This window comes from Poecilia mexicana, unplaced genomic scaffold (genome assembly GCF_051168715.1).
Source record: "Poecilia mexicana isolate PSO_F unplaced genomic scaffold, ASM5116871v1 scaffold_15, whole genome shotgun sequence".
NCBI classification, from domain to species: Eukaryota; Metazoa; Chordata; class Actinopteri; order Cyprinodontiformes; family Poeciliidae; genus Poecilia; species Poecilia mexicana.
Genome location: NW_028263384.1, coordinates 3,614,051 through 3,752,824, shown reverse-complemented (window position 1 = coordinate 3,752,824; position 138,774 = coordinate 3,614,051). Strand labels below are relative to the sequence as shown.

General features: G+C 38.9%; 2 protein-coding genes, 2 long non-coding RNA genes and 1 pseudogene across 4 annotated transcripts; 3 read left to right on the top strand and 2 right to left on the bottom strand.

The window, feature by feature from the left end:
* The first annotated feature begins 6,893 nt into the window (after positions 1-6,893).
* Positions 6,894-7,917, top strand: LOC148155253 (uncharacterized; annotated as a pseudogene).
* Positions 7,918-26,481: 18,564 nt separating this feature from the next.
* LOC106909285 (uncharacterized) lies at positions 26,482-30,188 on the top strand. Its single transcript, XR_015765452.1, has 2 exons — positions 26,482-26,558; positions 29,123-30,188. It is a non-coding gene; the product is annotated as an uncharacterized LOC106909285 (long non-coding RNA).
* A 10,095-nt stretch (positions 30,189-40,283) lies between these two features.
* LOC106932849 (GDNF family receptor alpha-1-like) lies at positions 40,284-66,447 on the bottom strand. Its single transcript, XM_015011780.2, has 5 exons — positions 66,342-66,447; positions 65,531-65,665; positions 56,650-56,831; positions 48,239-48,280; positions 40,284-45,844 (listed from the first exon to the last, which is right to left on the bottom strand). Exons 1-5 carry the CDS (start codon positions 66,418-66,420, stop codon positions 45,704-45,706), a joined length of 579 nt encoding a protein of 192 aa, XP_014867266.2. The 5' UTR covers positions 66,421-66,447; the 3' UTR covers positions 40,284-45,703.
* A 3,438-nt stretch (positions 66,448-69,885) lies between these two features.
* LOC148155252 (GDNF family receptor alpha-1-like) lies at positions 69,886-72,030 on the bottom strand. Its single transcript, XM_088013409.1, has 2 exons — positions 71,807-72,030; positions 69,886-70,098 (listed from the first exon to the last, which is right to left on the bottom strand). Exons 1-2 carry the CDS (start codon positions 72,005-72,007, stop codon positions 69,886-69,888), a joined length of 414 nt encoding a protein of 137 aa, XP_087869535.1. The 5' UTR covers positions 72,008-72,030.
* A 60,059-nt stretch (positions 72,031-132,089) lies between these two features.
* Positions 132,090-133,537, top strand: LOC148155251 (uncharacterized). The gene is made up of 2 exons (XR_015765547.1): positions 132,090-132,463; positions 132,810-133,537. It is a non-coding gene; the product is annotated as an uncharacterized LOC148155251 (long non-coding RNA).
* The last annotated feature ends 5,237 nt before the right edge of the window (positions 133,538-138,774 follow it).

The window sequence follows — 138,774 nt, the reverse complement described above, 5'->3', positions numbered from 1 at the left end:
TAGGGTGGATTTTAGGTACATCAAAACTAGTTTTTATTTTATGTGTATTTGGAGAAATTTTACCACATAATGTCCATATCTAGTTTTGGTATTGCTTTACGCAATTCTGCTTGATTTTCATCTTCTCTCACTGCTCAGTCTGAGATTTCTCCCATTGACTTGGATTTCTCTGGTAGAATTTCAAACGATCCATTGAGAGAGAAAAAAAAGGAGAAATTGTGAATGATGAGTTTATACTCGGTTTTAGAATTGTAGTCTGTCTTTTTTTTTTTTTTTTTTTTTTTTTTTTTTTTTTTTTACTGTCAGCTGCTCTGCAATAGCCCCTCTGCTTTCTGGTTCCATACAGGGATGTCCGTGTTGGCCACGCTTCCACAATTTAATTTAACATCAACAGCCACCTCAATCGACTGCTATCCATGCTTACATCAAATATTGATGAACTCAAATGGTCTCTGACAAACAGAAAACAAATGGACATAAAATATATTTTAGCTTAAAAACAATTCATATGAGAATATGTGAAACCAAATTCAAAAGGATAAATATCAGGTACAATTCCTGGCATCATCAATATAATTGTCATGATGCTAACATAGTGTTATCTCTACAAACACAATGTTAGAGTTATGTTTAAGTACAGATTCCTGTATTTGTCTGAATGTTCAACTGAGGATTTTTGTCATCGTGTCGTACGCAGGTGGTGCCGAAGCCCATTGCCATGGAGCCGTGCTGGGGCAGCCAAGCAGGAGTCCTAACTGTGCTGCTGCATCTCCCAAGACTCCCATCTGAAATACCTCCACCTGGACAGTCTGGTATGATCCGCACACAACGAACTGACCCACATGCTGCACATCACAATGCAGGCACAGCATCTGAATGTGCTGCTGCTGGATAAGCTGTCAATAATCACTCATATGTACGATAAAATGAATTTTCCTGATGAAATGACGGAATTTATGTAGGACATAGAGAATTAGCCATTTTTTGCTAAATAAAGTCCTTAAAATTAGTTTACATATTGTGTCATTGTGTATCAATTACTTACAATTACTTAGTCATTTTTTTTATGTCAGTCTGACATAAACAGCCTCTGCTGTTGTTTTTGCTACAAGAAAATTAAGAGAAACTGCATTTCACTTTGACCAGAATCTCAGTTAAGCTGCTGTTATTTATCCATTTCTGCTTAACGTTACTAAAAACAAAGTGAGTTAAAGTTTTTGAGAAAACATGTCCTCCAAGACTTTATACTGTGACTTTTGGAGCACAATGGAGTTGGTGTTTTTATTTATCACAATTATGATTCTAAAAAAGTAAGGTAACAGAATCATCAATTAGATAAAGATAAAATTATTTCATGTTCTGACACCAAAGTTAGAAGTGAAAGATTACATCACCCACTTGAATTCCCTCCCTGCCTGCAGCAGGCTTTTATAAAATAATACAAGGAATGATCGTGTGAACACAACTTGGCTTAAACTATAAGTTTTAATGTATATTATATAAATCCTAAATTCATATTGTGATTTTTAAAGCTGGGATACAGGGATAAGTAATGAGTAATAGAGTCCCATATTGATGGATGTGTTTCCATATCAGTCTAAGCTGCTAATACTTATATGTGAAGCCGATCTTATCCTCCAATCTTATCTTCCTCAGCAAAGGTCTAAAACTCAACTTTGTTCTCTTCTGCTCTGCAGTGAGAGGTCAGACTGACTGACCCACCAGGTCATGTCTGCAGTTAACAATAGTCACTCCGCTGTTACCATTTCAGCGACTTTATTGCAATATTTAGTGATATTTAAGACAAAAAAATTGCTCAAAACCAGAATTGGCAGGTCAGGCTTTTTAAAAATCGATAATTGCCAAGGGGTAAGAAAATTGCAAACAGTGGATCCCGACTTAAAAAACTTTTTCCAATCATATTGTGGTCCTTGTTTGGCACCTCTCTGTAGTTCACATTCTGCTGTATTTTTAACAGTTTAAAACATTTCTATTGGTTGCTGGCTTCCTGTCTGCTCACATGTGTCCCATCACAGGAACAGAAAACTGCTGCCTCCGTCGTATTCAGTGCTTATCATTTTCCCAGCCGCAGCATAAGCTTCCATTAGCAGGCCATGCTCCTGCCAAACTCTTTATGATTAATCATAATACGTACGAGCTATCATATTGCTCATATCTCTCTCTCTGTTTCGTTTTTTTGTCTGTTTTTACTGTTCTTGTAAAACCATCAGCTGCCTCTGAGCCACATCTGCGATATTTTAGCCTCACAGAAAGAGTTTTCATGACGCTTTTAAAAGCCAAACTTACTTTTCGCCGTTCATTGACAAACAGCCTGTGGAGTTTCAAACAAAAGCCACGGAAACGGCATCCAAGGTATTGTTCGAATTAAATTGCTGGTTCTTCAACCAAATGCTATGTGATTTAGCAACATGTTTAACAAGACTTGCATATCCGGATCAGACAGTTTTACAGCCGCTTGATGTATTATTGAGCAGAAAAACGTGGTGTACGGCGGCAGTTTTCAGACTTGCCAGGTTTCCTCTTCAACACTCTCTGTCAGATCAATTGTTCCCCCGATTTTTCCACCATCTGAGCTCATGTTGCCCTATAATTGGGCGTCATGTGATATTCCCCCGTCGCTGCTGTCGACCACCAAACCAGTGTGGAAATCACTAAGAAGACAGCAGCACTTCCTTAGATCTGACCAAGGCTAAGAGCATTGTGCGCTGTCAGCACAGTGCTGATGTTCTCTCCGCTCAGCTCATCTTCCACTGCATGTATGTTTTCAGTCTCTCTTCATTTATTTTCCTTTCCTCCTGCAGATTTCTCTTCTGTCAGACTGTGTTGGTTGATTCAAAAAGTAGATTTAATTTCCTTTATTAGAGGGAAATGAGCAGAGCAGACATAAGAAACTGCATTTTCCGCAAAATGTCATGGAGGGAGGTGTTCCCAAACACATGAACCACAAGCTTAAAGGGACAGTATGATGTGTTTTCCTGCATCATAGAATCAATCAAATACAATCAAATAATTATGTGACCTTCAGTTGTTATATAAACAATATATAATCAAATATGACTTAAAAGAAATTTGACTTTGTAATTTAACACCTTGTCTCTTTAAAAAACTCCTGCTCTTTGCGAAACTCCACCTTCAGGTAGTCAGCATAACATCATTAGAGAATCAAGACAACACTCCAGGTGTGTTTGTTAATCCGTCAATGAACTGAGTTCAGGTCCTCCAGTCACGTCTACGGCCGCAGTCGTTCCAACATGGTACTTTTCACGTGACACCTCCAGTGGCGGCTCCAGAAATTTTTTTCTGCACGTGCAAAGGGGGAGCTAGGGATTTTACTGAGGATGCTATGACGGATCTTTTTTCCCTATAGTTGTCAACACACAAGAATTAGTATTGTTATTGTATTCAGACTGATTTGCATTTATTTGACGCTTAGACGTCAGCACGAAGGCTTGAGCAGTTAGCCAGATGACTTCCAGATAATATTACATTGATTAAGTTAAACAGCATTTATGACAAAGGGAAAACCCTAGTATTGACCCTTGCGTCACTTAATCATTTGAAGCGCCATGATTTACATCGGAAGTGAGATTCGGGAGTATTGAACTGAGCGGCTAAAGTTAATTTTCCAAGTTGTTTTTGTCAGTTTATTCATGGTTTCTACTTTCTGGAATCAAGCTAATTTGTATGTGAACGTATACACCTGGTTGGGGCTCTTAGACGGCGGTATTTACAGAAGCCTGAAACAGCTAGCTTAGAAACCGACCCATATCTCCTCCCTCCTGAAGTGTTGATCAAATTACCGACTTTGCCTGAGTTCACACCACATGATTTATGTCACTATGTCGTAAACAGCGTTTCCCTTAAACCGGAGCAGCATTAAAAACGTACAGAAGATGAGACGCTAATCATTTTTTTCCATACATGCTAGGCTACATGACGGCATGACATTCTTTCCATGGTTACTGACGGTTAGACGCTACCTTCTCCATTATGCGATATTTGATATCTTTCTAATCATACTTACTTTTAAAGTATATGAACCTTGTATAAAGTGTTCGCTGTAAATCCGTGGTTACACCGAGAGCTGCCAGTCATTATGATTGACGGCTGCTTTCCGCATCTTTCCTCCTTAAAATAAAATGACAGGCTTGGTTTTGACCCTTGTCTGTTTGTGCAGCTGACAGTGCAGCACCTTGTGACCATTTTTACTGCGAAATCAGCTAAATAAAAGCAATATTAGATATACATGTACGTATTTTGACAGGCTTTATCCACCTTATTCCTACACCCCATGCTGCTTTGCGTGAATTATGGGAGCGACTTCCGCTGCAAGCCGGAACTGCCATTTGTTTACATGTTACCCTAACGCTAACCGGCTTTCGTCAGTGCTTGTGGGAACACCAGCGATCAAAGCTTAAATGTGACAATATCGGTTTACCGCAACCTACAGCTATTGCAGGGAGGGATAGCGACTTGAAGAATTGTGGCCATTTCTTCAAGTAGCTACCCGGACTAGCATATGTAGTTACTTCACTGACTCAGTTGCTTCAGATGCAGATGTGGGTTATCTTGAACTTGCTGCAGCCACAAACTAAATGTGGTCTGATTATTAGAGTACAGTCACTAACAGCACAACAGTTACCCGAGCTCCACAAGGGCATCTTACAACACTGTCAGTGGCAAGTTGCTCTCAATAATAGGTTGATGTGTGATTCGGTTCTAGTCCAGTGAAGATTCAACTGTTGCGCAAGATCTGGAATGCAGCAGCTGCGATTATTTCTCTGCTGATTTGCAGCGACACTCAGCAACGGAGAACCTCAAGGTTCTGGTTCTGATTAATTTAACCCTTGTGTGCGCGAGTGTAACCCACATAAAATGGGGATGCCTCTTTAAGAAACAGAGGTTAGGGAAGCTAGTTGGTCTACCTAGCCAATAGGAAGTTTAGTTTCCAGTGCGATTACAGCGGCAGAATGCAGACTGCCGCTGTAAGTCCCGGCCTTCTTCCTCGTGTCTGCAGCATTGTTTGTGTGAGTGGGAGAAATCCGCCATGAGGAGTAAACTGTTAAGCTGTGCAGCGTGAGAGTCCCTGTGTTAAGATGGTTATAGTACTGGATACGAACTCGAAACAAACCCTTTTCCAGATAGAATTGCTGTTTATCATCCGACTTCTAAGCTGGAAGTTGTTAAGTGAGTAAAAAAAGACTGAACTTCAGTTTTTCTGCCGAGCACTGTTAGAGCTAACTCGTTAGCCTCGTTAGCTCTTATTGGCTACTGGTTTCCTCGAAGTTCATCTCGTTCTCCGTTCAGCAAAAGTTAAAGCCTAAATTATAGTATATTCTTACTTTGTTCACGATGAAAGCTCATATTATTGAGGTTAAAGCATGGAAAATATGTCTTGCCTTGTTACATTAATAGCCAGCCTGAGCTGAAGGAAGAGTTTTTAAGAAAGGAAAGGAAAAGATGGAGACAGAGAGTGGAAGAGGGAAAAATAAAACATATCAATGATCTGGGTGAATGAGATAAGAGACATAAGAGAAGACTTTGGAAGCAAAAACAAAAGGAGGCAAGAGAACACAGAAAAAGAGCAAAGGAAGGTCAGAAAAGTGTAGATACCCCACCGCAGAGTCCTGTAGATTTAAATTTTGAAGAACCAAGGAGCAGTAGGCAGTGGGCAGCAGGGGAAAGGGAAAGATCTAAAATGAGGAAAAGGCATTCAAGACAGGTCAAAGAACTAAAAGACAAAATTCACAAGTTATCAAAAGAGAGAAGCACTCTAAAAAAGCGACTTGTACGCATAAAAGAAAAAAAACAGACTTAAAAAGAAAAAAACAAAAGACTCACCTCAGACTAAGACCAAAAAGTTGCTTCAAGGGAGCAAACTAAGGAATCCATTAATCAAAAGATCATTAGTTTTCCACCATGCCTTGACTGCAGAGTTGAAAAGCAATACCGATCATATTCCCAGAAGAAGCAAACTTGTAGCAAAGCACGCACAACTTCCTTTGTCTGGTAGAATTCTCAAGAAATATCGGCTACTTCATCGAGTTCAAGAGTTTGGCTTGACTTACAAAACACTGAGAGAAAAAATGCAAAAACAAAGGAAGCCTAGTTTTCTCCAGCGCATCTCCCGGAGTGTGCACATGTTTTTGGAAAACAATTCAAGGGTGACGACTGACAAGCAAGACACCATCACCAGAAATAAAGTAAAACGTCAAAGAATGATTCTAACTAATACTATGCAAAACCTTCATGGTGTATTTCTCCAACAAAACCCAAATATTACGCTTAGTTACTCATCATTCTGTGCCTTGCGTCCTTTCCACATCACACCTATCAGAGCCTCAGATCAAAAAACCTGTCTGTGTCAGTACCATGAGAATGCTATGTTGATGCTTGAGGTCTTGAAATCATTCAATGCTGTGGCAACCAGCAACCTTGAAGAGAGTTTCAAACTTATCTGTTGTTTTCCAGCAAGTGAGTCTTGTCTTTTGCGCGCTTGCTCCCGCTGTTTAAACAAATGCTCAAGTCTTTCTCCAGAAAAAGGGACAACACCAGTAAAATGGTCACAGTGGAAACGCGTAGAGGAGCAAACAGAAGTTGGAACTCACTTTCACACCAAACTGGAGGAATACACTGGCACCTTGTCAGAGCTTATGTGTCTCTACCAAGACAAATTAAAAAATGAGACAACCACTCATGTCCACTTGGTTCGAAATCAAACCAAGGAGTATCGGAATAGAATAGCAAATTGTGATGAAAATACAGCCATTGTTCATGTTGACTTTTCTGAGGCCTAGAAATGTAAATTCAGCTCAGAAGTACAATCCTGTCACTATGGACAAAATCTCCCGCAGATCACACTTCACACAGGCATGTTCTACACTGGGCAACAAAAAGCAGGATTCTGCACAATCTCAGAGTCAAAGCGTCAGGATGCTGCAGCCATCTGGACCTATATGGATCAAATCCTCACAGATATTCACATCAGATATCCGGCTATAAACACTATCCACTTTTGGTCTGATGGTCCAAGCAAACAATATAAAAATAAGAAGAACTTCTTTCTCCTCTGTGTTGTCCCGCAACGTCTGGGATTTGAGAAAGCTACATGGAATTTCTTCCCAACATCACATGGCAAAGGCGCTCCAGATGGCATTGGGGTGATGGTGAAGAGATGTGCTGAGAGGTCAGGATATTATAGATGGCAAATTATTCTTTGACATGGTGTCCAACAGCTTAAGTGGTGTCAAGCTGCAATTTGTGACAAATGAAGATTTTCAGTCTTATGAGTCTCTCCTCCTGCAAACCCTGAAATCAATTCCAGGAACAAGAAACATTCACCAAGTGCTAGCTCAGGGGAATGTCATCCATTGTAGGATCCTTTCATGTTTTTGCGGAGAGCCACAGATTTGCAAGTGCTTCAGTCCCACCATTCACTGTTTTGGCAACACAACACAGGACCCAGATGTCCATGAAAATTCAACCACTGCTAAAGTTCAGAATCCTCTGGAAATTCTGATGGAGGAAATGGAGAAGGAGCCGAGCAAGACACCTAAAGGAACAACAACTTTGATCCTACTGATGTCCAAAGTGAAGACTGGCTTGTTGTGATGTATGATGGAAAGTGGTGGCTGGCTAAAGCCTTACAAATTGACAAATAGCACGAAGATGTACAAGTGGAATTTTTTTCATCCTCATGGACCAACTCTTAGCTTCAAGCAAAAACAAGGTTGTCGGGAAGTCTGCTTTGTGCCATTTTCGGATGTCCTAGTTAGGCTGAGAAAACCATCCTCACCAGTCCGCACAAGCAGCGCCAGGGGTGTATACTGCATTTCACCAGCTGTTATGGATTTTATTGAAGGAGAATATGTGACACGTCTATTGCCTGGGGATTAAATATACTGACTTTTAAGCGATTTAGAAAGATATGAATTAGTTCACAATATATTTCAAAAAGTTCTGTCTTGTATATTTTTGTTTATATTCATCTTTTACATTTTGATTGAAAATCGTCCTGGTTGATGACTTCAGTGACAAAGGTACATTCTCAAAAATTTAGATGTTCCTTGAAATCTAAATATGGTTATTTCACATTTTTTCTTCATATCTTCACATTCTACAACATTTCAGCATTTAATTCTTCTTAAATGTCATTTCAAGTTCAGTGTTTTCTTTTTACTTACTAGTTTGTCACCACCGTCAGTTTTGTGTCAACACCGTCATGTGCCGTCAACTCTGTCACATGTAGTTTATGTTGCATTTTGTTTAAAATAATATTTATTTTTGTTTCTTGATAGGCATTTGTTTGTGAAATGTCTGAATTCATGTATTTGGTGCATATGTTTTTTTTTTTACTAATAAAGGACACTGTTCATTGTGGTGATTACTTTCAAAATTGTTTTTTGTATCGATTGAACTGGAGTAATTAAATACAGACTAAATAAATGTTTAAATTGTGGTATGATTAATTTCAAAAACATGGACATAATTAAAATAATTAAGACACCACAGAGAGTAAAAATATCAGTCATAAGTTCATTAAAAAATAATTTTATACCTATTTATTTTCGTCTGAAGGTGTTGACAAAGTTCTCAGTCAGATCCAGTAAAAATGTAATTTCAAAGAAAATGCTGCAGCTGGGAGCCTGCACCTTAACATATTTACATTCCCAAAACATTATTTGTCATGTATGAATACATAACTTCAGGAATAAATAACATTTTTGGTGGAAGAATTTTAAAACCATTTTGTCCCTTATCTCAAGAATCACTGATTTGATAACAAATTGATGTCAAATCTGATGTCTACAGAAACATGATTTAAGGATTAAAGCTAGAACAGCTTAATAAAATTCTGTTATTCTGCTGGTCCTGTCTAATGACAGGTCAGGGTTTTTTTATGCTGGATTGTTCCTGAGGTGGATTCCTCCTGTGACTTTGATGGGGAGCCTTCCCACTTGGACTTAGAAAGAACTGGATTCCTTCTTTTCCATTTGGAGTCCTGCTGCACCCTGCGGTGTGGTAGGCCTGTATCACTCACATCTTCACACACAGTTGGTTATGTATGAGACCACTGACTGACATTTTTCATTCTTATTGTTTAATCTTGGAATTTTGGACCTTGCCTTTTGGACCAGTTTTTATGTGGGACTTTATAACTGCTGTGTAGGAAATTCTCCTCATGTGAACGGTGTTGAGTTGAACCTGAATTGGAACTGGAATTGATTAATCTGTTGCCTATTACCATTTAGAATTCAGATTACCAGGGTGCACCCAAAAGATTTAAAACTGAGAACTAGCACTTGGCCAAGTATTATTTCTTGTATTTTATTGTGTGCAATTTTATTTTCATAATTGTGTGTCTTGTACAACTGTTTGTCAATTTTATGGTTTATGTCACTAAAGCCAGTTCTTTAAATTAATTTAACTGCCTTTGTGTGTCATTTAAACACCCCACCATGCTCCGATAGCCGAACCTATTGGCCCATTCATCCAATATATGTATAATACCCTTCCCATCTGTGTTACACGAGGACTGAGGCAAATGTAGAGGACTATGGCAAATGATGCAAGTTTTAAGTGTGTGGGGTCGGTTGGACCCCATTCCTACATACAAGGGTTAAAAAAATCCAGATATTTTATTTTGTTTTATAAATAAAACTCAATCATAATCAATCATAATGATGAATACTCGGATCATGAATTTTATTATTTTTTAAAATTCAAACGAAAAATAAAATTCACATCACACCAAGCTAATGTTGTGTAATTCTGGTGTTTCATACTGTCGGCACAACTCAGATCTATGACAGATCTCAGATCTTCCAGATGTCCCACCCGTCTTTCCCCGTGAATTAGCCAGACTGAGCAACCTACAGTCAACTAGCTTCACAAGGCACACCTGTTAACGGTCGCTCCTTCTCTTTTTATTACAATGTGCACTTGTTACTGAACCAGGTTGGTTTTAGTGACTCGGGCGAGTCCCAAGGATGTTGTTTTAGTTTTGGGCTAAAAGCAACCTATCAATCATTTTCCACATTTTCCTCCCCAGAATCAAACTTCATAGCTATGTTACAACCATCAAAGAACTTTAAGGTGACTCATTAACTGAATGTCCACAACATCTTTTAGATTTTCTTAATGCTAATTATTTTATTAGTAAGGCAATTTTGCAAGGGTCAGTACAGCTTAAATCAGTAACAGAAATAATCAAATAAGTAAAATCAATCATCTAGGCTATCTTTCCCTAATGCTGACATTGAGAACTAAGCAGTAGCAGGAGGAGGAGGTTGATCGACGAAGGCAGGGATCTCTGCAGGTCTGATGAGCTTTCGTCTCTGCTTTGATGGTGAGGTCACACAGGACTTCAGTGCTGGCATGAAGAGTACTGACTTAGAGCAGCAGGTCTCGGGTCTTAGGGTGACTTCCTCTTGTGCGTAGCGGTCCTCAGCTTCTTGTCTTGCAGCTCTGTAGCTCCCTTCTCCTCGTCTCATGATCTTTCTGGTCCACTGAGATGTAGACGAGCTGAGGGAAGGCAGAAGTTCTTCCTCTTTGCCTTTGTTCTTTGTCTTTGCCTTTACCTTCATCTTTGACTTTATCTTCATCTTTGCCTTGGTCTTTGGGGTCTGAACCCAGCTGATGAGAGAAGTGCAATTTGAAGCCACATATTGACGGCTGACGGGTTGGTCCTCGTGCGCAGAACAGTCTTCTGCTCTGTGGCCTCAGCTCTTCTTCAGCTGCAGAGTTCTTTGTCCATCTTGATCTTGGCTCAAAGCTGCCTGTAGGATCCAACCAAATGTTCCTCTTTTGGACTCACCTTTTATAGGGTTTATCTACCCTATAAACATTGGCTAGCACTGTTGCTGTGCTTGTTTTATTGGATGACTGTTTGGACAGATGATCTCATATCCATCACGGTCTTGGAGACATGACGTGATGTCTGTGCTTATGATTTATGGTTGCTCAACAGTTGTCTGCACATCCTTTTCTTTGGAAAGTTTAAGTTCAACAATAAGGCCTTGGTCATCTCTGTTCTCCCATTAGTTCCTCTTTTCCCCTATCCTTTCACCTACCATCTACCTCCAACACGACATCAGTGATCTTTAATTAGTTCAGTTCAATGTCAAAATCACATTTATAACCTTTTAAGTTTCTTTTTGATTCAGCATTCATTTATAATATTATGATAACCATAACTTATTAGTTACTCTTATTATAATCATAATGTGAGTTATTACAGACGGTGTTCTGAAAAGAAACCAAGAATAATCTATTATTCTAATTATTTGATACCAAAGTTACAGTTACTTGTTTTACTTGTATTTCCGTAAGTGTAAGTGTAAGTGTAAGAATTCTTATAATTAAACCAATATACATTTAAGTATTTTACTTTAGGTCTTATTCAATTACTCAAAATGTTTAGATTTCATTCTTTAAATCTTTTATCCTTTGAAATATGGAGTAGTCTGAACTATTTTTATACATATGCAAGCTGGAAACTTACTACTTCTTTTGTCAGGAAACCTGCTCTTCCTGATGCTTAACAGTTCATGACTCCCTCTGTGTCTGACTATTATTTCTTATGATTAAATAGAAAAAGAAGTAGAATTAAAGCAAAGTTTGCAGGACACAATAACAACACACACAACCAGATTGATTTTATCAAAGTTTTACTTTACTGTTGGTTCTTGATGTCACTTGTGTGATTAACTTTATGTATTGTTACTTTTAACCTAAAATCTCCAGCATGGGGAAGTGGGATGAGCTTGGGTTTTCTTGACTATATATAATATAAATTGCAGTTTTTCCATTAGGCAAATTTATTTTTGTAATTTCAATTTGCACAATTTTATGGTCAATGGAAAAACATCTGGTAACACTTTATTTGAAGGGGGGTGAATAAGACTGTCATGACACTTTCATAAACAGGACATAACACTGTCATAAACATGAATAAGCCTTCATGAATATTTATGACTGTTGTCATAAAGTGTCATTCGGTAAATTATGACACTTTTAATACAAAGTTGACGTTATTCAAAATGTCTTTGTTATGACAACTTGACATTAACCAAGAAATCATTACTGATATAAATTTGTTATAAAAGTATTACTGATTGCACTTTAAAAATTAGGTAATGTAAAGTTTAAACAGTTCATGTTCATGACAGGTGTTATGTCATGTTTATGAAAGTGCCATGACAGTCTTATTTACCCCATTCAAATAAAGTGTTACCAAACATCTTAAGTTAGAATAAATAGATTCCACATAGTTCTTTACACAAATTGGTTGAATAATTTGAGATTCAGAAATTAGTGTCCTTTCGTACATTTCCAAGTGCAACAATCTGTTAGTTAAACATGATCAAAACGCTGGTCAAGTTTTGTCTATAGGTCTTTTTAGATATCTAAACCAAACTGTAAGAATTTATACAACGGTGTGGAAACTTGGAAATAATGAAACATTTTCACATTTTGTCACTTTCCTGAAATAATGGCCTAAGTCAGTGTTTCTCAACCTTTTTTGGGCCAGCACCCCCCTAGCCCTTATCCAGGTCCCTCACCGCCCCCCCACCAAAAAATTTGCAGGCTACTTTGCACTGACTATTATTTTATCATTAATATTACTATCACTATTGTAAATGTTTTGATTTTTATGCTTGTTTCTGTATTTATCATCAAAAATAATTTCCCAGAGAACAAAAAAGCCATGGGAATAGAAATTATTTTCACAGGCGTCTATGAAAAATGCAATGAACATTCAAGTTAAAATTGGTAGGCCTAACAGCAGCCAATCAGAGTTGAAAAAATATTGTTATTTTGTGCCATTTTCTAGTTGTTAAATATTCCACAAAATGATCAGATAAAAGATGTTCAACATGCCAGTTTAAACTTTGAATTATTTGCAAAACGACTGAGCTCTGCAGCATTAAAACATGGATAGAACCGTAAATACATTAATCATAGCTCTTCTCTTCGGTGTTTGTCAGTTTCTGGTGGTGCAGCCCTGTGCTGCCTTCAGGAGAATGGGACATCAGAGTATCATCCATAAAACTTCACCCACATGGCATTTATTGTGCAAACCAGAGCTTTCAGTGGAAAAACAAAAGTTCCAGGTTCTTTAATGCCATAGAAATATGAGACAGAAACATGGATTATATCTTTATATAGACCTGTCTATTGATTTATAGATTAATAGTTTTACTGGACAGAAATTACAAAGAACAAATCTGGTTCTTAATCAAATCTAATTAAAAACATGAATAAGTGATAAGTTATTTACTGTTATGATCTGTAAGATATATTTATTCTCAGTACTAGATGTGGTCTCAACAAACCCATGACATTTCAACAGTATTATTTTACTTTTTATCTGGAAATAGTGTTTATTCTTGCCATACAGTCCTCTGTATTAATTATTAATCAAAAGGTCTTGCCATACCAGTTTATTCATCTGTATTTACTTTAGTTTCTTAGTTCATTCTTGCATTTTGTTATTCATTCATTTCCATTTAGTTTCCTTTGATTAGTTTATTGCTATGTCCACTTTAGTTCTTTCCTGTTGCTAGATTTATTTTATCATGAATTGACGCACACCATTATTAATCTTCACTCATCAACTGCTGCGCCGCCTAATCATCATGTTTCACATCATGTGTTGATTTTTCACTGTTCAGCGTCGGGTTCTCTGTTTTTATGCCATAATTCACAGTTCGTCGCTCCGTTTTATGTCCCGCTTCTCCTGTTTCAGAGTTTTGCGCAATGTGTGCGTCTTTGTTTTTTTTTTTTTTTTTTTTTTTTTTTTTTTAAGCCCCTAAGGTGCAGGGCGGTCGGGAAGTGTATCGATGGGGAAAAGGCAGACTGACATAAACCTTTTAAAACAACGGAAACAATTTCGGTATTCTGATTATTGAAATTTAAAAGTGCTGTGTTGTTCCGTCTCATACCGGACCACTTACAGCTCCGGTGTTATCGCTATAAAATGAACGCTCTCTATCGTGGTATCACTATGGAGAGATTTATTTATTTGAATGGGTTCATTTTTCAGAGGGACACACAGTGAGGGTATCTGATTTTAGCTACCAGTAGCAGGAGAACGGAGCTGCGCCAAGAAGCTAACAGAAGCTAACAAACACTGAATAGAAGAAGAGCTGCCATGTATATTGTTGCAGCCAAGCATGGCTTAATGTTACACAATACAGTTTTACCAAGTTGCTCAAAGTCTAAACTGGCATTGTTGTGCATTTAAAGTGTAAAGTTTACCTTCGACCAAACGCCCCCCAAAAGCATCTCAGCGCCCCCCTCTTGTAAAAATGTCCGCCAGCGCCCCCTGCCGTCCTCTGAACTCCCCCTTGGGGGCGGTACCGCCCACGTTGAGAACCACTAGCATAAGTCATTTTTTGTCATAAGTGATTTTGTCAATAAAAGAAAAATCACCCCCTCTCGCTTTTCAAAAGATATTTTAGGCGACAAAAAAAAAAAACAATACTTTTGACAAAAAATTATTTGAGCCATTATTTTAGGAAGGTGACAATTTGTGTGGGTATGTTGGTTTGTTTTTTTTTTTGTTTTTGTTTTTTTAATTAGACTTTGAGCTAAAGGAAAATAATTTTTCAGAAATATCTTTGAGATTAAAACAGCTTTATTTACATTTCTGGATAACTTTCAGTCACAATTGTGACAAACTTGGACTTGACTATAGCTCCCACATGATTTTCTTATTAAAAAAAAACAAACAAAAAAAAAAAAACAGGAGGTGACAAGTCTTGGCGTATGAATCAACCTCTTCAGACTCTTGTGGTATTTTTCTCCATCTGATCACATCAGTCCCTTCCGCCTGTTTTTGAAGCCTGCAGCCAACAGTCTTGTCTCCCTCCATTCATTTAAAAATCAGACTGTCTGCCACAATCACAGCATGCACAGTCAAAAACGAAAGATCTAGGTCCAGGCATGTAAACACACATAGTGCTCTTAAGCACTGAGGAATTAATGGAAGTGGTCTCACCCCACCCACCCGTGAGCTCCCACAAGACGCTACATATGGCCACCAGACAGCAGTCCTCCATTGATGTTGGGATGAGTGGGCGTGAAGTCACTGCAGGCTAACTCCACCCACTCTCGGTGGGAGACACTTCAAGAGGAATCCGTGATGAGGGAGCCCATTTTAGCTCCACTTCACTCACACTCTTTCCAAGCTTTGTTTTCTGCTTGTCCTCCTTTGCTGCTCCCTGGAGGGGTCACCATTAGCTGACCCCTTTACATTTAGCAGAACACAACTGATTCATGATAATGAGAATGGAAAATGGAGGCAATCTGGACCAAAATTCTGGCTCTAGTCAGACCCTTGTTATATTTTCCATTTGCTTCACTTGAGTGGAATATTTTTGGTAATGTTCCTTCTTGACATTCAAGGCCGTTCTTAAAGGAAATTAAATGTTGTAACTCTTATCATCCAAGTTGTTATGGATGGTAATGCTGTGGACAAGAAGGATCTCCACAGCATCCTCATCCTAGCATCATTGCCAGACTGATTTGTTGTCTGTCTGGTAATGAATCTGAAGAGGCCTCTGACTGAAATCTAATGACTGTCATGACATGGCAGAAGAGATTATGTTCCACCTCAACATGTCCTGAATGACACCATCAGCAAGGCTGGACTATCCAAGGGGAATTATGGGCACAGGTTTGGAGGCCATACCCATTTGAGACTCAAGAGAATTGCATAGTTTAAAGGTGGCAGTATTATGTGTTTTCCAGGCACCTAGAGGCATTTTATAGTACAATCAAGTAACTATGTTAACTTTAGCTGTTATAAAAATTATGTATATATCAAACATGACTTAAAAGAAATTTGACATTGTAATTTTACAACTTTAATTTGGGCTGGTGTCTCTTTAAAAACTCCTGCTCTTAACTCAGGCTTCAAGAAGTCAGGAATGCTGGACCACATCCATTATGGGAAACATTTAATGAAAACGCTCACACTGTGCTTAGCTGCCACTTTTCAAAAGCAACTTCAACCCGTGGCAGGGGCTTGTGGGTGCCCTCTTTCACAAAAGATGAAAATATGTCTCAAGATTGGATCATGTATTCACTGATCACAAATAATATTTTTTCCCTGAATATTTTCGCTGAATGTTATTTGGAATGAACAAAAAAATAGGTCATTAATGGTTTATCTGACTGGAATCAACACAAACAGGTACAAGACTTCTAAACAGTTTTTTCGTTAGCACTGCTAATCCACCTTATTTGCTTTTTCTGCTTCTTTTTAAATTTGTCTGTCCATACAGTCAGAAGAGAAACATAACTGCTCAAAAGTAAAAAGATAAGAGCAAAAGTCCTTCCAGTTGCACAGCCTCCATAACCAGAGGGAGTAATTATCCACATGAAGGAGGCCTCAACTGGAGAAAGTAAGAATAAAATATTAGTAAAAAGAACAAATCAGAATGAATTGGAGCTATTCCAGCATGGTGCCAGTTAGAGCAGAGCAATTCTAGAACTCAACACACACAATCTCTTCATCCCACAGGTCTGCTCAAATGGCCATGTCCTCAGTCAGCAAAGTCTTCAATCCTCACCTTTCTCCTTTCACATATGAAATGTGACTTCCTGCATTTAGACTGCCTAGCAGCTGCTGTCAGTCAGACTGCTGATGACTTTTCACACATGGAGCCCGCCTCCAAGTCTCACTGAGAAAGGGACAGCCTGTCCACCGAGCGACTGAGTCAAAGTCACCGTGGCCTGAAATGACGGACAGAGCTGCTATATATATATATATATATATATATATATATATATATATATATATATATATAAGTGACAAGATTTTATTTTTGTCTCCATGACAACAAACTACTTTCTCCTTAACTTTAAGTTTTACCAGTTTTTTTTTTTTTTTTTACTTTCTCCTTCGACTAAAGTTGCATTTTAGAAAACAGAAACCAATCAGGAGAAGCATCTTTTCAGCAGTCAGAGAAACAAAATTTCTTTACAGACTTCTTCCTGAGCTCAGACACTGGGGTCGTCACAGAGGTGCAGCATTGTTCTTCGACTTTTCTTATCTACCTGTGCAGCAGAAGAGGTGTTTTATAAAATCCCTCTGGGAATACAAAAACACTGGAACTTTAATGTTACCAAATGAATAAAAGAGAACTGTAAAGGGGGAAAGAGAGCAGTTGAGGGAGGTTGGTAAGATGTTTCTACAAGGTATCCTCAAAACCAGATATGCAAATGGCCCTGTTCTAAAAAGATGTTCAATCAAATGTAAATTTCTTCAAAAATCAATTTTTAATATCTTTTGTAGGGTATTGAATATAGTGATGGAACTGCATGTGATATTCTTGTGATATTTGAATTATTTTTTTAAATTGTCCTGTTCAGATGGAGCTTTGCTGCCACCGGGTGGTAACAGCAACTCACTGCATGCTGTTGATGCTAAAAAGCACAAAATCAATCAATCAAATTTTATTTGTATAGCACATTTCAGCAGCAAGGCATTTCAAGGTGCTTTACATAATTAAAAAACAAAATAAAAACAGCATGCGACATTGAATAAACAGTAAGAAAGAGAAAGAGATTTTGGAAAAAGAAAAAAAAAGATAAAAACATACTTTTGTTACGGAATTTAAAAGCCTGTCATCGCCAGACTCCGCCATCTGTTTAACACGAGTATTATCCAGGCCCCTTCGCCTAACAGGACAAGGTCTCCAACCTTGCAGCATCAGGCTCCGTCCACCTATCATGTGAATTTTTGCGCTAGGACTTTGCCGTCCTACACGGATTTTTGGGCACTATTTTTACCTGTTAGTCTAGAATTTACAGGGGTTTTCTGTGCACGCAGTGACCCTCAATCACTCACCACTTTTACATAAATAGATAAAAAGTAAAGATAAAAACATGGAAGACATCAAAAACCCACACTCTAACCTTACTTTAGCCATAACCAACTCTAAACAGGTGGGTTTTAAGTTGAGATTTAAAGGCACCCAGTGTTTCAACTGTTTTACCGTTTTCTGGAAGTTTGTTCCAAATTTGTGGTGCATAGAAACTGAATGCTGCTTCTCCTCGTTTGGTTCTGGTTCTGCTCTGCATCCCCAGAACCAGAAGATCTGAGGGGTCTAGACGGTTGGTACAGCGATAACAGATCTTTAATGTATTGTGGTGCTAAACCGTTCAGTGATTTATAAACTAACAACAATATTTTAAAGTCTATTCTTTGAACTATAGAGAGCCAGTGTAGGGACTTTAAAACTGGTGTTATGTGCTCTATCTTCCTGGTTTTGGTGAGAACACAAGCAGCATTCTGGATCAGCTGCAGCTGTTTGATTGATTTATTAGTCAGACCTGTGAAGACGCTGTTGCAGTAATCAATGAGGCTAAAGATAAACGCATGGATGAGTTTCTCTAGATCGTGCTGAGACATAAGTACTCTAATCCTGGAGATGTTCTTCAGGTGATAGAAGGCCGATTTTGTGACTGTCTTAATGTGGCTCTGAAGGTTCGGTTCAGAGTCCATCATTACTCCCAGGTTTTGGGCTGATCGCTGGTTTTCAGTTGTAATAACTGAAGCTGAGCATTGATTCTAGTTCGCTCCTCTTTAGGTCCAAAGATAATAACTTCAGTTTTGTTTCTGTTCAACTGGAGAAAGTTTTGACACATCCACTCATTTATCTGTTCTAAGCATCTATTCAGTGATTGGATGGGTTCAGAGTCACCTGGTGACATTGTGATGTAGAGCTGTGTATCATCTGCATAGTTATGGTAGCTAATCTTATTTCCTGTTATAACCTGAGCCAGTGGGAGCATATACATATTGAAAAGAAAGGGTCCTAGGATTGAACCTTGGGGTACCCCACATGTGACCTTTGACCTCTCTGATGAGAAGTTTCCGATTGAAACAAAGAAGTCCCTGTTCTTTATGTAAGATTCAAACCAGTTGAGCACTGGACCAGAGAGTCCGACCCAACTCTCCAGTCGATTCAGTAAAATGTCATGGTCAACAGTGTCGAAAGCTGCACTGAGGTCCAACAGAACCAGTACTGTGGTTCTCCCACAGTCTGTATTTGTATGGATATCATTGAACACTTTTACAAGGGCCGTCTCCGTGCTGTGGTGAGCACGAAAACCAGACAAAGTTCCAGGAGTTAGGAATTTATTTAATTGTTTAAAAACTGCTTTTTCAATAATTTTGCTGATGAATGGGAGGTTGGAGATCAGCCTGTAATTCTGTAGTAGTGATTTGTCTAGATTGTTCTTTTTTATCAGTGGTTTGATAACTGCTGTTTTCAAAGCCTGGGGGAAAACACCTGAAGAGAGCGATGAGTTCAATATTTGGATCAGATCATTAGCAATAACAGCTTGATTGTTTGAAAACAAAGAAGGCCAAGCCTTTGTAACTATTATTTAGTCTGCTCTTTATGATCAGTTTTTTGTTCAACTTATCTTGGCAAAAGTAAGAAAGGGATGAATTAAATTGGTCATGTGCAAGTCCCTTGAGGCTTCTGCATGTTGGTGTTCCCGCTAAATCCTGAATATGCCCGATTTGGTTGTCTTGGCCTTTTTATCGCAGCCTGTGGGGTTTTCCCTGACTGGGAATGAGAATACAACCTGTTGAATGTGACAGGTAGCCAATCAGAAAGCGTGGTGACGTAAGAACAGAGAGGAATCCCAAACAGCTTACATATCGCGCAACTGAGAGTCCGGTGGACATCGGAGGTGATATGTGGAAATGTTTATTATTATATGTAAAGGTCATTATTATATATGTTTATTTTATGTTTATTCAGTTAAAAATGTTAACTATGAAAAAACAGTCACCTTCAAATCATAGTGGAGCAAAAAGAGCGGCTGCTCCCTCCGTCTTTTATCCACCGTCTTTTCTTTTTGTTACGTCTTTTATCTCTTAAAATGACTCCACAAACTATCACTATTGCTTCTACATCATCATCTGTGTTTGGTTATTCTAAATTCATGTATGCTATGTTGGGGGTTTTACTGGATTATCCTCTGGAATCGGGATGTTGGTGAGTGGAATCGGTTCTTGTGTGGTGTGTTGCTTCTGCCGTGTGGCTGGAGACATGGACTGATTTAACCTGTTGTACTTTTATCAGCTCTGTGGTCACAGAGGTTTGGAGAATCGGCCGACAATTCTTAAATCTTGCTGTCTAAACCAGACTTAAAACTCACAAGCTCTACTCATCTCCTCTCGACCACTGCCCAAACGCTCTCTGACTCTGGTCGCTATGGTAACATTTACATATCCCTTCACAAAGACGAACATTTTACTTTCGTGAAAATTTTAACTCACGATAATGACTAATGGGAGCCCTGAGCTTGTTTCTCTGCAACGAGACGGTCCCATCTGGGAGTGATGGGAGACAATAACACCCGAAGTGTTGCTTATATTCACAGCGTGCTCAGTCTCTACTTGGCGAAGCAGTTTGAAGCCTCATTGCCTCATTAGCAGCCGGTTGCCACATGTTACGCAGAGCGGGATAGTAATGTGAGACTCACCTGCCGGTCCGGGATAAATCCATTCTCCTGTCTCTCCCCTGGACCTTTTCCCCTTCGCAAAGAAACTTTCCAAAGACATCTGATCCATTTCTTACTCATTTTGCTGCTTGTAGGCTCAGTGTTGACGCGCAAGTAACCATCCGGTTAAAGGATTTTCAAAATAAAAGATCCTCCAGTTTCAAATAATACATAAAATAGAAATATTTAATCATTTCTTGTGTGGCCCGGTACCAATTGGTCCATGGTCCGGTACCGGTCCGCGGCCCAGGGGTTGGGGACCACTGTTCTAGACAACAACAGTAATGCAAAAATGGTGAATACTGCTGGCAGTGTTGTGTTCAAGACCACCTAACCCGAGACCAAGACAAGACCAAGACCAGAGTGTATCGAGACCGAGACAAGACCAAGACTTTTGGGGTCCGAGACCAAGTCAAGACCAAGACCGAGGAAAGTCGAGACCAAGTCAAGACCAAGACCAGCGGCCCGCGCTACATGACACAATAAAATGTAAAATATGATCGAAATTGCTTCTCAAAATAATCTGAAAGATCCATATTACCATAAAACACCTAGATATTAAATACTTAATACACTTTACCAATATTAAATATTCAATTTATGTGCTAAAAAGTGTGATGGTCTCGTGCCATCCCTAAAAACATAACGCCCTGGGCATTTGCCCATATTGCTCATATAAGAAACCACCACTGTTGCACCATTAAACATAGCAATTGAGGCAATCCCCTGACGGTAAATAACGCTCAACCATGAACACTGACCAAGGAGCAACAAGCAAGAAGTAACCAAGCAGAAGGCGCTCATCGTGACTGTTTTCACTCTCTATCCCAGTACATGAAGCCAGGTAGTCTGACACCATGGCAGACATTACAGTTGCCACTTTGAACAAAAACAATCAAAGAGCAATGTGCATGCTCTGCGTGCTCTTTCGTTCTTGTTTTAGTTATTTGTTAATTTAAATATTAACGTACATAATAAAATAAAATAATGATGCAGTGCACACAGAGCATTACAAGAACAAAGAACAGGTGTTCTGTCAGGTCAGATCGTCAGACGCTTAGCACAAACTCACGGTGTTCTGTCAGATCAGCATACGTTGTCAGATAGTCATACCTTAGCTCAGACATGCATACGCTGTCATTACCATATGATTTTATTTAATCAGCAACATAGAATCATGACGTAGATCATCATACACTTGGTTATTAACAGTTGTATGGCATCCAGCTGCAGCCAGACCTGCTTTAAACACACTTTGAAACCACGACAACGCATGTATATCTATCTAGTTATCATATTATGTCATATTATAAACAATTTAATTACTTATTTTCATCATAACTTGTTGCGTATACTGACAACTACACTGACGGTCGGACTTAATGTGCATGCGTTGGCATGGTACTCACTGCATGTATGCTATTTTGACAGCGTATGGCTATGTGATAGAACAACGGCTATATCTGTCAGACACATCATTACCATAACATTTCATTTAATCAACAACATAGAATCATGACGTAGATCGTCATACACTTTGTTATTATCAGTTGTATGGCATCCTGACTTAGCGGTTAAGTGAGTTTTACACGGGCATGTGTTGTAGCTGACTCCAGCTGCAGCCAGACCCTGCTTTAAATACACTTTGAAACCATGACAACACATGTATATCTATATAGTTATCATTGAAAACAATTTAATGACTTATGTTCATCATAACTTGCTGCGTATGGTGAACTGACAACTCCTCTGACCGTCGAATTTCTTAATGCTTACTGCATGTATGCTATCCTGACAGCGTATGGCTATCTGATAGAACAACGGCTCTCAGTGAGTGACACTCCAGTCCTAACTAATAAGTAAAGAGCCGTGGAGAAGAATCGACTGTTTCTGAATGTCACCTCACTATATTGCAGACTTTTGGACATAGCGTTGTCCCATATATGCGACAAGTCAGTCAACATCTCCGCACAATAATTCAGCACAGTGAGTGATAACATTTTTCATCACAATGCTTATGTGTCTCTGTACAGCTAGCTTTGCTAACATCACGTTAGCGGAGCTTACCTTCTTTGAGCTACTTTTCTAAGTGACGAAAAAAGTTAGACGTTGTCCCCACCGTCTGTGAAAGCGAAGCGCTGCTGAGTTAGCTGTGGCCATCGGATTTCTTACTATTTATGCAGCGCTATTATATTACTGACGATTAGACAAACATTTTCTGCCGCTGAGAGGAAACCACTGCGCATGTCCTGGAGCGCCATGCGCGAGTGAAAGATGGGAAGGGGGGGGGAGTAACAGAAACACGTAGTTGCTTGGATTTTAATCGGTGCGTTTTGCATCCACTGAAAACAAAGATGTTAACAAATAAACTGGACAGTATGCTGTACATTTAGTGATATTTTCACAGTTGCGGTCTTGACTGGTCTTGAAATAAAATGCCGAGTCCTCAGCGCCCGAGACCGAGACAAGACCGAGACCAAATGCGGTCGAGTCCGAGACGAGACCGAGACCATCAAAAAATGGTCTTAAGACCGGTCTTAAGACCAAGACCAACTTCGAGTACCACAACACTGACTGCTGGCATGAGAGAGTTTGAGACTTCTTCTTAAGCAGCAGGGCACAAAGTGCCTAAATTACAGCCCACTTCTTTGATTAAGCAAAGAATAAATCCAGCATTGTCTTAAGTGTCCAATTATCAGCTATCAGTCGGACATAACAACATGACACTCCTCTGCTTTCTGTGACCGGACCTTTGACTAGTGGCCTGTAGGAATCTTCCTTAACAATATCATCCTCTACTTCCTTTTACTGTGTTGACCTCCTTCGGCCCTCCTCTTCCCCTCTCCGAGCACTCTCCCTCTACCTCCCTCTCTGAGTCTGACTGGATTGCTTCAACAGAAATCAGTGGGCAAAGCTCACAAATTGAGCTCCATTGACCTGAAATTGATCTCTGATACTTTGAACCTCTCTGTCTTTGAAACAATCCACCCCACTGGGACGGATTCCTGTCAGTCCCACTCTTTCATCTGTCTTCTTGTTGATTCTTAGTCAAACATTGAGGGGTTTTTCCTGTATGTTTTACATCCAGTATATCCTCACTACCCACTTCAAGCACGTCTGTTTGACTGCTTAGCACAAGTAGTGAATCAACTAATCACAGGGCAGCAACTCTGTAGATTTGGATATTTTGATGTGAAGACCTGTTGAAATTCAAACAGAATCAGAGTCAGAATAGAGATAAAATGATTGTTGGTACCAGACAGGTTGGTTTGAGTACCAACTGAGTTCAAAGAATTATGGGCAGACTAGTTCAGAATCTTAGAAAAGCTATCAAACCTTGAAGCAGATGGTCTATAGCAGGGGTGTCCAAAGTCGGTCCTTGAGGGCCGGCATCGTGCATGTTTTAGATCTCTCCGAAGAGGTAGTATCAGCCTTTTCAGTTTGTCAATATTCCTCTTAGGCCTTCTAACGAGGAATCATTTGATCCAGGTGCGTTAAACCAGGGAGAGAACTAAAACATGCAAGATGCCGGCCCTTGAGAACCGACTTTGTGCACCCCTGGTCTATAGCAACAAAAGGATAACGTTCACACAGGGTCACCAAAATTACAAAGACAGGTCTCATGGTCCTATGGAAAAGGAGTGTGTCCATTCTGCCTTAAACCAACAGTTCAGATGAACAGTGGGGTTTGGGTCCTCCATATCCTTTGGCACACCAAACACTCTAAGGAATGTTTGTCAAGTTGTTGAATCTATGCAAGGTAACCAAATACAGCCTAACTCTTCTTAGTGATGTCTTCTTATGAACATCAGTCAGTGCCAACAAAGACTTCCGTGCACTATTCATGAAAATCAGCCTAGTTTTCTAGCATATTACTTGTGAACATTGAGGACTTTCCCATCGTCTGTCGTGTTTTCGGATCTTTTTCAGTGTAACATCTGCCATAGTATAACTTACCGCCTGTGTGTAGATCATACTCATGCTTTCATGCCTTGTGTGTTGATTCAGGGTGATCACACACTCTTTGATGTTTTCAACTTCAGGATGACCTGGCTGCAGCCAAAGTTAGCAAGCTGGCTCCTCCCGCCACAGATGCTTCCCAGATGCAGACCTATTTTTCCTGCAACAGATCTACGCCAACCATGTTCCCTCGATAATGGCCCCATTAGTTTCTCAGGAATGTTTTGGGGTTTCCACATGGTGGTCGGGGGGTTCTTAATGATGCATCAACTCACCTGACAAAACAATCACATTTAATGTGTGTGGTCACCAAGGTAGCAAATGAGCACTTACACTCACCTGCAGCATAATTTGATTATGTATGACCAATTTAGTTTTGCAAATGGAGATGTGTGTGTTCAGCTGGAAAAATCTACACAATTATAATGGCAATTAGTCAAAGGTGGAAACCATTTTAAAGTAGAAATATTCACATTAGGGCGCTTATATATTCTACCACTAGTAACATTCATGCATGTTTTTACTGAAAGAGTCAGTGTTGGAAACCTTTCAGTTTGTGTGCATAGTCATAACAGATGAATGTTTACTTCTAGATTTAGTGATGCACAATTGGTGCATAGCAATAAAAATAGTAGACATAATCAGAGCACATAAAGCTAGATCAGGAAGACAAGAAAGACATTAAAATACTAATAGCTAAATTTAACCATCACAAAAAGAAACGTTACAATTTAATGACTAAAAAGGATGATATTTCCTTTAACTTTCTTTACATTGAAGAATCTATACAGATCTATACAAGTGTAGATCTGAGCACACAGTGAGAGAAAGTTCTTTTGACTCTGTTTATGGCCTTTAACCTCATTTGAGTAGTAATCTCTAATCTCTAATTTTGCATGTTTTGACCAAAAACAATGGCTTTGACTTTTCAGCAAAATGTATTGAAGAAGTTCTCATCCATTCACTCATGCTTGCAATAGAGCTTTGGAGCTGATGTCACAGCGTATGACGTTTACGTCGCTCGGCGCCATGTTTGCAGCCCACAGACCAAAACAAACTAGTCAGAACACCGGTGTTTTCATTGTATTACCGACCACAGCTAAGTTGTTTTGTAAATTGGATACTGGACATTCGCCCTCCGTGGAGTAAGGGACGTTCAGCTCAAGGTTGATCCGATTTATGAACGCTAATTTCAGCCAGCTGTTCTCTATCGATGCCTCCTGAAGCGCTCGGAGCAGGGCCGTTCAGAGACCACTAAAGGGGCAGGTGCTCAAAAAAAAAAAAAAGGGCACATCTAACTGCATTCTAGGACAGAATATTAACAAAGCCACACAGCTTTCAGAGTTTAATAAACAATGATAACAAAATTGTGAGATATTCAATCAAAGCTAAGGAAAATCTCTATATAAAGCATACAACTATGCATATGTAAGTATGTTCAGCTTAAAAAATGACGTAAAGGCGAAGCAGACATCAAGAGATCTACAGTGACTGGACAGTTTGTATGGAGGTTTATATAGATTTAGTGGCTTTTATTTAAATAAACACAGAAAAAAAACCAAATCCTTACAATAAGAAACCAAGGGAAAGAGTAAAAGAAGAAAAATAATCTAATGTTGATCTAATCTAATCTAGATAAATCTGCTCTGGGATGCTAAATAGGTATAAGTGTGTATTATCAGGAACTAAAGGCTCCTGTTCTGGAAGATTTTTTTTCTGGATTCTATGTTTGTTATAATCCCTTTTCTGGGTTGCAGTAATAGGAGTCTCTCTGCATAATAATCAGAAAAGCAATTTAAAAAGAATAATATTGGTCTAAATCAGTGTTTCACAACCCTGGTCCTCACCGCCCCTCTGTCCTACATGTTTTAGGTATTTCCCTTCTGCCATACACCTGAATTGTATCTCTTGGTGATTAACAGGCTTCTGTAGTACTTGAAGGTCATGCAATCATTTGAATCAGCTGTTCTGGAATAGAGGCACATCTAAAACATGCAGAGCAGGGGGGTGATGAGGACCAGGGCTGAGAAACACTAGTCTAAATAGTGAGTACTCCACAGTTTCTAAAAATAAGCTAAAGAGTGATTTTAAGTAATGAGTACTCCACAATTTCTAAAATTGTGGAGTAAACTGGTATAATCTACAAAGTATAGTATTGGTCTAAATAGTGAGTCTCTGGATTCTAAGTTTGTTCTAATTCATTTTCTGGGTTAATAGTAAGTACTCCACAGATTCTAACAAGTAATAGAAGGAGGAAATAACACATTAGGGAAGTATAAAAATAGCAACATTCAGACAAAACAAAGACATTAGTGAAAGGTGGTGACATCAAGGAGTGTATGTGTTTGTGTATTGCATTTATATGGCCATGATTCATTTAGCTCAGTCTCCCGGCAAAAGTTCGATATGATGGTGTCCTTGGGAACGCCCAGCTCCACAGTCACATGGATGATAAGAGGAGGGGGTGAGGTGTAAAGGAGAGTTATGTTTATATCTTCGAGGAGATTTGAAATATGCATCCCTTCCAAGGCAACGCGGGGAAAGCCTATTCAGATACAGAGTGTTTTAGGTTGGGTAGATTTTAAATTTCAATCTAATTTAAAATCTCACCCATACAACTCAGTTCATCCCATTTATTCAAATCAGTGTTGCCGTTCCACTGAGCCGAAGCTAGCAACTTCTCCAAGATCGATTCCATCCCACTAGTGAGTATTAGAGTCCTCAGCTGGGCTGCTAGTCTCAGCGAGACTCGCATCCAACTTGCATCACTGTCCCACAGCATAAGAATCTGAGTGTTCGCTAGTTCGGTCAAATCTGTCACAAATATGCCAGGTATCTTCTTGCTCCAAACAGCATAAATCCTGTTATCATGAATAAATCCAGGGTGTATCCTGTCGGGTATGTCCTGCAGGACAAGAGGGTTCTCCTGTGCCAGGTATCCTTGTTGAGAAGATTTGATCAGTTGCATTCAGAGATCGGTTGACCAGATCTATAGTTTCTAGATTTGGAAGATGTGCAAAAAAGGTTACAAAAATAGAGCAAGCAGGGACAAAACAAAGACATTAGTGAAGCTCGCTTCCTGCTTCTAAAGCAGGAAGCGAGCAGAGGAAAAAAGCGTCCGCCTTCACCGAGTGCTAGAGGAAACAAAAAAGTGTCGCAAAAGGCCTGAACATTTAGTCGCCTTGTTTTCCTTCCAAATAGAAAATCAATTTCCTTTACAGACAACAAGTCATGCATTTAATATTTCTAACGCCTTTCTGGAAGATGGCGAAGGAAGTGTTTGCAATAAAGCTGTCACTTTTTGGTCATAATGAAAATAAACTTAATGTATTCTGACCTTTATTAAAACCAGGGCTGTCACAACAGTTGCTGGTGAGAAAGAGCTTAAAGTGAATCATAGAGTTGCAGAACTGCAGCAGCAGGCCAATCTGCTGCCCTTCGTGTTTTAGGATGAACAGAGTTGGCTGCCAACCTCAGCTGTACGGCTCACTGTAAGAACTTTGTAAAACATTTCTGTCCAAATGTGCACACATGCACAAACACACTGCTGTCTGTAATCCAGTTTCCCCTATCTACTATGTAAGAAAAAATCCAAGGAAGCACTTGAGTGTGAAATGCTGAAAACATCCTGGATCCAAACCATGTCAAGAGTTGAGCAGATTTGAGTGTTTGCTCATTTGGCTCCTGCAAACCAGCAGACCATCAGTGCCATCACCATAGCAACGGGTCTGCAACAGCACTAAACCACAATACCATCTGCACACTTTCTAAAGTAATACAAGTAAAGTCATTTCCACATTTGTTTGCTATTTCAGCCACATTGAAGTTTGGAATTTCCTTAACTTTTATAATCTGTATGTAAGATTATATACAATCTGTTCATGTTCATGTTGTACATCTTTGTTGCACACAAAAATGTGCAACATGATGTATTTAAAGCATAAAAGCTAATATTTCTATCACTCATTAAAAATGTAGGTGATTAAAATCAGTTACAATAAATAATGTCAGTAGCATACAGTTGAACCCAGAGGTTTGCAGACACTGAATAAAAATACAGATTTTGTTCTCGCTGTCTGAAGTTAGACCAATCATCTCTTGTCTTTGGTCACTTATGTTGTTTTCACACCTGATGGTCCAGAACACTCAGTTTGATTTGAATCCAAATTGCATCATTTGCTAAGTTTTCAGTTGCTGTGGTTTGGTTTCTCACTGCACTGAGTTAAACAAACAAAACCCTTTTTAAAAATTCTTCTCACATGTTTGGCTTCTTTCTTGCCGAGTGGCCTTTCAACCCATGTTGGTACAGGACATGTTTCACAAGCTGTTTGGATTTTGGCCTGTGGTTATTTACACATTCCAGACCAAAATACGTCCATCTGTAGGATGAAGAACCCGTTTCCTTCATAACCGATATGATGGTTGGACATTCCCTTCATGTCTATACTTACACATAATTGTTTTGACGACTTTCGAGTTTGGGATTTTGGTCCGCATTGCCAAGGGTTTGCGCTCCACTAGCGTAAAGGCTACAAGTTCCTTAGCAGAGCACTGAGTGTAACATGAAGAATATTTTAACCAGCGTTTCTTTTTTTTCCTGTGGTTTCAGGCATCGCCATAGCAAGCGCTCTGGTGGACACACCTCGGCAGCGAGTGGTGGACTCTAAAGAAAGAGGCCTCAGTCTGAAACACCGCAAACACATCGTTCACCACCAGGGGACCTGTGCATGAACGATGTGAGGGGTTAACTCTGGTTGACTTTTGGATGACCTGCTCCAGAATATTGATCAGAAAGGTGAAGATGGACAGCAACTCATGGATTCTGTGGGGTTAAAGGTCATTTTCCTGTTTTCCCTGTTTTTGTCGCATCTTTTTATGCAAGAAAGGCTGTTTTTCAATCTGTGAACCAAACTAAATATCTCAACAGCGCCAATTAAATGGTTAATACCGTTATTCAATGGCAAGCTGATGTTAAACCAGTGTGAGGAGTTTTAACAGTTGCTGTCACTGAAGGACTGCAACTATTTGATTTGACCGTTTAATGGTTAATAGTGAAACATTTCTTTTTCCTGCACCATTTGAACTTGTAGATTTTGATATATGCTCAGGTCCTCTGTGATCGGGAGGTTCTATCTGAATGCACTGAAATGCTTCATCCATACTTTTATGCAAACATGATGACACATAACCGGACGTTTCTCTCAAAAAGACCACTAATTCACATGACTATTTGTTAAACACTGTGAAGCAACATAATCCAACTTTCCTCTTTTTTTGTTTGATTGCAACATATCAAAACATGAACTATTTATTAATCATGTAAAATTAATGAGCAGGTTTTACAAATGCACTTTTTTTACTTGCAACTGATTTTATGGAATCTGTACAGTTTTACCTTTTATGCTTGAATCCTATCAACTTAGTGAATAAACGTGAAAATCACAGCAGGATTTGTATGATGTCAGACTTTTCTCTCTCTATGAAGCTTCTTCAATGTGTAAAGTAACTTGTACACTGCAGAAATTACTGTAAAGCTACAATGCGATTTGATACACCCGTATTGTCCGTCTGTAATTTTGCACCAGATCGCTGGCTTAATGAATGGTAGTTCACAAAACTGTTTTTGTTCATCTGAGCAAAAACAAAATTCTGTACAAATAAAACCTTTTGATGCATCTTTGTATCAGGCTTGGGTGTTCTGTGTGCATCTCAATCTTTTTGACAGCCATGATGAAAAACGGTAAACTCACCATGGAACAGGAGGAACTAAAACGAAACACTACAGGATACCGAGTTCAAAAGAACGAGAGACCAGATGTTCATAAGAACTGAAATAAAACTCAAATAAGAAAACACAAATAAAAGTTTCACAGACTACAAAGACTAATCAGAGGAAATAAACCATTACAATGAACACAATTAGTTCATTGTGTTTTATTTACATTATTGTATCTTTATCATTTATTGCCATTACTGGAACATTGCAGTTGCGGTTTGATTAGTTAATCCCCATTCAAATAGATGATTTTAGGTATTTTGTCATTAAGACAGATCTGCTGTGTTTAGTAAACATAAAAAAAAATAATTTCTTTGAAACTATGTCCAGTTGATAAATTTCAAAATAGCGTTTTCATGTTTCTGTGTGTATATGCAAGCTGCGTCATTTTTGAAACGATGATGTAGTTTTTCTCTCTCTTCATCCCACATCAGATTTACTCCAAACGACAAACATAAAAACAACCATGAAACTCAAGAAGCCGGTCTGCCTCTGGACTTTTATACGTTACGAAAAAGCAAGTGAGCTACAACTAAAAATGATTAACTTGAGGTCTGATATAGTGATGTAATCATAAATTATATTAAAGTGAAGATGTGCATGTCATAGATTGAAAAAAAACGTATAAGCGCTCTGATTGGAAAAATTTATGTTTTAGAACAGAAAAAAACTTAGACGAGATTTTTCCATTATGTTTTCTTTTTCTTACAAATTTATTTAAAGCACAAAATGTTTTTCACATCCTGATTTTTCAAATGTTGAAACTGAAAGAGCTCAGCAGTAAAAGGGGACAACAGCGAGTTAGTTATGGAAAGGAAAATAAAACCTGCTTTCTTCTGGCTGCTGTTTTGGTCTGGCATTTCTCATGAAGTCAAAAACATGAGGAATACTTTTCCTTAGACATTCATATTCCTATAATTGTTAATGCTGCATTCAGCCACTTTAACACTTACTTTAAAAATACTCATCGATAAACACCATCTTACATGTTGTCTGACTTTTTATTTTTTATTTTTTTGCTTTTAACTCCTTCCTTTAAAGGTTTCAGGTTCCGCAGAGCATTAGTTGAGGTCAACTCAGCTGCTGTCGCCACCATTAGTGACCAGAGGGAGATAAGTGCTCCTTGTTACACTACCAGCTCACTGTATTTTCTCCTCAAGATAAAAGACGGCATTTCTTTTCTTTTTTTTACCATTAAGTGGATTGCTGGCAACTTAGCTCTGCTCGATACCTGCAGGTAAGTGGAAGCAAGAAGTCGTCCCCTTTCATCACCATCTTAGATGTTTTTCAAGCGGTTCTGGAGATAAAAGAAGCTGTATGTTTTAGGAGTGAAGTCAATGGAATAAGTTCAATAGAGGAGCACAAAAGGCTAATACAAATGCTAAATGGGAAAATGGAAAAAAAGGCAACCCTGACTCATCAAAGTGAAGACTTTGCACCGTTAGCCTAAAAAACTACGTTTGTAAACCTTTCGTCTTTGGATTTCCACAGTTTCATTAAGATATTTTTTTTCACCTAGTGTCATTGTTCTTATGTCACTAACAAGTGATCTCAGTCTAGTGGACTTTTAATGTGGTCCAACTTTTAGTTTCAGAAAACTGCCTAAAGGGAAAGGTCAGAATTTTATAAGCACTTAGTATTTGATACTTAATGCATTATTTTTAGGTTGTTATTTATTAGAAATCCCAGCAATCTGGACCCAGAAGCTAAACCTAAAGTTTCTGACATTGTTTTCAATAATCTCTTCTTGTACAGTGGTCCTGACTCCAGTAAGACAGTGAAAGATTTCCAGTTTTTGTGAAATAGCTGGACTCTGAATAAAAAGTGTTGAGTGGATTTTTTTCTGTAATTGTCAAAAATCATACGTCTATGATGTATGACTGTATGACCTTTGCATTTCTCCTCTGTCCTGCGCTAACTAAACTCCCTCTGGTTGAGGACTTAGGGGCAGCTGAGCCACATCCTGCCCCTTCCAGACCTCAATCTTTATGCCATTACGGGCCCGTTGTATTGGGTTAATTTGGGCCACGGACTGAGGACGACTGAGGAGTCAGCTGGCTGTGTGACGCAGGATTACAAAGCATACAACTGTCCTCCACCCTCATTGAAACCACACAATGAAACCTACCTCAGCGAGTGTGAAGAATGATGCCCCTGTCACTGATTCCCTTTATGTAATCCCAGCATGCACTGGGATTACATAAAGAAGGCTAAGTGTCCTTCTGCGCTGACAAAGACACCCGCTATCTTTTTCTTCTCTGCATACAAAGAGGAAATGAAGGGCAAAGGAAACAACGGATGCATCATCCATTTGAAATTGAACCAAAGAGTTCAACAGGAGCTTTTGAACAAAAACACTGTTTATAAGTGTCAGGGACCAGGCAGTACAATACGCAGAACACAGGTAGTTGAATTCAAAAAAGGTGGGTTTTATTTACCCAAAAATATGAACAAAAGTTAACATAACAATTAAACAGGCATGCCAATAAAAGAGGTCAACATAAATTACTAGACTAAGACATAACTGACAAAACAATAAACTGACCTAACTGAAATGACACAGAAGGGGATTTAAATACAGGTTTAGCTAAACCATGTGGACACAATAGGGGAAAACAAAATGGCTGCCACCTAACAATTAACACAAACAATAAAATAAACCCAAAAACATCCCCCCCCCAGCATGACACAGGTGGTTCAGTCCAATGAGGCCATCAGCTGTACTTTAGGAACCTCAGCCCTTTGCCACGCCTTTTATCCACCAGGAAGGGGAGCCAAACACCCAGGTAACTCAAAGAAAACAATATTAATACAACATAATTAAATTTCGACCTTGCATTGTTAATACGTGTGCACTCCATATAAACATTGGAAGGTGGAAGAAAATATAAAGAATACTTAAACTTACAAAACAAACTAAAGTGAAAAGTAACTATTAATGAAATGTGGATCTCACCCTGTGTGGCTTGCCATCACAGTAAGAAAAAAATATATAAATCTATATTTTTACACATAAATAAAGTATATAAATACAGTTAAAAATCCATGAAAAAAAAAGGTTAAGATTTTGTTTAGCTTTGATTTGTGATAAACATTATTAGATTGTGTTTCCATAAAATTGCACAATTTCACATTTGCTTAACAGAAACAGCAGTTTTGGAAAATAAAACATGTTTTTTATGAAAAGTTTTTGCTATAGGATGACGTGGGTTTTTTGGTGAAACTGAAATTGGTTTATTTTACAAAACACCAATTCACCAATGGAAACACTTCTTTTCTCATCACACAAGCTACATAAGCAACAACTGGATGTTGCCACTGGCACAAACTATGAAGAAGAAGACAACTGGTAGTTAGAGGATTATGGCACTGCAGGGTTTTTAAATGATGAAGCTGTAGTTAGACCTGACAGTTAGGGTATGACTCATCAGACACATACTGGATTCACAGGAAAGATATTATATTTAGGCAGAGCTTTGTCTTTACAAATATTGTAAAGGTTTTGGAAACCATAACCATGTTTTAAACACTCTGAAATAAGTGTAGAACCCTTCAGGCCAGATTTGATAAGTCATTTCATCTCTTATGCTAGCATAAAAGATGAAAGATAAAGTCTCCTGTCTCCAATAAAGATAGAAAGATTTCCAGTAGTTTGTGTAAATATAAATTTTAGTTACAGCAATTGGTGACTGTACTTGCAAAAAACCAAATCCATATGAATATTATAGCTAGATTCAAAAACTAGAAAATAAGAATTATTACCAGCAACTGAGCTCTGTTAGGACTTTCAGCCAAACATGAATTTCTGACTGTTTTCTGTCAGTTTGGTAAACCTTCAGCGGGAGATATAAACAACCTACGTTATTAAACTGTGATTATAAAGAACCAAAGACGATTACAACAAGAACATCTATTAGTATTCATAACCTCTTTGTCACTGTGACGTGAAATGGTTACACCAGAGTTTACAGCGCTGCTCAGCAATTCCCTTTTGAAGCATTAATAGTTGTTAATTCATGCCAGTGTCAGGAGAACCAATGTGTTTATGTGAAGTTTTATGGTCTCCTCTTATAAACTGTCCATTAATGAATAGAGCAGCGGTATTGATGAACAATAAAAATATATCAGGAAGCTTGTTATGAGACAGAGCGGATGAGACTGCAGGATGGTGGTCAATTGTAATGACAAGTCTGGTTTCTGGTTTATTCCGGTTGTTATTCAGATGCACTCGTTGCCTGGATACTGGAGTCAAGATTTGCAACACAGATGTTTTACTGTGTTGCAAATCTTTTTCATATGTTCAAGAATGCAGAGTCACTAAAGGCCACACAAGCCAAAGTATTAATAATCTATTAGTTCGGCTAACAATCACCTTTACAGTATGCTCCCAAACTGTCAAGAGCTGCAACATGACAGATAATGAGTTGTCCAATCAGAAACCTGGGATTAGTGATGAACCCTCAGCACCACATAATGGCAGCTACAAAGTTGGCCTTCTATTGCCTGAGGTCCAGCAAAATTTAGAGAAACTCATCCATGTGTTTATCTTCAGTCAGATTACTACAGTAATTTAATAGTTCTGCCAAACAGAATCAGACAGCTTCAGTTGATGAATACTTCCTTTAAATTAAGGAAGCTGCTTAGAGTTGCCTCTGATAAAAAGTAAATGAAATGCTGACCAACTTATTTGATGTGTACTGATGATTTTGATGACTGCATAATGGTTTTATGATGCAAAGCACTTTGTTGCCTTGTTGCTGAAATGTGCCTTACAAAATCTTGAAGGGAACTAAATGATCTTTGGTTTTAAAATGTGTTGGTGGAGCCACTAACTACTGTTAAGAGAATAAAATCATTAACTTCTGGCTCGTGGAAACAAAAGCCACACATAGATGACAGTCAACGCTCCACAGCATACATTTTCAGAATTTATTCTAACATTTAAAAGTATAAAATCTCATTGACAACACAGACACTTCAAACATTTACCTGAGACATATGGAAAAGAAGAAGAAAGAAAGAAAGAAAGAAAGAAAGAAAGAAAGAAAGAAAGAAAGAAAGAAAGAAAGAAAGAAAGAAAGAAAGAAAGAAAGAAAGAAAGAAAGAAAGAAAGAAAGAAAGAAAGAAAGAAAGAAAGAAAGAAAGAAAGAAAGAAAGAAAGAAAGAAAACCAAAGACAAGCAAAAATGTCTGGAGAATTGCAAGAGCATAATCTGGTTTGTTCCTCACGTGCACAAATTTTTATGGTAAAGGCGTATTCTTGTCTTTTAATTTATTCAAATAAGGCGTATCTTTGCTCATCCAACCAGAAGCTGTCTCTGACCCTCTCTAAAGTTAGAAACTCCCTGCAATTTGTTTCCAAGATCAAAGGCCATTTGTCCCCTTTGTCTAAAAACAAAGTGGAAGCAGAGACTCTCTTCTACTGGCGTGAACTCCTGCTGTTTTACGGCTTTTCACAGATCAGTGTGAAAGCTGGAACTTCTCCTGATTGTTTCCCACACAGACAAAGGGCAGTTCAAAAGATCTTAGCAATCAATCTGCTGTAACTACAGGTAACATAAAGGTCAATAGGGCAGAATAAGTTATTAATCTGAAAACTATAATTAGGCTATTTTAATCAAGACATGTCAAGTTTTAAAACTAGCATATTTTAAATTTATTTTCTTTACACTACCTTAGACCAAAACGTTTCAGAAAACAGAAAGGTGTGTGGATTTCTAATAGGTCTGAGATTTAGGCTGGAGTTTAACAACAGAAGACTCTGGGAGTGAGGAAAAGGATTCCCAAACTTTCTATTCGGTGATCCCCAAACCTTTCTAGTTAGGTTAACTTAGATTTTATCATAATGATGGCGATGATTCTAGTTCTGCTAGAACATTACCATTTACATTTCTACTGGTCTACTGAGTCTGAGTCTCTGGATAAAATTATATACATTTGACTTTGAATCTGAATTGATATTTTATTGCTTTAGAATTAGTTGAATTTTACATGCCTCAATAGAATTTTGCCTTATTTTGTTGTTAGATCTTTATGCTACATAAATCTGGCCTAACTAAACACAGTCTCATTAAGCCAATCACTAAAGTGCTGCAATCCACGCAGAACGCAACTGTCTGGCTCAAGGCGTAGAGCAAGCTCACATGCACTATGAAACTAATCTGCTGCAAGGAACAAACTGTAATGTCCCAGCTACAGATAGGAAAAAAGAAGAATGGAGTATATTCAATAAAATGTTATTCACTGTAAGTGAGAGGGAGGATATAAAAAATTTAATTACAACTGGATTCTGAAGTTTTTGAACTCTTTGTTACGATTTCTGAAAACCGATGACTTTGAAAACTGTAGCTCATGAATGATAGATCTCTAAAGTTGCAAATGAAACAATCTAGTTTTACAAAAGCATGATTTGATTTTAATAAATAAAAATAAACTTACCTTTACATCATCTAAAAACCCTTTAAAAAAACTTGGAAACCAGAAAGTCTGAATTACCTGCATTGTATTAAGAAAGAAATGTTTGGGGATCGCACACTGTCAAAGAGTGAAGTAAGAAATATGAACATTAATGACCCTTAATAGGCTGGGTCTCTGCACAGTCATCACTACCTGCTTATTTTTTAATAGCCATCTTCATCGCTCCATTTTAAGCCCCCAGGGTTTAATTTCTGGTATTTGTGTGACTCTATTGGCTTTATTCTACAGTCTGAAGGAAAACTGCAGAGCCCTGAGCTTGTCCTTTTTAAATTCTCCCTAAAGACTGGAAGAAATCTAAGTTTTTCCCAAGTTACAGTCTCAAGAACATAGAGGTTATAGTTCATAATTTGAAATCTTAAAATATATATATTTATATATATTTAATATGTTGAGCTATGTGGGCTGCACAGGGGTGCAGTTGGTAGAGGTGTTGCCTTGCAGCGACCTGTCGAGGGTGAACCCCGCCTCTCACCCGGAATGTTAGCTGGATATAGGCACCAGCACCCCTCTTGACCCCACTAAGGGACAAGGGTGTAAAGAAACTGGATGGATGGATGGATGGATGGATGGATGGATGGATGGATGGATGGATGGATGGATGGATGGATGGATGGATGGATGGATGGATGGATGGATGAGTTATGTTGCACTGCAACTTCAAGTAAGTAGGAGGGAAAAATTGTTCTCACAAACTGCAGAGAAAACGAGTTTGCAAATATTTCATAAAACGTCTTTGTGAACTCAGTGGTTTGTGAGTGTTGACAGTATGAGCAACAGTTGACTAAGCATTCTAGCAATCCCTGTCTGAAGTTTTTTGAGAAAATTGGTTATATCGCCGCCACATAGTCTAACTAATGTTTCCTACGCAACTCTACCTTTGATTCTCATCTCCCGTCAGAGCGCCGACTGGGATTTCTTCCATTGAGCTTCATTTCTCCAGCTAAATCATTGAACAGATTTCACTGATTTAACTGGAGATTTAGTGAAATTCTCCACTGTCAAATGACATGCATTCAAATGCATGATGACGTTGATTGTCTGTGCTGTTTTAGACTTGCAGTCTGCCTGTAGTTTAGCGACAGCAGCGGAGGAAGTGAACAAGTCTTTGTCGGTCACACCTTCAAATATTCAGCAACTAAAGTCAGAGCCAGAGGACATTTAAGACATTTTATTGTTGGAAAAGATGCTGTGAGGTTGTTTTTGGCAATGCAATTGTTTGAAACTTGATTTACTTTTGGAGCAAAATGATCAGAATCTTAAATGTGATGCGGATCTACTAAATCAAGGAATGTTGTTCAAAAAATAAGCAGTTTGTTTTATTTGCAACCTTCTAGTTACTTAAATATTGTTTTTATAAGTTCTGCCATGTTTTTACCCTGTTTTTTTTTATTTCTTTGTTTTTAGCTACAACAACAGATGGAAAATAGCCTTTTGACTAATTCTGGCAGACAATATTTTATAAATTATTATAATAATGTTAATTAATGTGCATTGCCTCTACCAAATAAATTAAATCTAAATCTTTTCTGTTAGAATATTTTGTAGTTTCTAATAGAGCCAATCTACCCTGACATGCATTTTGGTTAGCAATAGTTTAAGTTAACCAGTTTATCACCAGAAAAGGAATAACAGGTGAACAATAACTCGGGTGCGAGAAGTATGTCAAAGCATTGACACTTTAGCTAACATCGGTTTTATAAAAAGGGGATTACATTGAATTAAGATAAAGTTCTGTATAAGTTAAGTGTTCTGTATAGGAGCAGGAGGACATGCGGTTGAGATGATGGATGAGTCAGATAATGAATGACGATGAGAAGAAAAAAAAGCCCTGAAATGTCAGACTAATCTTCTGGCAGTCGGTGGAGATGCAGACGTCAAATCATTTTTCGGTTTCATGCACAAGGCTAAAAATGTATCTGCAGATGTCCTCCATGTTAGCAATTAACGCACTGAGCCACGAACAGCAGCTTGAGCTTCAAAATTTCCCTCTTCAATATGTACAAAACGTCCTATGGTAACTCTTGTTGAGAAAATAAATTTAAAATAAGCTAGTTTTAAAACTTAACATCTCTTGATTCAAATGGCCTAAATTGTGGTTTTAAATCAGTGACTTATTCTGGCCTATTGACCTTTATTTTACTTGTAGTTACAGCAGATGGTTTGTTAGGATCGTTTGAACTGCCTTTTGTCTGTGAGAAAACAATACAGTGGAAGTTCCAGCTTTTCACACTCATCTGTGAAAGGCCGTAAACACGGCAGGGGTTTAGGCTTCAGATAGAGGGTCAGAGATAGCTCCTGGTTGGAGGAGCAAAGGTACGCCTTATTTGAATAAATTAAATACAAGAGGATAAAACTTTCTACACAGAAGTAACACATTAGATTTTGCGCTTGCAACTTCTCCAAAGACGTCTTTGCTTTTTGTTTGTCGTTTCCATCTTTTGTCTTTTTCTCTCTCAGGTAAGTTCATGTGTTGTTTGTGCTCTGAGGTTTCTGATGTTTTGTGATGTTTGTCTGGTGATAGTCTGCATCTGTCTTGAATAAATGCTGATTATTGTGACTCTGTTATCTCTGCGTGATCTCAGTCTTTGCGCACAGCATTTTTCTGAACCCGGGCATAAGAGAGGATTTAACGAGTCAAAAGGTTTTAAAGTTCAAGAATTTTTCCTCTCTTAACACTCTCCATCAGTTTTATCAAAAATTTGACAGCAAATAATGAGATATGTTAAAGAATCACTGCGTTAGAGTGAAAACTAGCTGTGTTCAGGATTGTGGCAACTTTAAAGCATGTTGTTAAAATGTGTATAGTGGTACGTAAGTGGTAGTTTTCAAGATACATAAAAATATACAGAAATAAATAGAAATTACAACAGAAGAAGACTATCAGCATCTGTTCCAGGATATCCAATATCAGCAGAAACACTGTAAACATGTCCACATAGTGTCTTGTTTATGAAAACATTTTGATTCAAATTGAGGGTTTTCAAGTGACTTTTGTGGTGTATCACATTTTTATAGCAAAAACCCACAACTTAAACCATAAGGGGGAAAAAGTACAACCATTTTCTTCTGTGAAGTAATTTTAAACTGAGAAATTGTGCGTTTTTATGGCTTTTTAAAATGTCCTCACAATAATTTTAATTTTTAATTTTAATTTACAGGGTTTTTCTAGTCTGAGCACTAAAAACACTTTACAACATAATCACCCAGATGGTTTGGTGCCTTGCCTAGGCAATGTCAATGTGTTAGAGGGCAGGAAACTGACTCTGAACTTTGTGATGCACAGATTCCACAGTTTCTAGAACCTTTGAGTTATTAAATGTGACAGGCAAACATTAGGGTAAAATGTAAAATTTTAAGAGTCCATCTCTTCAGGAAGCAATCACTTCTCAATGACAAAGAGCCCAGACCCTGTGGAAGAAGTGAAGCGAAGAACAAGGAACTGATTTTTGGGAGAAATACAGGAGAAACCTCTGTGTGCCTTATCTGTCATCAGTGAAATACAGACAATTCACACACAATTTGAGTGAAGTAACAGTTTTTAATTAGAAGGTTTGTACAGTAGATTTTTACATTTTCACAAGCTAAGTAAACAATGTCAGACAGGTAAGGGTAACTTCTGGTCCTTTCAGACAACAGATGGGATGGTGGTAAACTGCAAACATGTTTACCGTCTTCAGTCTGTATCAGATGAACCATTTAAAAAAAATTATCTGACCTCCCATAATCTGAAGAGGCATTAGGATTTAAAATTTAAGTTTCAGAAACCTTCTTAGAATCGATTCTGAGTTAAAACTTTATTATGAGCCAACTTTTAATAAATTTTTTCATCCAAACCTTTTTAAAATGAGTTTCCATGTCAAATTCTGGTGCATTATGAAATAGTTTGTTTTTTTTTTTAACACCAAACAGTTTTCCCTTTTGCCTATCACCTTTGTAATCAATTTTGGAGATAAATCCAGAAATAATTACAATATCTGCTTATAGCAGTCTTAGGACATGGTGGGTTCACTTCAGCTCTTAAAAATAAAAGCAAGCCAGTAAATAAAAGTTAGAAAAATAATTGTTAATCTTATAGCCAAAAAAAGAAACTAACAGCTCATTTCAGCAACTTTGTAAATGGGATTCATCATACAAACAATATGCTTTAACTACAAGGAGAGGATTTAGCCTCTTTCTCAGATGCAATAATACTCCATAATCATATACATATAGAGAGAAATATACATTTGTCATAAAAAAAACTATATTCTGGCTTATTTGTTGTACTTTAAGTTGAATTGGAAAATTGAAACAGTTCACAATGCTCTGAAAGAGAATATTATAAGACATCAACTTGTCCGATTCAAAAGTGTTTCAGCCAAGTACGTACAGTGCATATACCATGTTTATGCTCGGTAAATAACATTGAGGTTCTACGATACGTTAATTGTGTTCTGATTAGCTACATGAACCAAAGCAGCGAGTTTTTAACGCTCCCGCAGGAGCAACGAACAGCTGGAGAGAGAAGCTCAGCGTGTCGAGGCAAAATCCTGAACTCAAGCTGGGAACGAGGTGTAGGATAGAAAACAAGGTTTGTGATTTCCTGTGGCAGGAACCAGACACTGTATGTGCTCAACGTCACTTTCTTTTTAAAACTTTTTTTCTGAAACTTTTTGGAAATTATACAGAGCACCATTATCACATAAGATAATGGTGGGAGAAAAGAAAGATGAAAGTTGACTCGATGCTTAACTCCAGCTAAAGCTAAAGCTGTTTGTACAGTTAAAACAAGTATTTTATATTCCCATCATTACTGACTGATTCAAATGAAATAGTTCCATCAAGTATCATCTATAGTCATTGCTATTGTAGACATTTTCCTTAAATACCTAGGCAACAATATTCCATGAATTAGGTTAATGTAGTACTAAACATTTCCCCGCAATCATGTTGCAACAGGACAATCCACAGAAATTAGTTAAACTGGAACTAAAATGTCAGCTCTAGAACTTGAATGACATTATATATTTTTAATTCTCATTTCTGCCAGATGTGGGAACTGATTTTTCTTTAAAAAACACATCAGCAGTTTTGTTTTCTATGATGGTGTATTAGGGCCATTATAGATAAGAAAAGAGTAGTAAGTAGTACATTTGTGCCAAGAAACTAAGAAATTTATATAATCTATAAATTTCTTAGTTTTCTCAGAAATTTGAGAAAAAAACATTTCTGAGTTTGAAATAGCAAAGCATTGCAAGAAAAATAAATAAATTTTGAGATTAATATTTTTTTTTATTATACGTTTCTAAAATTTCCAAGTGTTTACTAGAACATTTTTTAAGGTGAGTTTTTTTCTAGCAAATTTTCAACTTTTGCATATTCCTGACTACCAGGAAAAAAAATATTGTCCAATCACCATTTTTTTTAAATCCCACAGTCTTTGTAAGGTAATAAAAGGTTTTATGCACTTACTTTGTCTCTTCCCATAAAATGTGTTATTACTGATGAATGCAATTTTTATGAATTAGAAAAAGTACGTACAAATGTCCCAACCCTTCACATGTGGTATCATTGAAAAGACCCAAATGTCCTCTTCAGATACCAAAATGAATTAATTCAGTAGAATGCAGGAGGTGGGAGATATTCAAGTTTAGAAATGTCCTCTACAGAGGACAAAAATGAACTACTGGTAGTCAGGAAGATATCAAAAATTCCCTCGTTTTTGTCTAGCAAATTTCTGAGATTAATCTCAAAATATCTCAGTTTTTTTGGTGAAAATTTACTCATTTTTTTCTATCCACAATGGCCCTAACACACCACTGTTTGAAATGTTTGCACCAAATTAGTGGTTTTGAGCAGGAAGTTCTAATGGAGCGTTTTACATGATTTATTACAGCACAAAAAGACAAACCTTTAGTTACAATGCTCACAACTTTGCAGAGGAAACAGTTTATTAATGGACCTTTGTGTTAAGGAGGCTTGAATCCTAAGCTGTTAAAAAGGTTATATTTTGCTTTAGTCCAACAGAGTCTGTTCATAATGATTTTTTACAAGTCACTGTTAGTGTCAATAGTCATTAAATACATTTCTTAATCTATCAGCAGTCACTATGTTTATTAGAGACTAGGGCTGAAACGATTCCTCGAATGATTCGAGTACCTCGATTACTAAAATTCCTCGAGGAAAATTTACCTGCCTCGAAGCTTCGTTAATTTATGTTTTATTAGCGCACCGTGTTCCGGCCGGGACTTCATTTGCGTTGCGCGGAGCTCTCACTTCCGCCTCTGAGTTGTTGACAAAAGCTAAGTCTCAGCGGCATAAAGTCCAATCTTCAAGATTGGCCCGTGGGGATTTTATGGATTGATGATAATGCCCGACTTTTTATCGTTTTTGGGGAACCAATAAGCATCCTTAAAATGACTGGGGGAATGCCTGGAGTACGGCAGCATTTCTCCTCCGGGGCTGCTGGTTGAAAGCGAACGGCGGGAAGAGCGCTGAGGTGAGCGGATAGACTGAACAGGGCGGGCGGCTGAGTAGCTGATGCTTACCGTGTAAATGTAGCTTTACCGACGAACCGCACAATAAATTTCATATCCCGGTCTGAAGAAACGGGTGGCGGAGCGCATCGTACATGGCTGGTAGATGAGTTTCTGAGTGTGACCAGTGAAGGTGTCGTAAATATCCCGTATTGCTTCCCCCCGTGTTCGTCCCCCGGTCTAACGGTTCGTCAGTCCGCTGGTCTATTTCCTCCCCTCCACCCCATCTTACGTTCGTTCATTCGCCCTCTCCTCCCACTCCAGGCGGCATTTCCCGTATTTTCAAACCCAAAGCGTGACAGGTTAGGTGGCAAGGTGAGTTTAATTAATCTATTAAACTCACTGAAGATGAATACATAAACTAAAAGCTGGATTGTAGACATTTTTTATAAGCATATTTGTGAGCCTGCCTCTTTGTTATTACATTCAATATAATTTCAGATTTTTCTATAACTTTTCTTCTGGTTAACTTAGAAAGTGAGCTATTATTGTTACAGGTTAGTTTTCTAAACTACAAAAAAGCAACTGTTAGGGATGCTCAAATATGAAAAATTGGACTGATATTGATATCTGATAGTAACACCGGTATTATGCCAGATTTACCAATATTTCATTTTATAATTTTTTTTATCCGATTACTCGATTAATCGTAAGAATAATCGATAGATTACTCGATTACTAAAATATTCGTTTACAACAGCCCTATTAGAGACAGTTCATACTGTGCTTTGTACAAGGAGCTACACCTCTTGAACTCCCCACCTCATATCACCGCATGATACTTCCGCCACCATACATCCCTACTGGGATGTATGGTGGTGGAAGTATTATGCAGTGCTGTTTTTTCCAGCAGGTAAAGATGGAGCTAAATCCAGGGACAGTAGTTCACCTTTTAACAGAATAAACCTAAACATATGGCTAAGAGTAATATTGTGTTAGAATGGCACAGTCAAAGAGAACTTTGACTGTGCCAGTCAAACACAACACAATATTCTAACACAACACAAGTCAGGAGACTTAAATTCAACTGAGAAGCTTTGACAAGATTAAGAAATTACAGTTGAGGTTAAGCTGTGTTGCCTGTTAAGACCCAAACCTGGGGTCTTTTTTTTAGGGTTTTGCATGTTTTCCCTGTGGATTCTCTCTGGGTTCTCCAGTTTCCTCCCTAAGCTTAAATGGTAGCGTTAGATTGCTCATATTACTCGTATGAGTGATTTATTATGATTGTTCATCCAAAGTGTGTCTGTTTTGTCCCCTGACGGACTGGCGACCTTTCCATGGTATACCCCACTTCTTGCCCAATGGCTGCTGGAGATAGAAAAACTGGTTACAGCAGCCAAATTTACCCTCTAAGAAATCCTGTCAAAAATCTGTGTCTGTTGGGTGGTAACCAATTAGCACAGGGTGTGGGGTTGGAAGGGTTTCAGAAAATAATCAATTAAAAACCGCTCTGACATTAGGGAAGCATAGAATTTCAGGTGGTTTTAAGTAGGAGTTGTTGAAAACGGTTGACAATTTATCAGGTGCATGATCTCAACCATAAGATGATAGTTCAGGAGCTTTGCTGTTGTCTTCCATAAAGAAACTAAAGAATGGAGAGTTTAAAGCAGGTGCAGTAACAGATGACAGGAGTGGCTCCAACATTAACATTTGATATATCCATGTCTATATTCATTGTCTCATGTGTGACATGTGATGTATTTGTTTGTGGGACTTTGTCATGTGTGCTTATCAGCTGACGTTAGTGTTCAGTATGAAATAAAGCAAAGACATTTCTGGGTCCGGCCTTTGAAACTTTTCCACTGTTTTGAAGCAGGTGATGTGCATTTGAGTCTTTAGGTAAGCTCATATAAATGTAAAATACCAGATCACATCATTATCAAAACATACATAAATCACAAAGGAGACTGAACAACACCAAAAAAACCAAAAAACAAAACGCTGCCTCTGTGATAGATTGTAGCTTTACTGAACTTACTGTGACTCTTAAGCAAATGATCCCACCAACAAGCCTCAACACGCAAACAGAAATCGGTGAAAACTTGAATGGGGAACTCTGAAAACTGATGTTAATTTACACTGTGTTTCAAGGGTTTTCGCTCATCCATCAGTGGAACGTAGTCCTCAAGAGTATTCTGTCACATCTTCCTGCTCAAGCGGCATTTGTAAGTGGCTTCAAATCTAAGTTTCTGACCAAACCAGCTGGAATTAAGTCAAAATGTCTAATAAATCACCATTTTAGCACTATGCTGCAATGCAAAAACCAACAGATCGGGAAACAAAAGTGTAAATGAAAAGATCCAGGGACAACAAAAGTACAACAGAAGATACTGAAAAAGAAAGGATATCATTTTCCTTTTTTGCTTTCTTTTATACAAATATGAGTTTCTCAGTCCGTAATTTGCAGCTTTCTGGCAGCAGGGCTACAAGTAGCCCTGCATTCCGAAGTAGAGCAGCAGGGGCAGAAGGGAGGTGACACCCACAGCCTGTCTGCAGACGGCCGAGCCTCGCAGGATGGCGTTGGACGTGCTTGGACCATCTACCTTCGGAGCCTGGGGATCAGACTGAAAGGAAAGACAACGCAAGGTTTAATGATTCTAAATTACTCGTGATGCAGAGATAAACAGATACCTCAATCTTAAGATAGACTCTTAAGATTAGCTGCAGACAAAGGAGAGGCCTACTTCTATTCAGTTACATTTCTGTAAATTCGTCCACATGTTTGATGTGTTGCCTTAATGCCTTGTGATGAACTTCAAACAGGACTCATGTCTTCCTTCCATTGATGTTTTCTTTTTCCAGAGACTTGGTGTGAGGCTGTCAGTGAAAACAATTGCATGTCCAGTTCAATGTGTGAACTATAAACCTAGCTTAATCCATCTTTATGTCACTGTTACTGGTGTATAAAAAACCCTAGCTAAAATAAACAACTCTTACCCTGGTGGGGAAAAGTAAAGTCTGGTGGCCCTCCAGGCTGATAACACTTTGGGTGAAATCCTGAAATAATTTCAGATTTCGGAGTCCTGTGATGGACTGGCAACTTGTCCATGGTGTTCCACACCTCCAGAGCAACCATTTGGTTCAAGTCATTGAAGCTTAATGTTAATATTAAAGCTATGAGAACACAGTCCATGTGTGTTTGTGTCATAAATTGTGAATGGCACATCTAGATCTACTAGATCTTTAAGAAATAGATACATATAACTTTTTTCTAGGGCTGCCAACATTAATGCTTTAGCCCATGTGATTAATCTATGAAGTTAAACGAGTTAATATTTCATAAAGTAGATAAATCATGTTATCTATTTTGACCAAAAAGCCTTATTTAGTTGACAGCAGTGCGGTACTCGATCATGTACTACGGTCAGCAACGCAGAGTCACAAATGTGAGGGAAATATGAACGAGTCAGACTGGTGACTCAGCAGAAAATTTCACTTTACAAACCACCGTGATGAATGTTTGAATAAAACCAAACCAGCATGTGGCCGATTTACTGTAATGGTGAATTATCTTTCAATGGAAGCTCAACCAGTTTAGAGTTACCATTTCTAAATTATGTTTGGAATAAAATTATTTATTTTAAAGCTTCCTGAATATGAAAACCTGGAAAACTGAGATGTTTGGTTTGAGGCTATAAAATATTTTCTTTAACATTTTTAGGAAAATGTGCATTTTTACATTTCAAGATTACAAAGTTAAGAATCTAGTGGTTAATTGTGATTAATCACAGCATAAGGTGTGTTTAATCTGATCACATTTTTTAACTGATTGACAGCATGGAATTTTTCACTCACCTAAAACTTTTTTCTGGACCTTGGAACTTGGTTATATTGGGTAAAGAGGGAATAACTGCATCAAAGCACTTGGTTGGCAGTTTTATTATTGTTTTGAGAAAAGTTTTTATGGTTTTTATGTTGCTCCTAATAATGACTGTCAACAAGCCCCAGCCTTGAGAAGCTTCTCTTACAGTTAGAACGTTATCTGGAAGCCTGAATATTTTGATTAACTTTTTTCCCTCAATAAAAACACATTAAATTTTCATTATTTATGAGCTTTAGAAAAATCCTCACCACATTTTTATTGGGACATATTAAACTTTTACATTGCACAATGACCTAAATCAAATCAAGTTAATCAAGGGTGACAGAAATATAATGGAAGGTTGTTTTTGTAACTATAAAATCATGAAGTGAAAGAATAAACACAGTCTCACATGTGAAGGTAATTAAATTTGGATGGCCCAGCATGTAAAAGGTATGTTAGTATTTTTGCTCCGTTGCTTATGATGCTGCAAACCAATGACTGGGTCATCTCCCAGCGACCCGGTTCTGCTTCCACTAAATGTCAGTCCAGTGCATAGCAGTGCCTTATTATTGCAGAATGACATTTACAGTGAACTTTAAAAGTCGGCAGATAAGCAACGATCCCATTTCAGCCTCAAAGGAACTACAAAGACCAAGAGTTTACAGAGAAGGCAGCAAAGATTGCTGTGGCAGTCACCGTCAGATGAAGGTCAGACACTTCCAGCAGTGAGGTCGGATTAGGTCCCTGTGATGATTTGATCACTCAGCAGATTACTTGATGGTCTTAAATAAATTGTTTTCAGGAAGAAAAAGACTGAAGCTGTTTTATTTAATGTGTTTGGAATTTCTGAGGGCTGTGGTATGGTTCTAAAACGTAGGAGAAAAATGTCAGTTTAAAAATATATTAAACAAATTATTTTAGCAAACAGTGGTACTTCTGTATTAATGTAAATTGCCAATTTGGTAAAAGGACATACATTCTTTGACGTTTTTACCGCAAAATCGTTTTAAAACAGGTAGAGTGATGTAAGAAAGTTTATATGAACATCTTTGAAACAGATTCATATTGTTCAAGCAACTGACTACGATTTTATTAAAGTCACTTGGATTTTCTAATTTATACAAATGAATCAAATAATAGACAATGAACTTACTGAACAGACATCAACAGTGGCATTTGAATGTAGTTTCTGAGCCTGCAATGAAAAAAACAAAAAAAAGAAATAAAAATCACAAACCAAATACTATTTTAACAGTTAAGCCCAAAATTATTCAAACTCTGAGAGATTTACATATAAAGTTATCTGTTGATTTGACCAGTGACATTAATGTTTAAAAGTCACCCAGCCAGAGTCCTGGCTTGAATCTGTGGAGAAAGATAAAGATTAGGGTGATGGTACGGAGGTCTTCTACCCTCAAACACTTGAAGCTCATCACCAAAGACAAACATGTCATGTTTCATGTGAAACATGTTCAAAGAACAATTTGATTGTAATTTTATTTTATTTATTTAACCTTGATTTTACCAGGATAAAGTCAGACCTTTCCCCACCAGAACATCTGTGGGACTAACTGAGTCATCAACTCTGACTCGGTGCCCATCTGCTGGATCTCCAGTGTCAGTTACGACAGTTGTGGGCTGACTCAGTCCTGCATGGAATCAGTCTGCATCCGGCCAAGAGCAGACTTTTTAGTCAGACTGAAGTCAACTTGGCCGTCTCTACTATATTAATCTGTCATATTCATGAACCTCATTTACTAGGCATTTCATACAAGGCTCTTTACTTTACAATACTGAAGAGTAACATTCTGCCTCCTCCATCACCCCAGGTGAGTTTCTTCACCTTGGGAAAAATGTTGCTTTCTGAAGTTGTGGCTATGCTCTACATCAACTGTATCATTCCTAGCTTTAGATTGTTTGTGGACTGTGGAACTTTAATTGCTTTCTAGGATGGAATGAAAACGAACCGCAGCATGCGTTTACCTCCGTTCCCTCTGCTTCATTACAGAAAGGTCACTCTGGATCTCACCTCACATCTGTTTTCCACCTGGAAACCACGGAGTGAGCAACCGTCCCACAAAGCAGTAATTTCTTCAGACAGCCAGTGGTTGGAATGAAAGCATGATTTGTGGTATGTGGAGAGTAACTTGCATGACTTTAAATATTTCTCTGTAGATTTTTACCTTACCTTTGTTCCTATGAAAGGAAACACTGAGAATACAATAACGTACTCAAACAATTGGTAAAATCTTGGCTGGCCATTTAGGTTCATTAATTTCTGCCTCAAGACATTGGGCAAACCCTTCCTAAGTTCACTTTGCAATTCATTGGTATGAAAATATGAAACTTTTCCTATGGCTGAGAGTAGATTTTCCCCATTTTTAATAAGCATAAACAAAATCAATAAAAATACGTGGGAAGAATGCATGTTTCTCCCTACTGAGAATTTTAGTCATTTAATTTACTGACTTTTTATATTCTTTCAGCAACTTTTTTATGGCTAGCTCAAACTGAATTTCCAAGCTATGGAAAAAAAGAATAAATAGCTTGTTTTGTTGCATAAACACAGTAATGAATATGAAATAACAGCGCACCTAGATCAAATTGCTCAGGTAGATGCTGATGTACTGGAGCTGACACAAATGTTAATGTGATTTGGAAAGATAAAAATCAAGAACTGCTGTTGCTTTTTGAAGTTTCACATGAATTGTGAAACGGATTTAAAATGCTGGTTGGAACTAAAACCAAATGTCTTTATGACAACTTGACATTAACCAAGAAATCATTACTGTTATGAATTTGTTATAAAAGTATTACTGATTGTCAAGTTGTCATAACAAAGACATTTTGAATAATGTCAACTTTGTATTAAAAGTGTCATAATTTACCGAATGACACTTTATGACAACAGTCATAAATATTCATGAAGGCTTATTCATGTTCTTGATAGGTGTTATGTCATGTTTAAGAAAGTGTCATGTCAGTCTTATTCACCCCCCTTCAAATAAAGTGTTACCAATTCTTCTATTAACACTGTAAAACAGCTGAATCTAATTAGCTTAGTGTGTAATTTTGCACATGTAATGCCAAATGGTTTTGTTGTTTTCAAAAATGTTGCAACCTGTTGAACTTTTCCACACTTTGTCAGCTTATAAACACAAATATATAAAATGCAACAATGCAACAATGCATCGGTTGCCTGACTCAGTAGCAGAATCAAAAATCAAAGGCCAGATTGATATCAAATTTTGACTTCATAACATTGTAGCTGCAAAACGACTTTGGTGCAGCAAGAGCATCTTGTGTTGACAAGAGCAGCTAGCTAAGCCGTATCTGGTGACGTGTGGTGTTGAATTGGAAATGTTCGCTGTAAGATACATGAGGAAAATACCAACCTTCTTAATGGACGTTACTAATCTGCCTCAGAGGTTTCAAGGCTTTTCATTTATTTTCCTTCTGCTGGAAAAGAGTTGATGAAGAAGTTGAGACCATTTCTTCAGGCCTACAGAACACATGCTTCTTAATGTAAAGTTTTATTTACCCACTCAAACAATGTGCCGTTTGCTGAAAAATGGCTTGGCAACACCTGGTTCAGCTCTTCATTTCCTGAAGTTGGTTCACAATGTAGTACATTTTATAAACTACAATTGAATTTGAGTTGAAATTACGATCTCAGAAAATAAAACAAATTTAACCTTTTATTAACTTTATCACCTTGAATCTTGTAAATACTGTTTTTCAAATACGTAAATGATATTTGCAAGTTAAATTAATTATTAAATATTAAAACAACAGACCGTACTCATGTTTCATAAGCACTCTGCTGAATTTAAATTTTCAAGTTTGTGTTCTATGAAATTAATCTTAATTAATTTAACATCAAATTTTCACATAATGTCTGAAGTTCATATTTCAAATTATATAGGATCAGTAAATGACTGGCAGCTTCATGCATCCAATTGTTATATCATCAGACAATGAACCTGTTTATTGTCACATTCATTTGAATTCTGCTTTTGATCTGTTCCGTTTGTTATGATGGTTATCCATCCGAGGTTATAAAATTTTCAACAAAGGTTTAAATGTAGGTGAGTTAAACAGATCAAATGAAAGTCATAAAAACAAGATATTCTGGTAAAAAAAAAAATCATAAAGTTTATGAACCTCTTCCTATGTATTCTAATACATGACCACCAAAGCTCATTAGGAAACAAAGTTTTAAAGGTCATTCGATTAAAATACACTTACATACATCATGTTTGCATGCTCCAGATCCACTCTGAAAAGTCACATTAGCATGAAGTAACCAGATTTGTCCAGAGCAGTTCCTACATGCTTAAAATAAAAATATTTTCATGAAGCTATTCTGAATGAATAACTACGACAGAGCAACAAAGATGATGGCAGATAATCTGCTTTCCTGTTTCCTCTACAGGAAAAATAAAAAAAACAAACAGAGCTTTTTCAGCATTTTGTTAACACAATATTTATGAATACAGACAATGGAGTAAAGGTAAGAAGCTGGATGTACTTTAATTGACATGAAAATTTGGTGACCACAGAGAAAAACTCAGGTCAATTTCCAATTCGTAAAACAGAATAATGACTTCAGCCCACTGAAGCATCCCTCTCAGTGGAGTGCTTCTCTTCTTTTTTGTATCAACTATGATGTTCAGTGAAGAATGAAGTTAATTGTCTTTATATGATACAGTCTTTTTGTTCATTTCTTATTAGACAGTTTTTTTGTCCCTAAAGACTCACACACACGTCATGTCTTCTTTCACCATAGCCATCATCAGAAGTGTCTCTGATGATGGCTACAGTGAAACAAGTCAGGTGTGTTTTACAGAAGGACCGTTAATTTTGATGAATTAATTACATCAACATTATCTTGGAACATTTTAACACAATCAATTGCTTTTTTTTGACATGCAAAAGTTCTGATTGACATACAAAAGTTCAAGTGTTTTTGTTACGCTCATAAATGTGACGCACAAGCAACATCCGCAAACAATAGAGATGGATGACAAATGCAGATCACTTTTTCTTCAAAAAATTATCTGAAAGTGGGAAAACCGAGTTAGGGTTAGCCTTGTTTCCATTGGTCATAAAAACATGCAAATTGGAAAATACACGTTCTCAATGGAAAAGCACACATTTCATAAAAACACACATTTTTAGACGAGGTGGTTTCCAATTGGTATCAACGTCAGTGTATTTCACAAAACTGTGATCAACATGTGATCAACAGTCATATTTTAATACTGGTGGAAACAATGAGAGAGAAGACAGAAAGTGGGAGTCATTACAAAACATCAGTAACAAACAGAAATGTCCAGAACGCTTCCAGAGAAATATTATTTTCAAAGACATTGCATAAAAGATCAAAGACTTGAAACACTTAAAAACTGAGTGGTGCAGAGTTACTATAAACAATCTGATGGTTGAATAACCTGAATGAAAGATTAAAAACAATAAATATAATTGTTGTTGAGCTCAATTGTCTATTTATTACATAATTTAGCAGCAGGAATAGTTTTGAATTGAGCAGCAGAAATAGTTTTGAACCAAAAAACAAATTTTAACCAATTTGTTTTTTGGTTAAAATGCAATTAATTATTTACACATTCTGCAAAGACTCAATTAAAAGTTTCAATTGAGAAAAAAACCAAATTATATTGTCTCTATAAGGAAAATAATCTAGAAACTTTATAGGATATTTAAAGCTTCTCTTTAATTGATTCTTAGAAATGAAAACTTTTACTTTCAACGTAAAAGTAAACATACTTTAGGAAGTATGTTAGCACTTGATGGCTTTTAGATTCTCTGGTTAATTATATTTGTGTTTGCATGCATGTGTGTGAGTGTGTTAGAGTGGGGTTGTGAAACAAGGAGAGATCAACAAGAGAAGTCGACCTTCTGACAGGTCTGTCCCTGGAGGACGTCACTTCTGACAACATAGTTTTTCTTGATGCTAGCATATGGACACATAACCCCCCCCCACACACACACACACACAGACACACGCAGGCTTTCTCTGGAGAAGCATTTAAACACAGCAGCCCTCTCTAACTTCTAACTTGTGGTTGGCATGCTATCAGAGTGGTCCTGACAGCACACACGCATCACTGCACCACCAAAGCTTTATCCATTATCAGTATGGACAGTACTGGCGTGTGTCACTGAGAGCACTGGTTTGTATTTGTGTGTGTAGGCTGGTGACTATAAATGAGTCCATCTGCTCACTGTATGGTTGTACAATAAATGTTTCCAAAAACCAAATAGAACTGATGTTTTCGTAGGAAAAGTCATTTGGGATTAAAACAAAAAAAGATAGTAAAGTAAGGAAAACAGATGAAAAGTTCGAATGCATCTTTTGATCCATCAGAGCAAAACGGCTAAATAACACCAGCAATGTGATGTGTTTTATTTAAAAGTCTTACTGAATGATAAAAACTCTAAGCTTGACAGGCTATGTGTCTAGGGTTTTTTTTTTTTTAACCCTTGTGCGATCCTAACATTCTGTTTACTCCCCTTGTCCTACGGGTCAAAAATGACCAAAAATGACAAAAGCCCCAAAATAAAGCAGATTAATTGAATTTTAAATCCAAATCTATTTTGAATGATGAAACAATCTGATATTTATCGATTAAACTCAATTTAATACATTTTTTATCATTACTTTAGCATATTTTTGTTACACAATACAAAAAGACGATCAACAGTAATACACACTTTTTTTTCTTTTTACCACAAACCAAGTGTTGTAGCAGTTTTCTTTTACACAGTAAAAGTTTAGTATTGTAATTATATAAATATGAAGTAATTACTTCTGACTTAGTTACATTGAAAAGGAAAAAAGTCAACAATTTGGAACTTTTTAGTCACCAGTTCATTCTTTTATATTCTTTTAGGAAGTCAAGTATAATGATACCTCTTGTAACAACAAAAAATGTTGCTTGATTTTGTGAATAATTTACCATCAGTTCTTATCTCATAATTATATGAGATGTTCAACACAAGAGCATCTTCTGCTCAACATAAGGTGTTGAGCATAAGATAAACATCTTCACGAGATGATGTTCATCTCATGAAGATGCATCCTCAACACAAGATGAAGAACGTCTTCTGTTCAACATAAGGTGTTGAACTTATAAGATGCACCTGCATTTATCATCTTCAACATAAGGTGAAGAACATCCTATCCTTCCCACCCCACATTGAACATAAGATGAAGAACATCAATAAAGATGCTCTTATGTTGAACATCTGCAACATACAAAGAACATCCTATGCTTAACAGTCCACGATGAACATGAGGTGTTCAACCAGGGGCGCCGCCAGGAATCTTGGGCCCCCTGACAAAAAATTTGTTTGGGCCCCGCCACGCAGCTGCTGTTACAATTTTTTTTAAATCTATTTGACCCATAAAAGCGTAATAATTTTAAAGGCTTGCATCTGCCTTGCTTTCTTTGATTCAATACTGATAATTAGCACAATATTTACTGCTCATGAATTTAGCATCCAACAGTCCACATCCAGTATGCAAGTAAGTTGCTTAATTTTTTTCTATTAGTTTTAGATACTGAAATGTCTCTCTCCATGAGCAACAGTCAAAAGCAACGTGCAACTACACATAAAGCAATCCAGACTCCTAAAAATGCTATGTAGTTGCAGTTTATCCAAGCTGCAGTACATAACTTTAATAAAAATATATGTTTTCTTCATATTTGTTAAAGTTGTCACATTATCATAGCAGTTTGTTATGAGAAGGATAATCTGTGAAAACAATTAATCTCCTCCATCTCTGAATTACTATTACTGGTTAAAGTAATGCACAGTTTGAATCTGCACAACTCTGTGTTATGCTAGCTGCAGCATGGCACAAATCGAGGGAGAGGAAGGATGAGCAGCAGCACATGAGATTGTGATTGACAGCACTAAAACTCTCCTGCCACTGACTGGTTGTTTCTAGCACTGGGAGAAAGCCGAGGAAATAGATTTTTCACACATTACCTCTCATACCATACTGTCACAACATAATGACAGTTTTAAAAAATATGTGAACAAAAATATTTATATATCAGTGACATACTGCAGCTTTAATTTCACTCAGGAGAGGACGGGTCAGAAGGGACGTGGGTTAGAGCTTCTGCTCACTCACTCATCTGTGAAGTGGTAAAAGGCACAGGGAACAAGTTAAATATATGAATATGTTGGTAATTTTTTTCCTTAATTCATTAAGTGCTAGTGAAAGGGAGGCAAACAGTAGTCTGTAGCTAAGCTAATTATGCTAAATGGTTGATAATCTCACACAGTCTATCCACCTCTCTCGGAGAAAAACTGGGTTATAAATTAACACTCTTCCCTTTTTCTCTCTCTCCCTCTCTCTTTTTTGTTTTTGAAAACCTGATTTTATAACTTTTCTTAGCAGAATAGTAACTGGCACAGTCGTTTCGTGGCAGCTGTATTCAGCTGCAGCTTCTACTGATTGTAGCTGCATAGGTCACCGTCAAGCCTCCAAGCAGGGACAAACCATTTCATGCAGATCCGTGGGGGTTGGGGGTGGGGGGGTCAGGGCAAAAATGGATGTGTGTCTTTTGGTCTGGGAGGGGTTACATTTTTACTACTAAAAACAATCTTTGAAAATACAATATGATTAATTTTGTATTTGACAGGACCCCAATTTTTTTTATTTTATGTCTATGAACAAAATATAAATAATTAAATTGTCATCACTTTTCACCCCTTTACCGCGCCCCTGTGTTCAATGCAAGATGTTCAAGAAAATCTTCATAGCATGAAACCATATGAAGACTCTCCTACATTGAACATGTTCAGCACAAGAATTTGTTCAATATAAGATGTTCAACTTCTTATGCTGAAGATCCCATGTAGGTCAGTATGTGAAAACATACAAAGTAGCACCTGTTAGTGAAACGTCTACTCATGGCGTCAACAAGAAACCAACTAGGGGTACTCAGATTCAGCATACCTTCATATCCCCTATACCTAATTGGTTTTTATTATGGCTGATATAGTTTTCTGCTGTTTTTGGGAACTTGTGTGATGTGGGAGGTTAGCTGCAGATTTAGAGTACAGGTGCAACTAAAGTGCAAGTTCAATTTGCACATCAATCCAGTGTGTGTGGGGGGGAAAGGTGTGCAGGTGTGTGTGTGGTGTGGTGTGTGTGTGTGTGTGTGTGTGTGTGTGTGTATTAGAAAGAGTTTGTGTGTGGCCTTTGAACTCTTTTTCTGGTGTTTAAATGCTTGTTATAATTCGCGGGTCCAAAATGACCCATAAGACAATCTTTGTACCCTAGTGGTGTACAGCCCACATAGAAATATAAACAAAACCAAGGTATCACTTTTCTAATGACCAGGTAAATTTAGGAAAAGTCATAAAATTTCAAGTCCGAAAAAGATAGTTTAGGGCATTTTTTCTACAGCTAAACATGGTAGGGGGTCATTTTTGACCCAGAAGACAACACAAGGGTTAAATGAAGTTAAAGCAGTGTAAAATAAACTTATAGAAAATCTAGTGGTCTCTACTACTTTGTCTCACCTGTAAGTTGCCACAGAAGTGGTAGAGGCTGGAGTCAGCATTGATGTGGTTGTCTATGTTGTTGGGGATGCGTTCGCGGTTTCTTTGGTAGGGCGTGGTAATGGAGGTGGTGGTCTGAACGGGAGATATCGGCGGCCACATCCCGATGTCTGTTCCGTTCCCGAAGGCCTGGATGGCATTACCTATGGAAAACAACAGCGATAATCTCAAAATGTCAGCTTGACATGTCAGCTGTAGGGGAGTCAGTGTTAGATAAGCTGAGATGGTAAAGAAGGATTTCCAATGTGCCAGTTTAGCACCCACCTGAGTCATATCGCACATCACAATGTTGCTATTCCCTATGTTAAAATAAAATTTTATATTGGAACCACAATTAAAGGAGAGTTAGAAGGTACTTAAGTTTTGTTATCACTTCCTTCCATTATAAATTCACCACACTGTCAAAAACCTGAGTGCTGATGTGACTTTTTACCATTAGAGTCCATTAGCGGTCCTATTAATAGTCTGCTGTGGCTTTGATGTAAAGCACAAACGCACACATCAGAAGAATAGCTGAGCTTTACAGAGCTGCTGTTTGAATATAATGATATGCTTCCTTCTAACGGTGAATTATGACCCTGATGCTGCGGTAACACGGCGACGGGCGGATCTGCATAACAGCTCTTTAACCCCACAGAAACTGAGGGTGTGAAGTGTCACAATGACGTTTACATGGTGAGATGTACCAGGGTGTTAATTTGTAATGTGATTTTTAGCTAATTAAATGTAAATCACTGAATTAATTTTTGCTCCAAAGATTAGGAATCGGTTTTTTATTATTATGATAATTATGTGACACATATAAGCGCATGAGTAGCTTTGTTAACCCAAACAAAAATGGAATCTGAAAGTACTTTTGTGCAGGCTGGGTTCTGTTGAAAAAGTTCATGTTGTGTGAATGGAGGATAACTTTAGCCTGAAAAAAAGTGAATTTCTCATAGCATCTAAATTGGTTAGATGCCATTTCCTTTGCGAAACAGAAAGTAATGGCTTGAGCAAAATAAATCACTTCTATATGATCCGATCTAAAAACACTGTTGTCTGTCACACTCATTTTTTGTTGAAAAGTTTTGGCGCTAGGATGAGGTGGTGTTTTTTTTGGCCGTATCAAAATTGGTTTATTTTGCAAAACTGCAAACACTTTTTTCACATCATACCAGTCACATGATCAATAACCGGATGTTGCCATTGGAGCAAACCATGAAGAAGATAACAGGAAGTGGTAGGAGGACAATCGCATGATCAAATGTATTTACGTGTGATTTTAACGTTTCTTATTTAATGGAAACATTGCAATTGTGAAATCATGTTTTTATGACATTAATAGAATATCAACAAAGTTTTGCTCAGATTTGTAATGGAAACGCAGCTAGTGAAATTTATCAACTAATGCTGATAAGGGATCTAAACGATTATACATATATATTGACATGAATGTACACCAAGCAAATTAAAATAGCTTTAATCCTGATCAAAACAAATATAAAAATCACACAAACTCAAGGAGGAAATGTAGAGTTTGAGGTCAACAACCAGGTCCATCCTGTCCTTCTCATGTTCTTTCATTTCTCACCAAAGATACCGCGACTCTAACAAGACTGAACCAGAAAACTTATCCAGTCTGGCAAAGGGCAAATTCCTTCATCAGCTGTTGAAACTCAAAGTCTGGTCTTCATGACTTTGATGCTCACAATGTGTTCAATACAAAGCTGTCTAAGGTAGTTCCAATGTCTCCAACAGCTTAACGTCTAACAACAGGTTTGATAGAGTGCAATTCCTCAAGATGCAAGTTCAAGTTATCTGACAATAAACTATGTGGATATCCTGACATTAGATCATGAGCCTGTCAGGAAGCAGACATCTGGATGCTGATTGAACCTGGCATTTAAAGAGACAAGCTGGTGAGAACTGAGCCTCATTGCTTCCCGTCTTTCCTTGCCCTTCCTCTCCTGGAAATGACTTCAGATTAAACACACTGTGACCTACAAAGAAGTTTCCAGTTGGTTCCACTTGGCAAGTTTAATACCGTGACTGAACTAAGTAAAATCTGGAGGAGAGTCGACACATCCTTAAAATGTCTCACATAGAAAAACATTTGCAATTGGCAAATCCCAGATTATAAGCTGAATATTATGGTTTACTACTGATGTTGACTGAAAAAGTCCCAGGCAGGTAAATTGATATAGTTCTGTTTTAACACCTTTCTTTTTAAACTAAAAAAGTAAACAAACAGGCTGGTAATTGTTTCAGAAAATTAATATTAAGCACAGACTGTTATTTTCAGCATCCTTATGGCCTGATTAGGTCTATTTTTGCCAAATAGAGACTGTGAATACTTTATTTTTGCTTATGTTTTTTTGATTGAGTAGCTGGAAGCTTTATGTGGAGACAGCAGAAGGCTGATGAGCACATTGGAAGAACTGATGGCTCTTTTCTGTCTTGTCTGCCTCCTCACTTAAAGCCTAATTATAGTCGGCTGTGTATGTCCTCTCTGCATGAGTCCTACAGTATTCTTGATCAAACTCATTTCTGTTGTGTACATTTTATACAAATTATCTGTCTGAGTGAGATAAGTTAGGATACAAACAAACAGGTAACAGCGTATGTGACAAATATTTCAGAATGTTTCACAAAGTGTGCTTAATTGTTTTATGTAGATATCAGTGTGAAATTGGGTTTTCAGATCTGTCAACATATTTGGCAGGAAAAAAAAACATTATGACAGGAGCATCCAGAGTAATTATTTTCAGTGAAATGTGAAACCTAATTTATGATAATCTCATTTAAGTGGTGTTGCTTGGCCCTGTTTGGAGCCAGAAAAAGAACCAGTGGGTTTAACCTGCCCTCATACAGATTAAACTTCAACACTTGGAAGTATTAATATAAGGGTTTCGCAGTAATCCTCCAGTGAATTTGCATAGTAAACTCTGAGATGGAGTGTTTGGCTTTCCACAGCCGAGGAATTGGTATTTTTGTCCCTGTTGAGTCGGGAGACATAAAACCAGTTTACAGTCACTACTGTACCAAAATAAATATAAATATTTCTTCATAAATATAACCATAGATAAACATGTTCTAGACCAAAGTATCTTCTGAACAGCTTCAGAGGAAATGTGGTAGAAATATTTTATGACATTTGACTAAGATTGTACAAAAATGATTGGAAAACATCCATTGAAATGTACTCAGAAAAGGATAATATGTAAGAAGACTGTCATTCTTCTCTCTAATATGACTAACACTCTTCATCACAGAATGGATCGGTCTTTTTCGACAGCGCAATATGATGTCCAAATTACAAACAGCTCTGTTTAGATTCCTTCAAGTGATATTATTTAAGCTGCATTTCCAACATGGTTTTTTTTATGCACATTTGAAGTATCACATTAGTAAAAATGGATGGAATAAAGTGACAAGTCAGAAAAATGATCAAGACCTTTTAAACACTTTAATTAGGATGAAACAGCTGAAATATAAAAAGTGGTCCTTGTTTTAATTGTATTTTTTTCTGTTTGCCCTTGTAAGGCTTAATAGGTGATGGTTATGTGTTATTGGAAGACATTATTGACAATACTTAAAACTTATATTTTCTGAACATTTTTTAACTGAAACAAAGCTGGATGCTGGATGATTTTCCAACCAGCGGGCTTAGCTAGTTTTCTGGGGGGAGTCCCTGAATGTAAGCTGTGGAAATATCTTACTTAAAAAAAGTTTTCCTTGTTTTAATTTGCAAACCCAAACATTCATCCAAACATCCAACCACACAGTGCATTTCACCAAACATGATACAATCTTTCCTCTACAGCAGATACTGCTATGTGCAGGGAGGACTCCCACACCGACATCTTTATTTACTGCTTTATATCTCACTTTACACACACAGGGATTGTTGTAAAGATAGAATTCAGATGGCTAGTGTGACCTTTGCATTTCCAGAGAACAAGCCATGGAAAAGCTTTGAATACATTAAGACTTTGGTGTCGTTTTGAGAGTATTAAGCGGCAGATACAAATCTCAGCTGAGGAGTCACACTGCAAACGCTGATAAATTGTAAGACAAATTACAGGATCAAAATGGATTTGCTATCTTCTCACCAGATATTCTTCATGCTTTTATCAAGTTAAGAGAAAAACCACATGAGGAATATCTCAAACTGCAGACTCCGTTGGCTTTATTTTAATAGGGTCAGAAGCCAAAAAATGAAGGCTGCACGCTTCAGAATTAAAGGCTGATAAATTCAAATCTGTCTTAATTAGGAAATTCCAGCTCTTCCACGATAAGGAGTCTAAACTGCAGCATACGGACTAGATGCTCTCTCTACTTCTGCCCTTTCTCCGTCTTCCTGTCTTTCTCTTTTGTCGTGACCCTGTGGCTGGTTGTGTGTCAGGATCTTTAGAGTTGTCAGTTCCAGTTACTGCTGAGCAAGCTTAATGAGAGCAGAAAGAGGCAAGGCATGAAAGGACAACGGCTGAGACCAGAAAGGAAAGGATGAGGACTGCCAAGTGGAAGGGGAATGAGTAAAAGAAGGCGTAAGTGATCAGAAAATGCAGAAACAGTGAAAAAAAAGTCAACTATTGAATCTGTTTATTAAAACTGACAAGACATTGAATAGCATAAAAACAGATTTAAAGCTTTTATTAACCTTCTCTGGTCTTACAAATTGGACTTTGAGACATTACACAGCAGGGGTGCACCGATCGAATTGTTTCACTTCCGATAATGATATCGATATCTGAGGTTGAATATCGGCCAATACCAATATGATACAGGAAAATGGAGCAGAAGTTTCTTTAAAAAAATTAAAAATAAAAAATACAGACAAAAACGTTCATTTGTTCAGTCGGTGCAGTTAGAAGTAGAACAGCCAATGTAAAATAGATATTAAAGAAACTGAAACTGACAGAAACAATAAGTTGACTAGCTTTGTCAAATAGCATGATCTCCCTAAAATAATGGCCTTAGTAATTTTTGAGTGAAAAAATTTGATTTTTGGCAAAAAGACTGACTTTGTTAACCAGGAATAGCATAATAAGATAAACCAAGCAGGGTGAAATTAAAATAACAGAGAAGCAGAAAGAGAAGGGCAAAAGACAGAAGAGTTGGTGAAAATGAGGCAGCATCTTGTTGGTGTTTTCTCATCCCCTGCTGTCATTCTGACGGGGAAAAAAACCAAACCAGCAACTTTGCTTCTGCAGAGCAGAAACACCGGCAGTACCAAGTTCCCCTCATTGTCACTGAAGCTCATTATTTTCACCTTCTGTGACGTCCCAAAGCACACAGTGATATAGGAATCTGTGATTAACGGGCTGCTTGTCAGGGTGTCTTCTGGTTCATTGTTTTATCGATTCAATCAGTAACAGATTTATTAGTAACGCGATTGCACCTTCTGACGGCTTAGACTGATTTTCAAACTGGTGTAACTATTACAGCAATATCCATTACTTTAGACTATTTTTCTAACACTACTACAGTTTGCAAAAGTTATGTATAATTTTTATTTTCTTTCCAGTTTTTTTATTGCCATTTGAGTACCAGAGGATGCCCCAAGGAAAATAACTTCTGCATGCTTTCCAAATGCTAGCCAATGGCCTGTCAAGCGGCATTGTGCCTAGGTATGTTAGCCCACAAAGTTTCATTTTGATTACAGTACTTTTAATATGACCTACAAAAAAATAAAATCCATAAATAGGTGAATTTAGCGCTAATATTTTGGAGGTACACAGAAAAATACATGGCACTTTGTACCACGTCTGAAAAATTAATGTGTTCTTTGTTTATTGTACCACCTTTTACAAAAAAACTATGTCTGCATTTTCAGAACCATGACATATAAATAAAGTACTTAAAGCTGAGACAACTCTTACATTTGAATAAATCTCTTTCATCGTTCATTATTCTCTTTATTTGAACAAGATTTAAGTATAACAGTAATGGATTACAAATCCATCTCACTCGTCCTTGAGTAACATGTTCCCTGCTTGACCCCTTCCTCCGTCCTCCAAAGAAAAATCAATAAAAAGTCACATTGCATTAAACTCAGCTGTGAAAAAGGCAGCAGCTGATAGTCTAATATCAAAAAAGAGTCAAATATAATCATTGAAAGAAACAATTAATATGCTTTAAAAAGTTCTTCATGTCAAGGTCTTCCATTTGAAGTGGAGCAAAACACACAAAAAAATATTTTTTAACGAATATTATAGCTGTCTAAAAGAAATCAAAAACATTTCTGTAATTAACAAAAAGCTGAAAAGACTGAATGCATATTATGATCAATATCCAAGTGATTTATTATACTGTTGGTCAGTAAAAAGGGCCGTGCAGCATGAGACAGCAGCTAGACATTGACTGTAGGATCACATGGTATTCCCTGCTGACTGAAGAGTTTATTTCAGGGAAAAGTTTAGGCAGTAGTGGGCATCACTAACTAAAATGTTAGTAGGACTAACCCTATAGCACTAATTATAAATTTTAGCTCCACTAATGCTAAAGTGCTACACCAACATGTTATTTAGGGGAAGCTAATGTAAAAGCTAAATTCAGCTATGTTCATGCTCAATCTTAGAAAACATGTTACATCTTTATAGTCTTCTGATGAATATGCAGATTAATCTGGTTTACACAGTTTTTTCTTTCCATCCAGTTTTATTGCAGCCTATGCTGCATTACTGCCCCCTTATGGCCAAAAGAGGTATTGTTGAGGTAATTAGCTGAGCTAAAACGTATTGTGTTTGCAAAATTCAAAATTATTTTGATTCTAGCAAATATAACATAATTATGTCACATGTTAACCTAATTATGTTATATTTGCTAGAATGAATTAATTAAACAAAAACATTTTTGTGTGTTACCTGGAAATGAAATGTTAACATGATGTGGATAATTGCCTTGTTTCACTTCTCTGAATGTGTATCACCCTCAACAGAATTAGATTTGTTACTGCATTCTGTTCAGGACGTGGTTTGGAACAGACCTTTCTCTCCTGGTTTCAGTTTTATAGCTGCTAAGTATTGCTAACTCTGTAGCTGAGTTTACCTTTCTGACCATGCAGGGCTTCTGTCAGAAAGCACACAGGATATCATCAGATTTTACGCTGGTTACCACAACCTGTAGTCCTACAGCAATGCATTCTGGGTACAGAATAATAGTCATTTGCTGCACCGTATCATGAGTGGAGAACATGAGGAATATATCCAAATAATCTGTATATATGACTTTTTGCATATATAGTTGGGGAGTGATGCTAACTTCCCAGCTTGTTAGTTAATGTGAGTGTGGTATTTGTTCATTTATTGTATACTTGCCTTTTGCTCAATAAAGTTTTTTCAAAAAGCGACAGCGCGAGGAGAAGAAACAGAACTGCTGTGTAAGAAGTCTTCACTCCATCCCTGTTCAAAAACATGACTGCTGGGTTAGCTAACTAATCCAAGTCATCCTCAGGTGTGAGTGTGTGCAGGGTGGTCTGTCCCGTGTGTGTGTGTTGCCCTGTGATGTACTGGCGTGGCGACTCATCAAAGGTGCATCCCACCCCTCACCCAATGACTGCTGGTGATAGACATGAGTACATCAAACATTCTTCAAAAAGTGTCCCAATCGGCCATGACGTCTGCCCTCATTAACTCTTAAAAAGTCAACAAAACAGACAATTGGTTACTTTCATTTAGTAAAAATATTCATAGGGTGCTGTATGATCAGCTGCACAGATGCAAACCAAACTTGTCATTTTATTGTATAACCTTTGAAGAGGAAAGAAGTCAGATATGGATAGCAGCCGTCAATCACAAGGACTGGCAGGCCTCAGGGTATTTGAGGATTTGAAGTGAACACTTTTTACAAGGTATGAATATTAACGGCGATAGACCTCATAAGTAAAATTGAGGTCTATCTAAAATTAAGATGCTATCAAATATTGCATTAAGGTGAAGGCACTTGTCTAATTATCAATAACCAAGGGGAAATTGACCCACCCCCATGTAGCCGTCTACGTTTGAAAAACTGCTTAGCTTCTAGATTTTTGTACATTTTTAAGTCTGCTCTGGTGTAAGGGGAAATGTTGTTTATGACATAGTGATAGAATCATGTGGTGTAAATTCAGGGAAAGTTGGTAATTTGATCAATTCAACAAACACATCAGGAAAGAGAAAGTATGGTTTGATTCTAAGCCATCTATTTCCAACTTTTGTAAAGTCTGCTGTCTATGAGCCCAGGAGCTGGACAGGCTACTTCTACAGATAAATGAGCTCAACTTGAACAAGTAGGAACCATGGATATCCTGAGAAAACAACATGAGAAGAATTGCAATCACTCTGCTGAATAGTTCCATCGCCCTCTTCCTTCAAGACACCATTGCGATTAGGTGACATAGATGTAAAAAGTCAATAGACAGTAGATGGAAGGATGGATGTTGATTATGTATGTAACAATTTAATTAGATTAGCACCAGTTGTTTGCTTAGGAACACATACAGAAAAAAATAGTTTTTCAAATGTTCCTACTTTTTTTCCCCAGAAACAGAATAACTTTGTGTATAAAAACAGTTGCATAAAAAGCTTTTTTTGTCTGTGGAAACCGTGAGAAGAGTTCAACAACAGCCTTAAGGCACACAAACAGCAAACCAGGAACACAATGCACTCACAGTCAGACACTGCGGTGCAGCAAGGCTGGTTTCTCTGTAATGCTGTGGGATAATAACGCAACTTCGGCAAAGGGATAAATTTGGTTTGGAGGAGAGGAAAAGAAAAAAGAAGAGGGGATATGAGTGCAGAGCAGGATAAAGACCAGCAGAGAGGATGAAAATAGTAAACCATCATAAGGAAGAGCCATGATTTGAAAACAGAAAACTCACGGAGGCAGGTGTTCTCCGTAAAAAACTCTGTGAACTTGTCGCAGTCATCTTTGTTGTTGCCACTGTTGGTGCAGTCGCAGTAAGGGGAGACGCTGATTTTGGGGGAGCGCAGGTAGTTGGGAGTCATCACGGTGCCTGCAGCAGGTGGATACAAGGATTCATTGAAGTACTCAAGTTCAGCAAGGAATGTGATCTTATCCACAGTTTCTGTCTGAAATTGTCTAAAGCGATCATTTTAAACACTTCTGAAGACCTTCTCTTTTGCATGCAACAATAAATAAATACCACATGTATTCATTTCTTTTCCTTCACATACAAAGGAAACAAACTGAGGAAGCAGACTGCAGAGGGGCTGAAGTGAAGAATAGCCTTTTCTCTCTGCGATGGGAAGCAAATAGCTTCAGTCAGTGATTTCTCACTCCCCCAATGGATTGTTCCCTTGAGCTGGCTGCTGTCCAATAAGGGTCTTTTTTTTGTTTTGCAGTAGGCAGAATAAATTGGCACTATGTGGACAATATATATATATATATATATATATATATATATATATATATATATATATATATATATATATATATACACACACATATATGTGAGCGGCTCGGTTTGGTTTGTTGCAGGATACGAGAAAAGGCGAGCTGACAGTTTGCTTGGATTCAAGGAAAAATGAACTTCCTTAAAGTTTCTACTTGTTGGTGAAAGATGGTGAGATGTGTAAACAAATCAGATGAGCTGGAAGGAAGAATTCAATTGACTCCTTCCCACCCCCCACATCTACATTTTCTTATCATGTTTGCATGTTGGGACTCACCAATAAGGCCGGAGTAAGCCAGGAGACAGTCAGCGTAGTTCTCCTTCAGACAGCCAGACAGCGAGCGAGGCTCCGACATGCAGTTTACAAAGAAGTCAGCCAGTCGGGACCTAAAACACACACACACACACACGCACACACACACACACACACACACAGAGAGAGAGAATTTGATGTATTTCAGTTCAGTGTTTAAAATAGTTATTCAGTGTTCAGATGATCACTTATTATTAATCAAAAAAAATAAACCTTAAACCTAAAAACATAAAACTGTAGCACACTGAATGTTGTGTTCCTGTGTGTTTTCTTGTGTTGAATCCTGATACACTTGTGGAGCTGTTGTCAATCGGTTACTATAGCAATGGGTCGGTGTGTAGCGTGGCCCACACAGACTGACACAGAGAGCAAGAAAAAAGAAGAATAGGAGCTGAGTTATTTTTGTTGGGAATAAATAATTCTGTCTTTTCTTACATCTCTTTTAGCTTCTTAAATGCCCATGTGTGCACACACACATACACATATGTGCACACGCACTCACATATATACAAAGCTGTGGTTAAAGGCAAAGACACACTAGGGAACGCCTTTTTAGGGTGTAGCTTATAGAGGCCAGCAACTGCTTGCTGTTCTAGTTGAGTTAGAATTTCTAATGGTCATCTTCAGTGGAATAAGATGGCTGTGTTATGTTTGCTTTGGTATAAAATGAAAAGTTCAAATAAAAATCATGTCATTCCTGATGTGAAACTAGGTGTCATGCAGCGAGTCCAAACATGTTTTGATTGTCTTTGCAGAATTTGAACCCGTTTCGACAGTTATCAGTAACATTGTTTAGGAGTTCTCCATAAAAAGGAGCTCTTGCAGTGAGAGGGTTACAGCTTCTGAAATCCAACAAACATTAGGAAATGGTAGTTTAAATTTCTGATAAAATGGTTAAAAATGAAGAGCAGATTTCCAGACCATAAGCTCAATGTTTTTTTATTTGTATTTAAGTTATTAAAATATGCTCAAAGTAATTGGTCACAGATCTTAACTCCATGACTCATAGCACTTCACTGGGAACATGTTGCATACTGCTGCTAGTACAACTCCATAAATTCCCAACAGCAGGTATGATACCTGCCAAAAGTCTGGAAGCAAGTTTTAATTGGTAAATAAAAATTATAAATATTTATAAAAAAAAAAGAGAGAGAAAAGAGTACTTTCCAAAAAAAAAAAAAAATCATTCTTTTCTTTTTGAGTTCCTCACAGTAGCCTCCCCTGACTTTAACAGCAGTAAAAGTCAGGGGAGACTGTAGTTCAACCTTTTATTCTGGCAGATTTTGTCATAAGAATTCAATACTTTTGGGACAAAAATGTTAAGACACACAGGAAGAGGGTTCAACTTGACTTTCAAAATACAACTCATAATTCAACAATTTTAGCACAACCTATACCAAAAAAAAAAATTCAAAACAAGGATATTAACCTATAGAGACAGCAGTAGCAAATCTTCAAAATATTTTAGAATATTTTCTATTTTTCTAGTGTTTTTTAGAAAAAAATACATCTATAAAATTCATTTGAAAACAGGGCTGTAAAAGAATGGAATTATCTTGAAAATTTTCCAAACAGGAAAATCTAAAGGGGAGGAACAAAGTGTGTGAAAGAAAAACCATGGAGATAAATTAATCAGTTAGACGACACTTTCTATGGGAATGTCTGAGGACAATTCTAAGATACTGTAATTATTCTTCTGCTCTTCTCATCGCTTAATGTAGCTATGCATAGTTTACTAAATTAAACATAAACCATAGATACTGGTGGCTTTTTGATATGAACCGTATCGGTGGATACCCAGAGCAACATTTGAAAAGGGTGAATACAAAAATGTGGTTCATCTGTCATTTTCACCTTGAATAGGTTTTCTATTGGTTTTATGCCCAAAATGCTAAGAAGACAGTTTATGGAATCACTTCATCACTGTTCACCTCTGATTTTTTTTTTTTTTTTTTTTTTTTTTTTGTAGAATGTGACCTCACATTAAAATCCAACTACTTGTGGATATTTTTGTAGAGTAAATCTAAAATATTTGAAATAAAATGCAGCCTGGGAAGCTGACATAGCAAGGGGCAATGCTGCTTGAAAAGCTATTGGCTGGCATTTGCAATCAGCCAATCCTTGCGCTCCATTTTGTTTATTTGACATTGATTGGCTGAACCCTCAAAAGCAGAAATAGACTAGCTTCTGCAGTGGTGACAGGTCAGTTTCCACTATATGTATTAACACATAATAATGTATATTGGGTGTTTGAACTATTAAAATTAATGTTTCTATGTGTATTTGTGGACTTTATTATCTAGTTTTATTTAAAATGCTCAAGAAAAAGAAATAAAAACCGAAGTTTCTCAGAATAATTCCTACGAACTATGACATTCAGAAGCAAAAAAGAGAGTAAGATATAATTTAAGACTTTGCACTGTAATGCACATAAGTCAACCATTTTCTGCATAATTATAATTTCCATATTTTCCTTGAAGCTCCACGAGGAATCAGTTGTAAGTATGCACCAGATCATCCACATGAACACCTCCTTCCTCTCCATGATCTATGTAATCCCACCAATCTGGAGCAGAGCGGAGCAGCAACCAGCAGACCAGACCTGACATATGCTGTGGGAGCCTGTGGAAATGTACGCCTTTAATCTATCTGTGCTAACTGACAAATGGACTAGGAGGAAGCTGCATTGCTGTGAGACCTGTTGTTAAGGCCCTCAGCATATGTCTGATGGATCATGAGCACCATGGAGAGAGAGAGAGAGAGAGAGAAAAAAAAAGGTCAAAATTGAGGGAAGTGAAAAATTCGTTGTATGGATTTATTGCCTTCACGCTGGCTGCTGTTAAGAGACGGAGGCAGGAAAGGCGGGGGGAACCAGAGGCCACAGACTGAGCAGAGACCATTTATGATGTCTAGCGCTTCCCTTAATCCAACAGACCCCAAAACACGACTGAATGTGGCCCCAAAGAGCATGAATCAACATCTGGATTACTCTGTTCAACTCATATACTGCTCAGCAGCTGCGTTTCCATGACAAACTTTGTCAGTAGTGTTGTAGTTAAGACCACCTAACCCGAGACCAAGACAAGACCAAGACCAGAGTGCATCGAGACTGAGACAAGACCAAGACTTTTAGGGTTCAAGACCAAGTCGAGACCAAGACTGAAGGAAGTCGAGGCCGATTCAAGACCAAGACCAGTGCCCTGCACTACATGACACGATAAAATGTGAAATATTTCTTAACCAAACCATCTAAATTTTGAGAGAAAACAATATCAACATCCACACAAACATCATTGGGATAAAGAAGTTAGTTCAGTTGAAAACAGGACAACACGGTTTGTAAGCCAATGTGCTGTTTGAAGATTTTCACTTCATTCTTGCTTATTGGATCAACCACTGTTCATCTCACTAGTCTAGGAGACATTCTGTAATGTTTGGAGTCCAGCTTCCAAACCTGACTAGCATCTTCACCTCATTCCACTGAGCTTTCCTCTGTTGCATGTTTTCTTCATGACATCACTATTGTTTCACATTCTGCTGTGTCCAACCTGCAGATGTAGTTGGTCCTGCAGGAGGCCTGCAGTTCCAGACAGTTTGGCATCTGCTTTTCCTCGTACGAGCAGACAGGGACGATGGTTTGACGCCTGCGTTCGGAGCACGCCGTCTGGTCGCTGACAGGGCACGAACAGAACAGCATGCCATAGCTGTGCTTTGGAGGAACCTGTGTGTCAAAGGAGGAAGTTGTTTTAAAATCAACATTAGCTGTGTTTCCACTACAAATGTGAGGAAAACTTTGTCAATGTTCTGCTACTGTCAAAAACACATTTTTTGCAATTGCAGCTTTTTTTTTTAAAATAAGAAACTAATCCACACATGAATAAGTTTGTTCATAGGATCAGTCTTTAAAAAACAAGCAGCGTCATCATGCTCACCATCCTCATTATCCTGCCGCTACTTCCTGTCAAGATGACAGGAAGTAGCGGCAACATCCAGCCGCAACATCCAGTTGATCACACAACTCATGTGACACGAAAAAGCATTTCCATAGTGGGTTTGCAAAAAAAAAACAAGTTCCGATACTACCCAAAAAAATAAACACCTCATTCTAGTGCCAAAACCATTTGATGAAAAAGATTTTTTTTTTTAAACTGTCATGTTTCCATTAAGAACATATATTTTATAATTCCAATTCTCACAGTTTTGTGGTAATGGGAAACAACTATTTTTTTCCATGAGATTTCTGCTCCATGTGGATAATGTTCTGTGCATCAATATCAAATTAAGTTGCTTAACTTGTTAAATTGTTGCTATTCGACATCCAAGTTTTTTTTGTTTTTTTGTTTGTTTTGTTTTGAACAATGAAGAACCAACAGACCATCTGGAAACTGTTTCTTAGCTTTATTACCTAGAAAGGACATCATGCCATTTGTTTGAACCATTGTTTGTTTGTTCTTGCCATTGAACATATTGTACATTTTGGAAACACAAAAAAAGTGTGTTTATTTAAATTTGCTAAATGGAAACAAGGCAAATTTGAAAAAAACTCACATTTTTCAATATGCTTTTGATTTAGGATGAGGTGGTTTTTCAGCTGTCTTGAAAGTAGTGTATTTCACAAAACCACAATAGAAACATTTTGTTCTCATTGATTGTGGAAAAGACAATGACAGGAGGATGATGTCATCACATCAACAGACATATTCTCGTGTGATTTTAATTACATTTCTTATTTATTGGAAACAACACAATTGTGAAATTGTATTATATAGCCATATTGACAAAGTTTTTTTGTAATGGAAAAGCAGCTACTGTAGTTAAACAAATACAGGTGGAAGTCTTTACCGTTTGCTAGGAAGAAGAGAAAACTGTTTTTTGACGGTTTGCTGATTAGTTCCAAGATTTGAATAAATATTTTTTGTTAATATTCTCAAGATTTAATTGACTTTAACCGAATAAAAGCTTCGATAGGCTGAAGTAGTCAACAATATCTAGAAAATACAAACAAATAAAGACCCTTCCTTCCTTAAGTTGTACTTTTTTGCTGAAGTTTGATAAGGCATAGAAATGAAAAATACACCAGTCTATGATCGACAGCATTTTGTATTCTTAGTAGCTTTCTGTTTATTTCAGGTTGAACCAGCAAGATTATAATGCGGAACATCGTGGAGGCTGGACTGCAATTACAATGCTCCTTGTCATTTTGTTTGAAAATGAAAAAGGACAGCAGAAACATACTTGGTGCTTGAAAATCACAGCCTTGCCAAACAAAACAAGGTCAACAGTTTAATCTAAGTTTTGACAGTTTCTCAAATTTATCTACTTGAAAAAAAACTATTGTTCTCTTTAAAAAAAAAAAAAAAAAAAACATTTCCTGGTGTTGGACATCAAACTTCTGTTCATCAGCAGTCACATTGCGTTCAGTGCCTTACCTTGTCAAAGAACTGCCGCAGCGCCTTGTGGCACTTCCTTTTGTTGCAGATCTCTGCGGTGGAGACGCGGCTGGTGCAGGGGCTGATGTAGGCTGAGCGGTACTTCTTGCATGTATCGTTCAAGTTGCAGGCCTTGGCCGCCGTCAGGCAGTTGTTCTCTCGGGCCACTGCCGGCTCTCCTGCGAACACAGAGACAAACATTGAGCAAAACAATGATGTGACGACGCAACTGCTTTAGATATTTACATTTTTACGAGAAAAAAAGTTGTTTTTTATCAATTAAAAAAAACAATTTCTTTCAGTTTACACAGATTAAATCCAGCCAAATCTGTATCAGCTGGTATAGGTCCAACACAGAGAAACAGTGCTGAATTGATTTAAAGCATTTCTTTTTTTTAAAACACAGATATAAATGTCATGAATTACAAATGTATTTAATAATTCTGCACCAGTACAACACATTGAAACACACCAACAGCTGCACATTGATGGTCAAACGTAGAAAAACAACTTTCATTTGTTAAATCAGTGCAATTAGGAATAGAGCAGCCATTGTTGTTTATTTGACCAATTTTTATTTACCAAAACTGGAAAAATAAGCAATATAGAAACTAAAGGGACCAAAACAATAGGTTGACTAGCCTGGTAAAACATATAAAAAATAAACTGCTGATCAGTGTGAAAATATGTTCAATATTTCATTTTAAGATGTATTTATTGAATGCAGACACTATTTACTAATATTATAACAAATTGTTGTTGGGTTTTATTAAGACATTCTGATACAACCAGTCAGATGAACTCCATTTGGCCCTAAATGAAAAAGAGTTTTACACAAACAGCAGCAGAATTAATGTTTCTTTTTCATCCATGCAAAAAACAAAAACAAACATATAAATTCTGAAGCCCAAACTCACATGTGTACAGATTTGTACACAAATCAGATTTGTGTGTACAGTATGCATTATGGTGGAGCTCCTGCAATCATCAGCATCCTGAACACAGCCCTGCTTATCTGTCAGCTCACACTAATTGCCTGTTTTCTCCGATAAACTATTAATTAACATTTTCATAGACTCCTGAAGTTTGGAGTTTTTTGGCGTAAAAGTAGAGCAAAAATGAACATCAACTAAACTGAGTGAAGCACAACGTGACAAACATTCAGGAGGACAGCAGATGGGCGAGGCGTAAGCCACGAGAGCAAAATGTGAGCAAAACCTTGTTCATATTCCACTAATGTGAAAAAAGACACCTTTGCACATCTTCTCACTCACAAGAAGACAAAAAAGTTAATTTACCATCAAACATCAGTAAAAGAAATATGAATAATAGCTCTTCACGCTTGAGACTGACATAATGTTTCTAGTCACAACTGCTTCATCAGAACTTGTTTCGTCATATTACAGCCTGAGAATACAAAGTAATAAACAGCTGGTAAAGTAGATTATTGATGATGACTCCAGTCTGATACATCACTTTAAAAACTATTTTAATTTTTTTCTTTGATTTATAATAATGTCAGGAAAAGTAAAGTGGGTTTAGTTCTTGTAAGCCGTCAGTGCGAAGGGAGTGCTCGACTCGACTGGCTAATTATGAATCTCTAATGAGACTAATGCAGATTGGTCAAAGTGGAGATCTGCTTCAGAGCAGATATTATCAACTGAAGTTTTCAGCATTAGAGTCGCCTATATCAGGACAAACAATATGATAATTATTCTTCTCTGATTAGTCTTTGTCTAAGACACAGTTAGACAAAGACTAACTGTCTTTGTTAGACAAAGACTAACTGTCTTTGTCTAACTGTGAAGCCTTGAAATTGGGATTCTTGGTTTTCCCAAAACTCCCAAAACTCCTGCAGAAATCTCGTCATTCTCAGGAATAAAGTATTAAGTATCATCTTATCTATGATGTCCTTTCTCCACCAAACACTTCTCTGTCTGAAGAAACAAATTATTTGAAATGAAAAAAATCAAGGTAAATGATGCAAATATGAAATGTTTCCACTATCTACAACGCTCAAAATTAGACTTATTGTATTTTAAATTTGATAAGTGTTTTTCCAAAGTTCATTGTCTATGAGTTTTGACCCAATTCATGGAAATGTCTACTGTGAAAGCTGCATTATGCAGTGTTGTGGTCAAGACCAACTAACCCGAGACCAAGACAAGACCAAGACCAGAGTGTATCGAGACCGAGACAAGACCAAGACTTTTAGGGTCCGAGACCAAGTCAAGACCAAGACCAAGGAAAGTCGAGACCGAGTCAAGACCAAGACCAGCGCCCCGCGCTATATGACACGATAAAATGTGAAATATGATCAAAATTGCCTCTCAAACTGATCTGAAAGATCCGTATTCCCATAAAAACACTTAGATATTAAATACTTGATAAATTTTACCATCTCTGTGCTACAATACGCGGTGGTGTGGTGCCATCTCTAAAAAGATAACGCCCTGGGCATTTGCCTATATTGGTCATGTCAGAAACCACCACTCTCTGTACCATTTAACATAGCAATGCCCAGATGGCAAATAACGCTCAACTATGAATACTGACCAAGGAGCGACAAGCAAGAAGTAACCATCCACAAGACGCTCATCGTGACTGTTCTCACCCTCTCCCCCACTACATGAAGCCAGGTAGTCTGACACCATGGCACACATTACAGCTGCCACTTTGAACGAAAACAATGAAAGAGCAATGTGCATGCTCTGCGTGCTCTTTCATTCTTGTGTTTTATTCATTTGTTAATTAAAAAAATATCAATGTACATAATTAAATAAAAATAATGATAGGTACTGCAGTGTATGCAGAGCATTACAAGAACAAAGAAGAGTGTTTCGTCAGGTCAGCATACGCTGTCAGATCGTCATACGCTTAGAACGAACTCACGGCTATATCTGTCAGACACGTTATTACCATATCATTTTATTTAATCAGCAACATAGAATCATGACATAGATCATCATACACTTTATTAACACTTGTATGGCATCCTGACTTAGCGGTTAAGTAGATTAATGAGTTTTACATGGGCGTGTGTTGTAGTTGACTGCAGCTGCAGCCAGACCTTGCTTTAAATACACTTTGAAACCACTACAATGCATGTATATCTATATAGTTATCATTGAAAACAATTTAATTACTTATTTTCATCAGAACTTGCTGCGTATGGTGAACTGACAACGCCTTTGACTGTCGGACTTCTTAATGCGCATGCGCAGGCATGGTACTCACTGCATGTATGCTATTCTGACAGCGTACTGTAATCTGATAGAACGACAGTGTTCTGTTAGATCAGCATACGTTGTCAGATAGTCATATGCTTAGCTCAGACATGTATACGCTGTCATTACCATATGATTTTATTTAATCAGCAACATAGAATCATGACGTAGATCATCATACACTTTGTTATTAACAGCTGTATGGCATCCTGACTTAGCGGTTAAATAAGTAGGTTAATGAGTTTTACATGGGCGTGTGCTGTAGTTGACTGCAGCTGCAGCTAGACTCTGCTTTAAATACACTTTGAAACCACGACAACGCATGCATATCTATCTAGTTATCACATTATATCATATTATAAACAATTTAATGACTTATTTTCGTCATAACTTGTTGCCTCTGCTGAACTGACAACTCCACTGACGGTCGGACTTCTTAATGCGCACACGCGGGCATGCTACTCACTGCATGTATGCTATCCTGACACCTGACAGCGTATGGCTATCTGATAGAACAATGGCTCTCAGCGACACTCCAGTCCTATCTAATAAGTAAAGAGACGAGCAGATTAATCGTACTGTTCCTGAATGTCACATCACTATATTGCAGACTTTTGGACACAGCGTTGTCCCATATATGCAACAAGTCAGTCAACACCTCCGCACAATAATTCAGCGCAGTGAGTGACAACTTTTTTTCATCACAAATAATGTGTCTCTGTACAGCTAGCTTTGCTAACATCACATCAACAGAGCTTACCTTTCTTTGAGCTACTTTTCTAAGTGACGAAAAAAGTTAGACGTTGTCCCCACCGTCTGTGACAGCGAAGCGCTGCTGAGTTAGCTGTGGCCATCGGATTTCTTATGATTTATGCAGTGCTATACCATTACTGATGATTAGACAGACATCTTCAGCCGCTCAGAGAAAACAACTGCGCATGTCTTGGAGCGCCGCGTGCGAGTGAAAGCTGGGGAGGGGCAAGGGAGTAACAGAAACACGTTATTGGTTGGATTTTAATTGGTGCGTTTTGCATCCAGTGAAAACAAAGATGTTAACAAATAAAGTGGACAGTATCCTCTACGTTTAATGATATTTTCACAGTTGCGGTCTCGACTAGTCTTGAAATAAAATGCAGAGTCCTCAGCGCCCGAGACCGAGACAAGACCGAGACCAAATGCGGTCGAGTCCGAGACGAGACCGAGACCATCAATAAATGGTCTCAAGACCGGTCTCGAGACCAAGACCGATCTCGAGTACTACAACACTGGCATTATGAAAAGACAATTAAAAAAGTTTCTGAATATTTTACAGGACACTTTGGTTTTTTTTTTTTTTTTTGGTTCAAGTTGGAATTTTTTGATGGAAGATTCTCTTGCAGACCAAAACAAAAAATCACTTTAGTTCTACAGACAAAACTCTGGAACTTTTTGTTTTCCAGTACATTTTAACCACTAACTTATTGGGTTTTTTATATGAAACATGTTGTTGCTTTTGACCAGATTCTGAATTGAGTAGAAATTGTTTGCTGAAATCCAGGAGTACTTGAGACCTTTCTAAAAATGCTTAGAACTGTTTATTTTAATAGTTCAAGCACCAAATACGCATTAAAGTGCAATAATATGCACAGTGGAAACCTGCTTAGCGCAGAAGCTAATATTACAGTCTTCCTTATTTCCACCCTTGGGGGCCTACAGTCAATCAGAACCAAAGAAAATAAATGGCGCTCCTAGATATGCTGCTTTACAAACGGCATCAGTACTTTGTCGCATTGCAGTATTTCAGAATTCTGAGTTGAATTTTGAATATTTTACATAAAGTCTACAGACAATCTGCAAATTGGCAGATTTTCAAGTTTAAACAGAAAAATGCACAAACACTGAGACATGAAAGAGGTGAAAACATGGATCTGTTGGAATGCTACTACTCAAGTAACCCTAGTCAGAGAGGCTACATGCAAAGAATGTGGGAGGAATGGTTAGTTCGACATCCCCAGTCAACACTAACTGCCAAACAACTAGTAGCTCAGTGTTCCAATATCCGCAAACGGCAACAGCTGTCACAACTTGAGATTTACGAGGTACAACACAAATGCTATAGCAAGGGGGAGGAGCCAGGACGCCAGGTCAGAGGGGAGTTAACTACAACTACCCGTCCAGAGACTGGGTATGTAGCCACAGTAATGAACGAACCATCAAAGCTGAACGGGACAGCAACTGACCTGAGAGAGAGAATCATGGCCCGAATGAACACCAGGCAAACCCAACGCCAATTACAATGGGTGAGTGAAATACCATCAGAAAGTCTCATTGAAGATGTGAATGCAGCATTGAGAACTATCCCTACCAACACCATAACAGAAACCAATGAGCTGATGTACAACTCAGCATCAGTGATCCTTGAGAGCAACCATGAGACCCACTATCCACCATGGAAAAGACGGTTAGAGGCTAAAATCAAAATAACAAGGAGGGAATTGAGCCAGCTGTCAGAGCTCCAAAGGGGTGCAATGAAAAGATCAGCACCCAAGAAGTACAGCCAGTTTCCCATACCTGAAGCACTCAAAACTGCCAAACAAAGGCTCCAAGCCTTGGCCAGCCACCTAAAGAGATACACGAAAGAGAATGAAGCCAGGAGGATTAACCGGCTCTTCTCCACCCAACCAGCTAAAGTGTACTCCCAATGACAGGGTGATAACAACAGAGCAGACCCACCAAGGGTGGAGACTGGACAATACTGGAAAGGCATATGGGAAAGGGAGGCGTCCCACAACAGCAATGCACAGTGGCTAACCACTCTACGAGAGGACCACAGCATCCTCCCTGAGCAAGCCCCGGTAACCATCACTGTGGCAGATGTCCAAGAAAGAGTCTCAGGTATGAAAAACTGGACAGCACCAGGACCTAACATGATCCATGCCTACTGACTGAAGAAACTCACTGCCCTCCATGAGCGACTGGCAGCTCAACTGAACCAGCTGCTACAAAATAGGACTCAACCTGAATGGTTAACTGAAGGGCACACAATCCTGATCCAGAAGGATCTCTCAAAGGGTTCAGTCCCATCCAAGTATCGGCCAATAACCTGTCTCATGGAAGCTCATGTCAGGCATCATAGCAGCTAAGATAAGCGGGCACATGGATAAATACATGAGCATGGCACAGAAGGGCATCAGCATAAATAGCAGAGGAGCCAAACAACAACTCCTTGTAGACCACACAGTCGCCTGTGACTGCAAAACCCAACACACCAACCTGTGCACTGCTTGGATTAATTACAAGAAAGCCTATGACTCAATGCCACATACTTGGATCATTGAATGCTTAGAGATATACAATATCAATAGGACTCTTAGAGCCTTCATTGCAAACTTGATGGGGCTGTGGAAAACCACCCTCGAAGCCAACTGCAAACCACTTGCACAAGTGTCCATCAAATGTGGCATATACCAAGAAGATGCTCTGTCCCCACTGCTGTTCTGCATAGGCCTGAACCCCCTCAGCCAAATCATCAACAAGACTGGCTACAGATACCGACTCAAGAATGGGGCCACAATCAGTCACCTCCTCTACATGGATGACATCAAGCTGTACACCAAGAGCGAGCGAAACATCGACTCACTGATCCACACCACCAGGATCTACAGCACTGACATAGGGATGTCATTCGGACTAGAGAAGTATGGTCGGATGGTTACAAAGAGAGGGAAGGTCGTCCGCACAGAAGGGGTCTCACTCCCAGAAGGAACAATAGCAGACATTGAGGACAGTTACAAGTACCTGGGAATACCACAAGCAAATGGCAACCTTGATGAGGTCACAAGGAACGGAGCCACAGCCAAATACCTCCAACAAATAAGGCAAGTCCTGAGAAACCAGCTCAATGGCAAGAACAAGATCCATGCAATAAACAGATATGCCTTACCAGTAATCAGATACCCTGCAGGAATAATTAGCTGGCCAATGGAAGAGATAAAGGCCACGGATGTTAAGACTCGGAAGGTACTAACCATGCATGGAGGGTTCCACCCCAAGTCCAGCACCCTGAGACTGTACACGAGCCGTAAGGAAGGAGGCAGAGGACTAGCGAGTGTGAGAGCCACTGTCCAGGATCCAAGATCCATAAATACATCAAGGACAAAGCCTCAACAGACAATGTGCTCAGCGAATGTCTCAGACAATGGGGAACAGACGACGAGGTACTGGAGGTACCATCATGGGAGGACAAGCCCCTACATGGGATGTATCACCGACAAATAACTGAAGTGGCTGATATCAGGAAATCCTACTGTTATGGAAATTTTCCTTTAACAAGGAGTGAGGAAAAACTATTTCAAAAACCCAAAGAACCAGAGAAAGAATATATTCTTAATCAGTATTTATTCGAAATCTCTGCTCACTGATCGCAGTCAGGAGAAAGACCCCCGGGCAAACAAAACTTACAGTTTTATCAGAAACAATCCAGAAACTATGTATGTCATAGCATTCAAGAACAGATTGATAGATCATAGACCATAGATTTATTGTACTACCAAGGACAGAGGAACTTCTCTGGAAGACTCCCTAGAGCAGGTGTGTGTCTCACAAGAATCATGAAACTGTTGTTTTGTTGTTTTACTCATAATCATACGGTTTTTCGGAGTCCAGCTTTTTCCAATGGCTGGAAAAAGCTGGACTCAAGGACAGCTCAGAGGCACTCCTCCTGGCTGCACAGGAACAGGCCCTAAACACCAGAGCAATAGAGGCTCAAATCTACCACACCAGACAAGACCCAAGGTGTAGGTTGTGCAAGGAGACCCCTGAGACAGTCCCGCACATAACAGCAGGGTGCAAGATGCTGGCAGGGAAAGCGTACATGGAACGACATAACCAAGTTGCAGGCATAGTGTACAGAAACATCTGTGCAGAATATGGACTGGAAGCCCCAAGATCAAAGTGGGGAACACCCCCAAAGGTGGTGGAGAATGACCGAGCTAAGATCCTGTGGGACTTCTAGATTCAGACAGACAAAGTGGTAATGGCAAACCAACCGGACATTGTGGTGATGGATAAACAACAGAGGAAAGCCGTTGTGGTGGATGTAGCAATACCAAGTGACTACAACATCAGGAAAAAGGAGCATGAGAAATTGGAGAAATATCAGGGCCTCAGAAAGGAACTGGAAAAGACCTGGAAGGTGAAGACCACAGTGGTGCCTGTGGTCACCGGGGCCCTCGGGGCAGTCACCCCCAAACTGGAGCAGTGGCTAAAACAGATCCCAGGAACAACATCAGACATCTCAGTCCAGAAATGTGCAGTTCTAGGCACAGCCAAGATACTGCGCAGAACCCTCAAGCTCCCAGGCCTCTGGTAGAGGACCCGAGCTCAGAGGATGAAAGAGAGACCACCCGCGGAGGGTGAGAAGGGATTTATTTATTTATTTTTTTTACAGGCAGTATAGTGCTTCCAACATGCGATGGTTTAAGGCACGTTTATAACTACCTGATTAAAGTCTCCAGATGAGGAGTGTAACCTGGTATCGGGTTGATGTTCTTTCCTGTGGGTTCTTAGCTGCTTCACTGACCTAAACTGTTAAACTTTCACCCAAATGCCAGATGTTACAAAACCAGCTATGACCAGCTGTGTTCAAGAAAATAAATATCAACAATAAATGGTTAGCAGTGCAGCTAGCTTTGATGTACTCTGTGATCCAACCCAGCATCTTTAGTGATCAGTCAAGTCCCAACTGTACTGAGAAACGGATTGTGACAGCATCAGGTCTCACCCACCTTCCCATTATCATCTGCTGAAAGCCTCCAGCAGGAAGCAGGTCATGGATAATCATGCTGCGTTTTACAACTAAAAGCACTAAAAGCATTTGGGTTTATTTCTGACAGGGGATTGGCAGTTTCAAGCTGCAGCAAATTATGTCATCATCCTCACACATCACAAAGTCAGGAAACATAGTTTTTATTGTTAATACTCCCACATTACCATAAAGATGATGTCTTCATAGTAATGTGGGAGCATTTAGAGTACTTTTTACCCATACACCTGAGGTGTTCTGTCAATTTTAATTCCAAAGCCGACAATGAAAAAGACACAGATATAGATACAGATACAGATATAAATACAGTAACAAGCTAGGAAACGCAGCCTTGCTGTGAAACTATTTACCAAATATCACGGCTCATACTTAGTCTTAGACCAGAAGAAAAATATGTTGATCACCTGTCTCCTGAAATGCTTTTTGTGAGAAAATCAAAACAACTTAAAGTTACCTAAAATTAAAAATAGACCCTGTATAGAATTCTCTAATTTTTACACATATATGCTCTGCTGCTCTCATTTCTGGGATTTCTCTCATTGAACTGGATTTTTCAGAATGCTCAGCTCATCCAGCCAATCAGAAAACAGAAGAAGAAGTTGTGAACGATGACATCAATTTTCTGCTGTTTTAGAAATGTAGTCTGTCTGTAGTTTTAGTAACAGCAGCGGAGGAAAAGAACAGAGCCGTTTGGTTTGTGGTGATTATTCTTAGAATTACTGAGCAATAAAAGTTGGAGCAAGACAAATGTTTCATGGCTGTCAAACATGTCATAGCTCTGCTCTCCACAGTGTAGATGAAAGAAATCATTTACACAGTCTCTGTTGGTGGAGATCATCCACAAATGTTGCTTGACAATAAATTGTCCCAGAAGGTATTGTGATATTATTGTTTTAAGATCATTTTTAATGTAATATAATTGTAATGTCATAACAATGCAATAACACATTATCAAAGATCAATAAAGTTTAAATTCTAATGAACATTTAACATAGGAAGACAATTTACATATCCAAAATAAATAACACATAAAATGACACACAAAAAGTCTACAGAGAATCTGTCTGTGCATAAAGTCTCTGTGAACAAAACTGTCCTTTAAAAAAAGGTCTAGTTGAGACCAAAACACCAGACTGAAGACTTTATCATCCAGATTTTGGTAGAGTGAGAAAGTTAATAAGTAATGCTAATGTAAATTATTGATCTCATTTTACTATGAGATCAATTTATCAATGCTGATAAATTGATATCAATTTATCAATTGATATCAATTTATCAATTGATAAATTGATTTATTGCTTTTTGTACTCCTCCTTTGCTCCACAGCAACCCTAGTGTTGGCAGTGTGAGCTGAACTCCTGTTGCACTCCTGGCAGATGGCATCGTCCCTCCACACACGCACACGCACGCACACACGCATACACACGCACACACACACACACACAGCATGCTCAGACAGGGCCCGCACCCTGTTGGGGTTGGGGCCATCTGGAGGCCTGGTGGGGGGGAACCACCCCCCTCACCCCTCACGGCAGTTCATGTTTCTGATTCAGTCTCAAATTGATTATCATGTCGCCTGTTTCCTCCAGTGCCACTGTTCCCCCCTGCACCCCCTTCCTCTGTGTAATTACATATGCCATGGGATACAGCGGGGTCAGAACCCGACCCGTCCCGTCTCCGTACAAGCCCCCCACCCCTCTCATCTGAACCTCCATTCCTCCTTCTCCCTATGCCATTCTGGTGACCAGCGAACGCATGAAGCTCTGGATGCAAACCAACCATTAGCGCCCTTCCTCAATGCCCCATCATCATCATCATCATCAGCATCATCATCATCCATCTCTTCACTTTTTTCTCCTATTGCTTTTGTTTTTCACTTGGCCATCTGTCCCTCTATTTCCCCCTTTAGAATAAGGTGCAGCTTTTTACTGGCTCTAAGCGGTTTCTAACTGTTAAAAAATCTCTATGTATTCATAGTAATTAAGGCCTAACAAACCTCTGCCTTTTCTGCTTCATCCTGATTTAAAGGTTTTTGAGGAAGTTTGACATCTGAGTGAGTGTGTTGGTCCGACTGCTGGTCAGCTGGAAAGCTGGGAGAACTTGATCGGTGTTTGTTTCCACTCCTTCACGCTGGGGCCTTTCCAGCTCTGGGTTCCTGCTGCGCAACTGGGGCTGCTGCCTGTAATTCACAGGCTCTCTGTTTGCTAAGTGCAATAAACAGAGTTATTTGTCCTGGTGGCACGGCAGCAAGGGATTACAGAACAAACCCTCTCTGCCACCCATGAGGAAACTAAACAGAGGCAATGAGCGGCAAAGGTTTAATACACATTACAGTCAGTGTTAGCTATAGTGAAAATATGTATATAAAAAGCCTTAAAATGAAATAATTTTTCATTACGGTTCTATAATCTCAAGCAATTAGTTTACCTTTCTATGTAGGTGTTAGGTGGGGAATTCAATCACTTGTTATAGGTTCCAATTTTTACCCAGAATTATCCAACGTCAAACATTTAATGGTAATTACGCCCAAAGTAGCCTGGCTGTCACCTTCCTACACAGTTCTGCTCAGTTCTCAACTCCCTTCACTTCTCTGGCTAGGATTTCTCACATCTAGGGGGATTTTACCAGTAGATATTCAACCAGCCTAATCAGCAAAGAGAAGGAAAAAGTGTGAGTGATTATGGTGATTTTCTGCTCAGCTTTAGAGTTGTAGTTTTTCTGTAGTTTAGCAACAGCAGCAGAGGAAGTGAAAGAAGCCGTTCAGTTCACACTTCCAAACACTGATTTAGTGATATGTCATAAACGATGCAATAAATGCTCACTGTTAAATGCAAATGGCATCATGGAGAAGCATTGTAGTGATGATGTGTTGCAGGGGGCGAGTCACAAAGAGTAAGACGTTCTTAAAGAGACAGGAGCCAATTTCAAGGTGTCATATATGGCTACAAGGCATAATTTAAGTTATTTTTAATGTATAAAGCATTTTCATAACAACCATAACAGTTAACAGTTACTTGATTGTGCTATGAAATGGCACTATGTGGAAAACACATAACACGCTCTCTTTAAAATGTACTGGTATGATCCTTTCTAAAGCTCTTTAGAAAGGATCATATATCTACCAATCAGGATTCAACTCTTACTTTCCTCCAAATTCACCTTAAATGTCTGTTGCTAAAAATCTCCATCTTTGTTTCATCTGACTAAAACAAAAGGTTTCACTTCAAGCCTGAGCAGAGCTTAGTAAACTCTAAAGCTCAGTTCAAAAAGGGACAAAAAAGTCTTCTCCTCTAGAACCCCCTGCCCCCTATGTTATTTTTAGCTTTTTTTTTTGTACAAACACATTGAATTGTCTCCAGCTGAAAGGTGCTATATAAATAAAGTTGCCTTGCCTTGCCTTACTGGTTGCTATGGAAATGCACCCCTCTGCAGTACTGCTGGTATTAAGCTGTGGACATACAATAAGCCTCTGCTCACATTTTAGCCTATACCAACAGGAAATCATGGATTACAAATTAAAGGTTCCTAATAACTCTGATCAGCTTTTTATGACTTCTTACACTTCTCTCCCAGGGAAACTATATCAATATCAGAAAATTTTCTAAAACATAATGTATATTTTTAAATAAACTTACAAAAAGGAGTCCCATGTAGAAAAAAGTTCTACATGGGATTTTACGACAACACAACCAGTAACCTTTCAGTGGCCACTTAAAATTATTTTGTCATTTTAAAATATTTACAGTATTCATAATATATTTTTATATTACAGTATATTTACAGTAAAATGGAAAATGACAAATCTGAGAACCTGGCACAAACATGGAGACACTGGAAGAAGCAACAACTGGTTCAGACAGCATAAAAAAGTCACAACCAGACATGAATAATCTCAATAACCTTCCATGTCTTCTGCTATATACATTTTCTTTCTGGAAAATATCACAAGGCCAAAGATAAAAGAGGAGCAGAACTTTCAACGACTCAGCAAAATAAAGCAACACAGACCGGCTCACTACCGGGCCGCAGTTCTGATTGGGAAACAACTTGTTTAAAGGTCCAGTGTTTTGTTTCTAAATTCCTTCCTGGTTTGGAAATTATTAAGAGATTTTCAAATGAAACATAGTGAGGGAATAATGTAGTGAGTGTCTGACGCTTCCTTTCTTGACATTTAGAGTTTGATCAGCTCTTCCTGGTCATTTCACTCATTAAGCTTTCAAAACAGACATGACTAAGACATGACAAAGCCAAATGGGCTAATTTAGCCTCAGTCCTTTGTTCATCATTAGCCTCTAATTGATGGAGGGGGATCAGGAGGGTGGGGGGCAGAGTTTGTCACTGGAACGCAAGATTTAACAAAGATGTGAAAATGACGCAAAAAGAGTCAGAACCTAGTTTAACATGTGTTTTCTTTACTTAAAACGTTCATGTGAAATTATTCTATTGTGATCTGATCCTGTTTTGTGTTTGAGAAAATTTCTGAACATTTGTTATATTCAATTTTTAAACCATAAAGTTTGTGAAACTGCTAAATATGTCTGTTCAGTATTAGTTTGGGATTTGATCAGCAATAAATGTCTTAATATTTATTACTGTAACATAAATAAAGTAAATAAAAGTTACTAACATGGCTTTAATAAAAGTAAGATTTCTTTGTGATTATAGCTCAAATCTTGCTTCCTCCAAACATTTTTAAACACCTCACCAATCCTGAAAATGTCTAACTCTTTCAGTTTTCTAACAACTTAGCAGAGGTGCAGTCACTGATGGCGTACAGATCAGATTTAGTTTCTGAGCGGCTGGGTCATGATGAAAACGGACTCATCCAGGTTTCCAGCTGATTACTTTCTCCAAACAGAACCTTTACCTGCACTCTTCATAGCCATTCATGGTTTCAAACATCAACACCTAAATTAACTGTGTAACACCTCATTATGATTTAACAGACTGAAAGGAAAACCAGAACATTACAGAGGCGGCTTGAGTTCTTTTCTCTGCCAAACTGCTCTCTCCATCACGTCGCTGATCATCATTGGTGAGTTACACCGCCATCTGTTTTAATGGCCTCTACACTTGAAAGTGCAAGACAAGCAAAAACGGAGAGTGGATTGGTCAAATAAGAGCCTCAAGGTTTAGTCATCCTTCTTAGCCTTTCCCTCTTTTCTCTCTAAACTATGAACCTGTTTCCTTTTTTCAATGCTTCTCTGAATCTCCGTTGGTCTCCTCCACCTCACTTTCCGCCACTTTCTCTGTACTTAATAATCTGCCTCTTCCTCCAACTGTCCCAGTGCAATAAAGCCACATGGCACTTGCTGCAGCAGATAACATAACTCACAGTTGCTAGTAATTGATCCCTGTAGTGCAGAGTCTTTCTTTCTCCCTCTTCCCTTCTCGTCTGTCGTTGTCTCTACCTCCTGTGGAAAGACTCTTCAGCTCTAACAAATTTTCCCCTTCAACTTCCTTAAATTTACTGGACCTTATTGGCTCACACTCCAATAAAATCTGCCAAAGACAATTATTTCTGTGTTTTCCGTTGCTTTACTTTCATTTTCCTGACACTGCACCACAGTATTTCCACTGCTACAAAAAAAAAAAAACCCTCCAAGCCCAGTACCTCATTTCATTCATGCTGCTTCACTAACATTACACATTGGGTCTGTGCAGGTTCTTACCTGAATATATAACATCTTCCATGTGCCTCATGAACTTCTCCAATTTCATACTCAACACTCATTTGCTTGCCTGAAATGTAACTTCTTCTACAAATTTCTCATCCTCAAACATGGGATTATGGGTTCTGGAACTGATGATGGGGTATAAATACAACCTGAGGGTAAATGCTGTATCCTGGCTAAAAAGTTTTCTTACTCTAAACTTTATACTGAGTCATTCTAACGTTTATCTTTGTGAACCCCTCTGGTTTGCTTTGTGGCATCAACAAGATCCTATAGAATAGAATTAGGATTAGCCATCCCTGTGTTTTCAGATGATATAGTTTGAGTCATGACTAACAGAGATTGGATTTTATGAAGATAAAGCTCTGATTTGACCAAATTTGACTGATCACTCAGTCAAGATTTCTTCTGATTCAGAATGTTAATTCAATGCAATATGAAGCGAACAGATTACCTGCGATGGAATTCGGTGAGTTAAGATGAAGCCATTTTTGTTGCCTGAACCAGAACTCTGGTATTTTTTAATCAGTTCCCTAATTGATGAAATATTCTGTTTGCTTAAATTATCAGATAAAAAAAATGGAGAAAAAATTAATTTCTGAAAAAAGTATTTTTGAAGGAGTTGCATTGCAATATGAGTTTGATTTATTTTTATAATCTTTCATATTAGGGACCTTTAAAGGGGCTCCTATATAGGGAAATGTGAACTCATTAATTTTTAGGGATGCAAAGTCAGATGAAGTATGACTGAATACTCCATAAAAACGAGTATTCATAAAAAATGGATGCATAAAAAACATTTTAAAAAACCATCTATCTTTCATCCAGAAACAGCGTTTTATCCTGAATACACAGTCGATACACTCGCATCATACTCAAGTGTGAATTAGCTCAACTGGGTTAATCTTCATATCTTTGGTATCTAAGTGTTGTCACACCAGCCAATCTAAAAACACCAGAGCTAATGTTGAAAAACAAAGTGAAAATGCTAGTTAGCATGCTGTTCTGATTTCACGACTTAGGAGACATTGAGAATTGGTTAGAGAGATTTTTAGTACTTCAATAAAAGTTCGTTTTCAAGTATATTGGACTGAAAATTTTAATAATGTTTCCAAAACCAGATTTCAAAACCCCCAGCTCGCCCTTTATACCGCTAATTTGTAAATAGGTAGATTTTTCTAAATAAATGAGTTTCAACATTTTTCTAGCCTAAAGTCAGCTGTTTAATGTCTGGACAACAATTCTTAAGACTGTGCTGGTGACTTAAACTATGTTTCCAGCTAAAATTGCAGAATTGTAAACTAACTTGCTGGTTTGACAATAAATCAAAAAGCATTTTTACAAATTTCAGGAAGGCTTTGGAAACCAGTTTTAATATATTTATTATTTAAGGCAAAAAAAGAATATCAACTTTCTAACTTATTCATATACCCACCAAAGAAGTCTAAAGAAGAAAACGCTGAATACTCGGAGTTTAAAACAGAACTGTTACAAGAAGGATCTCCCTAATACCATGCTGTGGTATGTGTAATGACAAAAGAAATTGATAAAGGCATATTTATTGCCTTTAGGTGTCTCTAGTGCGCCTTACCCTAAACAGTTTCAGACAGTACATTCCAGCCAGCCATTAATATCTCTGTTTTCAAATCAAATCTTGCTGTATGCTTTCCAGTGTGACGTTGACAGTGGATCAGACGGCTAAAAAATTTGGATTTTAATGTACTAATCTGAAAAATAGAGTTTAAAAAAATCAATGGAGGAAACTGTGAAAGATCTGGATTCGTATGAACCTTCCATGACTTTTTAAGACCCAACAGAAACATCGTTTGCATGTGAGCTAGTTTTCTAAATTCTGCAATAAAACTTTTTTCACCCAGGTGGCTTTATTTAAAGACTGGACAACTAAAACCTTACGGTGTGGCACTTCACAGAAGCTCAAAATAAACTAGAGAGCTTGCTGTGTTACATCCAGTATGGGAACCAGATGTAAACAATGACATATTAATGCAGATGTGTGGTCACATGAACGTCTCTCACTTAGAGTGTTTTCACACCTGATCGACTGGTAAGCTCAGACTGGGGAACAAAATTTCAACATTTGTTAAATTTTAAGTTGCTGCAGTTTGGTTTCTCACTGCCCTGTGTCAAACAAACCAAACCCTTTGAGTAACATGTTTCCCTCCTCGCCTGTGGGGGTGCTGCACCAAGAACCTCTGAAGAACACACTGAGTGCAACTTCCTTCTTCGCAAAACTGGAGTGGCGTCAGACTTTAATGGTTGTAGGATTTCTTTTTTTGTCTTTGGTAATAAAACATGAGACATTTGTTTTTGGGTGTTTTTATCCAGAATCCCCTGCGCTATAGTCCATTTCCTGTTTTTTCCGCTTGGTGTTCACGTACTCGAACCGCAGCAGAGTTCACTTCAAATGAACTGAAATGGAGATTTTAGAGTTTGTTTTTTTGGTCTACTTCAGAGTTCAGTTACACATCCTCACCTCCACAAACAGCCTGGACTTTCTACAAAAAACTAGAAGTAGAACTAGAGTTTGGCTAATGTGGGTTTAACAGGGCTGGGGTGGATGCACCCTTAAAGGATAACCAACATTACCATGCAGTGCCACAGATAAACAATGTGACCGCGCATTTGTTTTTTTTTGCTCAGCAACTCTGAAATACTCTGATCTCTCAAAAGACAGTGAGGAAACAATGGGATGTCAAACTATGATTAAAATATTACTTTAAGGAAAATAAAACTGATAGACATTCAAAAAGCTAGCAATGTAGTGCGGACAGAAGCACGACGAGTGCTGACGTGAGCTTTAGAATCAGAGTTACTGCAGTGCATTCAACAGACCAAAACTGAAAAGTAATAAAAGTCAAGAAAGGAAAAGTTGGGGAAAGCAGAGGAAAGAGTGGAAGGAGAGAATAGCCTTGGCCCTTCACAGAGATGAATCCTCAGCAAAGCCGCTTTCATAAACCCATCTGCCAGTGTGGAGATCAGTCTGTAGAGGCAGGCCCTGTGGGGCCGCAGCAGAATATATGGCTTTTTAATAATGTCCACAAACACAGTCAGTGCAGTATTGTGCTGTACACCACCCCCACATCGCTCCCGGGCCGGTCCAGGGTCTGGACCCACGATTTACACTCCTACATCCTCTGCCTTAACATATGTGACCCTGAGTCAACTAGAGCAAGCACAAGTTTAGAAAAAGTTGTCCAGCATAAATCTGTTTTCACATTGAAAACTTTTTTTTTTTTTTGCAGGTGCTAAACTAGGTAAAATGTAGTAGTAGAGTTTCTGCATAAAGGTGCTAAGACCAGTAGTATGGAGGCGATTCAAACTCAAAACTGTTACTTTTGTATATAAAAATATTATTCCTCAGTAGATTCATATTCACACTGACAAAAACCATTTTTTTCCTTCCATACATGGTAATGTTCCACCGTTAGCATCCATTATCTGGTTTAGGAACAAATAAACTGTCCTGGCCTTCTGCTTACACATTCATCTGCTTAAAGTAAACCAGCGGTTGATGTAGCTAGCATTTGCATAAATGTAAGGTAAGAACAAATGGATTCAGAAAACAGATGAGGATCATGATGTGATGTTGAGACAGCTGCAAACACATTCATCTTCATTTCACATTACTTGGATAGAAAACAGAGAGAGCATACAGAACCTGGCATGAAAAGACAGTAATATTATGCTTTTGGTCTTAAAGTTGATGAGATGGGTTTTGTGTGTTTTTTTAAATTTATTTATTTATTTTTTTTATTTCTTTTTAAAACCTGCTATGAGGTGAAATTAAGGCATACAGAACAGTTCCAAGACCACAATCATCCACAGTCCGATCCTGGCCTTAACAGGAAATATTGTGATTCTCTGCTTCAAGAAACAGCTTTTTCTTCATTAGTCCATTAAAAAAAAATAGTCCAAAGAAATAGTATCAACAGGAAAAACCTAAAAAAAAGTTGGAAATTGTATTGGCTTCATCTGTGCATATCTATTAGTAAGTCAATGTAGCAGTACCAAATTATAACAGCCTGATAGTCAGTAGATTCGGTTCAGTTTGGGATCAGAGCTGCTAAATTTATTACATTTTCAGCAGGTGTGGTTCTCTTTCACTGTGTCAAATGATCAAAACACTTTGAAAAACCTGTTGCACTCCTTGCCTGTAGTGGCACTGCAAGGAAAAACCTCAGAAGAAGACACTGAGCACAACTTCCTTCATCACCAAATGTGAATAACAATGGAGCAGCTTCAGATTTTAGTGGTTGTAGGATTTTTCTTTCGTCTTTGGCCAAAGACCATGAGCCATTTATCCTGCTAGTTCTGGACTTGCATGTTTCTTTTGGTTGGTTCATTCAACCAGGTACCAGGCCCAACTCTTAAGAACCTCTGCTCTGAACAAAAACATTAAGCACAGCAGTGATCCTGACTGTTGTACCAGCTGTTGTACCTGACAACATATTGAAGCAAATGCCATCATCGTTCCACCATTTCCCATCTGCCACCAATTGTACCCCAAGTAGCCATTTTCTTCAGTTTAATATATGAAACCACCTCCTACAGCTCAGATGGTCTGCCCTCCATCCCCAGCCTCCAATATCTCCTGGCCCTTCTGCGGCTCCTGTACCCAATGCACCGTCCCTCTCTGAACATCAAGCAGTCCACGCTGGAGATGGATGTGGGCATCTAACAACTGGAGAGCCTGTTTTCTCCAGAACAAAACTGCAGCAACAAGCACACAGCACCCATGAATGCATTCAGCACCTGAACCCCGCCCCGCCGGCTGTGTTTGGACTGATTTACAACAGTGGCAGCGATGCGCCAATGAATTTGTTATGCAGCTGGGAGAGGAGCGGTGCTCGGGGGGGAATTACTGTTGTCCATAATTAGTCCTGCCGGTGCTCTCTAAAGGTGTATATAATCGAGAAGAGAAACAGGAAAGAAGCGGCGGAGAGAGAAGACAAAAGGAGAGAAAAAAATGAAGATGGTTCTGTCCTAAAGAACTCATCAATAACAAACACCGGCACATGCTCCATAAATCCAGATCATGGCTGAAATTAACATTACAACCTTGCCTCCATCAGCTATCTTTTCTCATTTCCCACCAGTTAGACGAGTTGAAGCCTTTGCTGCTTTTTCTTTATGACAGCAGAAGGTGATGGCTGCTGAAAGCAATCTGACGGGCCCTGGACTTTCAGATCGATAGCTGGGCTGGGGGTGGTGCCGAACTCCGCCAGCGGAGAAAGAGAGAGAGAGAGACTGTCACTGCTGAGACTAAATGGATACATCACTGGGATTACTCGCAGTCACATCTGACTACTAACCGCCCACGCTTTTTTAATCTTCCCACCTTGACAGAACCGTCTGAACCTGAATGAGCAGCAGGTAATGATTTATAAGCGAATCTCTGCATCAAGACAGACGTTTCAGACTCAAACGAATGAAACGACATCAATGACATTTATTTAAAGGGTCAGTTTTATGTTAAATGTACTCTTTTGAGCTTTACATCATGTTCTAATGTTATTCCCTCATCAAAAACACACCTGGAGAGTTGCCTTGATTCTTTCATGCATGTTTGAGAAATCCTTTAATCTCCATGGCAACCATTCAGCTGTGCAATACACCTAGGTAAATGTAGCTCTGCCTCTGAGCTGCGGTGACCTTCTGCCTCTCAGAGCAGCCTTCAATTAGCTCTTTCAGACTAGCCAGCAGCAATTAGCAAACATCTGCTCTATTAATGCATTAATAGAGGAGCCATGTTGGGATGACTTCCTGAAGGTGGAGTTTCAGAAACAGCAGGAATTTCTAAAGAAACAGAGGCCCAATTTCAAGACATTAAATTGCAAAGTCAAATTTCTTTTAAGTCATATTTGATACATACAACAACGACTGAAGGTAACAGTCATTTTATAGCACAATGTGCCTGGAACACCCATAATGCTGCCCCTTTAAGTTCATTATCCTTTGTATCTTTTGATCTTCTTCTGCAGACACAAAATGATTATAGATGAAGATAAAAGAAGCATAATGACTAATGACAGATGTGTAACAGTGTAAAACATTTTTCAATGATCAGTAGAGTCTTGTTAGCAGGTAAAGTTCTTTTAATCTGAGTATTTAGGATGAATTGATCCAACATTCGTTATTTAGAGCAAGAAATCAATGTTATGAGCTAAATCAAGCAGAAACTACCAAGGAGACACAAAAAGACAAATTGAAGTCAACTTAAATTCGGAAGGGACAGAGTCTCGTTCACACCAACGTTTGCACATACAGACATACCATGTGCTTTAAAACCTTTTTATGTGATAGGTCAGTATGAAGTGACATATTTGTTAAGTGGAAGGAAGGAAACAGAGATTTGAAAATACAAGTTCTCTGGTGAAATTGGACTATGTCTTAGAGTACAAAAAATAAAGTGGTTGAAAACTTTTATGCAGTGACAGTAAGTATGCATGACATATTCACAACACAAAATCCTTCCATTTTTAAATCTGGGTTCATTCATAGTCATAGAAAACTCAGAAAGACAGACATACATTTTTAAAATGGAAAGTTCATAATATGCAGCTCTTTCCATAAGAAGTGTTCACACTTCTTGAACTTTTATTGTCACAAACTTTGATGTATTTTGTCAGGAATTTAATATGACAGACCAACAAAAAGTAGCTCTTTGATTCGTTCACCATGGCTTTAAACTTGATTGTTTTTAAGCCACCTTAGAAAAAGCTAATGTTTTGTTGTTTTTTTAACATTGAATACAATTGTTGGTTTTAGCAGTTATATCAAATTTGCATAACAGAATGACACAAAATTACTTGTAATATTTCTTAAGCTCCGTTTTTGTTTTAATTAGGTTGGAAATTTTGAGTTTTTTCACGTCTTTTTCCACAAATACCAATATCCCATAAGAGAAAACATATCCCTTCTCTTGACAATCATTTTAGACAACTTTACAACCTAAACATAGAAAATGTTAGTTCTTTAATGGTCACAATTCATTTCAAATAATAGATATTTATCATAAATATAAGTTATGTTTTTTCCATGATTATCACTCTGAGTAAATTGTGTTTAACTAGATTAAGTAAAGAGATTGTCTCCATGGACTTCACTGAATTTTATTTAGGGGCATCAGAGTAAAATGAAGTTTTAAAATCTCACGTTAAATCCTAATAAATATATGAAAGGTATGAATACTTTTGCAAGAAGTAAAATTTTGCAATAATTACCAGACAAAAGCAAAATCCATATTTGTATGAATGAAGTTGAACAGAGCACTCTTACAATCCACTGCCAGAAAACATCGTATAGTTTTATTATGTCTGATACTGAGTAACACAATCAATAACCTATATGTTGTCAAACCAGTCTTATCATGTTGGCTGTTTTTGTTCTGTGTGTTGATATATATATATATATATATATATATCTATATATATATCTATATATATATATATAGATATATATATATAATTTATTCATTTTTTTGTGGGGAGGGGTTGAGGGGGTGATATTGACCAAGTGATTGGCTCCTCTGTTATAATTAGCTGGTTAAACCTGCAGCACAAGTATTTTCAGAAGTTTAGAAGCCTTTTGATGGATGATGTTCATTTTCACTTTCTGTGTCTTGGATTGGTGCAGACATCCCACTTTTTTCCAGAGCTATATGTTTTTAAATGAATATGCTGGCATGCCAAAGCTTGGCTCAAAGATGGATGAGAAGTGCTCTACCTCTACTGGCAGGTCGAACGTGGAAAAACAGAGCAGGAGGGTCGAAGTGCGATGGAGGGAGGGCAGGATGGGGAATTAAAGAGTCTGTGAAAGCAGCCTTATAAGGGAAGAGGAGGGAGCTGAGTGCTGCAGACACCATTCAGACTGCTGACAGAGGCTGATGACAGCAGCAAGAGAAAGAGAGAGCGACCGGAACTGAGGTAAAGACAAAATGTGATGGGAAAAGAACAAAGAAAGAAGGAAAGAAACATAGACAAGTTAGAGGAATAAAACATTTAAAGAATTTTAGCTGGTTTAATGAGAATTGAGCTGTTAAATTCACATTTAAAGAAATATTAACGTGGTTTTTACTGTTATTTCATTACTTTGTGTTCCAGACAATCATCTGTTTCACTTGTATCATTTATTCAATCAATTCAATCAGCATTTTCACACAAACATGCACTTAAAATCGGAACACTCCTTAGCTAATCTCACTCTTTTCAACAATTTCTGAAGAGTTTTCTGATTAAATTAAGCAGAGATTTTTATATTTCAGGTTCTTCACAGATAATGTTATTTTTACTGGTTTCTACAATCACTAGGATTTCGGGAAGACTGAATTATACAGCAATCATTTCAGGAATTCATTTCTCTCTTTAAAACAATCACATTAGGCACAAAGCCGTTGAGAGTTACATCACATTTGGTCAGATTTTCTTATGATCTCCATGAAACATTATGGAGATCTGGTCACCGCAGAGAGAATAAAGACACTCAATACGTTTAAACCATCCGTCCGTCTGTCCATCCATCCGTACATCCATCCGTCCAGCGGACGTTTCAGGCGAGAGCCAGGGTCACCCTGGACAGGTCGCCAGTCCATCACAATGTTTAAACCAATTTTTGATTTTTGTACTTTTTGGTCAGTTAAGCAAAACGTACGCTGTAGAACGGCACCAGTCATTCCAAAGCTTCCTTAAACAGTAAAAAAACAAACAGCTTTACTGAAGTCAACCTTAATTTGTGACCTATTCTGCCTAAACAAGAAAAATTAAAAGCCAAGCAGGGATATAAGTGTAAAAACCACACAGCACTGTAATCGTTACTCTTCATTTACTTGACATTCAATGGATTAGTAAAACCATTTGTAAGGACATTTGGGTACAGGAACTTGCAGAATAAATTATCCCTGTGGATTCAGACCCAGAAATGACTGTAGAGCAGTAACCTCTAATCCATAGTCTCACCCAAACACCAACCGTCTTAGTTTAATCATGTCAAGCCCAAAAGTATATCAATACTTTCCTGACAATGCCATCTAATTGGTTGCTGAAAGCGGTTTGCTGATAATGCTGCTCTCAGCAGGTCTTATTGACTCCTCATGCAGCTCATTTTTCCCTCACAGAGCAGAGATACAAACTACAAATGCATATAATCATATCATGCTGCATTTCCTCTTCCAGTAGAAAAACTCAATAAACTAATTCTGATATGCCCGCTGTTATAACAAACAGCATATTGATTTCTTACGTTTTCTTCAGAGATGTATCTCTGATTATCTGTGATCAGTGACGCTCTGGATCTGAGCACGCCTTACACGAACGCGACAGGGCAGCAGAGGAGGTCACGATTAAACCAGATTAGATAATGGATAAATGACTTGACAGGCGACCCCAGGCTCATTTTGTGACCAATGACTTCCTCTGCATGCTCGTTATTTGGTTGGATGAGAACAACGGGTCAGTGTGCTCAGATGGGGTTTAATTATATTCACTGGGGACTCTGTCTCATTTCAAAGACGATCCCATCAGTGGGCTTTTCATCAAAGCTGCTTCTCATTGGCAGCATTTCTGCTTTCTGTTACATTCAACAGTTTGTTTCTTCACATTGATTGTTAGTTTGCTATCAGCCTCTGCATGACTCACGGACAAAGCTCCATTCTTCGCCTCTGTTCTGCACATTTCAGCAAATTAGGACAAAACAGAAAGCACTCAGAGAAAATAAACAGCGACCTCCGGAGCTCAGCCGTCCATTTGGCCTCACCGCAACATGGTACCACCAGGTATTTTAGAAATCAGCCTGGCTGAATTATGATCTGTGAACGGTTTTCTATCCATCACGACAAGATGAGGATGAAATTGGCAGGTGGTGAAGCTAGAAAAGCGTCGGTGGAGATTTACTGAGTGTGTGGTGCTCTTTACCCACACCTGTATATTTATTTGACCTTTTTTAACTTAAAATGCTGCAAAATGTCTAGGTGTCTGCAGCTGTGATTTTTACTTCATCTTCAAACCCATTTTGTTGCCTTTTAGCTAATTGGCTCGTAAATTTGTTGCTGGTGTATCTGCCTTGACCTCAAAAACCAAACTTTTCAGATAAAACTTTGCCAGTTTCTTTCTCAAGTTTCTGGAGTTGCAAATAAAAATAAAGTGTCCTTCATTAAAGCTGTCTGTGTATTCCTTTCTATGATTTACTAATGGTGGCCCAACAAAATGTAAAACCATAAAGGATTTATACTAAAATGGAACTTATGATAAAATGGAAATACTAAACCAAAGTTATGCGGAAGTGGAATATATGCTAAAATATAGGCTATGCTAAAATAAACTTGGTAAGTCACACGTTATGCTAAAATAGAATTAATGCTAAATTGTAAGGTACGCCAAAGTCAAATTTATACCAAAACACAAGTTATGGATTATGTTTTAGTATAAAAATACAACTGCCAAACTAAACCAAAAGTATGCTGAAGCGAAATTGATGCAACTTGCTAACTTCTGTTTGGTGTATTTCTCTCTTACCATAACTTCCACTGTGGCTTTTGCTGCTGTGTTGTGACTTAATGTCCTGGGCTGTTTTTGTTTTGCATTTTGTTGATCGTTCTGGGCCACCATACCTTCTGGACCATTACTAAATCCATAGAGCCTTGAAGCCAAAAAGAATTAAAACTCATGCTTGGTAAGCACATTGGAGCTCTTTTCATTTATATGTTTTTATATTGACATTTCTTTAGCTTTCAGTTTTGAACCATAACTTTATCTTGTATAGACTGTCGAGAAAAGTCGAGCTCATCCCACTTCCCCATGCTGGAGATTTTAGTTTAATAATAATAATAAATAAAGTTATCTTTAAAACTGATTACACAGGTGACATCAAGACCCAACAGTAGAGTCAGACGGTAATAAAATTAATCTGGTTGTGTGTGTTGTTATTGTGTCCTGCTTTAATTCTACTTTTTTATATTTAATCATAAAAAATCATAGTCAGACAGAAAGAGAGTTATGCAACAGGAAGAGCAGGTTTCCTGGAAAAAGAGGAAGTTTCCAGCCTGCATGTGGTTAAAAATAGTTCAGACTGCTCATTTTGAGCACTAAAGGTTTAAGGAATAAAATCTAAACATTTTGAGTAATTGGATAAAACCCAGAGTAAAATACTTGAATTAATAATGATAACTTATAATTAGGCCAATAATCAATATTGGTTTAACCGGTGGTTGATGTTGGTTTGATTATAAGAATATTTACACTTACTCTTATTCTTATTGAAGTACTTACAGGTGAAAGAAGTAACTGTAACATGGTGTCAAATAATTAGAATAATGAATTATTATTGGTTTCTTTTCAGAAATGTCTGTAATAACACATTATGATTATAAGAGTAACTAATAAGTAATGGTTATTATAATATTATAAGTGAATGCTAAATCAGAGAAACTAAGGGGTTATAAATGTGATTTTGACATTGAACTTGAAATGGTGTAAAGTGTGTAACTGTAACTAAAGGTCACTGATGTTGTGTTGGAGGTAGATGGTAGGTGAAAAGTCAGGGGGAAAGAGGAACTGATGGGAGAGCGGAGGTGTCCAAGCCCTTATTGCTAAACTTAAAACTTACCTAAGAAAAGGTTAGACACAAGAGGACTGTTGAGCAACTCGGGGACATTAGAACAGACATCAGGTCATGTCCAAAGATGGTGATGGATATGAGATTATCGGTCCAAGCAGTCAGCCAATGAAACAGGCACAGCAACAAAGCTAGCCAATGCAAATGCACTAAAAGGGTGGATAAACCCTATATAAGGTGTCAAGAAAACTGGCATGAACTTGTGAGATCTCTCTAGGTACACGCAGAGAGCAGGGTAAAGGCCTGAGGAATAACAGTGATCTTGTATATTGATTTAAGGATAATTAAAGAAAAGAAATACAAAATGCATATGTGTGTAATAGTTGAAATGATTGATGTTTTGTAACCACAATGTCTGTAATGTATGACTGAAATATATAATCTGTATTCATGATCTGCGGTAACAGTAACAACTTAATTGTTATATATTTTCAATGATTTCAGATTGATTATGCTTTGAGTTGATTGTGTTTCATGGTACATTATAAGAAGACTGTAGAGTTGAGCACAGGAAAGGAACAGAGTGAATTAAGTCACTAGCACTGAGCTGGGCGGTGGCCTCAGAACGATTGCCAAAAAAGGTAATAACTACCAGATGGCCAACAGAAAAAAGAGAAGTATTGCAAAGGAGTTGCAGCAGTCAGACGCAAAAGAGGGAGGTTTGTGTATTACCAAATTCAGGGTGGAACAAGGTTTGGGCAGGACGGTACTTTCCGATGAAATACTCGGGAAGGATGAGTCATGAGACCTCTCCCATACACAACTGTGGGCCAAGAGGGTTTAAAAGCCAGCGAGCTGGGGAAGAAACTGTTCTTAGTCCGCGGCGCTGAAGGAGAATCAACAAGAGGACGCAGGCGAAAGATCAGCGGAGGACCATACCCTGGGACCAGGGGAAAAGTTGAGACTTCTCGCCGCAAAGAAGGACAAGATCCGTCAGCCCCAGCCCTGGCCCCTGAATCCGACCGTCTCCTCTGCCTCCACCCTACGATCCCTGCAGCGGACTTGGGGAAAAGACAAAGGTCACTAAGTGATGAAGATTCTGTTCGTCTAAAAGAAATGGAACGGATTGACTTTGTTGCTTTTCTGAAAGAGGACTTTGCCCCGCCAGGACAGAGACTCTGACCAAGGACGTTTAAAGGTTTCAGCTGCCAAGATCGACCCACAACTGGTGTGAGTTGTCCTGCCCCTAAAGCCTCGCTCAGTGAGATTAGAGACACAGGTTAGGGATTAGAAAGAAGATAGGGTATGGTTAATTTTATGATTCGAGATTATTACTAGTTACAATTTTATAATTTCTTTTACTAAATCTGCTTGTCATTTACCCCTGCTAAAGCTTGCTTAATAAAATATATAATAAAAATAACAATAGAGGTTGTGGACATTGAATTCAATTATGTCACCGATTATTGAGGGTTCTCCTGGTTTAAGTAAAACCCACATGCATGATTCTAGAAATTTGGGGGCTTCGCACTTTCCTTTGGTGAGTAAAAATAATGGCCCTGGGACTTATATCTAAGTCACTAAATCCAATCTAGCCGATAACAAGTGCACGTTATTTTCAGGAGGAAAGCTACCGTTAACAGGAGTGGTTGTTGAAACTACGCGGCAGTGAGTGCTACTCTGTCGACTGTTTCTCAACTGAAAAGGGCCGTAACTTCTGGATCTGAAGGTAGTTAGAGCTAGACGAGTTTTCTCCGCCGCCGGTTTAAACAGAATTTCTCTAGTAAGCCTACGATAGGGTAAGACCCAGGTTTCAGGGATTTTCCGGACCTGTTAGACAGAGAACTGGTCAGTAGTCAGTTGGTGGTGAAGTTAGGGCGTGGCTGGCTGTTGCAGAATAACGAACATGGCGTCCCTGGGTGGGCCCCCGCCCCTTGAGAAGAGGTGGGCCCATTTCAAATGAGTAGGAAGGACCTACGTTAACCAAGTCAGTAAAAACAGAGGCGAATATCTGAATAGCTCACTTGGGAGGCTAGCTCTTAAGGAAAAGAGTTAGTGGTGGCTGATCCGGCTGTCAGTCACAACCCTTGCAGTAACTGTATGGCATGCAGGTGAGGGAGAGCTTCTGCTGAGGATAGATTCGAATATCCGGACGAGAAGCCAGTAGCCAATAGCCTAAACCCATCCCTGCTTGAAGGCTAAAGAGAGGCTTTGGGGGAAAGGCAACTCGAAGACAAAGACAATCATGGATGAAGGAAAAGAAGAAGAAGAAGGAGGACTGGAACCCCCGCAAGCATCAGCGACAGAGCGGGAGACAAGCGTCACCGGACCAAAGGAAGAAGCACAGCTCCTACGCTCCCAGATTGTCTTGCAACAGCTTCCAGTAATGTTGATATTGCTCGGTGATGGAATAGAGACCTGGACCACGGCCAATCGGCGAAGCTTCGAACGAGGTCATTATTCGGATGACCCGAAGCTTGGGAGGAGGATGCTGGAAGCACTAATAAAGCATCAGAAAGTCTACTACTGCACTCAGCTCCAAGATGGTCACCGCCTGGGGGTCGTCAAATGCCCAGAGAGGGTTGCCAAAAAGACGGAAGTCAAGGAGTGGTTGGAGTGGTTTGCTAACCTACTGGAAGGATGGACAGATGGCAAATTACGAATCATCTACAGTCCTTCTGAAAAATACGACAGTATAGTGAAGACGGCGACACTAGCCGCCGGTATAGACGGGGTCCTGGTAAACCCAGAGGTCCGCGGAACGCCCCGTTATGCCGAGTGTACTGAAGCCCTGCAGAGACTCGCAGCTTACAGAATAGATCAAGAGAAAAAACGGGAGCTGGACCTGGAAGAGTCGGACATGTCTGAACCTCCTATCCAGAGGGCCAGCCGTGACCAGTCGCCGCTGAGAAAGCCAGCATCAGGGGACCTAATAGACCTGACAAAAGATGACGATGAGGAAGACCAAGAACAACTGGGCCCTTCAAGGGACCGACCAGGACCCTCCAAGCTGTCAAGACAAGGGGTCGAGGGTAGGACGTTTGCCTTCGACCTCGATGAAGGACAATGGGCGGAGGCAGCGAAAGAATGGTCTCCGCGACGGGACTGGAGGGGTGAGTTCCAGCCACAAGCATATAGCACGGAGAGGAAGCCAGCGGCTCCCCTACGACAGCAGTCTGGAAGCAGTTCAGATGACGAGAGGGGCGATACAGACGAAGAGAGGGGAACAACCGACAGCCCCAGGAAGAAGCTTCAGAAATCAAACGCCCGGAAAATGCCCCGAGAACTGGCCCCATTACCCAAGGAAATCATCAGCGTCAGGCTGCAGAAGGGGCTTCAAGTGCATCGCTACATCGGAGAGCCGTGGGACATCGAAGGTGACGGACTGATCGCGTTCACCAACGATAAATACAAGATCCACAACCGACAGTTCAGAATAGACCTCAAACATCGAGCGGGAGAAGACTACCAACGAGACCAACGCCTTCTGAGAACTACAGGCAGCGCTGTAACCAAGGGGGAAATAGTCACGATAAATGGCTACAACCTGACTTACGGTGTGGTGGTCTTGGTCCCAATAACTACCAGATGGCCAACAGAAAAGTGCAAAAGAGGAATCTTTGGTTGGATCCTTCAGGCAGCTTCGAGCCAAGATCGAGATGGACAAAGAACTCTGCAGCTGAAGAAGAGCAGGAGCCACAGAGCCGAAGACTGTTCTGCACATGGGGACCAACCCGTTAGCCCCGCAACATGTGGCTTCAAATTGCACTTCTCTCATCAGCTGGGTTCGAGACCCCAAAGACAAAGACCAAGGCAAAGATGAAGATAAAGACAAAGGCAAAGAACAAAGGCAAAGAGGAAGAACTGGTGTGTTCCTTCCATGAGACCAGCTTATCTACATCTCGAGGGACCAGAAAGATCGTGAGACGAAGAAAAAGGAGCTACAGAGCTGCAAGACAAGAAGGAGAGGACCACTACGCGCATGAGGAAGTCACCCTGAGGCCCAAGATCTGCCGCTCTGACTCAGTACTCTTCCTGTACTGGGAGCCTCCTGCTGCTGCAACACCTTTTTCATCATCAGGCCAGTTCTGGGGTTCAAAATGCCAAACTCCGTCTGTCTCTCTCAAAGTTTTCCTTTTTTTAGTTCACAGTGTCAGCATTAGGGAAAGATAGGCTAGATTATTGATTTTACTTATTTGATTATTTCTGCTACTGATTTAAGCTGTACTGACCCTTGCAAAATTGCCTTACTAATGAAATAATTAGCATCAAGAAAATCTAAAAGATGTTGTGGACATTCAGTTAATGAGTCACCTTAAAGTTCTTTGATGGTTGTAAAATAGCTATGAAGTTTAATTCTGGGAGGAGAAAGTGGAAAATGTTTTATACGTTGCTTTTAGCCAAAACTAAAACAACACCCTTGGGACTCGCCCGAGTCACTAAAACCAACCTGGTTCAGTAACAAGTGCAAGTTGTAATAAGAGAAAGAGCGACCGTTAACAGGTGTGCTCTGTGAAACTAGCTGATTCTGGGCTGCTCTATCTGGCTAGTTCACAGGGTGAAAAAGGGTGGGACATCTGGATGGAGGTCGTTAGAAACCAGGCTAGTCTTTCTCGCACCCAGCTTAAACAGAGTTTACTTCAGTTCTGGGTAGGGTAAATCTCGGCAGATTTAGGAAACTCAATTCACCCGTTAGACGGAGAGCTGGGAGCAACATCTCCCTCCTCTCAGAAGAGGAAGTAGAGAGAGAGAGAAGGGGGGGGGGTGTTGTGCAACAACAAGACATAAAGCACTGTTGGCTAGGTGACAAAGACTGAGCTTAGAGGCAACAGAAAACACTGGGAACTTTAGGCTGTAAGGCATCATGGCCTCTGACAAAGCATGATGACCCTTGAACTTTAACTCAACAATATAATGAGTTAAAAGAACCTGATAGGACTGGATCATACAAGTCAAAGTCAAATCTCCTGCTTCAATCTATGAAGGATAAAACCCATTGGCTGCCTGTTCACATAATGAATGAAGACAGTTCCACAAAGGTTTAACATAATCTCTTAATTTTACCTCTATATTTATTTTGACGGGAAGTAATATTTATGTTTAGGAGTGGTCCAGTCAGAGCTAAAACCTGAATCCAACAGAATATCTGTTGGAATGTGAATACTGGAATGACAGTGAGGAGGCTGCCAGCCTTTAAGACGTCCTGAAGAAACAAAATCCTCGTGGAAACATGAACAATTCTGATCAGTGGTTATATGAAGGGTTTGATTGGTGTAAAGCCAGTAAAACTTTTTGAAAGGTAAAAATTACTTTTAATGACATAAAAACTTTTTTTAATCATGCTCATTTTCCACTGTATATTTGGAGAGTCACCAGTCTCAATTACTGGCAAAAACAAACATCCAAAAGAAGATCATGTTTATTCGAAACCAACCAGGAGTATGAATTATTCTGGGCTTAGCTGGCAAGAAAACGCTGGAAGTTGTGACAGAACACTTGGTGAGACTCACATCCCTTATCTTCAAACACATAAACGTCTGCTGCTTCATTCAAATGATTTGGTTGTTTTAACAAATATTACAGTTTTTGTTCTTGTGATAACGTTTGCATAGTGTTTGTGCTAACTGGTAATGAAAAAAACATCTATTGAATAAATAAAAAGAGCTTCCTCATTCAAAAATCTGACAGGCTCATAAAAAATGTATTTGACTTGAATGTTTACCTGTGATGTTTTCCATTTAAATGATTGGCTTAGCAATAAAGTCCCTGTTGACGCTTGTCTGGCTTAGACATTATCTCTGGTTAAAGCCTCCGGGTAACTGGAAGTCGCCTGTTTTGACTGACACTTCGATTTCAGCTGGAATACAGCGAAAGTTTGTTCATCCTCTTTGCTAAATCCAGCCTGTTATCTAAATCCACTCAGTGTTTTCTTTATGATTGAGAAGGGATAGCGAAGCGTGTGAGAGCTTACAAGTGAATGGAAATTTGGACACTTATGTGTGTTTCTTTCCTGAAGGTGTGTGTGTGTGTGTGTGTCCTCTCAAACCTGTGTTAGCTCACCTCATATAAATGTTTATATGCAGGGTGTTGTTTATGGAGATTCATTAGCAGCAGAGTTCACATATGACAGCAGCATGTATTATGGGCTAATACCGAAAAAAGCAATGACACACCCTTACAAAAAAATCCCGTGAAAGTCACATGTGATCACATAAATTTTGACATATAAATGATGTGTGAATGATGTGATTCACATGTGAAAGCACACCTATACATGTGATTTTGGAACGTTTCATGGTAAAATCACATGTGATTCACACATTTCCACGTGATCATCACATGTGGAAATGTGTGAATCATTTCCACATGTGATAGTTTTCTCAGAAGATAGATACAAACTCATGAAGGAGCAGACAGACTAGGTTAGAGTCCCAGGCCAATTAATTATAAAGTGCTTGGTGCAGGTCACGGGCTGGTAAAAGTCAGATCAGAGTGGGGACAAAATTGTTCATTGGCTGCAAAGAGCCTCCTACCAGCCTTGCAGGAGAAGCAGAAGTCTTCGCACACCAAACAGTGCAATCTTTCTTGGGCTGTAGGCCTGAACTTTCAGCTCACCATCAAAACCTGGCAAGATCTGCAGTTTATATCTCACACAAACGGGTTTTTTCATTTCATCTCGGCTCATAGTAGTTGGCTCCTGCAGCTCTGTTCCTCCAGATGCATCCAAATCTTTCGTACTTTCGTGCTCCAGCCTACCTAACAGATAGGCTGCGGTAGCACATGTGACCCTGATACTGAACAGCGATTGGCTGTTCAATAGTCTCGCGAGAATCACAGATTTCATATTAGAACTATCGCGAGATTTGATATATAGAGGAGATAGAGTGGAAAAACCAGAGAATGAGGGAATGGAAGTTAAAATTCACACCCGGGTAACACACATGTGATTCCCATTTGTTACACACATTTCCACATGTGGAAATATGTGACCCCATGTGAATTTCATGGATTTTTTGTAAGGGAATGTATTCCCTGTATGCTTGCCTTTGTATTAAAGTGTAAATGGACCTTCTTCTCCTCCTTTAATGTATTTTGTTAAAAAATGAAGGACATATGGAAGACCAATACTAGCATATTTAAAAGTGGACAAAATATATAAATGATCTCATAAAAAAAATGCACACATACATATGTGTGAGTATATATATATATATATATATATATATATATATATATATATATATATATATATATATATATATATATATATATATATACGTGTGTGTGTGTGTGTGTGTCTTGGATTTTGTTTTGTACTATTATGTCCTTGGTATTTCACTGAAAATTTTATTTTATTTTTTCATCAAACTTAATTGTATTTATGCTGTCATTTAAATATCTATGATGTAATTATTGTGAAGCACTTTGGTCAGTTAAATAAATAAACTTTAGTGCACTTTTAATTTGTCTAGTCAAGTTAGTTTGTATTTTTTGCTAGGCCTTCCTGTTTTAATTCTATCTTTATTTGTTTGTGTTTTGCATAAAATAGGTCATGTTTGTATTGTTATCTGCTTTAGGACAACTGACGAAAATGATCTTTTGTGCCATTTCTGTCATATTTACACTGATTTGTATTTCTGACATGTTGCCTAATATGCATTGTCCAATTTCTGATCAATTAAAAATGATTTCAATGTTAGAAAAAATAAAAATGGAATTACATTACAGATTGGTGTCAGTGTTTACTTGTCAGATTTATTCTATTTTTCACATATAAAATTTCAAAAATATGAAATGTGAATACATATGTTGCACATTCATAAAATATACCTTAAATGTATAACAATAATAACACATTCAAGTAATTAAAAATATTAATAAATGTAATATGGGTATGACAGGCAATCTAATGATATTGACATGTGAAAAAAATTATATGGTGCACATGTGAGAATTCTGAGATCACAAGATGTAAGGAACTTTGAACACATGAACAAAATACTTGACTACAGCTGAAGCAAAGCGGAACCGATCGCTCAAACACATCTCCATCGGATCCGTCCTGCACAGTTCGGGTGTCTGAAAGGTCTCTGCAGCAGAACATTGCCTGACGGTCACATCGTTATAGTAAAAATGAACCGGTTGTAATTGAGCTTGATTAAAACGGCAGGGTGTTGGATGCAGGTAGAATGTGACCATGGGACAAACTGATTACATCCAGCAGAGCATTGCTAATAGACCTCGAGTGATCAATACAGATTGATCATCATAGATGAATCAATCCATAATAGAACTGTAACTGGCTCTACTGAGGCACTGTAGGCTGTCAACTTTCTGTAGTGAATTGAGTTTCTCTGTGTTTATTATTGGTTCTGTTTCTGTGAATCTCTGTGCTGTCCTGTATTGATTGTTCCCAGGTGTCTCTTGTCCCGTGATTACCCCCTGTGTATTTAATGTCACTCACTGTCTCTGTCTCTTGTCGGATCCTTGTTGTACATCCTTGTTGTAGTCTGTCATTTAATTGTATGTCGTCACAGTTGAACTGTAAAGTCCTGTGTTGGCTTCAGCTCTTGAGTTTCAGTCATAAGTCAGTTGCTACCAGTGTTAGTGTTAGCTTCCGCTCACTGTGCTGCCTGCTCATTGGACTGTTGGGCTGTTTCTTTATCATTAAATCATCATCTTCATCTCTAATCTGGTCCTGCAGCATTCTTTCTCACCACAACCAGCTACAATTCATGACATTTTCTCCAAGTAACGGTGTTTGTGTTGCACCAAACGAATTTCCGAGAACCACGCTAGCAGTAGCAGTGGCGGGCATTTTCAGGGAAGCTTTTTTTAGCCACGCCAGCTCAAAACTGTGACAGATTTGTGGTTTTCGACTTTTAATCCCATAGTTCCAAGTTTTTTCCACACAGAATCCACATAATACCATCAAAAGTTAGCAACACAAATGAGCCAATGGAGATGAAAAATGTTGTCCAGACAACTGGTGATAAATTTGTACTTACCAATGAGCAACTAATACAAGCATTAGCTGATAGCTACCTGTAGCATCCACTGTAACCCTAACCCTCCAACTGTAGCAGTGGAGGCTACTGAAACTAATGCACAACTGAAACTAATCAACCACTTCAAGTCACAGAACCCCATGGAGAAGCCTCAAACATTTGCTTGACAAAAAAGTCCCACAAGAAAAAGATAACTACACAGAACATATGAGATTAAACAGTCCTGCCACAGCAACATTTAGGACCTGAGATTAATATATTTCAGGCCATCTTCCATTTTATTTGATGAATTTAAGACACTTTAAATTTCATAAACATGAATTTAACACTTTTTAGGAAATGAGGTTCAGAATCAGTGCTTGATGGTGTCATTCAGGACATGTTACTGTGGAATACTGTCTCTGCTAAAAGACAGTCATCAGACTGTCAACAAACAGTCTTCAGTCAGAGGGTCCTTCAAATTTGTTGCCAGACTGACTGCTACCAGATATTACCCATGCCAACAAAATCACCATCCATGACTCTGAAGATACTTTAGTTGGATGATTTGCAACATTTTATTTCCCTTTGGCATAAATAAAGCATTTTTTAATTGAACTAAATTGAATTTAATAGTTTTAGGCACTGTATACCGTCAGCCATTTTTGGACTATCTGCATTTTAAAAGAGGGAATTAGATTAAATATTTGCAGCAGGGACAACGCGCAACTGAAACTAATCATTTTTTACTGTGTCAGGGTATAAATTATGTAAAAATATGTGGTTTAAATCTGAAAAAAGAAGGCCTGTATGTATGCAGTTCTTCTCCAATTGGGGGAATAATAATAAAAAAAGAATAAAATGCATGTTAGTTAAAACACAAACAAGCACAGCACATTAATTATGGGTACACAGACACAGTTTCTTGAAAAGTAGGTCTTGCAAATAAAATATCATTTGTGTTTTCTCGTTCTTGCTGAGCTCCGGGTGTTGTTCTGTACACTGTGTTTTCTTTGTTCTGAGAAACTTGCTACAAATGAGGCTGAGGGTTGTTTCAGTGCGTCTGTCAGGCTGGGGAGTAGCAGAGAGCTGCAGTGTGCCTGGAGTCATGTTCAGGAGATAAACACAGGACATTAGCTTCAGGCTAGATGGGCCCCCGGGGCAACATGAACTAATCCGCTGTAATAGACCGAGCCCATTCACTCATTACGGCCGGGGCATCCAGCGGCGGTCACTTCCTCTTTCATTCAGCCAATCAGTGATGCTCACTTTGAGTTTAACAGAGTAGGAGGGGGTGAAACAGTAACCCCTATGGCAAGGATTACACATCAGTGCAGTCCTCTGGTTACACTTAAATAACTGGACCTTGACTAGAAAACTAAGAGATCTGTTGTGAAGTTTTTATCAGGGAAGAAACTTTACCTTGTTATAAGTCAGGGTCCTTCCTTTTGATTTAGGAAACATAAGTGCAAGAATTAGAAATGATTCTTTATATAATCTGATTTGGGAAAATTAAGTACAACATAAAGCCTTCTTGAAGTATTCATCGCTTTTGAAATATTGTACTTGAGTGGATTTTATCTGGAATTTCTGTGGCAAACCAAGACAAAGAGGATCATATCTGAGGACCGGAAGGAAACGGAGATAGTGAACCAAAGATTTTGTAACCACCCATGAAACAGATAAAACTTTAAAATACTTAAATCCTTTCTAAAAATGCTTATAAAACTGTCTATTTTAATAGCTGAAGCACCTTTATACTTTAATACACACAGTGGAAGTCGTCTTAGCGCTAGAGCAGAAGCTAACACAGTCTGTATCTATTGGGGGTTCCATAGGGTTAAGGAAAATGGATGGAGCTCTTGGCTTGGCTGCAAACACAAGCCAATACCGTGTCAAGTAGCAATTTCATCTGAGAGCAGCAGGAATACTTAAAAAATGACAGTGACGAACATTAAAGCACAGCTATAATATCCTAACGTAGGAACAAACTGCAATATATGCAAGGTTATTTTTTTTGTGAGTGCTGCAGTGACCGTAAATGCACAAACTGCGACTGGCAATACTTCCCCCGGAAGGAGAGCGTCTGAACATCTCCACATGCATCACGGCAGCGAGCCCAGAGCGCTCTGATAAACCTGCAACAGCCTGATTACCTGCCCACAACAAATTCCTCTATGGCCTGAGGACACTTTCCAGATTTGTATTCATCAACACACTTTTTCCCCCTCCCAGAGTCAATCTCCCCAGTCCGCACTAATCAGAATCTTCAGAACAGCGCTGGAGACTATTAAGCAAAGACTCAGCGCAGCAGAGCTGCTCCATTTCCGAGAGCACGCCTGGTGAGGCAACGATGGAGCCATCACCTCTGCCGGCTGTTAATTCACTCCCTTTCACGCTGCCGCTACTTGTCTTCCTCTAAGTCTCTGTTTCGGTTTGTCTTCCTGTCTTTCTCTTGCTAACTTCTCCTCAGCAGTTTGCTCCTCGATTCTCTTGAACTTTCCCTGAGTCAAGTCGTTCTATGATATTTAATCTGGATTTCTCTCCCTCTCTGCTCAGAGTTTGTGGCTGTATTAATCAGGGACACATGGAGCCGCTCCAGAAGCTCTGGGCCCATTACTGAAGCAATTAATAATTGATCAAGTTACCCCAACCCACAGACACAAGATGGTGTAGCTACAGATAAACGGGGTGTATGGAGCTTTGTCAGCGCCGCAGTGCTGCCTTTTAACCCAGCAGCTGTCAGGTGTAGCGCCGACATAAATGGCAACAAAAGTGACAGTCAAGAAAGTCACAGAAAACTGTCACTTTTTTCATCACAAGAACATTCCAATGTGCAACACCAGAAAGCTTTCAGTGTCATTCAGTTTTACTTTTTGGGAAAGAAAAGCAATTCTAAAGAGTGAGATGTCAGTTCTAGTTTAAAATATCAGACTGTCTCCAGGGTTAGTCATAAGACTACTTGGTTTAGGACATTAATGTGCTTTGCTGCTCTGCAGAGGATTTTAAAAGTGAAGAAGAAAAAAAAAAACAAGCTAATTTACAGATGAAACTGTTGGTTACGTATTGTAACCCCATATTCTATGAGTATAGGCGCAACCCTTTAAGGCTATCGCTAGTGGGTTTATCCCTCGTACGCAGCGCAGCACTGAAAAAAGCTTAGTCCATGCCCACCTACTGGGTGGGCCCCACCCTGGTCTGTATAAATAACGGTCAGACCGGACAAACGGCTCCCTAACAGCCTTCTTCTTCAGCTATTCAGGAACCAGTGAGGCACACAGCTTAAAGGGCTGCGCCTATACTCATAGAATCTGGGGTCACAACACGTAACCAACGTTCTATTTCGTATAGGCTTCGCCCTTTAAGGCTGTCGCTAGTGGGTTAATGGCAAAGCAGGATATAGTCTATGCCTCACTGGACCACCACCATGAAGCATCTGTTCGCATATAACAAAAAACAGTCTCAGCCTAGAGTGCGTAATTACCTCCGATACAGCAGAAGACCAGAGAGGAGAATAACATCTGGTCAGAAAGGTCGAGACAAACAGACCTGCTGCTGTGAACACGAACAACGAACGTTACAAACTATAACAGTGTAACAATGAACAGAACAGGTAACTTATTATACAGCACTATTTACAACCATGTTGTTCTCAAATGCTTTGTAAATAAACGTGATTAAAAAAAATATTCTGTCAGATCTAGATCTCTGAGGACAGAATGGGTCATAGAATGTGGAAACATCACACAGGTAAAACCGAATAAATGAGCACGGAGATGACCAGAAGCTGCCGTGCAAATGTCCTCCACAGACATTCCTCCACGCAGAACTCTGACGCCCACTTTCTGCATTTTGTTACAAATGTGCGCAAACCTCCACGGATGAAATTCCTCTGGTGGAGTGAGCTCTAAGATTCTCTGGAGGATCCAATCCAGAAGAAGTGTAAAAGCCCTTGAGATGGCCTCACACAACCAGTGAGACAGACCCTGAGCAGACAGAGGACGCCCCACAGAGTTATCTCTGTAATGCATGAACAGACCCTGAGAACGACGCAGTGCAGACTTGTGCGTCACATAACAAGAGAGTGCGTGCACAGAACAGAGAAGATGAGATGCAGCTTTTCCTCAGAGTTATGTGGAGAAAGGTAAAAACCCTCCAAAGATATCTCCCTTGATCTGAACGAGCTTGTGATCCTTTTATGAGTAAAAGCAGGATTGGGACGCAGCACAGCTGAGCTGCTGTTGGCTCGTATTCCGAGACAAGAGGGAACAACAGAGAGCGTATAAATCTCTCACTCTCTTTGCAGACGTAAGGGCCAACAGCAGAGCAGTTTTAAAAGACAGGAACTAAAGAAGAGCCTGATCTAAAGGCTCGAATGAAGCTTCAACCAGGAACCAGGAACAGGGTCATATCCCACGGAGGGGCACCTCTCAGAAACCGCTTCATCAGCGGGTAGTTGAAGACCGTTCTGTCACCAAAACCCTCATGTCAGGAGGAAATAGCTGCAGCATACGTTTTAATGGTGCTGAAAGCTAAATTTCTGTCCATCAGCTGATGGAGAAATGACAGCACACAGCCTAAAGAACATGAATTGGGCTTCACGGCCTCTCCTGCACATCAGCATTGAAAGGCTGACCATTTTGAAGCATATAACGCTGTGGCAGAAGCGGCTTATGCATCGTGAATGGTGCGCACAGTATCCTGAGGGAGACTGAGCCTCTCTAGATGCTCCCGTTCAGCCGCCAGACCCAAAGACGCTGGCCTATTTCTGGGTGGCTCCTGACCGCTCCCCTGGCCTGGGAGACCGCATCCTCTCTCCATGGCATCTTCGACTTGACACCAGCTGCTGCAGACTGGGAAACCACGCTGCGTTCTTGCGCTCTGGTGCATTACTGATTACTGACAGCTGTTCCTCCCAAACTCGGTCCAGGAGACGTGGAATCAATGGAACTGGGGGAAACGCATAAAGGAGCATTTTTAGCTACGGGGTGTCAGTGAAGGCTTCCATCCCTAATGGTGGGTGCTCCTGTGGGCTCCGTGAGAACCACATCTGGCACTGCAGGTTCTCCTGCGTGGCGAACAGGTCCACTGCCGCTCTGCCGAATCTGCTCCATATTTGAGACTCGAGATGGAGACTCCAGTCCCCATGGAGAGGACAGCCCCTGGACCTGATGTCCACTCCTCTGTTCATGACGCAGGGGATGTACACCGCTCTGATCGAGAGCAGGTTTACGCGCGCCCAGCACAGCAGCTGTCTGGCGATGTTTAACAGCTGAGTGGAGCACACGCCTCCTGGCGATTTATGTAGGCTGCTGCCACTCTGTTGTCCGTGTGGATCAGAACATGCTGACCTTTCAACAGAGGAGCAAAGTGCTGAGTCACCTTCAGCACCGAGGAGGTCCAGCGCATTTATATAAATAGCCATGTGATCTGGCCACTGTGCTCCAAACACCTGAGACAGACACGTTCCTCCCCATCCCGACAGGGATGCATCTGTGAACCCCCTCAGTCAGAATGCTGGGACTTCCCCAGTGGTTCAGATCGGCTCCCACTGAAGGAGGAACAGGTTCTCTGAAGGTGTCTCATGTGCAACAAACCCAGTGGAATCACAAAGTGAGCCGCTGACATTCCCAGCAGCCGCATGACTGACAGAGCGGTCACTACGCTGCGAGGCCTGACACAGCGGCGCTACGCTGACAGAGCCTCGATTCTCGGCTGTGCCAATCGGGTTCTCATCATAACTGAGTTCAGCTCCACTCCCAGATAAGATCATCTGAGTTGGAAAAACCAAACTCTTTTCCCAGTTGCTTCTGGGTCTGAATGGCGGCTTCGTCTTTGGACCGAGCCAGTAAAAGCAGGTCGTCCAGATAGAAGAGGACTCTCATCCCTGCCATGTGCAGTGGCTGCAGCGCTGTTTCCACACATTTGAAAAACGTGTGCGGGGCGAGAGAATAACCGAACAGCAGACGCAGATACTTCCGGTGTGTCAGGATGATGGGGATGTGGAAGTATGCGTCTTTTAAATCTATGGAGGTGAACCAGACGTCCTGGTGAACGTTTTCCAGCACTTGTCTGTTCGTTAGCATGTGGAATGACCTCTCCACGATCGAGCTGTTGAACAGGAACAGATTGAGAAAGAATCTCACTCCTCCTGTTTTTGGGGACCAGAAAATAGCTGGAATAAAACCCCATATTTTCCTCGCCCTGGGGAATCGTGGAAATTACACCTTTCGCCACAATTCCCTGCATCTCTGACATGAGAGCGGAGTTGGTAGAAGCATCTCCAAGGTGGAGGCCTGCCTCCAAACTGCAGTGTGTAACCCCTGCTGATTAGCCAATCCATCCACCTGTCCAGGGAACATGCGTGCCGCCACTCTGAATAATGTTCTGAAAGCATGCATTCATGTGTGGTGCTGTTGTTCGCATGAACTCCAACCAAGTCAGAGCGCCTACCACCGTCCCCTGCCTCGGACATTCTCCGGGGGGGAAACTACGGGGGACCAGAAAGGGCTGGTTGTTAGCCTCCATGCCGCATGATGCGACCATGTCCATGTCAGGCCGAGGGCGAACCCGCACGCTTCCTGAAGGGTGGTCAGGGTGCTTAAGATGCCGTTTTGGTGCGGACCGCTGCTGGACAGATGACAAACAGTCGCCACTCACAAGGTGAGATGATTGCAAAGCTGCAGCCGGAATCACAGTAGGCTTTGACTGTTCACAGAACGCGCTCTTGGATTCAGACTGCCCAGAAGAGACAGGCTTATCCACTGAGACAGAAAATCCTACGTAGAAACCACGGAGGTGCAGTGCCTCCTAAACAGCTGCTAGAGGCCGCCGGCTTGCTGTGTGTGGGGAATGTGTGCGAGGAAGCTGCTGTGAGATCAGCTGATCTGACAGCTGGAACATGCAAGGATTTTGCTCTCAGCGATATGTTTGTTTTATTTCAAAACATTTCACATTATCACACACATTCGCCCCAGCTAGTCATTTCCTAGTTTGCCTTCTCCTGGTCCCTATGGCTGGCCGGTCCCGGATAGTTTAGGCTGACATCCTCTGGGGAAACGCTGGGTCGCTGGCTGTCGCACTGGGAAGAACTGCTGAGAGGTGGAGGAGGGTGGCGGAACAGGAAGAGGCTGGAGTCTCTGGTGTTAGCGGCAGCCACATCGGTCCCTCCAGCGGCCAGAGGTGCAGGGGACAGTTGCGGCCCTATCAGGCGGAGGACGGACTCCGAAACCTCCTGGGTCTTCTTAGACTCCGATAGGAGAGACTGGAAATTGGCACCTAACTGCGCATCAGGGGTGATGAGGCCATAATTAGCAGGTCCTTGTGGAGCTTCTTGGACATAGATGGCAAGAGGTGGAGTCAGGTGGTCCTCTGGATCAAGGTGGCCCAGGCAGCTATCCGTGAGGAACAAACCGCTGAGGTGGTGCACAGATTGAGTATAGCATCAGCCACCTTACAGAGAGAGCCCTTCAGCACCACTGGTAAGGCAGCTTCCTCCACCTTCTTGGAGATGACATATGCCAACAAAGTGGCATTATTGGTGGCAGCCGTAATCTGATAGGCACACTGGTGGGCCCGGTCAGAGAACCTGGTAATCAGCTGATCGTGCTTAGAAGGGGGCACAGGCCGCTGGACTAATCCTGACGTCCTGGCCCCAAACACGCCAGTGAGGCCCTGATCCAGAGGAGGAACAGAGGGAAAACTCCACTCCGCAAACCCCTCCAGTACATAACTGAGGCCAGATGGGGTCCGGACAGCGACTCGGGGCTGAGCCAAACCGTCCTGCCAGATCAATTGAATATGACGGGGGAGGTTGGGGGATGGGAAGCCCATTAGCGCTAGCCGCCTCCTCAATCAAGCTAGGTAGCTAGAGGAGGAGCGAGCCCACAGCTAGGAGCGAGGTTGAGTTGGACATAAGGAGCCCGGGGTTGGGTCCACTCAGCCGATTCTCGTCCACCGCGGTGCTTCCCATCTGGGAAGCAACATCCGAACCGCTGCTGCTCCTGCTGTCATCCTAGTCGTTGTCGTCCTCTCTGCAAGCGGAATCATCCGACTCCCGCTCAGCGTAGCTAGCATCCCGCTTAACGTAGCTAACATCTCCCCACGTGCAGCGACCAGACTGGGTGGGTCCGGTGCCCCGGCTAGCACTAGCCTTCAAAAAGTCTAGCCTCCGCCTCCTCGAGGTCAGCGTGCTGGGGGCCCAGGCATCCCTCACAGATCCAGTGCCTGTCAAGGACATGGTGTACCCCGTCTGACAAGATGGGCGCAAACGGATGTTCGCTCTTAACACAGCGAACGGCAGAGCAGAGGCTCCCTCTTTTTCTTACGCTGAAGAAAAAGAGGGAGCCGTTTGTCCGGTCTGACCATTTATACAGACCACCCCAGAGTTTTTCAGTGCTGCGTTGCGCACAAGGGATAAACCCACTGGCGATAGCCTTAAAGGGCGAAGCATATACGAAATAGAACAGGAGTTTACATACACCAAATAAAAGACATATGGGAATGTTTTTTTTTTTCCTTACTGTCTGAAGTTAATTCAAATGTAACACCTGCTGTTTTAGATCAGTTAGAATTACCAAAATTATTTGTTTTTGTTTAATGCTAGAAAACATAGCGACATTTAGCTAAAAATGAATGAGCGGAGTTTGATCCTCCCATAGTTCTAAGAGTGGTCGCTTAGAACTATCCCACCAGAGCTTTTTACCATGTGTGGTTCTGGCGGGTCATCGATTTATGAGCTTCTTGGATGTTTTCCAAACTGGAGAGCTGACGGTCACCTGTTGGCTGACATCTGAGTGTCGCGCTAAGTCTGTGAGTTAAACAATTTAATCTAGTTGAAATGTTTCCCGAAAGAGTAGAAATTAAGAAAACATTGCTGCTTCACCTTCTCCTCATCTTGACGTTTGACACCATCTGAACCTGCGATCAATGTCCTCCTCTTTCCGTGGATTACACAAGTAGGCTTCGCTTTCATGTCTTTATTAATTTGAATGCTTTGCAAAAAAAAAAAAAAAAAAAAAATCTGATCTGTTGAACCTTTATTATTTCGACATCTGCAGATTTCAGACAAGTAACCCCTCAGCTTTTCGCCACAAAAAAAGCTAATAAACCAGCGACGTCACCAGAACCAGAAGCTCAGGAGGGATCTTAGAACTATTGGAGGATCAAACTCCCCTCATTCATTTTTAGCTTACAGAAAAAATAAATAAAAGTAAACTGACCAATAAGATTTAAGCTTTGGCGTGCCCACCCCCAAAGACTCACACTGATGTGCGTTACGTACAAGATGTTTTGACACAAAAGATCTTACGTTCTCCACAATTTTGTTAATAGTAAAAAGGTTTGAATAATAAAAAATACAATAACTATTTTTTTTTTTTATTTGAAGGAAAATCTCAAGGCACTCACAGTGCATACAGCCGTACATCTGCAGGTGTTACTGCAACAATCCATACTGTCAGTCACTTGTGAATCACACAGAAGAGCTCCAAAAGGAAATCAAACTTAAAACTCTGTGAACTAAGAACTTCTGATCACATAATAACAATTAACCATAGCTGCCATGGTAAATCATTACTGATAACTATTGTGAGTATTTCCAAACATTAATATGATCAGGCAGCATGTAATCATATTATTGTTATGAAAGCTGAGCCAAGAAAATTTATGTCTGTATCAAACAAGGAGCCCTTCGTGTTACTCTGTACCCGTGAAGTAGCTCCCAGTCTCAAAAAGATTGGGGATCAGACTGCCCACAGCTGAAAGGTTTCTGCTCTTCAAATGTTTAGACACAGAAAGCACCTGAACTGGTTTAAAATGTTACAACATTCAATAAGATCTAAACTACTTTGCTACAACCTTTTTCAAGACTGTTAAACAGTCTACACTGGAAGAAAACATAAAAAATGTATTCAGTGTGTGGAAGTAAGGAACAATACTTAATACTGTTGTGTGTAATGGTACACATAGTCCGTTTCTGTGTGTAATAGGTCTTTTCTTAGATGGCCAAAAAATGTATTATATCCCCAATAATAAATCAACAAGAAATACAGATAAACTATTTTAACCATCATCTATCTGAGTTAAAGTGAATATTTTACACAAATTCACTTTTATATAAAGACATATACTGACCTTTAAACTGGAACCCTTCGTTGTTACTGAAATCCTCTTTTATAAAGTAACAGTAGGTAAAGATCAGCAGGAGATCCTACAGATGCAAGTTCTCAGTATCACACTAAGAAATCTGTTTAAAAGCAGACAATCCACACACAGACACACAAGTGGCCTTACTTTTAAGGCTTTCTCTCATCCATCAGTGGCGGTAACACAGCGTCGACCTCTGACGGTGTTTATATAACAAACCCTGATCAACTCGGTGACGACGGAAGCAGTGATGGTGCTGTGACCCCTGACCTGCTAGACACACTCCAGATAACACCACTAACCCTGCAGTATGCATCTCGTCTGTGGATAGGAGAAATGCATACTGGGTTAGGGATTAGAGTTGGGTTATGAAATATGCGGCTATTTCATAAGTTCCACAATGAAATAGCCACACATTGTGAAACTTATTAGTCCATTTTTTATTCTTTTCTACCTTTGTTACAATTCCCCTGCTTTAAAACACACTCACAAACCACATAGATGATCATTAGGTTAGGCTGTTAGCTTTCAACATTTCACAGAGCAAAGTTCAATGCATCGTATGAAAACAGAAAGCTGGTTATCAACTTAAACTCAAGAATATTAATCTGTAATTAATGGCAATAATTAGGTTATTTAGCCACAAGTGAAAAATGGTAGCTATGTAGCTTGAAACTAAAAATTGTAGCTAAATAGCTTGGAAACAAAATATTTAAAATATTTAGGATGCAAACTAAATATTTAGTTAGCAAGCTAATTGTAAGGATCTTCGGTTGTTTTAGTTGATTTTGGGTTTTGTTAAGTTCTGTGTTCCCCAGTTCCTTTTCTTTGATTAGGTCAGCCATGTTTCTGTTTAACTTTAACCAGTCCTTTCTTAGTGATGCTATTTTATAGGTTTACTTCACGTGTCTAATCCTTTCTTAGTTACTCTTGTTATGTTTATTTGTCGAGTTATTTTATTAGATTCATTTCCTAGACCCCAGTGTACACTCCCTCGTCCCATGTGCCATCTCTCTCTCTCTGTCTCTCCCTCTATCTCTCCCTTCCTCCCTCCTTTCCTTCCTTCCTCATTTCCTCCCTCTCTTCCTGTGATTTTTGTAAGGTTTTTTTATTCATTATTTTTATTTAAAATCCTTCATCTACAAACTGCCCTCTTCCATTCTACCTTTGGGTCCACAATCCTACAACATATCATGACATAAATATTTGGCATCAAACTTAATATTTAGTTACTAAGCTAAATTTGTAGTTTTAAAAATATTTAGCTAGATTAGAACTAAATATTTGGCTTGGAGCTAAATAATTAGCCTGTAAACTAAATATTTAGCAGGCTAACTAAATGTTTTGTTTACAAGCTAATTATTTAGCTTCAAACTTAATCTTTAGTCCCCAAACTAAATACGTAGTTTGAAACTAAACATTTAGCTAACTTAGAGCAAAATATTTGGTATGGAGGTATTTAGACTGCCAACACGTTTAGCAGTCTAAATATTTAGTTTTCTTATTTTAGAATGAAACTGACATTTCAATAAACAGCATGGTAAAATGATGGCATTGAAAAATGAACCCCCATTTGTTTCTTGTACTACAGCCTAAGGTACTAACATTCTTGCTGTAAATGTTTTACTTTACATAGCACTTTACTTAATTTCATTGACAATATCAAAATTATTTAATTGATTACTCTTTTTTCACAATAAAGGGACAATGGCAAAAGTTACAGCTGCTAAAATGGCCTAGTCAAAGTCCAGATGCAGAGCAAGTGGAAAATCTGTGGAAAGACAGCTCTACATCTGGACTTTGACTAGGCCATTTCAGCAGATGTAATTTTTGTCATTGTCTCATTATTGTCGTGATGGATGTGGATAAGCTATTTCACAACGAATGTGTGAAATATTTGGTCTTTAGATGTGAAATGTGCCAGAGACACACAGAAACGCAGAAAAGTGCTGACTCATGGGGGCTGAAAACATTCCACACTACATAAAAAGACTTTATGTATTACTTTTCTTTCACTTCACTAGTGCGTACTACTTTGGGTTGGTCCATCACCTGCAATCAAATTAAAGCAGTGAGGTTTGTGGTTTCAGAAAATGTGAAAAAACATTCAAGAGGTGTGAATACTTTTGTGAACACTAACAGTTTCCTAAAATGTTTTTAACTCCTGATTAATACAAACATTATTTTCTGTAATTTTTAAAAATATGCTGAGCAAATCTAGTTTAGGAATATTAAATGTGGGCATCTAGCATTTCGTCATTGACGTGGTTTAAATCTCACTCCTCCAGTTTAGTCCCCGAACGCGAAATGAAAAAGGAGTTTCATAAAATTACATCTTGTTTTGTACTTTATGGGCCTCAGAGAAGTAATAATCTGTCTTGCACACATGTTCTCCTCCCTCTGCAGGAAACCACCGCTCCTCTAGATGTTTACTTTTTACCCGTAATCTGAATTACCAGAGGAGCAACTCATTCCCTCTGTCAGCATTTCAACCCAAACATTCCATCTTCTGGACATAGTCCAGATGTCAGAGCCCTCTCCTGTGAAAAAGTGGTGAAAAAGTGGGGGTATTCCCAGGTTGTACAGATGATGGAGAAGATAACACAGAAGGGGAAGCAGAGCGAGAGAGCCAGTGGGAGAGGGCAGAGTCCCTGGTTGTTTTGCTTGAGTGGCCATTCATCAGGTGTTGGAGTTGTTGGGTAATTCATTTTTTGATTCTTTTAGCCATGTCGTTGAGATATGGCCTGGCAAACCTGTAGGCAAAAGGAAATGGGCTGTCTGCTTCCTCCAGAGAGAGGGATTTATGTCCTTCACCGTCAGGCTCAGAGCAGATCCAACCAAACAAGGCTGGAAACAAATAATTCTAAATATTGATTCTACATTTGAATCAATATTTGAATCTGACTCAGAAAGTTCAGTAAGATTGGGTAAAATGAAAGTCTCCAGGTAGAAAAAAAACTTTAAATCAGCAAATTACCAGCACGACTTTGAGAGTTCCTGGTGATGACCTTTTAACCCCTGCTGCATCAGTACCAACAGAAGCTGAGGTTCATTTTTATACATCTGATGAGGTTGGAATATAGTTTGAACCCCAGATAGCACATGACATTAAATCAACGTTGAATTATAGTTAGAATTGCTGATTTTTGGTTGAAGTCGACAAATGACAGTGGATCAACCATCAAACAACCATCCAATCAAACCGTTTAAACTGTGTCATTGAATCAATGTTGTTTTGTGGTTGAAATCTAATGACTGAAATGCCGATGTCTGATCAACATCTGATCAATGTTGAATCAATGTATGCTGTTTTGCCGCACCCCTTCACCTCCTCTCCTCCTCATCAGAGCTCTGGGTGAGAGCATTTTATTACTGAGCGGGGGTTATTACATTTTTAATAACACTGTAGAGGATAGTAAGTGGTGATTCCTTTCTGTACATTTTTTTACTTGTTAATAAAAATTCTTACTGACTGTATGCGTGTGATATATTGACACAAAAACATCTACAACTTACTACAAGAAGTGGAGCGGTCCACCCCCACCATTTACATGAGTGGGATGTCCCAAACACACAGCTGCTTCCCTGTTGGCTTGTTGGCAAAAGATGTTAATTCAATGTTGAATTATTATCACAAAGGTTGCATGTATGGTTGAGGTCGACAACTGACGGTGGATCAACCATCCAACAATCATCCAACTTTAGCCAATTAGCCCTCTATGGCATGACTTTTTGTTTTTTTGGGGAAAAAATATTTTCCTGCATTCTTTGGGAGCTTGTTGGTCCCTAATTACATATCAATCATAAAATTGGACCCTGACACCTCCCGGAACCGGATTTGGGTTTGTTGCCTCAGGGCAACATTATGCTACAAGGGGTCTAAAACGCCAAGTTTTCTACAGTGATTATGAGAAATGAAATACAAATCAAACAAAAACTATATTCATAAAAAACTTTTTTTTGACAAAAATAAATCAGACATGGTTCCAACTCACCAAATATAAAATAAACAACTAACTTTCATTAATGAATGGTACATTTGCACAAATTACTAAAACGAGCATTTGTGTGTTTGTACATGTGTATGTTTGGCAGAGTTAGAATCACTAAGGATGTTGAAATGAGTCTTTTCCCCCATTATATGTTAAACATCAGGAAGGAATTGCTTGCTGATGTGAAAAAAAGTGTGTATCACATTTTTGGCACTTGATTATTGGCGTACCTGGGAATCACCATCTGTTTATCTGATTATCTATGGGTTGTAGTGACCAAATTCACATCAGTGACAGGACTTAGGGCTGCAGGTTCTTTTTTATAAGAGTTTGTAGATCTGATTTTTTGTTAGAATTTGAGCCAAGCAAAGGACAACATTTCCATCTGCTCCCATATCTGGTAGATTTGGTGGTGGTACGGCTCGCCCTGTGCAGGTTGTAAGGAACACCATCTACTCCAGTCATGCAAAGTTCCCTCCAGACCCATATTTTTGGGTTTGGCAGGTATTGCTTCAGTCTTTGCCTGCCTTGGAATAAGTACATTAGTTCATTGATGACCAGCTTATCACTCTTTTGGACTGAAGTCAGTTTTGAGGATAAACAAACAATGAAATAATGGTTTTACAATGGATCCTCATGTTTTCATCGGGAATGACCCCAGTTTATGAACCATGCACATTTTGTCCATGAAACGATCTTGCATCCATCTCCTGTTGCTGTTAGTCAATAATAAAGTAAAAAATTGGCTCTGATAATTATTTTGTAATCAACTGAATATCATCACATTAGAATAATATTGTCTGAGCAAAAGGGCCCTAAATGCGCAATGTTGCCCTGAGGCAACAAACAAAAAAACACAGTTTTAGCATATAAATTATACAAAAAATTGTCTTGAAATGATCTATAATGCTTCTTTACATACTCACAGATATGAAAATATTTTTAGTTAGAGTGACCCAAATTTAAACATGAAGAAAAGTGATGTATAACTTACAAGTAGGAGGCAAGGTGTAGCATGCACCTCCGCTTCATAAAAAGGACTGCTCCTCTTCTAAATAAAAGGTCACATGAACCTCAATACCTCTTTTATTTGGACAAAAATATGTCTGGAGGTATTTTAAATCATTCCCCCCAAAAAATAAAATAAAGGAGCAACGTGAGCTACAGAAATGTGGTTTGTTGCCTGAGAGCAACGGTATGCCATAGAGGGTAAACTAACGTTGAAACTGTGTCATTGAATCAATGTTGTTTTGTGGTTGACATCAAATAAATGAAACGTCAATGTCAAATCCAGTGTGTTTCAGCACTGGTCCTCCAGGCCCTACAAGTTTTAGGCATTTCCCTAATTTAGCACACATGATATTAATTGACGTCTGATTAACGGGGTTTTGCTGAACTGAAAACACGCAGGTCAGTTTGATTGAGGACAAGGTTTGGGGAAGAACTACCCAGATAGCACACGATGTTAATTCAATGTTGAATTATGATCACAAAGGTTGAATTTATGGTTAAGGCCAATGACAGAAGCTGGATCAACCATCAAACAGCCATTCAATTCTAGCCAATTAACATCCATTGAATGCCAACATCAAATCCAGTGTTTTTCAGCACCGGTCCACCAGGAACACTGCCCTGCAAGTTTTAGGCATTTTCCTAATTCAGCACACATGATTTTAATTGACAGGGTTTTGCAGGTCAATTTACCTTGAGGATAAGGTTTGGGGAAGAACTAGTAATCTAAATGTTCAATCAATGTAAGCTGTTTTTTGCACCCCTCCACCACCACTCAAACGCCCAACCCCCATCCCTCCACCCGTCAAAGACACACACACACCCTTTTCCCCCTACCGCCCACCCCTTGCCTGGCCCCATCTACCCCGCCCCTCCTTGGGCTCCAGGTGAAACAACTTTAATTTTAAGTGAGGGTTTTTCATTTTCACATTTTAAAAGATTTTTTTTGACTCTAGTGGCCTTTATTTGATAGTTAATTGACAGGAAAGTGGGTAATGAGAGAAAGGGGAAGACATGCAGCAAGGGTCGGCAAGCCTGGGAATTGAACCTGCGACAACTGTATCAAGGACTAAGGCCTCCATATGTGGGTTGTGCTTAACCCCTGTGCCACCACAGCACAACCCATTTTGGGTGAGGGTTAATCACGTTTTAACTTAAGCACTATGTGTTGACAACATTGAGTTGTGATTCCGTTGTGTACCTAGATTGCACAAGATGGCAATTCAACATTGAATTAACATCTTTTGTTAATTCAAGCCAACGAGCCAACAGCGAAGTGGCTGTGTGTTTGGGACGTCCCACTCATGTAAATAGCAGGGTGGACCGATCCACTCCTTGTAGTACGTTGTAGATGTTTTTGTGTCAATATATCACACACAAACGGTAAGTAGGAATTTTTATGAACAAGTAAGAAAATGTACAGAAATGAATAAGCAATGACTAACCTATACAGTGGTTTATTTAAAATGTGATAACCCTCACTCACTAATAAAATGCTCTCACCCACAGCTTTGATGAGGAGGAGAGGAGGGGAAGAGGTGCGGCAAAACAGCATACATTGATTCAACATTGATCAGACGTTGATCAGACATCGGCATTTCAGTCATCAGATTTCAACCACAAAACAACATTGATTCAATGACACAGTTTCAACGGTTTGATTGGATGGTTGTTTGATGGTTGATCCACTGTCATTTGTCGACTTCAACCAAAAATCAACGAGTCTAACTATAATTTAACGTTGATTTAACGTCGTGTGGAATCTGGGTTGGCTAGAGCTGGATGATTATTTGATGGTTGATCCACCGTCAGTTGTCGACCTCAACCAAAAACCAACCATTCCGACTATAAGTCAATGTTGATTTACCATTATGTGCAATCTGGGCAGTTTGTTGCATCCCTCATCACCTTCTCATCTCCCCATACTCCCTCCCAAACCACCCCCCTACTCAGCCGCTCCTCCCAACCTTCCTCTCTTTACCCCCTCTCATCCCTTCTTCCCTCCCCCTCCTTGAGCTCTGGGTCAGAACATTTTATTACTAGGTGGGGGTTAATCATGTTTCAAATTAAGCACTACATTTTGAAAACAGTGGGTTGTGATTCCTTCCTGTACATTTTCTTACTTGCCTGTAAATATACTGCTCAAAAAAAATAAAGGGAACACTTAAACAACACAATATAACTCAACTATGACCTGCTGGAGGTCATTTTTGTTTGATTTTGTTGTCAGCATATTCAACTTTGTACAGAACAAAGCATTCAATGAGAATATTTCATTCATTCAGATCTAGGATGTGTTATTTGTGTTCCCTTTATTTTTTTGAGCAGTGTATTATTACTGACTGCATAATGTGTTGACACAAAAACATCTACAAGTCTCTACTAGGAGTTGTACAGTCCACCTCCCCGTTTTTACACTAGTGGTTTGTCCCAACCAAACAGCCACTTTGCTGCTGGCTTGTTTGCAACCGGCTTCTGAATTGAATTCTCCTCTGAGCAGTTTTATGGTAAGTTTTTCAATATTACTTTGATCTTAAATGTGTTTCTTGAAAAATAAGGGCACTGTTTTGTGCCCATAGTAATCCTGGTTATTTTGGTGCAAAACAGATATTTTTAATAATTGAGGTCATGTCTCCTTTTGTATTATTTTCATCCTACCCACCACTCCAGGCCTAAGTATGAAATCCTGCGAGATTTTGTGGGATTAGAATTTTTAAAATAGGGCGGAGCCTATTGTTTGGTCTGGGAGAGCATGTGGTGGGCAAGGAAGTGTAAGGCTGGCTGCTCCAGGTGGGCTTTAAATTATTGTGATAGTAATCACTTGTTTTTAACTTTTTATTATGATGTGCTTAGGGATGTGCTTAAATGAGCCTCTGTTCCAGAACAGCTGAGTTAGATGACTGAATGACAGTCTACAGCCATCAAGAAGTGCAGAAGGTTGTTAATCATCCACAGACTCAATCCAGGTGAGGCAGAAGGGAAACACTTAACGTGTAAGGCAGGTGAAACACTGAACTAAACCTGCTAATGACTGATTTAGTCTGTTGATTCTTGGATTGGTAACTGGTTAAACTGAACTGGACTATTGTTACTTGTGTGGGATCTTTATCAGCATATAGACACTTTTAAAGGAATTTAATCAACTTATTTGGAAATATTTGTAGTTGATGGAAGATTGAACCAGCTATTTGATGGAAGTTTATTCTGCATAAATTATAAATATTTTTTCCAACTACAGTATAAATCACCTTTTGCTCTATTTATTTGTCTCTGGTATGTTAAATAAACCCTGAGCCTCCCTGAGTTTTATCTCGTTAGGTTTTCTGATAAACAGCCCTTTATTTTAAATATCGATTTAATATCAATATCAGAGATCCTACACTATACTGCAGCTTGATGGGTAAATGTAGTTGTATACATAAACATTAAGATAAATATTAATGAAAGATTAAGATAAATATTAATTTAACAGTGAGCGTACATGGGGAACTATATGGTTTATATTTGTTCTCAGACCTGTAACCAGTACACTTTTTAATCTTTCAATGTCTTTCAGAACTTGTCAAATGTTTATCATCTTTCCAACCAGCACCTTCCTCACTTTTATTTTTGTGTTTTTTAGCCGTTGCTCTGTCGTTTGACCGAAAGCTGACTCTTGAGGACTGCAGCAAAACTGTCGAGAAGTGGCTTCATTACGCGCCAGAACGAGAGGAAGGCATCAAAAGGAATCAAAGTGACGCCAACCAGAGTCAAACTGGGGTTACCACAACTTGTACTGTTTCCCTAGTTAATACAGTACAAAGTTTAAATTCATGGACTCTGTTCTTCTGGAGACAACAGACTGTTTTTTGACCGTCAAAAAGGAGTCAAATATGTTTAAAGATCTGTCCCTCTTTTCTTAAATAAAATGTTATATCAAACCCATGTATTCATTTTTAAACTTTTGTACACAGTTTACCCATCATCTGCCAATAATATAGTGTGTTTAACACCAGTGAAGAAACTTTTAGTGGCATGTTATGATGTAGACCTATCAGACCTAAAAATGTACAAAAATCCTTGGCTTTCATTCAATATAAAATCAACTCAAATCTGCATGTAGATCCACATTCAGATGATGGTTGAATCAAAATTGATTCCTAACTGATTCATTGTAGAATAAACACAAATATGCATGCAGATCCACAGTCAAATGAGTGTTGAATCAACATTGATTCAATGTAAAATCAACACAAATATGGATGCAGACCCACGTTCAGATGAAGGTTGAATCAATGTTGATTCCTAACTGATTCAATGTAATAACACAAATATGCATGTAATTTGACATACAGATGATGGTTGAATCAACATTGATATAATGTCAGTTATGGTTGAAACCCTAACGTTGATTCAACATACAAGTCACCGACCACTTTCAATATTGTTTCAATGTCAGCGTTCAATGTTGATTCAATGTTTCTGGCTGACATTGATTCAATGTTGTTTCAATCATTCTGTGGTATCTGGGACCTTATCATCAGGACTTCTATTGCATCTTTTTCTCTTACTTATGTTTGTTTGTAGAGGCTAAAATAATATAAGAGTTTAATTGATTAAACTGTGATATTCTCAAGAGCTTACAATGTAAAAAATGAACCAGTTGGAACTCTGTCCCTGTATTCCAATCTCTTGAAGACTTTGACCTCTTAACACTCATTTCAGACAACAGACATTTTTCTTTAAGACTTACAATATAACAATATAGAACAATAGCATTTAGAATTCAGAATTCACAAGTTTTACTGTGGAACGTAAAATTTACCTGTTCCACTGGTGAACAGTTCATATCTAAACTGTCTGAAGGAAAATGCAGCTGGGGATGTTGAATGCTATGTGCTATTAGCTAGCATTTGCAAAGCAACCCATCCAGGGTCACCCTTTAATATCCATAAAGGTGATTAGCTGTACGCCCAAGAGCAAATTTAACGTAAACTGTAGCTCTGTGGAAATGGCGGCTATTTTCCACTATGTGTAATATAATAGGCCGTTCTAAGCGTTTTTTGGTCTCAAGCGTATTTTAGATATTTGCAGGCGGCTGTGGTTCCAAACCCTTGTGAATACTGTGTATTCACTGCATTGCTTTATCCTTAGTTAGCTTAGTTAATTAGTTAGCTGTGAGCAGATTTGATGTAAAATATTTTATTTTCAAACAAAGATTAGATAGAGTAGACATTTAAACTTGCTTCAACACCTATTTGTGATTAGCATAGCTAGAATAGCTGTTATTAAAATACCAATCTTAGAAAACATCTACCTTTTTCGAAATTTTAGCTTAGCTGGTGTTAAGGAAGAAATTTCTAAAAATAGGTTAACTTTAGAAAAAGTTTGGCTCTCTCTTCCTTTAGATCCCAGGTCCTCTCGGCAGGCCACATGTAGGCACAAGGAAACAACAATGCGTGTTGACATCACAGAATTACAGAGTTTAATCCAATATAAGACAATGCATAAACTTAGAAGTAAGACAATGCACAAACTTACACCAGAAACTGCAGAACAACGGAGACATACATTCATTTACCTGACATAAATGGAAAGAAAGAAAGAAAGAAAAGCAAAGACGTGCAAAGACATCTTTGGAGAATTGCAAGAGCAAATCTAATCTGTTACTTCTGTGTAGAAAGTTTTATCCTCTTGTATTTAATTTATTCAAATAAGGCGTACCTTTGCTCCTCCAACCAGGAGCTATCTCTGACCCTCTCTCAAGCCAGAAACCCCTGCCGTGTTTACGGCCTTTCACAGATGAGTGTGAAAAGCCAGAACTTCCACTGTATTGTTTTCTCACAGACAAAAGGCAGTTCAAACGATCCTAGCAAACCATCTGCTGTAACTACAGGTAAAATAAAGGTCAATAGGCCAGAATAAGTTACTGATTTAAAACCACAATTTAGGCCATTTGAATCAAGACATGTTAAGTTTTAAAACTAGCTTATTTTAAATTTATTTTCTCAACACTGGTGTGTTAGATGTCTGGGTTTACGAACAGACAATCGAGCTGAAAATTGCTATATTCCAGGCACAGGCTGGTTTTACATCTCAAACCTTTGGCCTTACTGCCGTTCTGTTCCCTATAGCACATCACTGAGAACATAAGCAGATCTAGCTGGTTATTTAGCAGTGCTATCTGCTTTGTAGTATACCTTGGTAACTTGATTTTAACTGTGAAGCAGCGCTAGTTTAGCAAATTTCTCAAGACAGCTACTATTAAGAACCAGGTAAATTAGTCTTTTTTGGAAGTCAAGAGTAAAGGTTGTAGCCTTTTCTCAATCAGCTGACCGGTAGTGGACTACAACAAGAGAGGGAAGGTCAGTGCTACACTGTTGTGTGGCCGCATAGCTGAACAAAGTCCAGACACAAAAAACCTTTTGTCTGGCATTTTACTAAAGTTACTTTCAACTGAAGGGTTTGTCAGAAATGTTTGCAGTGAGGCTTGGTTTATCTTGATAACAGTAACAAAGAACATAACCATCTGGAGGATATTAATACGTTTCACCTGATGGTCTAACAAAATTAGAAAAGCTGTTAAAAAACTTAACTAATTGCTGCCCTGCAAGTTTCCCCTTAAATAATATGTTTCCCAGGACTATTCTTTAAGCGAGAGCAGCTCTTGCTTCTTACCTGACATGCTTTCCAGCAGTAAAATATGATTTTGGCTTATCTGAATGGTGGACCTGTGTCTACTCTCTGGCATTGGTCTTGGTAACCTCGTGTGAGTTGTTAGGGAGGTACCGGAGGTGGAAGCAGCAGGAAGTGGAGTCAGTGACAAATACATGATCACCTGCTGAGTGTCTGATGTGTATGGGTGGCCTGATGAACACGATGTCTGCTGGGAACAAAAGCAGCCGTCTGCGGGAAAGCCTGGAGCTGAAAGGAGGGTGACTACAGGGTACTGCTAAGGTACAGCTAAGGTTTTTTTTCTGAGAAAAGCATGAGGAGAAAAGGAAAAAAGCTAAAATTTCAATAAGTCATGAAATGAGGGGAAAAAAGCACAAAACTAGTATTTGAACTTCGTTTATCTGATTGTTTTCTAGCTCTAGATTCAGTGCACCTCAGAAGCCCCATCACACCCATTTTGCTTCCAACTGTTTAGGCACGAGTGTGAATCAAAGTTAACTTTTATTATCAAGGTAAACTCTAATAATCCCTCCTAGAAAAAAACACTATTTGAGGAAGAAACTGCTTTATTTATTCAATTAAAACAGACAATGTCGGAGTGGAGAATTAATTCTCTTTTAACCGCTGCCAGCACAATATGGCTCAACCGACATCCATATTAAAGACCCAAGTGCATTAATTAAAATGTGAGGCAACCAGTGCACTCAACTGCAATTCCAGCACACAAAAGAAATTATTCATTTGGCCTAAAATAACCATTAAATAGTGCATATCTGGTTACATAAGTAGGTGTTGGGTTTTCTTCTGTGTAATTTATTTTTTGAATGTCAATTAACCTGAAAGGATTTTAAAGAGAGTGGTTTCCCAGATAGCACATGATGTTAAATCAACGTTGAAAAATAGTTAGAATCGTTGATTTTTGGTTGAAGTCGACAAATGACGGTGGATCAACCATCAAACAACCATCCAATCAAACCGTTGAAACTGTGACATTGAATCAACGTTGTTTGGTGGTTGAAATCTGATGTCTGAAATGCTGAAGTCTGATTAATGGTTGATTTTTGGTTGAAGACGACAAATGATTTTGGATCAACCATCAAACAACCATCCACCTCTAGCCAAGTAACCAGTGTTGAAACTGTGTCATTGAATCAATGTTGTTTTGTGGTTGAAATCTAATGACTGAAATGCTGATGTCTGATCAACATCTGATCAATATTGAATCAATGTCAGCTGTATTGCCGCACCCCTTCCCCTCCTCTCCTCCTCATCAGCGCTCTGGGTCAGAGTATTTTATTACTGAGCGGGGGTTATCACATTTAAATTAAGCACTGTAGAGGATAGTGGTTGGTGATTCCTTTCTGTGCATTTTTTTACTTGTTCATAATAATTCTCACTGACTGTGTGTGTGTGATATATTGACACAAAAACATCTATAACTTACTACAAGGAGTGGAGCGGTCCACCCCCACCGTTTACATGAGTGGGATGTCCCAAACACACAGCCACTTCGCTGTTGGCTTGTTGGAAAATATGTTAATTCAATGTTGAATTATCATCACAAAGGTTGCATGTTTGGTTGAGGTCGACAACTGATGGTGGATCAACTATAAAACAACCATTCAATTCTAGCCAATTAACTAACGTTGAAACTGTGTCATTGAATCAATGTTTTGTGGTTGACATCAAATAAATGAAATGCCAACGTCGAATCCAGTGTGTTTCACCACTGGTCCACCAGGCCCTACAAGTTTTAGGCATTTCCCTAATTCAACACACATGATATTAATTGACGTCTGATTAACGGGGTTTTGCTGAACTGAAAAAACGCAGGTCAGTTTGATTGACGTCAAGGTTTGGGGAAGAACTACCCAGATAGCACACAATGTTAATTCAATGTTGAATTATGATCACAAAGGCTGCATGTATGGTTCAGGTCAATGACAGAAGCTGGATCAACCATCAAACAACCATTCAATTCTAGCCAATTAACATTCATTGATTGAAATGCCACATCGAATCCAGTGTTTTTCAGCACCGGCACCAGGCACACTGCCCTGCAAGTTTTAGGCATTTCCCTAATTCAGCACACATGATTTTAATTAACATTTGATTAACAAGGTTTTGCTGAACTGAAAGCATGCAGGTCAGTTTGCCTTGAGGATAAGGTTTGGGGAAAAACTAGTAATCAAAGTGTTCAATCAATGTAAGGTGTTTTTTGCACCCCTCACCACCGCCTGCCATTCAAACGCCCAACCCCCTTCCCTCCACCTGCCAAAAACACACACACACCTCTTTTCCCCCCACCTGGGCCCATCTACCCCTCAATCGGGTGAAACTTTAATTTTAAGTGAGGGTTTTTAATTTTTCACATTTTATTTTTTAAAAGATTGTTTTGGCTAGTGGCCTTTATTTGATAGTTAATTGACAGGAAGGTGGGTAATGCAGCAAAGGTTGCCAAGGTCAGGAATTGAACCTGCGACAGCTGTGTTGAGGACTGAGGCCTTGATTGTGGTTTGTGCTTAACCCCTGCGCCACCACAGCACAACCCCTTTTAGGTGAGGGTTAATCACGTTTTAACTTAAGCACTATGTGTTGACAACACTGAGTTGTGATTCCGTTCTGTACCCAGATTCACTAGCGGAACAAGTCAGCGTTGGGCCGGGGGGCGGGGCTAATTACCGGACCCCTAACGAATCACCAGGCCCCTGACGTTTATCGCCTGCGCTACCAGAAACTGTTGAGCGAGGGGCGGGGAGGTTGGTCTGCGTTTTTTGTTTGATCTTTACCCAGGAAACACATCGGCTAAACCGTGAGTGAAACAGTCACTGGGACTGACTAGTATATATTCCATTGAGGGAAAGTAACTTTAACATTAAATAGACCTTTCTCAACAGGCGGTAGACTTTCTCAGTCTATAATCAGACATTTAAGCGACTTGAAACCGCACAAAATGTGCTAATGTCCGTTGATCAGACATTAGCATTTCATTCATTAGATTTCAACCACAAAACAACATTGATTCAATGACACAGTTTCAACATTGGTTACTTGGCTAGAGCTGGATGGTTGTTTGATGGTTGATCAACCGTCAGTTGTTGACCTCAACCAAAAATCAACCATTCTGACTATAATTCAATGTTGATTTACCGTTGTGTGCAATCTGGGCAGTTTGTTGCAGCCCTAATCACCTCCTCATCTCCCCCTACTCCCTCCCAAACCTCCCCCACCCAGCCGCTCCTCCCAACCTTCTCCTCTTTACCCTCTCTCATCCCTTCTTCCCTCCCCCTCCTTGAGCTCTGGGTCAGAACATTTTATTACTAGGTGGGGGTTAATCATGTTTCAAATTAAGCACTACATGTTGAGAACAGTGGGTTGTGATTCATTTCTGTACATTTTCTTACTTGTCTGTAAATATTATTATTGACTGTGCATAATGTGTTGACACAAAAACATCTACAAGTCTGTACTAGGAGTTGTACAGTCCACCTCCCCAATTTTACACTTGTGGTTTGTCCCAACCAAAAAGCCACTTTGCTGCTGGCTTGTTTGCTACCGGCTTCTGAATTGAATTCTCCGCTGAGCACTTTTATGGTAAGTTTTTCAATATTACTTTGATCTTAAATGTGTTTATTGAAAAATAAGGGCACTGTTTTGTGCCCATAGTAATCCTGGTTATTTTGGGGCAAAACGGATATTTTTAATAATTGAGGTCATGTCTCCTTTTGTATTATTTTCATCCTACCCACCACTCCAGGCCTAAGTATGAAATCCTGTGAGATTTTGTGGGATTTGAGTTTTTAAAATAGGGCGGGGCCTATTGTTTGGTCTGGGAGAGCATGTGGTGGACAAAAAAGTGTAAGGCTGGCTGCTCCAGTTGGGCTTTAAATTGTTGTGATAGTAATCACTTGTTTTTAACTTTTTATTATGATATGCTTAGGGACGTGCTTAAATGAACCTCTGTACGAGAACAGCTGAGTTGGATGATTACATGACCGTCTGCAGCCATCAAGAAGTGCAGAAGGTTGTTAATCATCCACAGATTCAATCCAGGTGAGGCAGAAGGGAAACACTTAACATGTAAGGCAGGTGAAACACTGAACTAAACCTGCTAATGACTGATTCAGTCTGTTGATCCTTGGATTGGTAACTGGTTAAATTGAACTGGACTATTGTTACTTGTGTGGGATCTTTAATAGCATATAGACACTTTTTAAGGAATTGAATCAACTTATTTGGAAATATTTGTAGTTGATGGAAGATTGAACCAGCTATTTGATGGAAGTTTATTCTGTATAAATTATAATTTTTCCAACTACACTATAAATCACCTTTTGTTCTATTTATTTGTCTCTGGTGTGTTAAATAAACCTGATCCTTAGTGATGGGTAAATGAGGCGTCATGAGGCGTTTCGACTCATAGCAACACTGTATTGATACTGTGTCGATACTGTGTCACTCAAAACTGACACCTGCTGGACATTACAAATTCCTACAGGCAACGGAGTGATTTGATGACCAAGTCTATACAATAGGATTTAAGTCTTTTTATTTTTATTGAATATTATATATTGTATTATGTCATGTCTTCAGTTACATTTAAAATATATTTGATATACAGTCAATAAAGAATGTGAACATGAACCATAAAGTGAAAATTTAAGTGAATGTGTTTGGAATAAGGATGCTTGGACTGGTTTTTCCCACACATTTTGATTTAAAATAATGTTTTTACAACCTTTTCAAATTAAGCCTGTTACTCTTTTTTGACAAAACTTCTGCTGTAGAAATAAACGTAAACACTACATTCACAGCGAACCCTTGTTTTTCTTGGGGGTTGCGTTCCGAAAATAACCCGTGATAAGCGAAATCCGTGAAGTAGTTACCTTTATTTTTTTACAGTTATTACGCAGCATACATAAATACTCTACATTGAAACCAAAGATCAAAACCTGTTTTCAGGTCAGCGGATGTGCGTGTGCATCAATCGGGCCTTAATGTGATCCGGAGTCGAGTCATTAAAGCGTCTCCTCCAAGCTGCCCCGCGAGATTCACAGCTGTATCTACAGCAGAGTGATGGATCTCATCAAACGAGCCTCCGGTCGGGTTCTGCTGCCTCTGGCCACAGTTTTTTTTTTTTTCCAGCAGACATTGAAAGTTTCAGTTTCCATCTCCTGAGTGGCCAATCTGTATTAAACACCGTAACGTTATTGGCACTCAGGTAGCTCGGAGACTGTTTTTACCGATCATATGGTCAATCAGGACGAAGAACACTGTGGAAAAAAAACATTGCACAAAAAAATCTAAGAAGCAGCTATACCGTGAAAAGTGAACCGCGTTATAGCAAGGGTTCACTGTATGTGAAATAATTTATAAAAAGCAACTGAGTAATTTGTAGAATGGCTGTAGCCTATATCTGAGTTTATCTAGGTGTATCTGGGACTTCATTCTCATGCCTCATTGATGCCTCAGCATTGAAAAGGTGGATTTATTTAAATAAGACAGTTTAGTCAAACATATGCGACACTTAACCTGCAGAACATAATATGAAAGTAAACTAAGTCAGTTTCAGCTGAATTTGGGTTCAGATAGATCAAGTAGAAACTGACAAGAACCGGATAAAACGACAAAAATGAAAACACATTTATTTTCCAGTATAAGATCAAAATGGTCACACACTGCGGACACATTTTGTTTGAAGCTGCTCCATAGATGACAATGTAAAAGATCAAGAATTTGTTTGGCTAATGCTTTTGACAGATTCGCTTCCTTATAAACACAGTTTGACATCCAGTGTCGTTTCGAAACAGTTCCTGTATTGGTCACATGACTTGCTGAAACCAATACGCGCACCGACACGGGTGTTGGTCTATGGGCTTGATGCATGCGCCGGTGTTGCTGGACCCATCACTACTGATCCTCCCTGAGTTTTATTGTTAGGTTTTCTGATAAACAGCCCTTTATTTTAAATATTGATTTAATATCAATATCGTAAATCCTACACTATACTGCAGCTTAATGGGTAAATGTAGTTGTATATGTAAACATTAAGATAAATATTAATGAGAGATTAAGATATTAATTTAACAGTGAGTGTACATGGGGAACTATATGGTTTGTATTTGTTCTCAGACCTGTAACCAGTACACTGTTTAATCTTTCATTGTGTTTCAGAACTTTTCAAATGTTTATCATATTTCTAACCGGCACCTTCCTCACTTTTATTTTTTTCAGCTGTTGCTCTGCAGTTTGACCGAAAGCTGACTCTTGAGGACTGCAGCAAAACTGTCAAGAAGTGGCTTCATTACGCACCAGAATGAGAGGAAGACATCGCAAGGAATCAAAGTGACGCCAACCAGAGTCAAACTGGGGTTACCACAACTTGTACTGTTTCCCTACTTCATACAGTACAAAGTTTAACCTCATGGACTCTGTTCTTCTGTGGACAACAGACTGTTGTTTTGACAGTCAAAAAGGAGTCAAATATGTTTAAAGATCTGTCCCTCTTTTCTTAAATAAAATGTTAAATCAAACCCATGTTGTCATTTTTAAACTTTTGTACACAGTTTACCCATCATCTGCCAATAATATAGTGTTTAACACCAGTGAAGAAACTTTTAGTGGCATGTTATGATGTAGACCTATCAGACCTAAAATGTACATAAATCCTTAGCTTTCATTCAATATAAAAACAACCCAAATCTGCATGTAGATCCACATTCAGAAGATGGTTGAATCAATGTTGATTCCTAACCTATTCAATGTAGAATAAACACAAATATGCATGCAGATCCACAGTCAAATGAGTGTTGAATCAACATTGATTCAATGTAGAATCAACACAAATCTGCATGCAGATCCACGTTCAGATGATGGTTGAATGAACGTTGATTCCTAACTGATTCAATGTAGAATCAACACAGATATGCATGCAGATCCACGTTCAGATGAAGGTTGAATCAACATTGATTCCTAACTGATTCAATGTAGAATCAACACAAATATGCATGCAGATCCACGTTCAGATGATGGTTGAATGAACGTTGATTCCTAACTGATTCAATGTAGAATCAACACAGATATGCATGCAGATCCACGTTCAGATAATGGTTGAATCAACGTGGATTCCTAACTGATTCAATGTAATATCAACACAAATAGGCATATAAGTTGACATACAGATGATGGTTGAATCAACATTGATATAATGTCAGTAATGGTTGAAACCCTAACGTTGATTCAACATACAAGTCACCGACCACTTTCGATGTTGTTTCAATGTCAGCGTTCAACGTTGATTCAATGTTGTTTCAATGATTCTGTGCTATCTGGGTTATTACACCTGAATTTCACCATCGAAAAACAATAAAGCCTACTTCTATTCTCTTATTTTTTACTTTTCTGTTCAATTGTGATGTTAATATTTGAGCTTTGCGACTTTCAAAACAATCTTTGCTAGGGACATCTATGGACTACAGTTTTGATAAGAATCTTAAAAAATAATTGCATAATTTCAATGCCATATTGTTTCATCATTTTAATATATCTTTTAAATGCAAAACAACAGTTAATTGCTTTCTGTCAGTAGCTGCATTTCTAAATAATTGCACAAACTGGAATTATGAAAATAAATTTACTCAATGAAAACACGCCAATTTTGAAAAAACTTTGTTTTTCAATAAAAACTTTTTGTGCTAGGATGAGGTAATTTTTTTTGGTTGTATTTTGCAAAAACTGCAAAGGAAAAGGTTTTTTTTTTTTTTTTTGCATCCCAAGTCACATAATCAACAACCCCATGGAGCTACTGACAGAAAGAACCAAGAAGACGACAGCAATTGCCTGTTTTTTAATGACTTATGTGTCTCTGGTCTTTCAAGATGGCGCCAGTGTGCACGGCACGCCGTCCGACTCGCTCTCTTTGCTTCGTTGTTTTTGTTCTTTTCTCTCTATTCGTACATTTATGCTTCTATGGTTCCAGTGCCTTGATTTTTTTATGACCGTCAGGCGCTTCTGGACATCAAAACATCGGTAGATCTACAATTTGGATGTGATCTGGGTCCGAGAAACCGAGGCTTCGAGTTCCTCTCAGACATCCCCGCTGAGCTGCTGAGCTGTCCACATCTCATTCCGGAAAGGCTTCCCCGTCGAAGACGTGGTAAACGTGGAGGACTGGCGGTGAGGATTAAAGCTTATCTAGCATCTCTTTGTCCTCGTTTCCTGGATGCAAGACGCCGCTGGATTTGTCACGTCTTTCTGGGTTTGTGCGCCTTTCAGATGGATGTGGAGGAGCTTTTCTATTACCGACAACGGTGGGATAAATGGAGGAATGTGGACTGTGCAAATCTCAAGCAGTTGAACGATGTCTCCACCCCAACTTGTGAAGCTGGGTCATCAATGCTAGGTCATTAGCTAACATGACCTTCATGCTACACGATCTGTTCACTTCTCGGGATTTGGATTTTTTATTCATCACAGAAACTTGGCTACAAGAAGGTCAGTTGTCCCCGTTCTCTGAACTTCTACCTCAGAACTGTACTTTTATAAACTCTCCCCGATTGACTGGAAAAGGTGGAGATCTGGCTACAATTTTTAAATCCAGTTTTCACTGTCAACAATCACACATAAAATTATTTCTCAGTTTTGAACTTCAAGCTTTTGAACTAAAATTAACTGTTCCAATTCTGTGTGTGGTGATCTATCGTCTGCCAAAGTTCAACAAGGACTTTATTCATGAATTCTCTGAACTTTTGGCAGGGATTGCCCTAGAGCACGATCGTATTTTAATTACAGGTGATTTTAATATGTATATGCTGCCCAGATAAACCTCTGGTGAAGGACTTTTTGGACTTGATTGACTCATTTGATTTTACACAATCTGTGGTTGGACCAACACATTCAAAGGGCCATACTCTGGATTTGGTGTTATCACACGGGCTTTGTTTGGATATCATTGAAATCTTTCAGACTTGTATTTCAGATCATTTCCCTGTTTTATTCTCTATTAAGATTTCACCTTCTGTGGTTACAAGCAATGCTAAACCTTTACTTTGTCGTACCATTAACTCTGATACTGCTCTTCAACTGAATGCAGTCTTAGTTCCTACTACATTCCCTACTGATAACCTTGATATTGAAGCTCTTATTATAAATTTTAACGTCTGTTCTAATGCTCTAAATACTGTAGCTCCTTTGAAAATTAAATCAACTACAAGAAAGAAAGTTTTGGAGCCGTGGCTTAATGAAACCACTCGTGTGCTTAGATGAGAATGTAAGCGCACTGAGAGGAGGTGGAAAAAAGATAAACAGCAGGTTTCCTTTGAAATTTTGAAAGATGGTTTAATTAATTATCAGAATGCTGTCAAATTAGCAAAATCGAAATATTTTATTACTTTTGTAGCTTCAAATAGGCATAGGCCGCAAGTCCTTTTTAATGTCCTGGATAGGATTGTCAATCCCTCGATTATATCTCGTCCTTTAGGCTCTGTTGAACGTTGTGAGGCTTTTTCTATGTTCATTATAGAAAAGATTGAAGCTCTTAGAGGCTTGAATAAGCTGGTAGATTTAGATTCCCATGGAATGCCACAATGCGCAGCTATTCTAGAGCATTTTCAGCCAGTTTCTATAGATGAACTGACTTTGGTTATTAAGCATTTGCGGCCTTCAAATTATCCATTGGACTGTCTTCCTACTTGTCTGATAAAAGACATTTTTCTGATTTTTGGCAACTATATTCTTACGGTGATAAATACCTCATTGCAGTCAGGTTGTGTCCCATCTACTCTTAAACATGCTGTGGTCAAACCTCTTCTTAAAACATCCAATCTAGACCCCAGTGACCTAGCAAATTTCAGGCCCATTTCTAAATTGCCTTTTTTTTTTTATCTAAAATTCTTGAGAAATTGGTT

What these genes read in the sequence shown, in the direction of transcription:
- LOC148155252 (XM_088013409.1), bottom strand. Translation starts at nt 72,007, where the DNA reads ATGTTTGTCTCTGTGTTCGCAGGAGAGCCGGCAGTGGCCCGAGAGAAC. An exon ending in TGCGGCAGTTCTTTGACAAG is followed by an intron (nt 70,099 to 71,806) that starts GTAAGGCACTGA and finishes TTTGACACACAG; the next exon opens with GTTCCTCCAAAGCACAGCTA.
- LOC106932849 (XM_015011780.2), bottom strand. Translation starts at nt 66,420, where the DNA reads ATGTCGGAGCCTCGCTCGCTGTCTGGCTGTCTGAAGGAGAACTACGCT. An exon ending in TACGGAGAACACCTGCCTCC is followed by an intron (nt 56,832 to 65,530) that starts GTGAGTTTTCTG and finishes TGTTTTCCATAG; the next exon opens with GTAATGCCATCCAGGCCTTC. An exon ending in ACTTCTGTGGCAACTTACAG is followed by an intron (nt 48,281 to 56,649) that starts GTGAGACAAAGT and finishes TTTTCATTGCAG; the next exon opens with GCTCAGAAACTACATTCAAA.